At 46.4% G+C, this 144,179-nt stretch overlaps 1 protein-coding gene across 1 annotated transcript; it reads left to right on the top strand.

Moving 5' to 3' along the window:
* The first annotated feature begins 37,571 nt into the window (after nt 1-37,571).
* On the top strand, nt 37,572-136,235 carry LOC137562744 (intercellular adhesion molecule 5-like). The gene is made up of 7 exons (XM_068274392.1): nt 37,572-37,885; nt 79,891-80,166; nt 102,545-102,781; nt 105,905-106,162; nt 108,522-108,782; nt 125,939-126,199; nt 135,877-136,235. The coding sequence occupies exons 1-7, from the start codon at nt 37,822-37,824 to the stop codon at nt 135,969-135,971; spliced, it is 1,452 nt and encodes a 483-aa protein (XP_068130493.1). The 5' UTR covers nt 37,572-37,821; the 3' UTR covers nt 135,972-136,235.
* The last annotated feature ends 7,944 nt before the right edge of the window (nt 136,236-144,179 follow it).

Below are 144,179 nucleotides of genomic sequence, written 5' to 3'. Positions count from 1 at the left end.
ATTGCGTTTGAAACGGTTTGCACTAATGGAACCGTTTGCTGTAGTTTCCAATTTATTTTCTGGTAAAAGCTATCGGATCAGAAAACGCTATTATAATGGAAAAGACCCTCCTTGGCCGTGAAGAGTTCGTAGTGCACAGATTGCATTTTCCAATCACACAGCACCCAATGCCACGTGTGAGTTCTCATTGTAAACAAATTCCTTAGCATATACGTCTGCCATATCCTGACATATGTAATAAGTACCGTGCTCCCTTATCTCTCTTCACCTCTCTTCATTGGGTGTTGTCAGTATGTTCAGCAAGCTTAGCATTCCAATTACAAAGCTCCTGGGAGTTATTTATGACAGTGAGGTGAAGTTTGCTGCAGACGTCCAATTAGGTGCATGAGAAGGTCCTCTCTGCCTGACTCCCCTGCACATGGCTGGATGCCTGGTGCTTTCACTTCATTTCAGTTTATCAAATCTCCCCTTTACGCTATAATTTTGTAATTTATAAAACAAACCCAAACATCAACGATTATCTTTCTGTAAACTATTACTGCCATCCAAAATCCACTATTACTAGGCCAAACTGTGATAATCCAAGCAAAATCAAGGTAGACAGAGACGCCAAAAGTATAAAATGAGGTAAACTTTTTAAAACATGGAGGTGGTGGGGGTGGGCCTTAATCCACTCCAAAGGATACGACAAAGGGACGTGTTAAGTTATAACACAAAAAACTTTTATTGATACACTCCACAAAGTATTGCAATGCGTTTCACAGGCGTGACCCCGCTTCATCAGGCAGTGAAAGAAGGAGTATAAAGCAGATGCCGTCCGAGTCTAAGAAGAGCGCCAAGCAAAAGTAAAGTTTTTGGTTATTTTTTTTGTTTTGTTTTTTAGGTTTTTTTTTTCCATTTGGAAGTGTACACGTTTGAAACCTTATAGCAGACCTAAACTAATGATGATAGAGAGGACCGTTGTGGTTTGAATGATAAAACAACATCTTTTGATTTTTGAATTCTTTGTGATTTGCATGGTGTGGGGGTGGGGTTGGGGGCATGGTTAGAGGTGTGACAGGGGTGTGTCTTTAAATGTCCCTTTTTCTTATCTCAAAAAGTTGGGAGTTATGAGTGGGTTTCTCTGTGTTTTCCTTCTCTCCTGTGGAAGAGTTTAGGTCCACTTAAAATGTTATACTATCTTTTGATCAATGTAGTTAAAATGTTATTTAACAAATACATTGTTCAATGAATATGTAGTGTTTAATGTGTTTATTTATTAATTTAATTTAACAGTAATAAAATACTCTTTAGTAAATTAATACTGCGCCCCATAGAAAGGTCACCCCTATGGATATATTAAACAAAGCACTTGTTAAAATTAGCATAGGGGTTTACCTCTTCTATAGCCAAAATATTGTGCTAGGAGCAGGGCTGGATTTCTGGAAAGGCCACAGAGGCATAGGCTTTGGGCGGCAGCTGAGCAAGGGATGAACTTGGCAGGTTTTGGCATTCCATATCAATTGTTATGTACTGAGTGGTTGAGAGAACCTATTGTAAAACTTGCACTGAGGTCCTTAGCTCCTTAGCTTCACCACTGCACCCCACCCTGCGCAGTTCCCCGCTCCTGGTCCCCTCCATACAGTGGTAAGCCTCTGCACAATTGTTTCACAGCTTTGTACGCAGGTATATATATATTTTTGCACTACCTCTTTTTGGGCTTGATTCACATAAGAGTGCTAACTGATAGCACGGCCGTTTTCATGTGAATTTGCGCGCGAAAGATAACGGTTTTCGCGTGCAAACACAATTTTTTGCACGAAACCGATATCGTTTGCACGTGAAAATTCACGTTTGCATGCAGAAATGTTATCAGTTCGCGTGAAAATTCGCGATTGTGTGCAACGCGAAAATTTGCGCAAAAAAACGGCCGTGCAAAAGCACTCTTTTGTGAATCAAACCCTTTGTATTCATGATAGGTTTTTACCACAGTGATGTTCACTTACATTGTTGCTAGGTTGTACAAACAGCGGTCACCAGTTGTTGTTTTTTCATTTAAAAATTGTTTTTGAGCACTTAGTTCATTATGGGGAGTCCCTTGATTATCAAGGGTTAACAGTTTTTCACTTTTGTAACCTTTTTCACATATTTTGTATTGCCGCGTCTAGCACTTTTTTAGGTGTGTGAGTACGCCTCAGTTTTTGTTTACAGTAATTTGCACTTTATTGGCTATACCATTGTATGTCACCTTATCCATATTGGATTTGATTTTTCATGTAATAAGGGACATTTATCCAGGGTTTCTGATTACAATCAGTATGTGGGGATCTTTTAATTGATTTTAATCGTATGTTTGATGGATTAATAAAATTTGATCTTTTTGCAATTTCATCTATAGCAAGATTGCTATTATTATTGATGCTTATTGAAGGTGCTTTTTTCCTGCTATTAGTATTTCTGCATTGCCTTCGAGTAAGATCGTATACTGATTGCTCAATTTATGGGTGTTGTAGGAAGGTTATTATCTAATCCTCTTCTAGCAGAAGTGAAATTAGAACACTCTACTGTATATTTCTTGCAGTGCACTCAAGGGATGAAGTACAGCAAAATCCCCTGTATCTGGCACAGGCGGGGATTGACTAATTGGTAAATGTAATCATGGATGTAAGCAGATGGACACCCAATTGATGCTGAGTCAATCCTGTAGCAAGGACATTTAATCACAATGCAGCAATGGATGGTGAGGGAGTGTTGGTGGCATGTAGCAGGTCTAAGCAGTGGCAGCCTGATCATCAAGACCGGGCAGCATGCGTGGCACAGATGGAAAGGCCCTTTTTGCAGACCTGCTACTGCTATGGGAGTGGTGGTCGGGATAGCATGGCATCCCATGCAGACAGCACGAGGCTCCCGCTCCACAAGGCCAATGCATGGCAAATGAAATCCACCACCAGTCCATATTAATTACAGTGAAATAAAACCTCCAATAAATAAAAGATGGCAGCGATCCCACATTTCTGCAAGAATAGAGAGGAAGGGTGGAGAGAAGCTCCAAATCCATATCACAGTGCCACATGAGAACTCTCTGACATTCTTTATATTATCTGTGACAAGGATTCTGCCGAACACAGGAGGACCTGAGGGAAGGCTGCTGGACAAGGCATGACATCATCACTGCATCCTACAGGCACTTTAATAGGTATCTACAGGGGTTTTAGAGGGTGAAGGCCCTTCACAGAGATCACCAGGGAGGAGGGAAATAGGATGAAACGAAACAAACGAATAAGGATTTCTGAACATGGACTTTCAAAGAATAACTCCATGTTGAGTGCTACCGTCAAAATAATGCCCATAGCACAGGTCCTGAAGTGACTAATGGTAAGTATGGCCCTGCACAGCTGACATTTTTATCTTTAATGAGAACACTCAGCACTTTCCAAGACAGGAAATAGTACTTCTCCAGTCTGGCCTGGAAACATTATTATCATCCTAACAACCATTTAACAAGAATACATGTTTACCTCAGAGATAAGAGCTATTGTTTCTAATAATGGAGTCTGGGATTCACTCAAGAAGGCCCTTCCCCACACACTGACGGTACATCTCACAGCTACAGAATCCCAATCTTTGGTCAGACCTTTTCCACCATCTCAATCTCTGCAGTGTTTGGTATCCAATTCAATAAAAAGTATGAATAGAAGAAATATACAAGTACATTGTGTTAGTTATGAATGATACAGCATAGAACCTGGTGCAAAAATGTCTTATTTTTGCAGCAGCAACATAAAAACCTAATTCTACAACAGTTCAATGGTGACTCCTCACTGTAAAAAGCAGCCTCTCTTCTAAAGCTTGCCACAATGGTCGATATGGCCAATAGATCATTATTATTTAAGTGAGGGATCTATCTGCTCAAAAACCTCCACACACTACACACAGATTGTCAATCGATTTCTGCATGAAATCTTTGAAAATCTGTATGCCTGCTGGGTCTTCCAGTCAGGGCTGGATTTTTACTTTTTACCACCCAAGGCCCACTATCACCAGCTGCCCTTAAACCATCAGCGTCCCTGGCCCCCGGGGATCGGCATCTGGCCTGAGAATCTATACACAAGTCCTGCCTGACCTACATCTCTGGCCTGGTAAGCAGATACACACGTGGCTGCACACTTCACCAATTACCCACACCACGTATCTCGCACTCCCATGCGCTACCACAGGACTTCACTAGAGCTGCCCCATCCTGTGAAACTCTCTGCCCCCTCCTTCAACACCTTCAGACAAGCCCTCAAAACTTACCTCTTCAAGGAGGCCTGCCTCACTTCGCTGATGCCCTAACTATTTCTGCCGAGTAACTCTCAATGCAGCCCCCCTCCTATCGTGTCACCGCCCCCTCCCTTTAGATTGTAAGCCTTGGCTGGGCCCCTCCTTGTGTATCCTACCTGATCGTGCACTGCACAAATAATAATGTGAACGACTACGTAGTACGCATGCACAGAGCACTCCCAGCCGCGGTCGCGTGATCAAGGATGAGCAGCGCCTGCACTATGCTTGCCGGCCCGACCCGTAAGTAGCTTGGGGGGAAATTACACCGTAATCCAGGGGGAACGGAGAAGGACGGGGGGAGTGGTGGGCATGAGGAGATCCTCAAACACATGCCTGCTGCCCCCATTTTTAAACTTTTACATGGGCTAAGGTATCCTACTGTCTTTCCCCGAAAATAAAAGTGTCTTATATTAATTTTTGCTCTAAGAGAGGTGCTAGGGCTTATTTTCAGGGGATGTCTTATATTTCTATTAGGAAGTGTCTCTCAGCAGAACATTTCCTGTTCCTGTGTACTGTGATGTTCATAGATTTGAAAGTAGGCTTCTGTACTGATCAGGCACCTGCCCTGTCTTCCCTGCATACAGCTGATAACCTTGCTGTGTGCTGGGGTGGCAGGATCAATGCCCGATTGGCACTGTACCACTGCGTCCCCACTTACTGGCTGCCTCTTCCTCCTCTAACTTCTGCTAGGGCTTATTTTGGGGGTAGGGCTTATATTTCAAGCATGCTCAAAATTCCAGCTAGGGCTTATATTCAGGGTAGGTCTTATTTTCAGGGAAAGAGGGTATAAGGGGCTGTAAAGTTTCTTGGTGCATGGCATGAACAAAACTGCTAAATGTAACAATTAGTCTTATGTATTATGCCTAGTTGTGGATGCCAGTTGGGGAGCACACCTGAGGTCATCTGCTGGAATAATCATCTTCAATTCAATTCTTGTGAATGTTCATAACGGAATGTTTATAATATCAGTGGGGAGAAAATGGTAAAGTCATTACAAAATCATTTCCTGTTGTTCTTCTGTATCACTTCCTGCTACATGTTCTTTATAACAACACACCGAATTCTGGAGGACTATATTGTGTGTGAAGGGAATTCTTCCTGCTTTCTAGGCATTCTATAAAGATTTTTAAAGTAAACAAAAATAAGATAAGCAAACTTAAGTTATTATAAATAAATGTGTAAACTAAACTGATCAATGAGAATCCTCATGGGTAGCCATGGTGGGAGGTTTAAAGATACATAGTATTATGCCAGAGACCTGTCACAGCAGAGCGACATGCAATGGGTAATCCTGGCAAGCAGGAGCAGTGCGGCAAGTGATTGTGACGGGTAATCCTGGCAGGCAGCAGCAGTGCGGTAGGTGATTGTGACGGGTAGTCCTGGCAGGCAGCAGCAGTGCGGCAGGTGATTGTGATGGGTAGTCCTGGCCAGGGACGGATCTAGGGGGGGCAAGCAGGTCTCTTGCCCCAGGCGCAGTTTGTTGAATTCTTAAAAAGGCGGCAAAATTTGGATGGGTAATGGCAGTTTAGGCGCCAAAACCTGACCTTGCCCCAAGCGCAACTTGGGGCAACTTGGTCTAGATCCGTCCCTGGTCCTGGCCTGCAGCAGCAGTGCAGCGGGTGATTGTGACGGGTAATCCTGGCAGGCAGCAGTGCGGCAGGTGATTGTGACGAGTAGTCCTGGCAGGCAGCAGCAGTGCGGTAGGTGATTGTGACGGGTAGTCCTGGCAGGCAGCAGCAGTGCGGCAGGTGATTGTGATGGGTAGTCCTGGCCGGCAGCAGCAGTGCAGCAGGTGATTGTGACGGGTAATCCTGGCAGGCAGCAGCAATGCAGCAGGAGATTGTGACGAGTAGTCCTGGCAGGCAGCAGCAGTGCGGTAGGTGATTGTGATGGGTAGTCCTGGCAGGCAGCAGCAGTGCGGCAGGTGATTGTGATGGGTAGTCCTGGCCGGCAGCAGCAGTGCAGCAGGTGATTGTGACGGGTAATCCTGGCAGGCAGCAGCAGTGCGGCAGGTGATTGTGACGGGTAGTCCTGGCAGGCAGCAGCAGTGCAGCAGGTGATTGTGACGGGTAGTCCTGGCAGGCAGCAGTGTGGTAGATGACTGTGACGGGTAATCCTGGCAGGCAGCAGCAGTGCAGCAGGTGATTGTGAGGGGTAGTCCTGGCAGGCAGCAGCAGTGCAGCAGGTGATTGTGATGGTCGGTCCTGGCAGGCAGCAGCAGTGCGGCAGGTGATTGTGACGGGTAGCAGGGCCAGTTCAAGTAACAATTGGGCCATAAGGCAAAATTAGCCTGGGGGCCCCCAATAGACACCCTCCCCCCCGACCAAAAAGCATTATTAGGGGCCTTTTGTTGCAGCCAAATTTCCCTCCTGGGCCCCTGAGCTGGCTGCTGACCCTCCCCCAATCACCTCACAACTTAACTGTGCTCCCAGGGGACATCTGCGGTGTCTATGTCAGTGTAGTGTCTCACCTGCCCGCCAGCACAGATGAGATGCTACTCTGGCAAAGACTCTGCAGAGTCCCTGGGAGCACCAGTTAAGATGGGGAGGGACACCTTGGGGGCCCCTACAGGTTCTGGGGCCCTGGGGCAATTGCCCATTTTTTCCTATGGTAGCTGACGGATAGTTCAGGCCGGCAGCAGTAGTGGGGCAGGTGATTGTAATGTGTAGTTCTGGCAGGCAGCAGCAGTGCAGCAGATGATTGTGACAGGTAGTCCTGGCAGGCACCAGCAGTGCGCCAGGTGATTGTGACGGGTAGTCTTGGCAGGCAGCAGTAGTGCGGCAGGTGATTGTGACGGGTAGTCCTGGCCGGCAGCAGCAGTGTGGCAGTGTCTGAATTACACCACAAACAGGCATGCAGCTAATCTTGTCAGATATGACAATAATATCAGAAACACCTGATCTATATTTTGTTCAAGGTCTATGGCTGAAAGTATTAAAGGCAGAGGATCAGCAGGACAGCCAGGAAGCTGGTATTGTTTAAAAGGAAATAAATATGGCAGCCTCCATGTCACTTTCACCTCGGGTTCACTTTAATCCTTCATTGATGGACTCCGTTCTGGTCACAGTATGTACCATATTACCACTGAGACTTGTCTAATTGTCTATAGCCATTGCCCCAGCATAATCTATTATTTCAGATGTCATCTGGGAGAGTATTAATGCAATATTATTTCATTAGTTATACACTTTATTTGCTCTAATCTCTTTATTGATAGATATGCACTAGCACTTTCCTATATACTGCTCTAATATATCTCATTATATGCTCAGAGCCGGGTCTCCATCTCCCACACTGGACTCTTAACAGAACCAAGGTGGGCTGATCTATACAGCTTACAGGGCTAATTTTTGTGAGGTGAGGCAATATATCAAAGTACCACACCTCACGGTGCCATGCCAGGGCACTATCTGCATGGAGTTTGTATATTCTCCCCGTGTCTGCATGGGTTTCCTCCAGGCACTCAGGTTTCCTCTTACTTACCAAAAACATACAGATAAGTTAATTGGCTTCCTCCTATATTGGCGCTAGACTATGATACATACACTACACGATACATATATGGGCATATGACTATGGTAGGGGTTAGATTGTGAGCCCCTCTGAGGGACAGTTAAGTGACAAGACAATGTACTCCAGACACTGGAATGTGCCTGGTAGGTTTGGTTTCAGTGTTATTCCGCACACCATTTTAAATGAATTTATATTGTACTGATTCAGGTGTTCAATAAAGACAATATTTTCAGTAGCAGGAAATTTGGGTGCCCACGGCTAATGGATGATTTGGGCAAATATTGTTAATACCATACCCAAAACAGAAATTTGGACACCCGATAAACATCATTTTTAACATTGGAGCATTAAAGTTTTTGAAATATGTTATCGTTTTGAAACTTGCAACGTTATAGTTTTTGTAATATTATTTCTTTGTATGTACAAATTTTACGTTATCAAATACTTTATCATTTGTATGTACAAATGTTACATTTATAAGGGTGCAGTGGGAAACAGTTAGGGTTAGGCATAAGGAAGGGTGTTTGTGTGTGGGTGGGGGTATGTTTAGGGTTAGGCTCTACTAAGGGGTGTGCTAGGGTTAGGCAACACCAGGGGAGGTCTTAGGGTTAGGGACTACCAGGGGGGTCTTAGGATTAGACACCACTAGAGGGGTGTTAGGGTTAGGAACCACCAGGGAGGGTTTTAGGATTAGGCACCACCGGGGGGGGGTAGGTACCACCAGGGGGGCCTTAGGCTTAGGCACCACCAAGGTGGTCTTAAGGTAGCCACACACCATACATTTTTTTAAATATCTGTTCAATTTAAGAATTGCAATCAATTGTTCTGACTGATTGTAACGTTTCAAAAATATGACCAATGTACCACACACCTATGTTCAATTTTTTCCCAATTATGATAAAAATGATTGGAAACTCTGAGAAAATTGCTAGGGTGTGTATATTAATAAATTGATAATCTAACACACACCACGCAATCTTTAGAAAGATTGAAGAAAAATATCTGGCTTTCCGGACCGATAAAAATAAAAGAAAACGGGAAATCCGATCGGATTTTTCAGTCGAATGAAAGAAAGCTTATGATCTTTTCAGGAGATCCGATCGTTTTTATCGAATTGCTGTGAAATCGGATCATTTTATTGTATCGTGTGTGGCCACCTTTAGGAAAAGCACAGAAAGCAGTAGCTCCGCCTCTCAGGAATGTCTATTTTTCTGATGAACGGTTTCTCTAAGCGTTCAGCAGGAGGTGGTGCCAGCTGGGATATTCTGCAGAAATTCCCTTTTGCATGTTACAGATCTCCAGGTGCAATAGGGTTTTGGTACAGGATTTTTGGCATCGGAACGCTGTGATGATAAAACACTAGAGGGGTTGATTTAGAGTCCTATTTAGAGGTTCCTCTTTTGGCCTAAAAAATCTATGTTCTTTCTTTGAAATAACAGTATTTTTGTGATCACCAGATTTATAAGGGCCCATTCACATTAGGGCGATTAGCGGGCGATTTCCGCTAATAGCCAAAGTGCTAGCGTTTTTTATAGCGCTAGTGCTATGCTAACCTATGACAGTGATCTCACTGCCAGGCCTTTTGCGATTAGCGCCAATCGCAAAACGTGTTACCTGCAGCATTTTTGCCAAGTTTCTGGAGCGATCACGGTACAGTGCTTAATAAAGCACTGATCACGATCACTCTGTATCACGGAGGTGTACAGTGATTTTACCGTGCTAATCACGCTAAGCAATAGCGAACGCTAAATGTGAACGGGCCCTAAAGGTTAAAAAGATGGCCACTTATCAACTTCTTTAGTTCTTTTAGGTGATCTCTGCGGAACGTTAATTTACTGAGAATTCTAAAGTCAGTGGAAAAGATCTCTGTTCTCCGAGAATGTCCTGGGGAGAATTCCCCATAATAAACAGCCCAGACCAGAGTAAGCCTCAGTGGGAGGGCAAGGCTACATTCCAATATCTACTAATATATAGGAAGAATTTTTGATGCTGAAACCAGGAATTTTAACGTTAACGTGGGTATCCCGAATAATTTATTGCGTTCTGCTATATGCTATTATGGTTCCGCTTTAACCTCTTTAGATTTCAGGATGTAAATTTCATGTCCTAATTGGCCCTGCTGTGCATTCCAGGAGGTGAAATTCACATCCTGCAGTTAAAATGCTGCCGAGCGCCCCCGCGCATGTAAGTTCACGCCCCTGTGCATGCACATGCGCGCTACCGCAGTTCCCGTGCGTGCATTCTCAATAACGGGATTGGGTTTATGGAAATCTAGCAACTTTCCCAGATTCAGTTAAAGTGATGAAGGTGAGCCGGAAGAGTGAAAGAAAATACTGTATATTCTATGTGGCTCAGCCATCACATTTTATTTAAAAAAAAGCACTTGTGCCTGGGAGGAGGCCTTTCCAGGGTTTTGCCACCAGGCATCAATTTATGCACAGAACAGAGATTTTGGCACTTATTTAGCAAATAAGAATTTTGGCAACATATTGCCATCAAGGCAATCTTGTGCCCAAGGTAAAAGATATTTCTTCAAAACACATTTTTCACGAGACCAGAACTACAAAAGAAGACCACAGTAGTGGTCCGTGTCTGCATCAGGTAGGTTAAAATGCTAACAAAGTAGAGTCACGTTGAGTAAATAAGGAATTGTTTTTACCCTTTGGCCATTGCTGTGTTAAATTCTGCTCAGTGGTCATGTTGATAAGAGGTGTCTGCAATGCGTACGTACAAAAAAGGGGTCGGGGAACAAAGGGCGCAGGGTTTAAACGATAATATTGTTTTGTATTTAGTGTACAAATAATGTTTTACAAATCTATAAATCATGAAATAATGTGTACGAAATCAGCAATAGTTAAAACGTTAATCTTCTCTGTTTCAACAGTGAAACTTATAATTACGTTTGTTAAAAAAAATGATAATATATGTTTAATCGTTATAATTGTACATTATTGTGATTAACCTTCATTTATCGTTTCTTCTTATAATAAAATCTGAAAATATTGTTTATAACGATGATATAAATATAACTACGTTCGTAATAAGTGCTGTAAAACATTAGTAAGTATTACTAAAATTTTACTAAAACTATACCTAACCCTACTCTCACACAGAACCCTGCCTGTACCTATTCCTAACCACTAGACCCCCTGGTGGTGCCTAAGCCTAAGACTCTCCTGGTGGTGCCTAAACCTAAGACCCCCCTGGTGGTGCCTAAACCTAAGACCCCCCTGGTGGTGCATAAACCTAAGACCCCCCTGGTGGTGCCTAAACCTAAGACCCCCCTGGTGGTGCCTAAACCTAAGACCCCCCCTGGTGGTGCCTAAACCTAAGACCCCCCCCCCTGGTGGTGCCTAAACCTAAGACCCCCCTGGTGGTGCCTAAACCTATGTCCCCCCTGGTGGTGCCTAAACCTAAGACTCCCCTAATGGTGCATAAACCTAAGACCCCCCTGGTGGTGCCTAAACCTAAGACCCCCCTGGTGGTGCCTAAACCTAAGACCCCCTGGTGGTGCCTAAACCTATGTCCCCCCTGGTGGTGCCTAAACCTAAGACTCCCCTAGTGGTGTGAGAGTAGGGTTAGGTATAGTTTTAGTAAAATGTTAGTAATACTTACTAATGTTTTACAGCACTTATTACAAACGTAGTCATATTTAATTCATTGTTATAAACAATATTTTCAGATTTTATTATAAGAAGAAACGATAAATGAAGGTTAATCACAATAATATACAATTATAATGATTAAACATATATTATCGTTTTTTAAGAAACGTAATTAAAAGTTTCACTTTTGAAACAGAGAAGATTAACGTTTTCACTATTGCCGATTTCATACACATTATTTAATGATTTATAGATTTGTAAAATATTATTTGTACACAAAATACAAAACAATATTATTGTTTACACCCCGCACCCTTTTTTCCCGACGCCCTTTTTGTACGTCCGCAAAATATGTTTAGTATTTTTATAAACGTTATTCGTCACGGGTGTATTTTCTAAACGTAAATCATCACAAGCACAGTTATAAAACATTACAAATCTCCGGGCGCTGCTTGTAAAACGTTATTTATCTCCGGCGGCCTTTTTTCCTGTTCGGCGCCCATTAAACGATATTTATTATGAGAGTGAATGGCGGCGCCCTTTTTGTCCACTAGCTGCCTGCGCCCTTTTTTCCCAGCCCCCCTTAATGCCATGTATGTAGGAACGAAAAGCCTTGTTTTATTCTCTTTCTTTGCTTTTTTTGTTTAGGGCTATAGTATTTTTTTTTGTTTCGTTGTGTAATTTTGGTTGTTACAATGACAATAAAGATCTCTATTCTATTCTTCTATTATTTTCTATTCTAATTAATGATTTAGGAGTTCTGTACCATAAAAATTTTGTTTAGCTTTTCTCCTTCAAGAGAAACGGTTGTGAAAATCTTAAAATTTAAAACACACACAAATAAGAAATACATTTCTCCCAGAGCAAAATGAGCCATAAATGACTTTTCTCTTATGTTGCTGTCACTTACAGTAGGTAGTAGAAATCAGACATTACCAACTATTTTTGGACTAACCCATCTTCTCATAGGGGGGTTCTCAGGGTTTTCTTTATGTTTAAAAGCACTTAGGCCCCGTTTATACTTAATCAGTTGGTATGCGTTAGTAGGCGTTAGTGCGCGTTGGTACAAGTTTTTTCCATAGCAGTGCATTGGGAAGAAGATTTCAGTTAAAACGCATTAAGTGTGAAAGGTGCCATAGGAAAACATGGGCATTACTTTGAAAATCAGTTTTCTTTCCATTTTAACTGAGAGCAACTGATTAAGTGTAAAAGGGCCCTTAGTGATTTGGCAGTTGCTCCGTCCAACTGCCAAAATAGTGTGCAGCGAGCAGGGAGGCTGGCCAGCATCTTTGTATTAATCATTTTCAGGGAATGTCTTTATAAAGAATACAGGCCATGCTGAGAATCCCCTATAAAGAGATGGACTAGCCCAAAATCTGTTGGTAATGTCATATTTCTACTACTTACTGTAAGTGACAGCAACATAGGAGAAAAGTAATTTATGGCTCATGTTACTCTGGGAGAAACATACTTCTTATTTGTATGTGTTTTAAATTTTAAAATTTTCGCGATGGTTCCTCTTTAAAGCAGCAGGGACAGCAATACTATCTCAGGGAAAAAAACATATTCAATATAAGTAGAAAAATATTTGTTTTACTTATATAACATATTTATTATACTGTCCACATTTTGATTTCAGTGAATTTTAGATTGTAAATAAAGAGAAACCGGTTCCAGACATTTTCCACCTTTGCTGCCTCTAACTGAAGTCAATCCTGCTGTATTTTCCTCCCTTACTCTTTTTTTCTCCTGTCTGAAATGGTGTATGCATTGGCAGCCCTCCTCCCCACTGAGCTCTCTACTAAAAACTGCACTGCCATATCTAGCTTGCTTTGTAAACACATGTGAGCACAGCATAGATTGTATTTCAGCAACCTCTGCAGAGGGGTGCGGTGTATTTCTCTCCTCGGCCTCCTGTCACACTGAACTACCCTCAGCCAATCAGACAGTGAGGAGCAGGAATGTGGGAGGGAAGAACACAAGTTTTCCTGTCTCTAGCAATGTAACAGAATAGAGCCAAGCTGACTGAGATAAAATTTATTACAGCAGAAACATTTATGATTATATTGGAATGCTTGCAATGCAGGATCAAGATGTAGACTACATAATAAACACAGAGCAGTGGGTAAATGGAATTTGATTTCATTGCTGACAATCCCATTTTAAAGGCTTTGGTCATCCTGAGAAAAATATACATCCAATCTACATCAGGGGTAGTGGTTAATCTTGAGAGCCTGGCGGGTGTCGCAGCGGTGCTCGTAATGGATCAATTACGATTACACAAAATTATGAGTAATTTTTTACAAATACGCATTGCGGAATTTGATTACATTACATACAGCATACTACATTTGTGAACCATAATTATGCCTGTAATTACGCCGGCGTCGGGTGGTCCGCTCTTCTCCAACGGCCATATGCAATTCACTTTTTCACCTGAGTTTTCTCCTAGGAGATAATTTTTCATCTTCGATTTAAAATAACTTTCCAGCACTTTTCAATTTAAAAAGTACCAAAAAGTAGGTAAAAAAGTACTATCAAATTTATTTTCAGTATGTTCTTGCTTTCTGGTGGCTTAAAGGGACTCCGAGCAGTGCAGAAACTATGGAAAGATGCATATCATTTTAAAGCTCTCTTTCTCCTCTTTCCAATGATATATAAACCGCCGCCCTACACCTTTTAGTTTTCGATATTTTCGCGATTGAAATTGCCCTGGCCGTGATTTCAATCGCAAAAATAGAGAAAACTAAAAGGCGTAGGGCGACGATTTAGGTGTCACCAGAAAGAGGAGAAAGAGAGCTTTAAAATGATATCCAACTTTCCATAATTACTTGTATTACACAGGGCGACACTTTCCCCAGTGTCAGCAGCTCCATTCAGCAGAAAAGTCGCCCTGTGTAATACAAGTAATTATGGAAAGTTGGATATCATTTTAAAGCTCTCTTTCTCCTCTTTCTGGCAACTCCTAAATCGACGGCCTTCACCTTTTAGTTTTCTCTATTTTCGCGATTGAAATCGCGGCCGCTGCAATTTCAATCGCGAAAATAGCGAAAACTAAAAGGCGGAGGGCGGCGGTTTATATATCATTGGAAAGAGGAGAACGAGAGCTTTAAAATGATATGCATCTTTCCATAGTTTCTGCACTGCTCGGAGTCCCTTTAAAATGCATTTTATTGACAAGTTTAAAATTATCACCTAGAAGAAAACTCAGGTGAAAAAGTGAATTGCTTATGGGCCCAAGTGTCCTCACAGTTGGTAAGCTCTCCCCTGCTCACTCAGCCTCCACTCGTTTTCCTCCTACCATCCTCTCAGGCAGCGCTTGCCATTTCTTTCTCATCACACTGGTTCTTCACTGTCATCACTTCTGACTCATCCTCTTACTACCTCCTTTGCACATTTCTTTAGGGACATCGCCACTGTTCCCTTATCATTCCACGTGTCTCTATACACTTCTAACTTGGCAGTGATTCTTTATGCCCACTTCTCTGCACAGGTTCATCACTGCATATTTTCTTCATTTGCCCTTTGGGGATTAATGCACATGTGTTGTATTCAGTGGTGCTCAGCAGAGCTCGAATATTCGAGTAGCTCGAATATTCGAGCTCTTTTCCAGCTATTCGAGCTCGGTATTCGAGCTCCGAATAGCTGTAGCTATTCGAATGGGCTATTCGCGTACACTCGAATAGCCCATTCACTATTCGAGCTATTCGAGCAAACGGCGCTATTCGAGCTCGGTACCGAGCTCGAATAGCGTCATAGCCCAGATTGATGTCCTTAGAGCCAATCAGAGGGCTCCCAGGCCCTCTGACGGCAGCCAATCACAGAGGGGGACCCTGGCCAGCCCCTACCCTATAAATAGCGGCCGCCATGTTACGTTTCTCCGTCCTTGCCTGAGACTTGCATGGAGAGAGAGTTGCTCCTTTGTGCTTTGGCTTAGCAAGAGCTTTATTGTGGTCATTTACCTAGCGTTTTTGCTCACATACACCTCCTATACACACCTATATTGTTGTTAGTTAGTTAGACATTGTATTTTAGTTAGTAGCTTTTGTGTTACATAGAGACAGGCCAGCTGCTGCAGGCTTACAGCTTTAGGCCTCAGGGCCTGCCTGTGTGGGCAGCTGTCCTCCTGTCCTCTGTTTATTTCTCTCTATTCTATACCAGTATTTCTGATGTCCTTTACTACTGATTGTATTAGTATTGTAGTTATATACTGTAACTGTACTAGGACACTCACTGTCACTGTTCATAGGCTACTAGCTGCTCCTGCGTGTGTGCACTCACTGTCTGTGTACACACTACATACACTCTATTTCCAAGTTCTGATAACTGATTGAATATTGTAATTATATATTGTAATTAGTTAGTTGTACTCACTGTTACTACTTACTGTACTAGGAGTCTAGGACACTCAGTCACTGTTCATAGGCTACTAGCTCCTGCGTGTGTGCACTCACTGTCTGTGTACACACTACACACACTCTATTTCCTTCTGATAACTGATTGATTATTGTAATTAGTTAGTTGTACTTACTGTTACTACTTACTGTACTAGGAGTCTAGGACACTCAGTCACTGTTCATAGGCTACTAGCTCCTGCGTGTGTGCACTCACTGTCTGTGTACACACTACACACACTCTATTTCCTTCTGATAACTGATTGATTATTGTAATTAGTTAGTTGTACTTACTGTTACTACTTACTGTACTAGGAGTCTAGGACACTCAGTCACTGTTCATAGGCTACTAGCTCCTGCGTGTGTGCACTCACTGTCTGTGTACACACTACACACACTCTATTTCCTTATGATAACTGATTGATTATTGTAATTAGTTAGTTGTACTTACTGTTACTACTTACTGTACTAGGAGTCTAGGACACTCAGTCACTGTTCATAGGCTACTAGCTCCTGCGTGTGTGCACTCACTGTCTGTGTACACACACTACACACACTCTATTTCCTTCTGATAACTGATTGCTTATTGTAATTAGTTAGTTGTACTTACTGTTACTACTTACTGTACTAGGAGTCTAGGACACTCAGTCACTGTTCATAGGCTACTAGCTCCTGCGTGTGTGCACTCACTGTCTGTGTACACACACTACACACACTCTATTTCCTTCTGATAACTGATTGATTATTGTAATTAGTTAGTTGTACTTACTGTTACTACTTACTCTTACTGTACTAGGAGTCTAGGACACTCAGTCACTGTTCATAGGCTACTAGCTCCTGCGTGTGTGCACTCACTGTCTGTGTACACACACTACACACACTCTATTTCCTTCTGATAACTGATTGCTTATTGTAATTAGTTAGTTGTACTTACTGTTACTACTTACTGTACTAGGAGTCTAGGACACTCAGTCACTGTTCATAGGCTACTAGCTCCTGCGTGTGTGCACTCACTGTCTGTGTACACACTACACACACTCTATTTCCTTCTGATAACTGATTGATTATTGTAATTAGTTAGTTGTACTTACTGTTACTACTTAAGGTGGCCATACACTGGTCGATGTGCCATTAGATCGACCAGCTGACAGATCCCTATCTGATCGAATCTGATCAGATAGGGATCGTATGGCTGCCTTTACTGCAAACAGATTGTGAATCGATTTCAGCCTGAAACCGATCACAATCTGTTCAGCTGCTCCTGCCGCCTGTCCCCCCCCCCCGTATACATTACCTGAGGCTGGCTCCCGGGCGTCTTCTCCGCACTGCACCGCACCGCTGTTCTTGCTCCATCCCGGCGCTTCCTGTGTTACTCCGTGACCAGGAAGTTCAAATAGAGCGCCCTCTATTTCAACTTCCTGGTCACCGGAGTGACACAGGAAGTATAAGCGTACACTGGGACATGCGGAAATGCGGTGCAGCGAGGAGAAGAGGACCCCGGAGCCAGCTTCAGGTAATGTATACATGCTCGGATCGGGCCCGAATCGTACGCCGCAAGCGACGCGCTCCTACCGCCGGGCGATCGAGGGTAATTTCCCGCACGGCGCGATCGACGGTCCGATCCGATTTCGGGAGGGAATCGGATCGGCGGGTGCGTTTAGCGCAAGCGATTGGCAGCAGATCCGATCCCAGGATCGGATCAGCTGTCGAAACGGCCGTGAATCGAGCCAGTGTATGGCCTGCTTAACTGTACTAGGAGTCTAGGACACTCAGTCACTGTTCATAGGCTACTAGCTCCTGCGTGTGTGCACTCACTGTCTGTGTACACACTACACACACTCTATTTCCTTCTGATAACTGATTGATTATTGTAATTAGTTAGTTGTACTTACTGACTGTTACTACTTACTTACTTACTGTACTAGGGACACTCACTCAGTCACCTCACCCACCAACCCACTCCATTAAAGTACCCCACTTTTCACCCGCCCTTTTAAAAAACTTTTGTCTATACGCCCAAAACATCGAAGATGTCTGGAAGTGGCAGCCAGCGCGGTTTGGGCAAGGGGAAGGGCAGCAAGGGAATCAGGAGGAGAGGGAGCAGCATTGTGGCAAGCCGCGGGCGCGGGCGCGCCACCATGCACAGTTCCGCAGCAGCAGCAGCAGCGTCAGTGGCTAACATTCCTCCCATAGCCACTGGCCATGGACGCCTTGGGCGCCGCCCAGCAGGAGCATCTGCAACTCACGCTGCAGAGACACAGCAGCAGCAGCGTGTAGCACCTGCTCCGATTTTCCTCCAGCCGGGTCGGAAACGTCCCATTGAGGAAAAGCATGCAGACACTGTGGTGCAACTCATGACGGAGGATGAGCAGCCCGCCATCAGCTCTGCATCTGAGGCCTCCACCCTCACCACCACCACCACGGGGAGGAGGCCAGTTCACCGTCACTCGCCGACCTGTCATTCAGCAGTCTTTTGACCCCAGGCATCATGAGTAAATTGTCTGCTGTTGTTGGCGATCTTGAGGAGGAGATGCTGATGGGCACTTTGGGGGATGAGGGATTGGACAGCAAGACTGTGGCGACAGTCAAGCAGCCCATCCATGCATCAGGAGAGGAGTTTGAGGGGTCCTCATCCCAGAAGGACATGTTTCAGGAGGGGGAGGATGTTGATAACCCGGTGACAGACAGAGACTGGGTGCCACCACCTCCAGGGGATGTCGTCCTCAGCAGCTCTGAGGAGGAGGAGGAGGATGCTCTTGTGGGCCTTGCAAGGAGGCGCATCATTGCAAGCATTGGCAGCAGCAGTAGGCAGGTCCCACAGCCTGCTGGTGTCTCAGGCTCAGCAGCAGCAGCAGCAGCATCTGCCAGTACCACCACCAGCCGCATCCAAGCCCCCCAAGCCCCCCCCCCCCCAACCACCACAGGGAGACAGGCAGCAGCGCTTCCATGCCGTAGGGGGATGTTTCTGTCACCAATCTGGCGCTTTTTCACCATGCCCACAGTGTACAGCAAGTACGCCACTTGCAACCACTGTCAGCGGAAGTTGAGCAGAGGTGCAGACCCCTTAAAGTTCTGCACCAGCTCGCTCATCAACCACCTTGCTGCGAAACATTTCCACCAGCATCAGGAGTTCCAGAGGCTGAAGGCATCTGGTGCTGGCAGTGGCACCACACCCATCACTGCACAGCCTTCAGCAGCAGCAGCAACAGCAGCCACCCGCCCTCCTGCTCCTCCAGCAGCACCAGCAGGAGTGCGGAAACGCACTGCTCCTCCCCCCTCTGCAACTCCTGCCGCCGACACTGAGGCCTGTTCTGGCAGCCAGTCCTCAGTGGCCTCCTCCGCTGTGTCTGCTGATTCCCGTGCCAGCAAAAGGCCACGCCAGAGCCTTTTGAGCGAGTCCTTCCAGGGGGTGGTTAGGGCTCTGCCTCCCAGCAGCCGTCGCGTGCGGCAGCTGAACGGCTTGCTGGCACGGGCCATGTGCTCCCAACTCCTGCCGTACATGCTCGTGCAGGAGGGGAGCGACATTCGTGCGCTGCTTGCTTGCGCAGCCCCAGACTGGCAGCTCCCCAGCAGACACTTTTTCTCCCGCAAGGCCATTCCTGCACTGCACCGCTTTGTGATGGCCAATGTGGAGCGAGGGCTGGAGCACGCGGTTGGTGAAAGGGTCCACGTCACCATGGACTCCTGGAGCAGCCGCTTCGGGACAGGCCGCTACCTGTCCTTCACTGTCCACTGGGTCAGCTTGGTGGAAGGGGGTGAGGATGGGAGAGCAGTCGCGGGCACAGCAGCAGCAGCAACACAGTGGGTGGTGCCACCCCGCAGGGTCAGGGGAACTGCAGCAGGTTCCTCCGATCCTCTGCCATCCTCCGGCACACCTGGCCAAACCCCCCGCCTCAGCAGCAGCATGAAGGCCCGCCACTGCCAAGCGCTGCTGCACTTGGTCAGCCTTGGGAAGACCAAGCTGACGGCAACCCATGTGTTGGCCAAACTCCAGGAGCAGGAGAGGATTTGGCTGACCCCCAGAGGCCTCAGAGTCGGAGAGGTGGTGGCCGACAATGGGGCCAATCTGGTTGCCGCAATAGACAGGGGAAACCTGACCCACATCCCCTGTCTTGCCCACGTGCTGAACCTGGTGGTGCAGAAGTTCTTGCGCACCTACCAGGGGATGGGCGAACTGCTGGAAACGGCAAGGAACGTTGTGCGTCACTTCCGGCGCTCGGCTGCAGCCTGTGCGAGCCTGGAAGACGTGCAAAAGGAGCTGGATCTGCCACGCCATCGGCTGATCCTTGACGTTCCGACTCGCTGGAACTCCACCCTGGCGATGTTGGAGCGTCTGGTTGAACAGAAGCACGCTGTCAACCAGTACCTTGCCCTGGCCACTGTTTCCGCCGCTCAGAGGAGGGACAAGACCAGCAACATCCCGTCCATCGTCCCCGATGATGACTGGAGGCATAGTGCTGGCTCCCTTTCTGCAGGCCACTAACATGGTGAGCAGGGACCATGCTATGGTCTGCGAGTGGGTGCCCCTGGTTTGTCTGCTGAACAGGGCCCTCGATGCTTTGCTGGAACAGGGAGCGGCAGCCTTGGACCAGCAGGAGCGGCAAGCAGCTGCACAGTCCACCTCTGAGGGGGAGGAGGAGGAGGACTTGGTGGAGGTCCCTGACCTTGCTGCTGATGAGGGGGAGCAGCACAGTGCAGCTAAGTTGGTGCGGGGGTGGAGAGAGGATGAGGCTGACGAGGCAGAGGAGGAGGATGAGGACAGCAGCACTGCCGTCGATGTGCCAGCAGACGTGGCCCGCCTCTTCCCATTGGCAGCGCACATGCTGACGTGCCTGCGCAGAGACCCCAGGGTGATCCAGATGAAGCAGAGGGAGGACATCTGGATCAGCATGATGTTGGACCCACGCCTCAAGGGGAAGTTGAGCCAGTTCCTGCCGCCTGCAGGAGGAGACCCAGCGCAACAAATAAGGAGCTTGCAGCAGGCCCTTGTTGAGCGCTTGGAGGAAGCCTTCCCCCAGCCTTCCACCCCCACTGTCCAGCAGCCAGCACAGAGGCAGCAGCAGGTGCCTGCATCCAGCAGCAAGCGCCCCACAGACCTGCTGTCTCTCAGCCACGAGCTCTACAGGACTGTAGAGGCTCCGGCAGCAGTGACTAGAGAGGAGGTGCATGCAGCAGCATCCTCCACCGGTCACAGCCAGCGCCTGACCCGCATGGTGGCTGACTACATGGGGTCCTACAGCGGGCTTGACAGCGATGCCCCTGTTGATCCCATGGAGTATTGGGTCAAGCGCCTGGAGATCTGGAGCGAGCTGGCGCAGTACGCCCTGGAAGTGCTGTCCTGCCCCCCTTCCAGAGTGCTGTCCGAGCGCTGCTTCAGTGCAGCTGGTGGTGTGGTCACCGAGAAACGCTCACGTCTGTCTCACAAGTCTGTGGACAGACTGACGTTTCTCAAGATGAACCAGGCGTGGGTGGAAGGCGAGTTCCTGGCCCCTGTTGTCGGCGAGAGGGGGACATGAACTGGCTAAGAACCATCGTTAATGTGCCTTACCACCCTTTACCACCTCCTGGCTCCTGCTCACTAAGCCAGCCTGGTTCACTTTGACTATTACGTCGCCTGCAGCCACACATTTTACACCTACAGTGGGCTGCAGTGTACTGCCCTTCTGCTGTCTGTCTGTGTTTCCCACTGCCAGGGTACACAGATTTACCTTCTGCTGCCACTCTGCCACCAGCTATTACGTCAAACAATAGCTATATATCTGTGTAATTTGTTTTACAAACAAAACCAAAAAACCATAAAAAAAAAAAAAAAAGGTTTAATTTTTCTGAGGTGCCCGGGTTGAAAACTGTGTTGTCCCAGTTGTGTATTGGACACAATGTGGGCTGCACGACCACTGTCTGGGACCTCCTGTTGTGTTCATTTACGGCCTGGTATCACCGCTAGGTACCAGGGCTATTATGTCACGCTGCCTGCCTGCTGCCACACTCACACTACTCCTCCATTCCTCCTGCTGATGCTGCTGTCTGTCTGTGTTTCCCACTGCCAGGGTACACAGATTTACCTTCTGCTGCCACTCTGCCACCAGCTATTACGTCAAACAATAGCTGCTCACATTACTCCTCCATTCCTCCTGCTGCTGCTGCTGCTGTCTGTCTGTCTGTGTTTCCCAACGCCAGGGTACACAGATTTACCTTCTGCTGCCACTCTGCCACCAGCTATTACGTCAAAAAATAGCTATATCTGTCTGTGTAATTGGTTGTAAAACCAAAACTACAAAACCATAAAAAAAAAAAAGGTTTAATTTTTCTGAGGTGCCCGGGTTGAAAACTGTGTTGTCCCAGTTGTGTATTGGACACAATGTGGGCTGCACGACCGCTGTCTGGGACCTCCTGTTGTGTTCATTTACGGCCTGGTATCACCGCTAGGTACCAGGGCTATTATGTCACGCTGCCTGCCTGCTGCCACACTCACACTACTCCTCCATTCCTCCTGCTGATGCTGCTGTCTGTCTGTGTTTCCCACTGCCAGGGTACACAGATTTACCTTCTGCTGCCACTCTGCCACCAGCTATTACGTCAAACAATAGCTGCTCACATTACTCCTCCATTCCTCCTGCTGCTGCTGCTGTCTGTCTGTCTGTCTGTGTTTCCCAACGCCAGGGTACACAGATTTACCTTCTGCTGCCACTCTGCCACCAGCTATTACGTCAAAAAATAGCTATATCTGTCTGTGTAATTGGTTGTAAAACCAAAACTACAAAACCATAAAAAAAAAAAAAAAAAGGTTTAATTTTTCTGAGGTGCCCGGGTTGAAAACTGTGTTGTCCCAGTTGTGTATTGGACACAATGTGGGCTACACGACCGCTGTCTGGGACCTCCTGCCTGCTGTGTTTATTTACAGCCCTGGTATCACCGCTAGGTACCAGGGCTATTATGTCACGCTGCCTGCCTGCTGCCACACTCACACTACTCCTCCATTCCTCCTGCTGATGCTGCTGTCTGTCTGTGTTTCCCACTGCCAGGGTACACAGAATTAGCTTCTGCTGCCACTCTGCCACCAGCTATTACGTCAAACAATAGCTGCTCACATTACTCCTCCATTCCTCCTGCTGCTGCTGCTGCTGTCTGTCTGTCTGTGTTTCCCAACGCTAGGGTACACAGATTTACCTTCTGCTGCCACTCTGCCACCAGCTATTACGTCAAATAATAGCTATATCTGTGTAATTGGTTGTAAAACCAAAACCAAAAAACCATTAAAAAAAAAAAGGTTTAATTTTTCTGAGGTGCCCGGGTTGAAAACTGTGTTGTCCCAGTTGTGTATTGGACACAATGTGGGCTGCACGACCGCTGTCTGGGACCTCCTGCCTGCTGTGTTTATTTACAGCCCTGGTATCACCGCCAGGTACCAGGGCTATTATGTCACGCTGCCTGCCTCATTGACTGCCTGCTGCCACACACTCATCCTCCTCCTCCTGCTGCTGAATTTACCTCCTGCTGTCTGTGTGTTTCCACTGCCAGGGAGCACATACAATGGCGCTTCCAACATGTGTGCGCCACCAGCTATTTGTTACGCTCAAAAATAGCTGCATTTCTTTAAAAAAAAAATTTGAAAAGAGAAATAAGTGAAGAAGAAGACGATATAGAAGAAGATGAAGAAGATGAAGAAGAAGAAGATGAAGAAGAAGAAGAAGAAGAAGATGAAGAAGAAGAAGAAGAAGAAGGAGAAGAAGATGAAGATGAAGAAGAAGAAGATGAAGAAGAAGAAGATGAAGAAGATGAAGATGAAGAAGATGAAGAAGAAGAAGATGAAGAAGAAGAAGATGAAGAAGAAGAAGATGAAGATGATGAAGAAGAAGAAGATGAAGAAGAAGATGAAGATGATGAAGAAGAAGAAGACGAAGAAGATGAAGAAGATGAAGATGAAGAAGATGAAGAAGATGAAGAAGAAGAAGATGATGAAGAAGAAGAAGAAGATGAAGAAGAAGATGAAGAAGATGAAGAAGAAGAAGAAGATGAAGAAGAAGAAGATGAAGAAGATGAAGAAAAAGAAGATGAAGAAGAAGAAGATGATGATGAAGAAGATGAAGAAGAAGAAGAAGAAGAAGAAGAAGATGAAGAAGATGAAGAAGATGAAGAAGAAGAAGAAGATGAAGAAGATGCAGATGAAGAAGATGAAGAAGAAGAAGAAGAAGAAGAAGAAGAAGAAGAAGATGAAGAAGATGAAGAAGATGAAGAAGAAGATGAAGAAGATGAAGAAGAAGATGAAGAAGAAGATGAAGAAGATGAAGAAAAAGAAGATGAAGAAGAAGAAGATGATGATGAAGAAGATGAAGAAGAAGAAGAAGAAGACAATATAAAAGAAGAAGAAGATATAGAAGAAGATATAGAAGAAGAAGATATAGAAGAAGAAGATATAGAAGAAGAAGAAGAAGAAGAAGAAGATATAGAAGATAAAGAGGAAGAAGAAGAAGTATATACAGTACTGAACAAATTTCTGGACACAACTTCTCTTTTCAACTTTTTTTTTTTAAAGGAACATCCCCACATAATCACTTGCTGTTGTTACTTGGAAAAAAAGAGGTTTCTTGCATCATTCACCCTCAAAACAAGTGTTGGAAGCTATTTAAGGCCATTTCGAATAGTCAGCTCGAATAATGAGCTCGAATACCGACTCGAATAGTGAGCTCGAATTCCGAGGTCGAATCGAATAGTAAAAATTATTCGACTCGAATATTCGACTGATCTCGAATAATTTACTATTCGAATTTTGAAAAGGGGTATTTGAGCACCACTAGTTGTATTATCACAGTTGTTCCTGGGTTTTGTGATTTGATATTTATAGACATACAGTACAGTGCAATACATTGTGGAGTTTTTCTGTGCCATGCTACCTGTAGTCATGCTTATTTTAGTAATTTTTGTGTGCTGGGAAAATAAAAAAGGAGGACGGGAAGACAACGGGAGCCCAATCTCGTGTATTATCTCACGTGTGATATGGTTGGTGTAGAAGATGATTGTTTATACTCACAAAGCCAGGTCTGTCCAACAGAGGTGCTCAAACCTATTGCTTGACCCACTGATGCACAATGCACGACCTGATGAAGCGGTGTGTACCGCGAAACCCGTTGTCTTTTAGAGTGCCCCATTAAAGAATTTATTCTATTTACTGAGAGTGACTACTCACTAAGGTAGGATCATTCCGTATTATCCTACGTTGAATTGGCAGAATTTGTTCATGTTTCAATATAAAAGTAGATATATATCTAGATTGGTAGACAAATTATTCGACTAGTACCCCCTAGGGCGCCTCCTATCATCTTGCTTTGTAGTAATTTGTAACGCTTTGAGCTACTATCTGTAGTGGACTATCGGAATATATATTTTTCCACTCTTTGAGATTTGATATACTAGTGTGCCACCCTCTATGACGTTTTTAATGGTTTTTATTGTATTTGATATTTGTGGCATGAAATAAAGATGCAACATTTGACCTTTAGAGTGGTGCGGTGTTTTCCAGATCCCTCTTTTCTTTCTTTGCATACGTAATTATGCATAGGCATAATTTCTGCCCACCACTAGTGAGTCGTACCAAAGAATAGAATACAGTATATGCGCGAGATCAAGCTTTCGGCCATATTGGTTTTCAAGGAACACATTTAAACATTTACATTTCCCAGGTAGGATTGTCAAGGAGTGTTGCTGTTATATAATATATAATAAAATACCTGCCTAATTTGTAAATGAAAGAAATTAGATATTTGTTAGATAAGTTAAATTTAGATTTTACCGTATCCCAAGAGAGAAGTTTGTATTCTAGCACTAGGTCACTCACAGGCGCAGGTTGTTTATTCCAGCTTGTTGCCAGGACTCCCACCTGATTCTGGAGTTTGTAAAGGGAATATTCGGGTTATGGAATAATGGCTCAAGAAGGGCATGAGGATAGCCTGATTGCATAGAGTGTGAGTAATAAAAGGTAATCTACAGCATGCATGTTTAATGTGTCGCACAATGCCCGCAATGCACAATGGGGGAGATTTATCAATGCATTACCAACAGTTTTTTCTTCTTAATCTGTTCTAACCAGAAGGGAGAACAGTTCTGCATGAAAAGAAGAACCTTCTTAAATCCTAGGTAATAGTGGCATTTTAGCATGAATTTCTAGAGCTGCACTACAGTTAAGAAAAGTGCAAATTCATCCCTAAACTGGCGCAGATTAAGAAGTGCTTGATAGCAGTTCTACAGATGTAGAACTGCAGGCTAGATATGATTTCAGAGTGCAGGCTAGACACGATTTGTGATGTGCCCCTCCCACCTGCTGAATTCCTCCTCAGAGCCTGCTGCTATCAATACAGCAGGTGTGTTGGTTACCTCAGCAACAGCAATTCCCCTCACACACTGCACTGTCTGAGAGACCTTCCTAGCTAATCCTATTATACAACGGTTTTAGAAGGAATCTGCATTATCTGATGATTTCTTAAGATGACTGGGACAGTTCTGCACGGATTTATAAAAAACTACCAATTTTTTGTCTCAGACACTCTTGATAAATCTGGCCCAGTGTGACTCCCCCCCCCCCCCCCCTTGTTGTGTTGCATACCTGTTTTTACAGGGCTCGCAACCAGGGAGTGTAACTATAGTTTGCCAAAGCCCCCAGAAAAAATCTGCAGCCCCCCAACTCCACCGCCCCAGAAGTCCATTATTAGGTAGCTTTCACAAGTTCCCCCCCACTCACACACACACACACACACACTGCCCGATTAGGCAGAGCAGCTGCAGCAGAAGAGTGTTATACTTTTTATGCTTCCAGCCAGGGGCGTAACTAGAAATCACTGGGCCCCCCTGCGAATATTTGGATGGGGCCCCCCCCATAGGTGCCAAATAATCGTAATGGGGCAGCGTTTCACTGTAAATTAATTGTAAAGTGGGCAGCATTTTACCAGACAATCGTAATGTGGGCCAGAAAATCGTAATGTGGGCAGAGTTCACCAGAAAATCGTAATGTGGGCCTTTAGAAAATCATAATGTGGGCAGAGTTCACCAGAAAATCGTAATGTGGGCACCAGTCACCAGAAAATAGTAACGTGAGCAGCAGTCACCAGAAAATTGTAACGTGGGCAGCATTCACCAGACAATCGTAACATGGACAGCATTCACCAGACAATCGTAACTTGGGCAGTGTTCACCAGAAAATCGTAATGTGGGCCAGAAAATCGTAATGTGGGCAGCGTTCACCAGAAAATCGTAACGTGGACAGCATTCACCAGACAATCGTAACGTGGGCAGTGTTCACCAGAAAATCGTAATGTGGGCCAGAAAATCGCAATGTGGGCAGCAGTCACCAGAAAATCGCCATGTGGGCAGCAGTAACCAGAAAATTGCAATGTGGGCATCAGTCACCAGAAAATCCTAATGTGGGCAGCAGTCACCAGAATATCGTAATGTGGGCAGCAGTCACCAGAAAATCCTTATGTGGGCAGCAGTCACCAGAAAATCCTTATGTGGGCAGCAGTCACCAGAAAATCGCAATGTGGGCAGCAGTCACCAGAAAATTGCAATGTGGGCAGCAGTCACCAGAAAATCCTAATGTGGGCAGCATACACCAGAAAATCGCAATGTGGGCAGCAGACACCTGAAAATCGCAATGTGGGCAGCAGACACCTGAAAATCGTAATGTGGGCAGCAGACACCTGAAAATCGTAATGTGGGCAGCAGACACCTGAAAATCGTAATGAGGGCAGCAGACACCTGAAAATCGCAATGTGGGCAGCAGTGACCAGAAAATCGCAATGTGGGCAGCAGTGACCAGAAAATCGTAATGTGGGCAGCAGACACCTGAAAATCGCAATGTGGGCAGCAGACACCTGAAAATCGTAATGTGGGCAGCAGACACCAGAAAATCGCAATGTGGGCAGCAGACACCAGAAAATCATATTGTGGGCAGCAGACACCTGAAAATCGTAATGTGGGCAGCAGACACCTGAAAATCGTAATGTGGGCAGCAGACACCTGAAAATCGTAATGTGGGCAGCAGACACCTGAAAATCGTAATGTGGGCAGCAGACACCTGAAAATCGCAATGTGGGCAGCAGACACCTGAAAATCGCAATGTGGGCAGCAGACACCAGAAAATCGCAATGTGGGCAGCAGACACCAGAAAATCGCAATGTGGGCAGCAGTGACCAGAAAATCGCAATGTGGGCAGCAGTGACCAGAAAATCGCAATGTGGGCAGCAGTGACCAGAAAATCGTAATGTGGGCAGCAGACACCGGAAAATCATAATGTGGGCAGCAGACACCTGAAAATCGTAATGTGGGCAGCAGACACCTGAAAATCGTAATGTGGGCAGCAGACACCTGAAAATCGCAATGTGGGCAGCAGTGACCAGAAAATCGTAATGTGGGCAGCAGACACCAGAAAATCATAATGTGGGCAGCAGACACCTGAAAATCGCAATGTGGGCAGCAGACACCAGAAAATCGTAATGTGGGCAGCAGACACCAGAAAATCGTAATGTGGGCAGCAGTGACCAGAAAATCACAATGTGAGCAGCAGACACCTGAAAATCGCAATGTGGGCAGCAGACACCAGAAAATCGTAATGTGGGCAGCAGACACCAGAAAATCGTAATGTGGGCAGCAGACACCAGAAAATCGTAATGTGGGCAGCAGACACCAGAAAATCGTAATGTGTGCAGCAGACACCTGAAAATCACAATATGGGCAGCAGTGACCAGAAAATCGTAATGTGGGCAGCAGACACCTGAAAATCACAATGTAGGCAGCAGACACTAGAAAAAAAAATGCACCTGTGAAAAAAAAAACAATTCACTTACCTGACAGAAGTCTTCTCCTCTCCCGGCATCTGGCTCGCAGCTCCCCGAGTCCTCCTGCAGCACATCTCCCGCGCTGACAGGCAGAGTGCAGGGCTACGGCAAGATGGCTGCCGAAGCCCTGTACTAGAGACACAAATAGTCTCCAGTGTAGGGCTTCTTCGGCGGCCATCTTGCCGTAGCCCTGCTCTGCCTGCCGGAGACTATGCAGGCTACTGGAGCGGGGCTGCGGGGAATGAACTGGCGCAGCGTCTATTACCTGTTTTTACAGGGCTCGCAACCAGGGAGTGTAACTATAGTTTGCCAAAGCCCCCAGAAAAAATCTGCAGCCCCCCAACTCCACCGCCCCAGAATTCCATTATTAGGTAGCTTTCACAAGTTCCCCCCCACTCACACACACACACACACACTGCCCGATTAGGCAGAGCAGCTGCAGCAGAAGAGCGTTATACTTTTTATGCTTCCAGCCAGGGGCGTAACTAGAAATCACTGGGCCCCCCTGCGAATATTTGGATGGGGCCCCCCCATAGGTGCCAAATAATCGTAATGGGGCAGCGTTTTACTGTAAATTAATTGTAAAGTGGGCAGCATTTTACCAGACAATCGTAATGTGGGCCAGAAAATCGTAATGTGGGCAGAGTTCACCAGAAAATCGTAATGTGGGCCTTTAGAAAATCATAATGTGGGCAGAGTTCACCAGAAAATCGTAATGTGGGCACCAGTCACCAGAAAATAGTAACGTGAGCAGCAGTCACCAGAAAATTGTAACGTGGGCAGCATTCACCAGACAATCGTAACATGGACAGCATTCACCAGACAATCGTAACTTGGGCAGTGTTCACCAGAAAATCGTAATGTGGGCCAGAAAATCGTAATGTGGGCAGCGTTCACCAGAAAATCGTAACGTGGACAGCATTCACCAGACAATCGTAACGTGGGCAGTGTTCACCAGAAAATCGTAATGTGGGCCAGAAAATCGCAATGTGGGCAGCAGTAACCAGAAAATTGCAATGTGGGCATCAGTCACCAGAAAATCCTAATGTGGGCAGCAGTCACCAGAATATCGTAATGTGGGCAGCAGTCACCAGAAAATCCTAATGTGGGCAGCAGTCACCAGAAAATCCTTATGTGGGCAGCAGTCACCAGAAAATCCTTATGTGGGCAGCAGTCACCAGAAAATCGCAATGTGGGCAGCAGTCACCAGAAAATCGCAATGTGGGCAGCAGTCACCAGAAAATCGCAATGTGGGCAGCAGTCACCAGAAAATCCTAATGTGGGCAGCATACACCAGAAAATCGCAATGTGGGCAGCAGACACCTGAAAATCGCAATGTGGGCAGCAGACACCTGAAAATCGTAATGTGGGCAGCAGACACCTGAAAATCGTAATGTGGGCAGCAGACACCTGAAAATCGTAATGAGGGCAGCAGACACCTGAAAATCGCAATGTGGGCAGCAGTGACCAGAAAATCGCAATGTGGGCAGCAGTGACCAGAAAATCGTAATGTGGGCAGCAGACACCTGAAAATCGCAATGTGGGCAGCAGACACCTGAAAATCGTAATGTGGGCAGCAGACACCAGAAAATCGCAATGTGGGCAGCAGACACCAGAAAATCATAATGTGGGCAGCAGACACCTGAAAATCGTAATGTGGGCAGCAGACACCTGAAAATCGTAATGTGGGCAGCAGACACCTGAAAATCGTAATGTGGGCAGCAGACACCTGAAAATCGCAATGTGGGCAGCAGACACCTGAAAATCGCAATGTGGGCAGCAGACACCAGAAAATCGCAATGTGGGCAGCAGACACCAGAAAATCGCAATGTGGGCAGCAGTGACCAGAAAATCGCAATGTGGGCAGCAGTGACCAGAAAATCGCAATGTGGGCAGCAGTGACCAGAAAATCGTAATGTGGGCAGCAGACACCAGAAAATCATAATGTGGGCACTGGGCAGCAGACACCTGAAAATCGTAATGTGGGCAGCAGACACCTGAAAATCGTAATGTGGGCAGCAGACACCTGAAAATCGCAATGTGGGCAGCAGTGACCAGAAAATCGTAATGTGGGCAGCAGACACCAGAAAATCATAATGTGGGCAGCAGACACCTGAAAATCGCAATGTGGGCAGCAGACACCAGAAAATCGTAATGTGGGCAGCAGACACCAGAAAATCGTAATGTGGGCAGCAGTGACCAGAAAATCACAATGTGAGCAGCAGACACCTGAAAATCGCAATGTGGGCAGCAGACACCAGAAAATCGTAATGTGGGCAGCAGACACCAGAAAATCGTAATGTGGGCAGCAGACACCAGAAAATCGTAATGTGTGCAGCAGACACCTGAAAATCACAATATGGGCAGCAGTGACCAGAAAATTGTAATGTGGGCAGCAGACACCTGAAAATCACAATGTAGGCAGCAGACACTAGAAAAAAAAATGCACCTGTGAAAAAAAAAACAATTCACTTACCTGACAGAAGTCTTCTCCTCTCCCGGCATCTTGCTCGCAGCTCCCCGAGTCCTCCTGCAGCACATCTCCCGCGCTGACAGGCAGAGTGCAGGGCTACGGCAAGATGGCTGCCGAAGCCCTGTACTAGAGACACAAATAGTCTCCAGTGTAGGGCTTCTTCGACGGCCATCTTGCCGTAGCCCTGCTCTGCCTGCCGGAGACTATGCAGGCTACTGGAGCGGGGCTGCGGGGAATGAACTGGCGCAGCGTCTATTAGACGCTGCGGCCAGTTGAGCACCTTGCTGGGGGGTCCAGAGCAGCGCTCCCCCCACGCACAGTGAGCGGGCCCCAGAGCAGCCCCGGGCGGCAGGGCCCCCCTGCGGCTGAGAGAGTCGCATCCCCGGTAGGTACGCCGGTGGTGACAGCCTTTCCTCCTCCGGGCCCCTGACTTGCTAGGGGCCCCCCTGCAACTGCAGGGGCTGCAGGGTCTATTCCTACGCCCCTGCTTCCAGCAGCAGGACAGGTCCTCTTCATTCCTCTCTTCAGTACAGCTCCATGCTTTACAGCCTATCACTGTGCAGCTCCAGTGTGAACAAAGGCGTGAGGAGGACCTGTCCTGCTGTCGGAAGCAGGTAAAGTATGACACATCACTGCTACTGCTCTGCTTGTGAGTACAGAATGGTGCCCCCGGCTATGGTGGGGGTCATGGGCCAGTATGGACCTGGCCTTATCTCTGAACTCAGCAACAGGCACCCCTGATTACCAAGTCAGTAATAATAAGGGAGCCATTAATGTCTTAAGATCCCAATCAGAGCCCTTTATACAGACATTTTTGTGCTCCCACAAATATTTTTTTTCTCACATATTCTTTAAAATATTGTTCAGGAAATCAAGATTTTTTTATACAAACTAAGGATGGTGACTTCCATGTTCTCGCTCTGCAATATTCCTTTAATTAAACCGGGATTGTCAGCCATAAAGTCAAATTCCATTTACCCACTTCTCTGTATTTATTATGTAGTCTACATCCTGACCCTACATTGCAAGCATTCCAGTATAATCATAAATGTTTCTGTTGTAATAAATCTAATCTCAGTCAGCCTGGCTCTAATTGGTACATCACCGAGGAGAAGGAAACTTGTTATCTCTCCTCCCACATTATTGCTCCTCACTGATTGGCTGTGGGCAGTTCAGCGTGGCATGAGGCTGAGAAGGGAGAAGCTGCAGAATTATTATCTGTGCTGTACTCACATTTGTTTACAAAGCAAGCTAGATATAACAGTGCAGTTTCTAGAAGAAAAAATGGAAGGAAATTACATCAGAATTGGCTTCATTCAAAAGCACCAAAGATGCAAAATTCCTAAAACAGTTATCTCTTTATTTACTATATAAAATTCACTGAAATTAAAACATGAACAGTACAATACATATGCTATGTAACTAAAACCAGGGGCGTTGCTAGCCCCAATGATCAGTAGCACATGCCCCGGATCTATTCTGGAGTGCCCCGGATGTCTCAGAGGCAGTCAGTTGTGGTGTGTGCTGAGTGCTGTGGTAACTCTATGTGGGCATACTGGGTGCTGTGATGCCTTTATGAGGGTATGCAGGAAGCTGTGGTTCTTCTCTGTGGGAGGTTGGAGTTGTGCTGCCCCAATGGGAGGCCCGTGGGAGCATGGGAGGGGGTCCACTAGAAGGTCAGGGATTGCTATGGGGGAACTGCCAGATAACCTGGTGGCTGGCCAGCCCACCCCAGAGAAAGCCAGACTAGACAGCAGAGAAACCAGGTAACTCTGTCTAGTTATGTTTAAGTGACACTAACTATTTATGTCATATAACGCATTTGCTTTATTAATGGAGAGGGGGCTTCATCCAACATTTTGCTGGGCAGGCCTACTTAGACCGCTGTTTCCCAAGTTTGTGTACATTTGGCTCCACCCACGACCACATCCACATTCGGTTGTGTGGCCACACCTATTTTGTTTTGGCTGGAGTGCCCAAAAGTGCCCCGATCTCTTAGGATCCTAGCAACGCCCCCTGACTAGAATAAGTATTTATATACTACTACTACTTATATATGAGGTTTTTTTTTCCAGGAATAGTATGGCTGCCCCTGCTGCTTTAATTGTAATGAGTACAGGATGGCCTTGAGGGTCGGAAAAATATGACATCTTTAAGAGTAATGAGAGCTCAGCTGAGCTTCATGAGGGGGAGATGTTCGAGAATTGAGTAAACCACGCTGGAAACATAACAAAGAATGCTGGGAAAATAACAAACCTCTGCCAAGTATTCCATGCCTGCCCTGCTTGGGATCTCTGAAGATTTATACAAGGAAACAACTATGCATTATATATTTCTGCTGCAAGGTATGAAATTCCTGGCTGTTCCTGTACACATTGCTCACTGCTCAATCCTGTGTGTACCATGATACACAGCCACTATTACTCTCTATGGCCTCAATTCACTAAGATCATGCTGGAGATAATAAGGCAAGAGAAAACTTACCTCCACATAAGAGAGAGTTATCTTATCTTTTCATTCCTTAAGTTGCCTCCTCTGTAGTTAAGTTACCTCCTCTGTAGTTATTTTACCTCCTCTGTAGTTAATTTACCTCCTCTGTAGTTATTTTCACATGCAGTGAATAAACAGCCTGTCTTTAACTCTGGAGTTATTTTAAGGATTGAAGAGTTAACTTAAAGACAGAAGAGTTAACTTTAGGTTTGCCTGAGGTAAAATGTTTACTGAATACTACATGCCTTATCACCATGGTAACAACTGTAGAAGAGTTATTAAAGACAGGAGATAAGCTTAGTGAATTGAGGCCTATCTCTATAATCACTGACTTAAAGGACACATATTTATTACAGAACATATGCTAAATAACACAGAATTGTGTCCCCTATAAAAATATTATTACAGTAGTTATCTGGAACACAACCAATCAGAAGTCACTCTCAACCAGCCAGAACAAATCGCCGGCAGTACTCACAGTGGTGAAGGGCAGATTCTTAGGCTAAAAGCCTAAGAATCTGGCCTAAAAAGGTTCTGCTGTGCTTAAAGTGTACCAGACCAGAGCTGAAAATAGTAAAAAGATTTATACATACCTGGGGCTTCCTCCAGCCCCATCCGCTTGGATTGCTCCCACGCCGCCATCCTCCGCTGCCCGCAGCTTCGGGGAACCAGGTCCCGTCACTTACATCAGTCGGCCAGTCTGACGTAAGAGAAGTGCACTGTTTGCGTATCTCTCCAGTGGCTACTGGAGGGATCAAAGCGGATGGGGCTGGAAGAAGGTATGTATAAATCTTCAGCTTTTCAGCTCAGATTCCCTTTAAAGTGAATGTGAAGCCAATTAAATAACAAATAAACAGATACCTAAGGAGAGGGAAGGCTCTAGGTTCTATAGAGCCTTCCCAGTCTCCTCCCAGTCTCCTTGTTCCCCCACAAGCTTCACGGTTTAGTCTTTGGAAGCACTTGGGCTTCCGAAGACAGGCGGCTCTGTACTGAGAGGAAGCTCGCACGTGAGCAGTACGGAGCAGCTCGTTTTTGGAAGGCTGAGTGCTTCTGAGGAATGCCGAAGTCTCCCCAAACCGGAAGAGAGCAGTCCATGACCGAATGGCCTGCGGGGGAACGCGGGGACCGGGAGGAGAATGTGAAGGTTTAATAGAACCCAGAGCCTTCCCGCTCCTTAGGTAAGTATCTGTTTTTTTTATTTTAAACTAGCTGATGGCCCGGCGTTGCCTGGGTATGTATTTGGCTGGTGTTGGTTCCTCCCACTTTTTTCTAAGCCTAACACACAATTACTCAATTACTCAATGACCTAGTTTGTGAGCTTTGCAGTCTTTGGCATCAATAATTTGCATTGAAACAAAACAAATCTGTCTGTGGCTCCACCCACTTTTCTGAATTTGAACCCCAGTCACTCAATGACCAACTGTACCAGGTTTGAGGCTTTTGCCATTAAAGTAATTGGGAACACAACATTTAATAAAAAAAGTCAGATACTCACCTAAGGAGAGGGAGGCTCTGGGTCCTATAGAGCATTCCCTCTCCTCTCCCGGTCCCCGCTGTTGCGCTGGCTCCCCCGTAGCGGTATTCGACTGTTTTGGTCAAATACCGCTGTTTCCCCGCTGAAGGGAGGCTTCGGAAATGCTTCGGGAGCCTGAGTGCTCCCGAAGACGGGCCGCTCTGCATTACGCACCCTCTATGACGCACTTGCACGTGCGCAGTATGGAGCCGCCTGTCTTTGGGAGGACTCGGCTCCCGAAGACTTCCGAAATGCCCGCGGCGGGGGATTTGAACGGGGGAGTCAGCGCAGCACCAAGGGCACCGGGAGAAGAGAGGGAAGGATCATTAGGACCCGAGCCTTCCCTCTCGTTAGGTGAGTATCTGACTTTTTTTTTACTTAATTATGGATTTCCATTAGCTTTAACAGTGCAAGAATGGCAGCAATTAAATATTCCCCTTGAAAATCAATAGGTGAATTTTGATTGGCTTTTGTAGGCTCCACCCACTTTTCTGAATATTAATCCCAGTCACCCAGTGACCAACTGTGCAAAGTTTGAGAACCCTGCCATTAATAGTGTTAGAATGGCTGCAGTTTACATTTTCCCAGTGAAATTTGTATTTGGTTATGGGGATAAAAAAGTATCCTATATGTTATTCCAGGTATTGTACTATGTGTGTGCCAAATTTCATTCAAATCCATTCAGCCATTGTTGCATAATTAACAAACATCCAAACTTTTGCATTTATAATATTAGTGAGATTTGGCTTTAGTCTCTCTTTAAAGACACTGAAGCGAAAAAAAATATGATATAATGATATGTATGTGTAGTACAGCTAGGAAATAAAACATTACGATCAGAGACATAAGTCCAATTGGCCAACTGGGCCAATCAAAAAGCTCCGGGATCACTACTTTAACCTCTTATGGACCGGGCTTGTTTCTTCAGATCTGTGGTGCGTGGGCTCTCCACAGCACAGATCGTGTGGCAGCCGCAGTCACCAGACTTCCCCCCTTTTTTCCCCACTAGGGGGATGTCCTGCCAGGGGGGTCTGATCACCGCCGGCTATTTGTGGTTAGCAGGGGGGGGGCTTCTCAAAGCCCCCCTCCGCAGCGATATCGGGCCTCCCTCTCTTTACCTCCCTCTGCTCTGTCCCCTGGGCGGTACAGGACGGCGATGCGTCCTGCGCCACCTCTGATAGGCTTCAGCCTATCAGATGCCGGCGATCCCCGGCCAATCAGAGGCCGGGGATTGCCGATCTGCTTTACGGCGCCGCTGCGCAGCAGCGCCATATAATGTAAACAGCGGGGATTTCTTCCCCGCGTGTTTACATTTCGCCTGCGAGCCGCGATCGGAGGCTCACAGGCAGTTCACGGAGACACCCTTCGTGAACTGAGAAACACACACAGAGACCGCACTCAGAAAGCTGTTCAATCACTGTATTGAAGAAATCAGAGCAGACAAGGCACACAACGTTTCGGGCGTAGCCCTTCCTCGAACGAGCGGCCGTTTCCATGTAAAACCACTTAACACCTAGGTCCGCCGATCGGCTGACCGTGGTCGTTAAGTGGTTAAAGTGATAGGACATGCCAGGGCTCAGAGCAGGACCAGTTGAGCGCTCGTTATTTGCGGGAGCAAGTGTAAGTTAATAGCGCTCGCTATGCTGCACTACCCACAGCATAGCGTGCGCTGAAAGCCCACTCCCCTGGCCTGATTACACATCCTACGCTGCCACTTGCGTGCGTAGCATGCAAGCAATGACAATTAAGGCTCGCTGATTAAATAGGGCAAGTAACAGGAGGTTACTCGCGCTATTTAACTTAGTGAATCAACCCCTTAGTGAATTGACATGTGACTACAAGTTTAATAAAATCAGCTGTTCCCTGCATGCAGTAATTAGTGATGGTCGCAATACTTTCACTTTAGCATAATTTTTGTAATTACGATTGTAATAACAAAATTGCAATTGAGTAAAATTATGAAACATGTTGCATAATTATGAGTTTATGCATAGTTTCATATTTACCATCATTTTAGCAATTACGATTACGTTTTTAATATCTAATCTGTACCTACGTGTAAAATTTTGCGCAATTATTGCCAATTTTCCCATAATTAAGATTGGTTACAATTAATTTTTGCGTAATTGTTATAAATTATGCAAAATTACGAAATTATAAGTAAACAAAAAATGGCACAGGAAATAATGAGTTAACATGAAATTACAATGTTGTATTATGAATTAGCACAAACTTAATTATGAGTTTTTTGACTATTATAATTTCGCCTCGTAATTGGAATATGCAAAATTTCAGCTCTTCACTTAGTGTATTAAAACCAACGTGTTTATAATACAGTTACTGTAAATGTCTCCAGAACATCATCAGTTTGGTGGTTTCGCTTATGCTGGGCCGTTGCCAGAGATATTCAGTGTAAGAGCACACTGATTTCACTTTCTATAGCATCTTCTCCCAGTTCCTGTGCAGTCTGCACGTCAATCCCTTCCATGGCCTGACAGCACTAGCTTGGACATCTTCATCTTTCCTCTGTACCGTCCAGCACTGAATCATTCTGATCTCTCTCAGGAATAACAGGCCGGGGTATCTTCTACCAGTCCGTTTCCTTCCCTCTATTGTTTTGACAAAGTTTGCAGAAAGTGTGAGAGCCTCATAAACTCTTTCCTTACAATCCACTCAACTTGCTGCACTGAGATCGTGCTGCTCTCCGATGGAGCGCTCTGTGATCTGGATCTTGGCCAGCATAGCTGCTTTTAATGCTTTGACGGTGTACAGTAAGTTATATTTTGATATAAGAGTTTTACATATTTCGCTTTATACTGGAGCGTTAGTCGTGTGTGAGTGGGAGTGGGGGATAGCTCTGTAGGTTACATGCTGACTGCTGATCTCAAGCACCATGTGTGAATGTTGGGATGTGTAAACATGGGGGCTGGTTTAGAGCAGGGACCTCTGACAACATGTTGTAGTGATGTGCTATGGAATCAGTGGTGCAGCAATCGGGGGTGCAGAGGTGGCGACCGCATCGGGCCCTTGGGCCAGTCTCAACCACAGTATTAGCTCTCTACTGGTCCTATGTTGGTAATAATCACTTCTATAGGTGCTTTTATTAGTAGTAACCATTAACAAACTGTTCCCCATCCCCTCCTTGCACTTCTGACACTGTGGTTGTCCTTTGCAGGTTTTGATGTGCCGTATCAATTGTTATGTATAGAGCGCTTGGGGAGGAGGGGGGGGAGGCCCAATGTAAACCTGGCACCGGAGCCCATAGCTCTTTAGCTATGCCACTGTGTGAAATAGACCAACATCCAATCATATACAGGCAAATAATATGTGGTCTGAATTACACTGCATCTTACTATACTTATCTATTGTAAACTATCCAATAGGCATAGCAGCAGTTATGTGGCCCAGGTGCAGAGGGGTTCCCATTCCGAGTTGCCCGGCCTCCTCCTGTGCTCAATACTGTTATTCATATAATTACATTTTATTGATAAATATATAAACAAACAACAGATCAAATAAATACACAAAAAAATAACAAAATACAAAAATTCCCATCCCAAAAACATCAACAATGACTGCCTAAAATCCCTTTCAGAGCCGGGCCGAGGCAGAGGCGAGAGAGGCTCCAGCCTCAGGGGGCAGTGTAGGAGGGGAGCACAACTCGCTCAGCTGTCATTCCCCTATTGTGTCTGAAGCAGAATGAAATAAGAAAAGGGGATACATGGCAGTGGTTGGAAGTCAGATAACTAGAGATTAAGGTGTTGGGGGTGTTGCAATCAGTGTGTGACGGCTGGGGTGGGTGGGAGGGATAGAAGGGTGCACTTTGGTGTCTCAGCCTTGGGTGCTGGAGGACCTTGTCCCGGCTCTAATCCCTTTAAATTTATCTGAATTCATAAAATCTATCCATCCCAACCATTTTGCACAAAAACTCTCCCACCAGGGGCGTAGCAATAGGGGTTGCAGAGGTAGCGACCGCATCGGGGCCCTTGGGCCAGAGGGGCCCCGATGGGTCCTCCCTCAATTACAGTATTAGCTCCCTATTGGTCCTGTGATCATAATAATCACTTCTATAGATACTTTGAATAGTGGTAATCATTAACAAGCTGCTCCCCATCCCCTTCTTGCACCTCTGACACTGTAGTTGCCATTGGCAGGTTTTGGTGTGCCATATCAATTGTTATGTATAGAGTGCTTGGGGGGCCCCATTGTAAAACTTGCATCAGGGCCCACAGCTCCTTAGCTACGCCACTGTCTCCCACCAATCTAGCTGCAAGGCAATCTGCTCTTCTGCATCCTTTATCAAAATCACCCTCTTACTCCAATCAGAAAGTGAAGGAGGATGCGGGCGCTTCCAACATACGGATATTAAACTTTTTGCAGCAATAAGTAACTGAGGCAAAACTGACCTTTTATATCTATCAATACAGTTATCATTTTCTGCCACCCTGTGACAGTACATCTCTGTGTCCATATACTAGTCTATGCCATAGCTCCCAACTGTCCCTCTTTTGGAGGTATTGTCCCTCTTTGGGAACACTGTCCCTCTGTCCCTCTTTCTGCATCATTGGTCCCTCTTTCAGGACTTTGTCCTTCTTTCTATGTAAATATTTGTATTTCTCTACTAAAAATGTGTTTGATTGACTCTAAACTTTATTCCCATCCTTTAAATTGACATACTTCTAATGTTACTATGAAGGAAAATGAACCAGGATAGAAAGGACCAGTGTCTTTGAGTTATAAAACAACACATTTTTCTTATGAAATCTTGATGATATTCATGACTCTGGGTGTGTCAGGGGCGTGATCAGGGGTGTGGCAGGGGCGTGGCTTAAGTGTCCCTCTTTCTCATCTCAAAAAATTGAGAGGTATGTCTATGCATTGCACACTACATGGGAGTGTAGATTGCCATATCCACTCATCTTCTGCGGGATGAGGGAAGTTGTCATGGCTCAAAAGTGGACGGTTAGAAATGCCTATTTCCGATTCAGCTGAAATTCACATTTCCGCAAAAGCCCATTATCGATTCCGCAAATTTCTGTTTCCGATGTCTGAGGAGGCTTTTTTCGGGTCATTTTTTGCATTCTCTGATTGGCCAAATACTTACCGAGCGGACTCTGCGTTCTCTGATAGGTCCAATGCTTCCGCGTTCTGTGATTGGGCTAAACTTATCTACGGTAGTTGTGGTAATGCTGTATTTCCCCAGAAATGCAATGTCCACAGAAATAAGTACATTTTATCTCCGCTGAATCAGAAGGAGCATCCCTAGTGCCCACGCCAGGGGGTCCCAACAAATGTTTGCGTATTATTATTTTTAATAAATAAAAGGACATTCTCAGCTGTATTTACTGCTCAATCACTCCTCACAGCCAGCAAGTGGTGAGGTCCAGGTTTGAGAGAACCATGCTATATTATACAAAAGTACAATAACAGTTGTAAAGCGATTTTCTCCTGTTCCCACCACCATGTTTGACAGTGGGGATGGCATTCTTTGGGTTCAAGGCTTCTCCTTCTTTAAGCCAAATGAAGGAAACATCATTGTGACCAAACAATTACATTTTTGTTTAATCTGACCATAACACGGAAATCTTCTTTGTCCAGATGAGCATTTGCAAAGGAAAAGCGAACTTTTGTGTGCCTTATCTGGAGAAGTGGCATCCTCCTTGGTTTGCATCTGTCGAACCCAGCAGGGTGCATTGTCCGTTGGAATAAAGGCCATGCTGAGAATCCCCCATGAGGAGATGAGCTGGTCCAAAACCTGTCACTTCTGTCAGATTTCTACTCCCTACTGTAAGTGACAGCAACATAGGAGAAAAGTAATTTATCGCTCATTTTACTCTGGAAGAAAAATACTTCTTATTGGAATGCTTTTACATGTATTTTACATTTTACATTTTTTTCGCGATAGAGGTCCTTTAATCTACTATCCACGTCTCAACTTCTTGTCTTTAATTTTCTTTATCCTTTCCGGTTCCTTTTCAATAAACTTTCTTTATTGAGTCGGGAGTGGACTTTTTGTCCTTGTTATGGTAGAAAGGAATTTGAAGTATATAAGGACATTAGTGTATTCCTTAGGAGAGTTTTGTTGAGAAAGATGTTCATGGAGAGAGGGGACCTGGAAGTTGAACTTAATATTAAGTCTGGTGCTGATACTAATATAGATAATTTTGACTTAGATGATCTAATGAATGAATTGGACAAGTGTGATATATGTGATATGTATGATATACAGTATGTGATATATGTGAGGAAAGTGACAGAAGTGGCAATGGTTAAATGGATGTGACAACTTTTGCATTAACATCTAACTTAAAGATGAACTTCAGCCTAAACAAACATGATTAAGTTACATTAGTTATGTTAATTAAAATAGGTAATATAATCTCTTACCCCCCACCCCCTGTTGTAGCCACCCTGGCGTTCTATTTCCCCAGGATTTCCATGCAAAAAGTGGTTCAATTAATCTCCAATAATTTTCAACCAATTTTTTTGCAATCAGTTTTTTATATATATATTGAATTCAATTCAGGTTATTGTATTTAATTCAATTTAAATAAAAAAATGTTTGCTGCGAGATGTTGATGATGCTGTGTGACCCTGGTGCCATCAACGCCGATTGACGGGAGACATGTGATCGCCGAGGGAGAAGCAAAATCCGCCAAGGGACATGGAAGAAGGCACTGGGGAAGCTATCAGAGGTACGCGACGAGGGATCAGCACGCCAATGGTGAGTATAAGACCCAGATGTATAGTCAGATGTATTAGCCAGGTGTAGTTAGCCAGATGTATTATCCAGGTGTAGTTAGCCAGATGTATTAGCCAGATGTGCAGCCAGGTATAGTTAGCCAGATGTATTAGCCAGATGTATTAGACAGGAATAGGTAGCCAGATGTTTTGCTAGGTGTATAGTGAGCCAGATGTTTTGCCAGGTATATAGTGAGCCAGATTGTTTACCAGGTATATAGGGAGCCAGATGTTTTGCCAGGTGTATAGGAGACAGATGTGCAGCCAGGTCTAGGGAGTCAGATGTATAGGGAGCCAGGTTTGCGGGTGCCTCTGCCCCCCATTGCCCCCGATCCCCGTATTCCCCCCTGACTGTGGCCGGGTGTCACTTCTGTGGGGGGGCGGATGTCCCCCTTCTGTTCAGGCTGGTCGGGGACTCCTGTGTGTGTAGGGGGGAGATTCCCCTTCTATGCGGGCTGGTGGTGGCCTGCGGGGATCCTCCTTCTGTGCGGGGGGGAGGGGGGTGTCCTCTTCTATGGGGGCTGGTCGTGGCCGGTCAGGGACTCCCCCTTCTATGGGGGGGTCCCCTTCTATGGGGGCTGTGGGTGGCCTCTCCCTCCTCTTCCCCCATCCCTCCCTCCCGATCCCCCATGCTCCCCCCCCGATCCCCGTCCCCCCAGTCAGAAGCCCTGATCTACTCACCTGACGGCTTTCTCCTGCGGCGGAAGCGGCGTACTTCCTCCTCCATCTCGAAGTCTCGTGTTCTCTGTAATTATAGTTACGAGGCTTGGTGACGTCACCGAGCCTCGTAACTGTAACGACAGAGACCGGGACTTCACCGATGGAGGAGTAGGGTGTTCATCGTGGCCAGCGCCACGATGGACAATGCCAATTTGAATTTTGATAAATATGTGTTCATTTGTATTTATGGATTTGTTTAATAGTGATTTAAAGGCCATGTGATGGGGAAATTGAAAATATGTTTTATTTAAGGTAGAGAGAAAGGCAGTAACTAAGTTAAAGTAGAAGAAAATCATCTGGCTCTGCACCTTATCTGCACCACACCTTTTATTGTGGCATTTACTAAATCAGGGTTGCTACATGCACATATTCAGGATGCTTCTGGTGACATAAGCAACGGGGTACAGTTGGGTGAAAAAGCACTTAGTTCCTGACGGCTGCTTCACACTGCTCTGTTCCTCCTACGGAGGCTTGAGGGTAACCATAACAAGATATTGTTGTTAAGAAAAGTAGAATGTGTGGCTATGGGATTCCCTGAAAGTCGTATTCAGGATTAGGACCTAAAGTGGATCTGAGATAAACTTTTACTCATTGCATAATTGTGTTCCTTTCATATAGTTAATAGGGCGTTCCTCAAGCCAAATACTTTTTTTTGTTTCAATACTCGAATTCCCTGTAAACTAAACAATCCTCGCCCACAGCTTCTCCAGAGTGCCTTGGCACTCTAAGACTCATGTAGCAAGGGCTTATGGGAGCTCAGTCTGGGCAGGAGGAGGAGGTTACTAGCCAGAGATTTCAGAGGCAGAGGGGAGGAGGGAGGAGGAGAGGGGAATGAATTTGTCACATTACACACAGGCAAGCTGATAGAGTCTCCAGCCCTCAGCCTGCGACAAACAGAACATGGCTGCCCTCATTGTATCACAGGAATAAATAATCATAAACTGTTGAAGCTGTTTGCAGCTAGATCTGCTGTGTAAACTATCTAAACTTTAGATAAGATATATATAGACAAGTTACTTGTTATAGTTCATTTTTCATCTCGGATCCGCTTTAAAGGGGAATCTAAAGTGAAAATAATCTTATGAGATAATGAATTGTATATGTGGTACAGCTAAGAAATAGAACAGTAGTAGCACAGATATGAGTCTCATTGTTACCAGTACAGGAAGAGTTAAGAAACTTCTCTTGTTTTCTATGTAAAAGAGCTTCTCTAAGCTTTCTGACCCAACTTGGGTTGACTACAGTGCTGTTTTCTGAAGCACTGACAGCTTCAGATAAAGTTTTACTGCAGGAAAGTTCAAAGGGTCATTATCCCTTCTCTGTTTCATAGTTTAAAATACAGAGTGTAGTTTGTAAGCTGCAAATATTAGAGAATTATGCAATGTCATTAATAAAAAGCTATATACCGCATATAAGCCGACCCCCAACTTTTTCCTGAAAAACAAGGAAAAAATGATTGACCCTCATATAAGCCGGGGGTAGGAAATGCTGGCCATGTGATCCCCCCCCCAGTGTGTCCCAGGATAGTTAGTATAGTGCCCAGTATGGGTAGGTAGTGCCCAGTATAGCTAGTGAAGTGCCCAGTATAGCTAGTATAGTGCTCAGTATAGCTAATATAGTGCCCAATATAGCTAGTATAGTGCCCCAGTATAGCTAGTATAGTGCCCCAGTATAGCTAGTATAGTGCCCAGTATAGCTAGTACAGTGCCCAGTATAGCTAGTATAGTGCCCAGTATAGCTAGTATAGTGCCCAGTATAGCTAGTATAGTGCTCAGTATAGCTAGTATAGTGCCCAGTATAGCTAGTATAGTGCCCCCCGCCTCACCCCCCCCCCCCCCCCCCCCCCACCCCCCTGCGGCCGCCGCTGCTATTAGCTTACTCTGCGGCTGCCGGCTTCCAATAGTCCCCTCTCCGTCTCCCGGGCATGTAAATAGTTCACAGCAGCTCGCTCCACGGTGGCTGCTGCGTGATGACAGGAAGCTGTAGGGAGAGCGGCTTCCTGTAACGGCGATGTGTATCGCCGTTACTATGGAAACCGCTCTGCCTACAGCTTCCTGTCACCACGCAGCAGCTGCCGTGGAGCGAGCTGCTGTGAACTATTTACATGCCCGGGAGACGGAGAGGGGACTATTAGAGGCCGCAGGGTAAGCTAATAGCAGCGGCGGCCGGGTGGGGGGCGGCCTACGACCACCGACCAACGTGACTCGCAAGCAAGCCGACCCCCCAACTTTTGGCCCACTTTTGGGGGGTCAAAAATTCGGCTTGCTTGCGAGTATATACGGTAACTGAAAATAAAAATATTAGACTCTTTTCTTTGCTTCTAATGTTTTATTAATTATCTGGGCTACGCAAACAAACTATTATATCATAAGGTTTGGTTTTGGGTTTTTTTTTTTGCGTCAGTGTCACTTTAAGATACAATTGTGTGTCACATCAGCCGTGTGTGCGCTTCCGCTAACAATAAACAGGAAAAGTTTTGTTTTTCTCAATTCTAGAATGTTATAATTGCTGTGATATCATTTTAGCTACACAAAGACATAGCGCTTATCACACAGGAAGTAAAGGAGACAGATAAAAACTTCAGAAGCTCAACAGAACGTGTGCGGAGGGGAGGGGGGGATACGATGAGTTTTTAGTGGACTGAGATTCAAAATTCAAAGTATCTATTAAAAAAATACTTATTTAAAGAGAAACTGTAGCGAAAATAACATGATTCATAAAATTGCTAATTGTTTACAATATTAATTTATAGATTATTTTGTCAGTGTTTTCCCATTGAATAATCTTTCCTCTCCCTGATTTACATTCTGAAATTTATCACAGGTGGTGACATCTTTACTTCTGCCAGGTGATCTGTACAGAATGTTCGTTGCTAAGAGTTCTATGCACAGAGGGAGATGCGTGGCAGTTGGAAAAAGCCATAATTTCCCACAATGCAATGAGGTACACATACAGCAAACTGTCAGGACCATGGTCATCATGACATCACACTCTGGGAGGGGTTTCTACACAATATCAGCCATACAAACCACCCCTGATGATCTATTTGATAAAAGGTAAAGATTTCTTTATAGGAAAGGGGGTATCAGCTACTGATTGGAATAAAGTTCGATCCTTGGTTAATGTTCCTTTTTAAACTAATTCCCTGAGATTAAAGGGCAAGTGCAACTCAACCTTTTAAAATATTTTTAATGTATATTATTTGTAGATTATACTATATTGTGTAATTATAATGTAGAATACAGTGGCGTGCAACTGCACATATATTTGAAAATGTGGTCAAGCATTGACTCTATTTTTAATTTACAGACCATTACAGAGCATGCTCTTAAAGGACAACTGAAGTGAGAGGAATATAGAGGCTGACATATATTTCCTTTTAAGCAACACCAGTTTCCTGGAATACTGCTGAATTTTCAGGCATCAGTAGTGTCTGAATCACACACTTGAAATAAGCATGTGGCAAATGCAGTTAAACTTAAAGAGGAACTGTAATGCTCAGAATGCAAAATTAAATATATCATTCAATATACCGTAATTGCTAAGGAAGCACACCCTTGTTGCAAGGAACTTAATTTTACTAAAACACAATATTTAAGATAATGCAAAAGCAATAAGATAAAGCAATAGCAGAACTGCACAGCAGGAAACATTGGCAGCGCTTCCAAACAGAGGCTGCACCCGAATTGACTACCTGCAATAGATGTGCAGAGCTCCACAAAGTGGACTAAAATACACAACTTGCATTCAAAACAGGTACAGCAAAGGAGGACGTTAGCTTCAGTATAAATAATATGTGCACAAATTATTCCCTACTAGACTTCCCCACGGTGGTGACGGGTCCTCTCGGGGAAGACCTACCGCTAGTCTAAAGATAAAAACATGATTTTTTCCTAGTGCTGCTAGTCATAAAATGGTATACACATTTCTTCAGACATCAAATGAATGACAGCGCTCATAGGCTGCAACTGAATTGTAGACCAATAGCAGCAGAACTGCACAATGACAAACACATGTAGGAAAACATACAAATACAATCCATACAATAAGTATAAACACTAATGAATTACTTATCTTTAAATTAGAGTTGTAAAGACTTGCTCAGACAACTGTCCCCCAGAGGAAGAGACTTTTCCTTTGGCTCAAACTCGCATGTGCCCGCCTCCTTGCTCAGGAACTCCGAGGAAGCATGACTTTTCCCTCAATGGTCACAACAGAAAGTGCCATCTCTCCTGTTTGTTACCTGACTATATCCTAGCCAACTCCTCCCATAGCTAACCTGCTATTGTTACCCCAGCCACACCTAATCTTAGGCCAGCAGGAGCCATTTTGCTGTTGTTAGAAGCAGACACATGAGCCCCATGTGGTTCAGGCTCCCACAGCAGACATAAGGAAAGTCAATAGATAGCATAGCACTACAGGAGCTTTGACACGGGACTGAATTACATCCCAATCAGTAGCTGATACCCCCTCTCCTACAATATACATTTACCTTTCCTAAATAGATCATCAGGGGCGTCTGTATGGCCGATATTGTGGTGAAACCCCTCCCACGGTGTGATGTCAGGGCTATGAACCCAACAGTTTCCTGTCTTTCAACCTCTTTGCATTGTTGGAAATAACAGCTGTTTTCAAATGCCAAGCAAGCAGTATCTCCCTCTGTGCATATCCTATATAATAAAATCCATAGTGTCCCTGCCTCATCCTCCTCTTGTCCATGTGTCCGTGGTTTTGCGCTACTGCTCATGTGTTGGGACAGGAGGAGGTCGGGGACATGTGGGCGGGTTGCTGTTGCTGCCGGAGGCAGGCGCGCGTGTGTGCGCGTGCGGCGGTAGTGCAGGTGCTTGCGCGTGGCGCAAGCCTAATTTGTGGCAAAAAAAACAATGTATAGATGATTTAGGTGTGATAAGTAGTGATAAAGTTATTGATGAATGAATGGGAGCGTTCCCAGGTGCTGATGTATGCCATCAGTATACCATCAGTTACTAACCTCTCATAGTGAGAGGTTCATTTTAGATATTCTGCCTCCATCTTTATACCTCACAGTTTGCGTTTTCATTGTAGATATTTTTATGTAGATGGTGCTCAGGTAGCTTTTTGATACCCCAGAAGCAGATTTCAGAGCAGTGAAATAAAATTGTCAGTATACTTTGTGTTGTATCAGTAGAGTATTTTACTACATTATGCATTAGCTCACAGCTCATTTGCTGTAACTAGCAGCAACTATCACATCCAATGGGTGTTCCATGAAGCCATTTCTCTTTCCCCACAGCCTGTAATAGTGTCACCGTTTAAAGATCGAACGTTAAAGTGAACCTCCAGACTAAAATCTACTCAGCAGAACTGAAAAGGCTTGGTGTTTCTTTAACAGTTTCACAACATCAGAACTTTGTTTTTCTTACATAAGCCTTATTTTTAGCTGCACAAAAGCTAAGCTTCACCCATCAAAGAAAACTGCCCGGGCATTTTTCCCCTGATGCTGTGAAAAGCATGATGGGATATCCTATGTAGTTATTCACGTTGCCTAGCGACTGGGAGGGGTGATCAGGCCACAGGACAGTTGGAACTGTGTCTCATGCTCCCTGTCATCTCCTTTCAACCAAAAAGATAGTTGCCCCCATGAAATCACAAACCTTTGCCTGGTCTTTTAAAACAGGGTGGGTAAGAGATTATATTACCTATCTATTTTAATTATCATAACTAATGTAACTTAATGACAGTATGTTTGTTTAGGCTGAAGTTCCTCTTTCAACTAAAAACAGCAGGCATATACTAGGTGCAGATGCCCACCGCATGCCGCGTTCTCCTCTGCCTCCCTCCTTCATACTGTAATCCCTCCATGCAGCTGGGTCCAGGTTGCCGGAGTCAGGCAGTAGTACGCAGGTGCGCATGGCCAGGAGCACAGGGCTATCCTGGTCGCACGCGCCTGCACACTGCTGCACAACTCCAGTGATCTGGACTCAGCTGCATGGAGGGATTACGGACGGTATGAAGAGGGAGAAGGAGGAGAACAGGGCAAGCGGTTGGCATCTGGACTGCACCTAGTACATGCCTGTTCCCAACGTTTTTAGTTTAACGTTCAGCTCTGGTATCTTTAAAGGACACCTGAAGTAAGGGGTATATGGAGGCTGTCATATTTCCTTTTAAACTATTACCACTTTCTTGGCAGTTTAGCAGACTTTCTGCCTCTAATACATTTAGCCATAGACCCTGAACAAGCATGCAGATCAGATGTTTCTGATAAAAATATCAAGATTAGCTGCATGCTTGTATCAGGTGTCAGTGTAATAAGCTTTCTTTAAAGGGAACCTTAACTAAAAAAAAATGAGTTTCACTTACCTCGGGCATCTGCCAGCCCCCTGCAGCCATCCTGTGCCCTTGCAGTCACTCATGGCTCCTTCGGTCCCCTGCCGCCAGCTAGTTTTGCTTTTGCCGACTCGGAGACGGTGGGTGGCCATGTGTACCTTTGCACACATTCCCGCTGGTGCAGGAAGCTATTGCGGTCATTAAGAAGAACATTTAATTTAAAAAATGTATGCGTTAATGTCCGTGATAGCTTCCTGCACCAGCAGGAATGCGTGCAAAGGTATGCGTGGCGGCCCGACGTCTCCGTACCGCAAAAACGAAACTAGCTGGCGGCAGGGGACCGGAAGAGCCATGAGTGACTGCAAGAGCACATGATGGCTGCAGGGGTTGGTAGATGCCCCAGGTAACTGAAACTCATTTTTTTTTCTAGAGTTAAGGCAGGGGCGTAGCAATAGGGGGTGCAGAGGTAGCGACCGCATCGGGGCCCTTGGGCCAGAGGGCCCCCGAAGGGCCCTCCCTCAACTACAGTATTATCTCTCTAATGGTCCTGTGCTCATAATAGTCACTTCTATAGATACTTTGAATACTGGTAATCATTAACAAACTGTTCCCCATCCCCTTCTTGCACCTCTGATACTGTAGTTGCCATTGACAGGTTTTTGTGCGCCGTAGCAATTGTTATGTATAGAGTGCTTGGGGGCCCCATGTAAAACTTGCATTGGGGCCCACAGCTCCTTAGCTACGCCACTGAGTTAAGGTTCCCTTTAAGAGAGCCCGAGGTGGTTTTTACTAAAGCTAACAAGCCACAGAGGCATGTCCTGTGCACAATGACATGCCTGTGTCCTTACTGTGCACTGCTAGTCCTCCAATCTGCTTGTTGCTAGCTTGCTATTTACCTTGCAATTGTCAATCTGTGTCTCCTCCTCCTCCCCCCACATTGTCTTCCCGCCTCCTCCATCAGCATTGCTCCCCGCCTCTTTCAGCTTCCTCCAATCGGAAGCTAAGCAGGGTCCTTTGTCGCTAGCCTGCCGCCATTGTCAGGGGGAGACAGTAGAGCCCAGGGGGGACTAGCAGCACACAGTAAGGACACAGAGGCATGTCAATGTGCACAGGACATGCCTCTGTGTTGATTTTTTTTAATGCAAATTTATGCAGCTTGAAAATAAACCAATAAAATCTGCTGTGGTAAAATTCGATTAGTTCATTTTCAAGATGTATAAATTTGCATCAACTTGACCATCACTAGCTTATACATTTGCATATTCAGTAGTGCTGCATTGTGGGATGCTGAGTAATCACAAATACCTTCTGTTTTAAGAAGTAAATTAAATGGAGCATTTCTTTTCAATAAAAGGGCTTTTTGGTCTCTTTTGTCCCTTATACTTTCCTTGTGGTTCTGGGTCACCTTGAGCTGCTTAAAGGAGTTATCAGGCTAAAATTAACAAAATAAGTGCTACTTGCCCGGGGCTTCCTCTGGCCCCAAGCTCCCAGCATGTCCCTCGCCACAGCTCTGCAGTCAGCCAGCAGTTACCAATAGAGATGGCCCAAACGGATCGCCGGCGAACGGGAACCGGCAGACTTCGGTGGTTCGCGATCGCGGAGAATTGCAAACTTTTCCGGAAGTTCGATTTGCCCCCATAGTACATCATTAGGGTCAACTTTGACCCTCTACATCACAGTCAGCAGGCACATTGTAGCCAATCAGGCTACACTCCCTCCTGGAGCCCCCCCCCCCCTTATAAAAGGGAGGCAGCGTAAGCCATTTCGCTCACTCGTGTGGCTGCAGTAATTAGAGAAGGGAGAGGTGCTGCAGAGACATTAGAGAAAGATTAGTTAGGCTACAGTTAGGCTTGTTAGGTTGCTCTTTCTTGCTGATACTTATTGCTAAAAAGCACTCCTCATCCTCAACAGCTCTTTTGAGAGCTAATGTTGTTCTTGTGATCTATTTTTTTTGTGTGTGTGTCCCACAGACACTTGTGTTGCATATACAGCCCTGTCAGTCAGTCACAGCTGCGCGTGCTGTCATGACCGGATGAGGGCGGAGCAAACTGTAATTTAAAGTGAACCCGAGGTGAGAGTGATATGGAGGCTGCCATATTTATTTCCTTTTAAACAATACTAGTTGCCTGGCAGCCCTGCTGATTTATTTGATTGCAGTAGTGAACTGAGTTACACCAGAAACAAGCATGCAGCTAATCTTGTCAGTTCTGACAATATTGTGAGAAACCCCTGACCTGCTGCATGCTTGTTCAGGGTCTATGGTTGAAAGAATTAGAGGCAGAGGACAAGCACGGCAGCCAGGCAAATGGTATTGCTTAAAAGGAGATAAATATGGCAGCCTCAATATTATTCTCACCTCGAGTTCCCTTTAAAAGTGCAACGCAAAGACCAAGTTTTGGTCACCCTTTCCCCAGAAAATACACATAATTGGGCACATTTTCTCAAGAAAATACACGTAATGTGAGCAGATTTGCCCAGAAAATATGTTCAATCATGCCGGCAGATTTACCCAGAAAACACTTCAATCGTGTGGCAGATTTAACCAGTAAACACTTCAATCGTATGTGGCAGATTTGATCAGAAAACACTTCAATCATATGTGGCAGACTTGATCAGAAAACACTTCAAATCATGTGTGGTAGACTTGACCAGAAAACACTTCAATCATATGTGGCAGACTTGATCAGAAAACACTTCAATCTGGTGTGGCAGACTTGACCAGAAAATACACCTGTTAATAAAAAAATCAAAAAAACATTTACTCACCCGCTGAAGACCTCCTGTCCCGGCCTCCGCCCGGCGCACAGCTCCCACGATCCTCTGTAGCCAGAAACTGAAACTCCCGCGCTGAGAGCAGGGCTACGGGAAAATGGTGCCCGAAGCCCTGCACTGCAGACTCGAAGTCTCCAGAGCAGGGCTTCGGACGCCATTTTACTGTAGCCCTGCTCTGCCACTGCCAGGGCTGTGGGCTGCTGCTGCCGGTGAACTGACATGGCGTCTATTAGATGCCGAAAGTCAGTTCACGCTGGGGGGTGCTTTAGGGGTGCTTGAAGAATTTTAGGGGGTGCTTCAGCACCCCAAAGCACTCCCCTGGCGCCGCCACTGCGGCCACAAAAACTTTAGCAGCACCCCTGCCGAGGATTTTCCACTGGCCCCCCAAACACAAAATGTATAACTTATAGATGTGGCCCACAGCAAATTTTAATGTTGGTGCCCCGCATATAGAATAGCAGTGCTGGCACCACCTATCCACATACTGCAGAAGACAGTGAGAAGTCGCTGGCTTCCAACCCAAATCGGCAACAGGTGACACTGCTGTCCAACTGTACGGCAGGATGTCATATGGGTAGAGTGACCAGTTTTTGTAGGCTCAACCTGGGACAGGGTCGGGGGGGATGGGGGGGGTGGCGCGCCGAAAAATAGGGGGTGCGCTGCGCTCGCCGCGGCGAAAAATGTGCTGCCTGCCGCGCCGAAAAATGGCCGTGGCCATAACATTCTATAGGCGGAGCTAACATTTCAGCATTTCAACATTTCAGCACAAAATAAACGCATTGCGGGCAACATTTCAGCACAAAATAAACGCAATGGGGGCAAACATGTCAGTACAAAATAAACGCAATGGGGGCAAACATGTCAGCACAACATAAACGCATTGCGGGCAACATGTCAGCACAAAATAAACGCAATGGGGGCAAACATGTCAGTACAAAATAAATGCAACGGGGGCAAACATGTCAGTACAAAATAAACACACTGCGGGCAAACATGTCAGTACAAAATAAACGCACTGCGGGCAAACATGTCAGTACAAAATAAATGCAATGGAGGCAAACATGTCAGTACAAAATAAACACACTGCGGGCAAACATGTCAGTACAAAATAAACGCACTGCGGGCAAACATGTCAGTACAAAATAAACGCAATGGAGGCAAACATGTCCGTACAAAATAAACGCACTGCGGGCAACATGTCAATACAAAATGAACGCAATGGGGGCAAACATGTCAGCACAAAATGTACGCAATGGGGGCAAACATGTCAGCACAAAATGTACGCAATGGGGGGCAAACATGTCAGCACAAAATGAACGCAATGGGGGCAAACATTTCACCTGGAAAAAAAAAAAAGCATTTAAGTCAGTCAGCCAGCCGGCCGGCCTCTCGTGTTTGTGCGCAGCTCCCCGGGCTCACAGGCACTCAGGCAGTGCAGGGCTACGGCAAGATGGCGACACAAATAGTCTCCAGTACAGGGCTCCGCCTCCGGATGCCATCTTCCCGTAGCCCTGCTCTGCCTGTGCCTGCCGGAGGAGGACAATGCAGGCTGGAGCGGGGCTGCGGGGAATGAACTAGCGCAGCGTCTAGGAGACGCTGCAGCTAGTTCATTGTACGGTGGCCAGAGTCCCGAGGCCGGAACGTCCCGCTGCTAAAAGCGGGACGTTTCCCGGGACCTCATGCAGCCTGGGACAGCGCCCCCCGAAGGCGAGACGCGTCCCTGGTAAAGCGGGACGTATGGTCACCGTACACACGGGTATGCTTCACTGTCTGGTGCACAGAAGTTCTTCGAGCGCTGCATGACTGAAGGGCTGCTACTGGGAGTTCTCCTCTAGGCATGATTGGGGGAATCAATACCTAGACTCAATGTAATGTTTTTTAACATCATTTTATGTATGTTCCGTCCCCCCAGCAGTCTGAAGTATGTTGACCTGGCCCTTGACCGAAAAAGTTTGTGGACTCCTGTTGTAATGGAATATAGACCAACTCCACAGCTGTTCTACTGTTTACCTCACAGGTCTTTGTGATTGAAGCCATGCTTTTCAGTAAATTAGCAAACTTTTACCGCACCTGTGTCCTCTCTTTGTCTTAGCCATCTTTGTCTTAGGCATTCTTTTTCTCTCTCATCTGTCTCTCTCCCACTTTGCTCTTTCTGCCGCTCTCCTCCCTTTACCTCAAACTTTCAGCACATTATTTTCATATTTCATCTGTATGTCACTGGGCCCACTTTACAAGTCTTGAGTATAAATGAATAACAACATTGCTCATATCTATACTTCCTGTGCCATTACCACAGACACCAAGTAGAATCTAGGGAGGGGAGACATTCATCATTTGTTTGCCATCATTAGATAAGCACTGAGATAGTTTTCAATTACATACACTACTTGAGTTGGCCAAAATGAACATTCACTCAGCCAAGGTGACAGCAAAGCAAGTCCGTTATGCACAATATTGATGTCCAATGTTTTATTTCCATTTGTATAGTAGGTTGGTTTTGCCCACAGTCAGGTGAGGCAGGGCTCCTCAGTGCACTCAGCTTGCTGCATAGTGCCTGAGTTTGGTGCGCCTATAGCAGCAATGCCATAGCCCACACCCCTCATACGGGTAATTCGGGGATCTGGCAATTGCCGGACCCCAAATTACTTCTCCCTCTGAGTTGTTGTGACTCGGAGGGGGAATAGTAATTAACACTTCAGAGAATTTCAACGGCAGCAGGGTGAGATGTCATTTGGCTCATCCTGCTCCAAAAAGATTGGGCAGTGAAAGCAAATGTACGCACAGTTAAGCTTCTATTATAGTGGAATTATATAGCACCAACATTTTCCGCAATTCCTTATAAACTCCATAGCCGAGTCACTAAGGCCTCTTTTAGACATATGATTTGTAGCCTTATGCATGTCAGTATTTGACACACAGGGGTGTTTTAAGGTAGCAATAAACACAAATTGTGGTGTCTAAAAAATGATCATTTATGCCGCGCGGACGTGAGCCTGAGTTGGTTGCCGTGTGTACGTACTTGTCGTGTGAACAACTTGTTGTACGGTTGGTCATGTTGTGAGGTTGGTAGTGCATTAGGCTGGACGTGTTTTTGAGCCATAATCCAACTTTGGAGGAAGCCAATGAGCTTAAACATTATTGGAAGGTGGGAGGAAACCCACACAAAGAAATAAAAAAAAAAAAAACTCTGTGTAGAGACTCTCCGACTCCTGGTCCAGATTTGTGCCTAGGGTCCCTACTAGCTCTGCAAGGTGAGAGTGATGTCCACTATGCTGCCATGTTATTGAATCTGGAGAGCAGAAACCTTCAATGAAGGTATACTTTGGGGGTCAGAGAAAAATGGCGCATAGTGCCGATGTTTAAAAATGGCGCCGCATTGAAAACATAGCCTTAACGTTATTTAGCAATATCAATGTTTAATGATGGCGCACAGACGAAAAACGAATTGAATGGTTAAATTGTTAAGCGGCATATCGCTAATTATCTTTTTATTGTCTTTAACGTTAATTAAGTTGCTCCGATTGCTGGCTCATTCACTGGCACAATTTCCTCATTAGTGATGTCGCGAACCTCCGATTTTTGGTTCGCGGAAGGTTCGGTTCGCGGAAAAGTTCGCGAACTGCAATAGACTTCAATGGGGATGCGAACTTTGAAAAATAGAAAAAATTATGCTGGCCACAAAAGTGATGGAAAAGATGTTTCAAGGGGTCTAACACCTGGAGGGGGGCATGGCAGAGTGGGATACATGCCCAAAGTCCCGGGGAAAAATCTGGATGTGACGCAAAGCAGCATTTTAAGGGCAGAAATCACATTGAATGCTAAATTGCAGGCCTAAAGTGCTTTAAAACATAATGCATGTGTATACATCAATCAGGGAGTGTAATTAGAGTTCTGCTTCACACTGACACACCAAACTCACTGTGTAACGCACCGCAAACAGCTAGTGACGGCCATGCTGGACTGGTGTGCACCGTGGCGAGAGTGTAGGCCGTAGCGTTTTTCAACCCCATATGGTCGCCGGGCTGTGGTAGCTCAATGATAGAACAACAGTGACTCTCCAGCTGATCAAATTTGGTCTGACCACAATGAAGCAACGACCTTATTATCTCTTGTGTCCCACCCCCACCTGAGACACTCAAATAGCCGGCGGTCATTGCTTCATTGTGATACGCAAGCCCCTTCACCGCGGCAAGGTAATGATCACGAAGGGGGATGGGCACATGTACATGCCTTTTGTTTTTTTTGTTGCAGCCGCCCGCAGTGCAGCCAGAAAAATTAGGCAGGCATGTACACGCACCAGAAAAATTAGTGTAGCGGCCGCTGCTAGCAGCAGCCTTAAAAATTCAGGAATCCGCCTAGAGTCCTGGACCCTGTTCGTGGTGGCGGAGAAGGCAAGTGGCCTGCAGGCAGAGATGCTGTGTGTGGGGACTGACTTAGTCTTCGTTCGTGCAGTAGCCCTCCGTGATCCATTCCTCATTCATTTTGATAAAGGTCAGGTACTAACACTGTCGTGACTTAGGCGACTTCTCTTCTCAGTTACAATGCCTCCAGCTGCACTAAAGGTCCTTTCTGACAGGACGCTTGCGGCAGGGCAAGAGAGAAGTTGGATGGCAAATTGGGACAGCTCTGGCCACAGGTCAAGCCTGCACAACCAGTAGTCCATGGGTTCATCGTCAATGCTCACAGTGTCTACATCCACACTCAAGGCCAGGTAGTCGGCTACCTGCCGGTCCAGGCATTGGTGGAGGGTGGATCCAGAAGGACTATGGCGAGGAGTTGGACTAAAGAATGTCCGCATGTCCGACATCACCCTGAGCTCGCTGGAGCGTCCTGTCCTTGCCTGCGTGGACTTGGGAGGAGGAGGGTTACTGCCAGTGGAACCTTGATTGCGTTGTGCAGCCACATCACCGATAAACGCATTGTAAAGCATCATCGACAGCTTGTTCTGCAAGTGCTGCATCTTTTCTGCCTTGTGTAGAGTTGGTAACAGGTCCGCCACTTTGTGCCTGTACCGAGGGTCTAGTAGCGTGGCCACCCAGTACAGGTCATTCGCCTTGAGTTTTTTGATACGGGGGTTCCTCAACAGGCTGGACAACATGAAAGAGGCCATCTGCACAAAGCTGGATGCAGACGTACTCTCCATCTCCTCTTGCTCTTCTTCAGTGAAGGGACGCACCTCCTCTTCCTCCCCCCAGCCACGAACAATACCACTGGAACGTGGAGCAGCAGAAGGCCCCTGGACGGCTGCCACGGTTGTTCTTCTTCCACCGCCTCTTCCTCCTCCACAGAAACACCTTCCTCATCATCATCATCATCAGAGTCTGACTCCTTTCCTTCCCAACACGACTCCTCTTGTTCCTCCTCCTCCTTCCCCTTCTGTGCTGCCGCAGGTGTTATGGAAACATCGGGTTCGGATGTAAATCGCTCCCACGACTCCTGCTGCCGTAACTGTTCTCGTTCACGCTCCTCCACAGCTGTATCCACCACTCTACGCACGGCACGCTCCAGGAAGTAAGCGTAGGGGCTCAAGTCGCTGATGGTGCCCTCAGCGAGACTCACCAGTTTGGTCACCTCCTCAAAGGGCTCCATGACCCTGCATGCATTTTGCATCAGTGTCCAGTTGTTGGGCCACAACATCCCCATCTTCCCAGATTGTGTCCTTGTACTGTAATGATACAGATACTGGGTGGAATTCCAGCGAGTCGGGCTATCGCAAATCAGGCGTCTCACCGTCAAGTTGTTTCTACGCTGAATGTCCGCAAAGCGTGCCATGGCCGTGGAAGAGCGCCTGAAATGCCCACACAACTTCCAGGCGGAGAGGAGGTGGCTGGAGACCTGCCTGCAAGCCGTGGAGGTGTGACAAGTCGGTCCACTGCACAGCCACGTACTCCCTGCTTGCTGCCATCGGTCACCAGGTTGACCCAATGGGCTGTGTACGTAATGTTGCAGCCCTGCCCATGCTTGGCAGACCAGGCATCCGTGGTCAGGTGGACCCTTGACCCAACGCTCTTCGCAGTAGATGACACCACTTGCCTCTCAACTGCACGGTACAATTTGGGTGTGGCCTTTTGTGAAAAATAATTGCGGCCTGGTATCTTCCACTGCGGTGTACCAATGGCCACAAACTTACGGAAAGCCTCTGACTCCACCAGCTTGTATGGTAATAGCTGGCGAGCTAATAGTTCCGCCATGCCAGCTGTCAGATGCCGGGCAAGAGGGTGACTGGCAGACATTTGCTTCTTACGCTCAAATACTTCATTTACGGACAGCTGGGTACTGCTGTGGACAGAGGAGAAGGAACCGCTCAAGGGAAGAGGCGGTGTGGAGTAGGGTGGCTGTGAAGGTGCAAGGGAGAAAGCGGATGAAGATGATGCACCTGAAGGAGTAAGAGGAGAAGGAGGGTGGCTTGTCTTTTGGGTGCTGCTTTTCCTCAGGTGTTCTTGCCATAGCTGTTTGTGCCTTTTCTCCAGGTGCCTTCATAAGGCACTTGTCCCTATGTGAGAGTTGGCCTTTCCACGGCTCAATTTTTGCTGGCAGAGAGAACAGATGGCTTTGCTCCGATCTGAGACACACATGTTAAAACATTTCCAAACCGCTGAGCCCCCTGGGCTGATGGCGCTACAGTGGCATCAGCAGCTGACGTTGAAGGGCATGTTGGCTGGCTGTCCATAGCTGGCGATACATGGCGCCGGACACTGCCCCCAGCTGTTTCTGAGGATGAGCTTCCTTTGATTCTATCATGGAGTCGTCTCCTCCTACTCCTCTCTGACTCCCCCTCTGAACTGTCCCCCTGGTCATCTCCTCTACTGGGAACATACGTGGCATCCGTATAATCGTCATCATAATCCTCCTGCCCTGCTTCGCTTTCCTCAGACACCTCCTCAACTGCACCAACTTCAGGTGGTCTATCATTCCCCTCCTCACACGTTACTATCGCCACCTAACTCCGACGTATGAGGTGGTATACCTGCGCCTTCTTCTTGTTGTTGCAGTAGTGGCTGTGAATCAGTGATTTCCCCACCACCAAATAACTCCTGCGAAGTGTCAAATGCAGCGGATGTGGTGCTTGTTGTAGCGCTGGTGGCACTGGCTGCGGAAGATGAGGTGTTCTGTGTTAAATACTCAAGCACGTCCTCACAATTTTGTGAAGTGATGGCACGTGCCTTCTTCTGACCACTGTATTTTGAGCCAGGTCTGCACAAAATCATAGTAACACCACTTCGCACAGACCTGCCGGTGCCTGGTAGCCTTCCTCTGGGTCTGCCTCTACTTTTTCCTCTACCTGGTTTGTCCATTTTGTCCATCTCGGGGGAATGCTAGGCATATGCAGTGAGGTGGGTTCACTCAACACAACAGGTAGTTAGATGCAGTGAGCTGGGTTCACTGAACAGTAAAGGTAGTTAGATGCAGTGAGCTGGGTTCACTGAACACAACAGGTAGTTAGATGCAGTGAGATGGGTTCACTGAACAGTAAAGGTAGTTATATGCAGTGAGGTGGGTTCACTGAACAGTAATGGTAGTTATATGCAGTGAGGTGGGTTCACTGAACAATAAAGGTAGTTATATGCAGTGAGGTGGGTTCACTCAACACAACAGGTAGTTAGATGCAGTGAGCTGGGTTCACTTAACACAACAGGTAGTTAGATGCATTGAGCTGGGTTCACTGAACACAACAGGGAGTTAGATGCAGTGAGCTGGGTTCACTCAACACAACAGGTAGTTAGATGCAGTGAGCTGGGTTCACTCAACACAACAGGTAGTTAGATGCAGTGAGCTGGGTTCACTCAACACAACAGGTAGTTAGATGCAGTGTGCTGGGTTCACTCAACACAACAGGTAGTTAGATGCAGTGAGCTGGGTTCACTCAACACAACAGGTAGTTAGATGCAGTGAGCTGGGTTCACTGAACAGTAAAGGTAGTTAGATGCAGTGAGGTGAGTTCACTGAACAATAAAGGTAGTTATATGCTGTGAGGTGGGTTCACTCAACACAACAGGTAGTTAGATGCAGTGAGCTGGGTTCACTGAACACAACAGGTAGTTAGATGCAGTGAGGTGGGTTCACTGAACAATAAAGGTAGTTATATACAGTGAGGTGGGTTCACTCAACACAACAGGTAGTTAGATGCAGTGAGGTGGGTTCACTGAACAATAAAGGTAGTTATATGCTGTGAGGTGGGTTCACTCAACACAACAGGTAGTTAGATGCAGTGAGCTGGGTTCACTGAACACAACAGGTAGTTAGATGCAGTGAGCTGGGTTCACTCAACACAACAGGTAGTTAGATGCAGTGAGCTTGGTTCACTCAACACAAAGCTAGGTATATGCAGTGATGAGGTGGGTTAAGTAAACACAACAGGTACTGGGTATATGCAGTACTTGGTGGGTAGTACAATGTGCAGCTCCCTGTCACTCACACAGGTAGTCACTGAATGTGCTGGGCTGCTGGCAGTGGCACACACACTATGAATTAGCAAGGCTGTGCATGCAACAAAAGTGTTAGTTTCACACACAGAAAAAAAAAGTACAGAATTAGCTATGAAAAGAGCTGTTGAGGGGTGCTATAAAAGCAATAATAATTAGCCAGGAGCAAGCTAAGCAGCCAAGAACCTAACTAATCTGTCCCTAGGAGAACAATCTGCAGCAGCTCGCCCTAGTCTGTCTAATAGCAGGCAGACGAGTGACTGTAATGGCCGCCGGAGGCTGCCTTAAATAAGGGGGGTGGGGCCTGCTGACTGTGATGCAGAGGGTCAAAGTTGACCCTCATAGTGCATTATGGGGCGAATCGAACTTCCGCAAAAGTTCGCCTGGAGCAGGCGAACGCGAACCACCGAAGTTCGCCGCGAACCGTTCGTCGGCGAGCCGTTCGCTACATCTCTATTCCTCATATGTGGCGGCTTCTCAAGTTTCAAAATAAGCAGCAGGAGGGAAGCGAGAGGATTGGACGGGTGGAGAGCGGACCTGTTAGCCCTACCACCTCTGCCGTCTAGGAAAAGCAGATCCCAGGATGAGGATGGTTGGCACAGCACGGGGATGATGCTGGCAGGAGGAGAGCACAGGAGCAGGAATGCCACGTAGGCAGCAGTGAGCTGGGTCACCCACATGGGATCGGCTGCCTGACCACTTCCAGCACAACTAAACTGCGGGCACTCCAGAAGTAGAAATGGACCTGCGCTGCCTTAATACTCTGATGGGCTGCAGGTGCTGCTCCTTTTGCTGGGTGGTGCCAGCGATCCTAAGCAAAAGATAAAAGAAAAACGCAGGGCTTCGGCGTAACCACGCCTTCGCCAGGTCCTGACAAAGGCGTGGTTACGCCGAAACGCGTCGTGACGTCATACGACTTCAGCGCAACTTGGCCCCGCCCACCGTGTGCAGCTCCCGCTGACAACACCGCTCCTGTTGCCCCGGCCAAGCACAGGAGTGCGGAGAGAACCGGCGGCAGGCCTGACAAGCGCTTGTTCTATCTACACACTGTAAGTGTATCTATGTTGCGTGTTTACCTCAATTAAAAAGTGAATGCACCAAGAAGCGTTCCATTTTTCTTCTATCATCAGATTGCGGGTAGAGTTGGGCGAACTGTTAGTTGAACTGCAGCCGAACTGTTCGGCTGCCCAACCTGTCACGTCGCTGTGGCTCTTACTACTTCCGGGTCGCAATGACCCGGAGTAGTACGTCTGCGCTGGCCCGGCGGAGCGCGTCCTAGATCCCGCTCCCGTTGCCGGGCACTCTCTGCGCATGTGTGTGACGTCATGAGGACGCGCTCCGCCGGGCTAGCGCAGACGTACTACTCCGGGTCATTGCGACCCGGAAGTAGTAAGAGCCACAGCGACATGACAGGTTGGGCAGCCGAACAGTTCGGTTGCAGTTTAACTAACAGTTCGCCCAACTCTAATTGCGGGCACTGCCTGCCAGCCACTAGCCTGGAGCATCATGCACAGGGTAAGAAAGTACTATAAGTGGCAGTGGCAAAGCCCTGGCATTTATATTTGTAGCCTCTGTCATCTGGCGGATAACGTTTTATAGCTAAATGTTTAATAATGTTAAAAAAACTTCGTCATCACCGTGCGCCATTTTTCATATGCGTCATTTTTTGACTGGACCCATACTTTGGAGGGGGAGGGGGATTAAGCCACAACCCCCAGTAAATTTGCCATTGTACTGATTTGGAGTCTAATGTGATTTGGAGCCTAATGTGAGAAGCTTTGGAATAAGAATATCTTGGTGTAAACATGGCAGTGGTGGATCAGATTGGAGTTTTGTTTTGCTTTTTAGATAGGACAAATGTGCCCATATTCTGCTTGTTTGTTTAACGCTATATGAAAATAGCAGAGTTGATTTATGACAGTTCCAAGGAAGCCAACAAAGACCACAACTGGAGCACCTGCCAAATCTGCAGGCTTGATGCATAAATACATCTTTTCCTGACCAATAAAAAGACAATGTTGTTTCTGCCTTGATTAGTGTTCAGTCTGGAAAAACATCCACACTTGATGCCGTAACGCGGTCTGATTGTTCCAGCTCAATGTTTTAAGCAATTGATATTATATCTATCAACACAGACTTCCTGGTGAACGCATTCCTCACCTACACCACCCTTTCAGAGCGGAAAACTTTCCTTATGTATTGCAGGAAGCTCCGTCTCTTTAATGTGTCACCAGACTCCGACAAGAGACCAAGAGCACTGCTTCTACTAGCCTTAGGGTACATGGAATCATTATTATCATTTACAAGGTGCAGCTCTGAACAAAACCAGGACACAGGAGGATAAGAAGTCCAATCGGGCTCACATTCTAGGAGGTGGAGAGAATATAAGTTACAGAGAGGAAGTTCTGCGTTCAGGTCCACTTTAAAGTGAATCTGAGCAGAAGCTCAGATGTGTGTGGATAGCACTGTGTCACTCTTGGGCTCACATTCTAGAAGGTGGAGAGAACATAGGCTACAATAGGAAAGTCCACTTTAACCTTCTGGGGACTGCCGTTGGTTGAATCAACGTCCAGCAGGGTGGTGGTACAGTTCTGACCGGACGTTGATTCAACGTCCGTGCTAAAGAACCGTCCCGACGCGATCGTGCACACCCGAGAGGGGAGATTAAGCTGTCATATGACAGCTGGCATCTCCCCTCAGTGATCAGCAACCATCGCATATGGCTGCTGATCACGTGATCACTACGATCGCCGTCGGATCGTAGTGATCACATTGACAGTGGCAGCGGCGGCAGAGGGGAAAAGAAGAGGATCCACTCACCTCCCTGCTGTTCCAGTGACGATCGGCGCCCCGCTCTGCTCTGGCCGGCATCTCTGCTCCATCTGACGTCAGCGCCGGGTCCCGGCTTGATGACGTCATCAAGCCGCGACCCGACCTGAGCGTCATATGGAGCGGAGATGCCGGCTGGAGAAGAAGTGGGCTACTGCGGCTCATCGCTGGAGCCTGGAAGGTGAGCGATTGCTGCTGGCGTAAGGGCGGACACTTACCACCATGGTGGGGACACTGCCCAGCCAGCCACAGACGGTATCCGGCCACCCGACACCCCCAAACGCGTGCACCCCCCTCCACCGCAACATGCCCTGGTCCTTAAGGGGGGGTTAGGCGGCCGGTCCCGAAGTGGTTAAAGTGAACCTGAGTGAAAGCTCAGATATGTGTGGCTAGCACTGTGTCAATCGGGCTCACATTCTAGAAGGTGGAGAGAACATAGGTTACATTAGGAAAGTTACATGGAATTGTGGTTAGTTGGAGATTCTGAAAATGGACCTGAACTCTTTCACAGGACAGCAGGAGAACATAGAGAAATGCACCCTGTATGTATTTAGAGAGTTTAGTCTGTCTAATTCCCAGTTATCTGAGACTAAACATAAGTTGTAATTTTATCCCTCAGCTATGACAGCTGACTGCCATGGCAGAGAGCTAATGGCAGAGAGCTAATTGGTAAATACAGGAAGTTAACAATATGTCTGCTTCCATGAAAGCAGGAAGTAGACAAACTACAGATTTATTGCAGGATTTTTATCAGCTGTAACAAATAAATATTTTTGTGTAAATATAATTATGCTGTTGCTTACTTTTAGTGCAGAGAGGATGTTCTGAGTTCAAGTCCTCTTTAAAGTGAACCTGAGCTGATGCTCAGATGTATGTGGCTAGCACTATGTCACTCTTGTTTTTCAGAAAGTGCACAAACACTGCACTAGAATAATTATCAATGAATGCTAAAATGTATCGAAATCCATCTTTTGGAACTGTCTCCAAAGGACCTGCTAAATCTGTGTGTACAAGTTCAAGTGGGTGTTTCTGTCAGTAACGCACTGTTCTTTTTACTTTTCTTTCTTTTTTTCTGCTCTCTGAGTAAACGTTATTTAACACTTCCTGGTTAACAAACATACAACATTGTCACATGACTCTAGATCAGTTGCATACTTCCCAACTTTATGCGATAAGAAAGAGGGACAATTAAGCCACGCCCCTGCCACACCCCTAGTCACTCATACCATAAAGATTTCATAAGAAAAGTATGTAGTTTTATAAGTCAAACCACACTGGTCCTTTCTATCCTGGTTCATTTCCTTCATATTAACACATGCAAATAAGAAATATATCAATTTAAAGAATGGGAATAAAGTTTTGAGTCTATTAAACACATTTTTCAATAGAAAAATACATATATTTACATAGATCTGTACATCAGTCCTGAAAGAGGGACAAATGAGGAGGAAAGAGGGACAGTGGGACAGTGGGACAGGGCTCCCAAAGAGGGACTGTCGGTTTAAAAAGAGGGACAGTTGGGAGCTATGCAGTTGATAAGGTGATCATTACATATCTTAACAAACTGAATGCATAGGCCTATTTTTTGTTTTCTTATCCTGTAGATATTTACTACTTGTTAAAGAGACACTGAAGCGAAAAAAAATTATGATATTATGATTTGTATGTGTAGTACAGCTAAGAAAAAAAAACATTAAGATCAGATACATCAGTCTAATTGTTTCCAGTACAGGAAGAGTTGAGAAACTCCAGTTGTTATCTTTTATGCAAACAAGCCATTAAGCTCTCCGACTAACTTAGTCCTAGAGAGGGCTGTTATCTGACTTATATTATCTCAACTGTAAGTGAACTGTTTACTTTTCTTCTACTAGAGGAGAGGTCATTACTTCACAGACTGCTCTGAAAGAATAATTTTGAATGCTGAGTGTTGTGTAATCTGCACATATTATAGGATGATGCAATGTTAGAAAAAACACTATATACCTGAAAATAAAAATATGAGAATATTTTCTTTGCTGCTAATCTTCTTGTAATTATTCATAGTACACAACCAATTCATTATATCATATATTTTTTTTCGCTTCAGTATCTCTTTAAAGAGAAACTGTAACGACATATACCGTAGTAGAATGCAGTAAATTATTCAGCATTCCCAATTTTATGTTAAATATCCTGATTTCAATCAGCATCTGAAATACTTCCTAAAGCTGTATATTTCTGTATATTGTTATGATACCTCGCCCCTCCCACTGAGGCTTAGTCTATGCTGTTTATTATGGGGAATTCTCTTAGAGCATTGTGGGAAACCAGCTATGTATTTGTACTGCTTTAGGACTCTCTAGTAATGAACATTCACCTGCCATACTCAAAATTGGAAACACTGACTAAACAATTTATTAATGAATATTGTAAAAACAATAATTATTTTATTCACAATGTTACGTTGACTGCAGTTCCTCTTTAAAACATACTTGAAGTGACATAATGAGATAAAAATAAGTACATACAACAGCAGTCCTACTAAGAAATTGTCTGGAGTACCTTTCTGTTTTCCTGGAGAAGAAAGTGTCAAAATAGTGTTATCTATACATATGAGGCTAACAAACAGCTTATGAATACAGCACAGTAAATAGAAGCCAAAACAGTATTATCTGGCTGAGAAAACACTGCTGATAACATTTTAGTGCCAGAAGGTTCAAAGGGTCATTACTTTTGTTTGTTTTGCAGCTCAACAAAACAGATTTCACACTAGATTGACGTGGCTCCTGTTTAGAATGCAATATTGAAAATGAAGCCCTTAAACTGAAAATAAAAAATATGCTTAGTGTGGTTTGCCTTCTTAAAACAGAAGGTATTTGCAATAATTCAGATTTAGGTGTGTAACTGTGGCTACCCACAACGCACCACTGCGGAATATGCAAACTATCTCTTTATGCCCTGAAGCCAGGCTTACATCCGGAACCACTGGTGTATAGCAAGCCTATAGTGTTACATTTGAGGCCCCATTCACACTAGAGCATTTTGCCGCGATTTCGGCAAAAAGCTCAAACGCTGGCGCTTTTTAAAAACGCTAGCGCAATGAAACCCTATGGGCCCGTTCTTACTTGGGTGATTTGCGCAAATCGCCCAAAAACGGGCAAAAACGCCAAACGCGTAGCCTGAACCATTTTCAAGCGCCAAAATCGCTGCACTGTTCAGTGATTTTTTTCATGTGAAATTGCGGAAAAATCGCTCCTGCAAAAATTGCCGGCGTTTTGAAAACGCAGGTGTAAATAGAGCCTGATTGAGCCACATCAACCAGACATGCAGAAAGCCTGTTTCAGACTGTTGGTCCTCGTCAGTGCATGGCAGGGATTGATATGGCTCTATAGGATAGGGTTTGGACCAAAACAGAGTAACCAAGCAGCTGAAGGTTACTCAAAACCACTTGGTAATTATAAAGGGACCAAAAAAGACCGAAAAAGCCCGGCTACTAAAAACTCAATGCTTAGTGTGGTTTGCCTTCTTAATACAGAAGGTATTTGCAATAATTCAGATTTAAAGGGGTTCTGTGGATATTATTAAAAACAAAAACTGACCCTTACCGTGAGCTGTCCTGTCCTGCGCCGTCCTCTACGATCCTCCGTTCCCCGCTGCTGGTCATGGACCAATTATTTGTCTAACTAGCGCATCCTATCTTCCGCTCGTGTCTCCGGGAGCTTACTGCACAGGTGCGGTACGAAGTGTTCGCGTCCTCCGTCTGCGCAGTAAGCTCCCAGAGACGCAAGGACGGGCACGCAGGCGCAGTTGTATTCGTCTAGTTAGACAAATAATTGGACCGTGATCGGCTGCGGGTAATGGAGGGTCATAGAGGACGAACACAGTGAATCCAGCACAGAAGACTTGGGCGCACAGGTAGTAACTTCGGTGCAGACAGAAGCTGAAGTTACTTTTAAAACACAATAATTCAGGTTCCAGCAATTGCTGGAAGCCGAATTATTTCATTCCCCACCATCCATGGCGGCCTGGAGGGGGAATCGTAATTAACATGGCCGGGACTTGTGCAGCAGCAGGATCAGCCATATACCGGCTGTATCCTGCACCCAAGTCTCCCGCGCTGATTCCTCTCATACGCCGTAGAGGATGACATGGGACAGGACAGCTGCAGGGGGCCGGTAGAAGCCCCAGGTAATTGTCAGTATTTTTTTTTCAATAATATCCACAGAACCCCTTTAAATGTGTGTAATATGAGTTTTATTTTACTAATACTCTATTTACCATTAGAGTGGTTTTGTACCACAGGGCAATGACTGTGTTCCATACCTCAGTCTGTAGGTGTCACTGTATCATTATTTACACTATACTGCGTAGTTTCTCAACCAGTGGTACATGTACCCCCAGGGGGATGCGTCCAGCAGTGGTGCTCACCGCCAGGTCATGATCACGCTTACGCGTGGATTCACGACCATTTTGACGCATTTCGCCTCGGACACGGTAAGCCGTGAATAGATTTTCAACCACGAAAATCTACTTCGGCTTCGCGTGAATGCGGACAGAAATCCGCATTCACGCTCGTGAAACCCGGCGCTGAAGTCGTGGTTTGCGGAAATGCGTCAAACTATGCGGAAGTGACACATTGCAGGCCAATCAGAGGGCCCCAGCCAGGCCCTAGCAACCAATCACAGGAGGGGAGCTATGCCCTCCCCTCCTGAATATAAAGCGGCGGCCATGATGGAAAAGCTCTGTCCTTGCTAGACTGTGGTGCTGAGAGGATTATCTCCAGGCCATTGTTGTTTGAGCAAGTGCATTTATTGTGTTAAAAACAAAGCTTTTTTTTGCTAACACTGCTCTTAGACTGTACACAGTTAGCTAGTCAGTGAGTGATTGCTGTAGTTAGTTGTAGTCAGTGTAGTGTAGTGGGAGTGTGGGAGTCTAGTGATTATTTAACTGTGTGTAGTGCAGGCAGGTTCAGTGCTGCAGTGTAGTCAGTGTAGTGGGAGTGGGGATTATCTGTGTGTAGTGCAGGCAGGCAGGTTAGTGCAGCTGCAGTGTTCACTTGCATATTCCAGTGACAGTTATACACTTGTACTATTTGCAGGCAGCCAGTCACACCGCCAGCGCCGCCACTCTCTGCCAGCGCTGTTCATTCATTCTGTCAGTGACCTTGTGCCGTGCCCAGTGCCCACTGCTCGCTCGCTGGCATATGAGCATCTCATTACACAGTGTGACATCCTTGTGTGCCCACTGCATCCTTCAGTGACCTAGTTGTATATCCAGTGCCCACTGCTGTGCCCACTGCATCCTTCAGTGACCTTGTACTGTGCCCACTGCATCCTTCAGTGACCTAGTTGTATATCCAGTGCCCACTGCTGTGCCCACTGCATCCTTCAGTGACCTTGTACTGTGCCCACTGCATCCTTCAGTGACCTACTTGTATATTCAGTGCCCACTGCTGTGCCCACTGCATCCTTCAGTGACCTTGTACTGTGCCCACTGCATCCTTCAGTGACCTAGTTGTATATCCGGTGCCCATTACTGTGCCCACTGCATCCTTCAGTGACCTTGTACTGTGCCCACTGCATCCTTCAGTGACCTTGTACTGTGCCCACTGCATCCTTCAGTGACCTTGTACTGTGCCCACTGCATTATTCAGTGACCTAGTTGTATATCCAGTGCCCACTGCTGTGCCCACTGCATTCTTCAGTGACCTTGTACTGTGACCACTGCATCCTTCAGTGACCTTGTACTGTGCCCACTGCATCCTTCAGTGACCTAGTTGTATATCCAGTGCCCACTGCTGTGCCCACTGCATCCTTCAGTGACCTTGTACTGTGCCCACTGCATCCTTCAGTGACCTAGTTGTATATCCAGTGCCCACTGCTGTGCCCACTGCATCCTTCAGTGACCTTGTACTGTGCCCACTGATCCTTCAGTGACCTAGTTGTATATCCAGTGCCCACTGCTGTGCCCACTGCATCCTTCAGTGACCTTGTACTGTGCCCACTGCATCCTTCAGTGCCGTTGTACTGTGCCTGGTGCATCCTTCAGTGACCTTGTACTGTGCCCACTGCATCCAGTGATTCATTACTAGCAACATGTCTGGCAGGGTTTCGCGGGGTGAGAGGAAAGGGAGTTCAATTGCCTCAGCCACTTCTGGGACTTCTCCACGTCCAGGGAGAGGACGCCCAGCTGTACGTGGTCGTGATGCAGCAGAAAGGGGGGCAGCAAAGCCTGGGCCGAGTCAGCGGACGCCATTGTCCAAATATTTTAAAGTTTCTGGTCCCCGTGTGGTGGTTGAGCAAATGGAACCTGACGTACTCATGGACATCATGACTTCCTCCCAGACCTCTACTGTGAGCACCACTCCAAGCAGCAGCAGCAGCAGCAGCCAACGTCCCACGCTTGTTGTGACATCCACCCCAGCACCCACTGGTCAGCAGCCCTCCCAGGATGACAGCGTTCTGTCCCTTAGTCCGGCTTTTGGGAACCTGCTGATGCAAGAAGCTCAGGACTTACTGGGGACTGATGTGGCAGAGATTGAGATCGGGCTACAATCACAAGCGTTGTTGAGTTCTGGTGATGAAGAAGAGGGGTCTGTGTCTGGGGATGTAGGGACAGAAGAGGAGGCGGGGGAGTCAGAGGAAGAGCTGGATTATGATGATGCTGCTGATGATGACGACGTTGTGGACCCTAACTATGTGCAGCCTGCTGAGTCCGTGGAAGAATGGTCAGAGGCAGAGCAGGATGACGAGTGACCTCGGCCTAGGCAAGGATATCGCCATATGTCAGGCAGGGGCAGGGGCATCGGCAGCAGTGGGCGTGGAGGAAGTAGACAGGACACTGCTTCAGCCGGCACCACCACCATGCAACCCCCGGCAACTACTACCACACATTGTTCCGCTGCACCCTCTGCTAGTGGGGGCCGCAGTAAATTAAAGTCACCAGTGTGGGATTGCTTTGAGGAATGTACTGATGACAAAAGGTATGCGGTGTGCAGGTTATGCAGCAAAAGATTGAGCCATGGGAAAAGTCTGAGCAAGATGGGTACCTCATCCCTCCAGGGCCACCTGAGAAGCCGCCACTGCCGCGAGTATGCGGACTTTAAGAGGAAGCAGGCACTGCTGGCAGGGGTTCCTGAGAGCAGAAGGCCAACCAGCGCAGCAGCATCATCCCTCCCTCAGGGTCGTGAATCCCCCACAGCAGCAGCAGTAGTAGCACGCAAGCGCTCTTCCACCTCGGCTACTCAGGAAACAGACATTGAGGCTGGCAGCCAGTGTTCGTCTCTCTCTCCTCTGTCTCCCCTGCATCCCAGCGTCGTCAGACCCTGCTGAGCGACACCTTTCAGGGTCTGACCAAGCCTCTGCCTCCAAGCCACAGGCAGATCCGCAAACTAAATGGCTTGCTGGCCTGGGCCATGGCATCACAGCTGCTTCCCTACTCCCTGGTGCAGGAGGGGAGCACCATGCGGACGCTGCTCCAATTTGGCATCCCCGAGTGGCAAGTCCCCAGTCGCCACTATTTCAGCAGGAGCGCGATCCCAGCACTCCACAAGTTTGCGGTGGAAAACGTGGCCCGTTCCCTGGACTACTCTGTGGGCAAGCGGGTCCACGTGACCATGGACTCGTGGAGTAGCAGATTTGGGACAGGTCGCTACCTGTCCTTTACGGCCCACTGGGTGACACTGATGGAAGGGAGGGAGGAGAAGAGCGCATCAGCCCAGCTAGTAGTGCCACCACGCGGGATCAGGGGGGATGCAGAAGGGTCCTGTCACGACACTCCCTCTGCACCCGGAAAGCAAGCCCGCCTCGGCAGCAGCAGCGCTAAGCCTCAGCACTGCCAAGCCCTTTTAAAATTGGTGACCCTGGGGAAGGAGAGGCTTACGGCCACCAAGGTCCTGGCCGCCCTCAGGAAGCAGGAGCAGAGGTGGCTGACCCCCAGAGGCCTGGAAGTGGGGTATGTGGCAGCCGATAACGGGGCCAACCTGGTGGCAGCAGTGCAGCAGGGAAACCTCCAGCACATCCCCTGCTTGGCCCACGTGCTCAATCTTGTGGTGCAGCGCTTCTTGCGCACCTACCAGGGGATGAGCGAGCTGCTGCAGGATGCCCGGGCGGTGGTACGCTTTTTCCGCCTGTCAGCCACTGCCTCTGCACTCTTGTCCACCTTACAGCAGCAGTATGGAAGGCCACAACACCGGATGATCATCGACATGCCAGTTCGCTGGAATTCGACTCTGGCCATGTTGGAGCGGCTGTGTCAGCACAGGCTGGCTCTTAGGGCCTACATGCTAGACCCAAGTGTCCCCAGCAACCAGCAAGTCCCCATGATTACTGCCACTCAGTGGACACTGATGCAGCAAGTATGCCTGGTGCTGAGTCCCTTCCTGGAGGCAACCAAGATGGTCAGTGAGGAGCGGGCCTCTGTGTGCCAGTGGGTGCCCTTGGTTTGTCTACTGGAGCAGGCAATGGACAATTTAATTGAGCGTGGGGATGAAGCCCTGAGGCAGTTGGAAGAACAGGAGCATATGGCAGCACAGTCCAGCTCAGAGGAGGGCTCACAGCAGGTAGTGGAAGAGTTGGAGGTCCCTAACCTGAATGAGGAGGAGGAGGAGGAGCAGAGTGCAGCAGGCGTTGTACGTGGATGGCGGTTTGAGGAGGACAACGACATGGCACAGGAAGAGGACAGGCATGCGTTATGGGACAATGGCGAGGACGAGGAAGATCTTGCTGGCAGGGCCCACTTGTTTCCCATGGCTGTGCACATGTTGCGCTGGCTTCGCAGGGACCCCCGGGTGATCCAGATGCATTCAAGGGAGGACATCTGGATTACCTTGATGCTTGATCCCCGTCTGAAGGGGAAGCTGGGAGACTTAATGACGCCATCCACCACCGAGCAACGCACAAGGGAGTTGAAGGAGGCACTTGTGCGCAGACTACTGGAAGCATTCCCCCAGCCTTCCACCCCCACTGTAACTGCTCTGCCAAGCCAGCAAGAGGTGCCTGCCATTGCCACTAGCAGCACAACAACAACCACCAGCAGCAGCAGCAGCAACTGGCGCCCTGGAGACCTGAAGAGCCTAAGCAAGAGCCTGTATGCAGTGCAGCAGCCCAGAACAGAGGTGCCCGCCACAGCATCCACCACCAACCAGTACAAGCAACGACTGACCACCATGGTGTCTGACTATATGGGGTCATCCAGTGGGCTCAATGACACCGACAGCCCCGTGGACCCCTTGGAGTACTGGGTCAAGAGACTGGACATCTGGAGCGAGCTTTCCCAGTACGCCCTGGAACTCCTATCCTGCCCTCCTTCCAGTGTCCTCTCAGAGAGATGCTTTAGTGCGGCCGGTGGCGTGGTCACAGAGAAGCGCTCTCGGCTCTCCCACGCCTCTGTGGACAAACTCACCTTCCTGAAAATCAACCAGGCTTGGGTGGAAGGTGAGTTCCTGGCCCCTATTGTCGGACACAGGGGGACATGAAGTGGCTGCTGCATGTGCTGTTGTTAACTATGCCTGCCTTTATAAAGACAGTTACTACCTGCCTAGTGCTTACCTTGGTTAATTTTTTGGTGTTATGGTACTACTACCAGTAAGTTGCCATGGTCCTCCTTCTGAGCTGCTGAACTGACCGCCCGCTTTGTCCTCCTGACTCAGTCTCTACTACACTCTGCGTTCACACTGCCCGGGTCACCGGGTGCATTTAATTTTTTGGCCAGCACTATGACGCTGTGCTACTACTACTACCACCAGTATGTTGCCATGGTCCTTCTGTGCTGCTGAACTGACCGCCCGCATTGTCCTCCTCCTCCTGACTCAGTCGCTTCCACCAATGTACTCTGTCTGCGTTATCACTGCCCGGGTCACCGGGTGCATTTAATTTTTTGGCCAGCACTATGACGCTGTGCTGCTACTACTACCACCAGTATGTTGCCATGGTCCTTCTGTGCTGCTGCAGCTGCTGAACTGAACGCCTGCTTTGTCCTCCTCCTCCTCCTCCTGACTCAGTCGCTACCACGGTACCACCAATGCACTCTGTCTGCGTTATCACTGCCCGGGTCACCAGGTGCATTTAATTTTTTGGCCAGCACTATGACGCTGTGCTGCTACTACTACCACCAGTATGTTGCCATGGTCCTTCTGTGCTGCTGCTGCTGAACTGAACGCCCGCTTTGTCCTCCTCCTCCTCCTGACTCAGTCGCTACCACGGTACCACCAATGTACTCTGTCTGCGTTATCACTGCCCGGGTCACCGGGTGCATTTAATTTTTTGGCCAGCACTATGACGCTGTGCTGCTACTACTACCACCAGTATGTTGCCATGGTCCTTCCTTCTGTGCTGCTGCTGCTGAACTGAACGCTCGCTTTGTCCTCCTCCTGACTCAGTCGCTACCACGGTACCACCAATGCACTCTGTCTGCGTTATCACTGCCCGGGTCACCGGGTGCATTTAATTTTTTGGCCAGCACTATGACGCTGTGCTGCTACTACTACCACCAGTATGTTGCCATGGTCCTTCTGTGCTGCTGAATTGACCGCCGGCATGGTCCTCCTCCTCCTGACTCACTCGCTTCCACCAATGTACTCTGTCTGCGTTCACACTGCCCGGGTCACCGGGTGCATTTAATTTTTTGGCCAGCACTATGACGCTGTGCTGCTACTACTACTATCAGTATGTTGCCGTGGTCCTTCTGTGCTGCTGAACTGACTGCCCGCATAGTCCTTCTCCTGACTCAGTCGCTACCACCAATGCACTCTGCGTTCACACTGCCCGTGTCCACTGACAACTCTGCTGCGATGTCATTGCTAATTGCTGCAAAAAAAAACAAAAAAAAAATTACAAAAACCTCTCTGGGGCCTTTTTGGCGTCAGCCACTCATCCTCCTCCAGCGGTACCTTCGCCGCCAAGTGCCATTGGAACTCGCCTTCACCTCTTTGACTGCTTAACGCGTATATCCCTTTTTAAAACCACTAATACCAATTAATTGCCCCATTTAAAGTGTTGATTTCACTTTAAAATCCATTTTCTCTAGAAAAAAAATTTTTGGGGGAATTTTTTATGTTGAAGTTATGTTGCCCCTTATCACCTCGATAATCCATGCAATTTGGGGGATTGTAGCATGTATGGGGGCTTTGTTATTAACGTTTAAAGAAAATCCGCCTCCGGGCGGGAATCCACGCGTGATTACGCCATTCACGGCAGAAAATCCGCGTGGTTGCGTGGACGCGGACGAAAATCCGCATGCGGTGGGGCCGAATGCGGATTTTTTTTTTGCAACCACGCGGATTGCCGAATTCGTGGATGAGGCACATCCGAGCATCCCTGGCGTCCAGGGAGTTCTTGTGTTTAACATAGTTAATAAAGTATAATAAATGAGTTTTAGAAATCCTATATAAATAACAACACCAAATTATTATTTTGGCTAATTGGAAGCTATAGGAAATGCTTGGAAACCGTTTCGAGACAATTACCTTACTTTGTACTACTATTAAATATATTTGTGTCAAGGGGTAATTGAGATAATTGCTGCTATATCAAGGGGTACTTGTCAAGCATAGACCTTCCAAAAGGAGTGATACATACCAAAATAACGTTGAGAAACACTGCTGTACTGTACATGAGTGTCTTCTCTAGTTCTAGGCTTCAATTCGCTTAGCGTTACCAATTGTCTTACCAAAGGAGCGGCAAGAAATACGGTTTTATCGGTTGTGGTATTTTTTCCTGTACATTTTTTATAAATATGCGGCATTCCTGCAGAAAACTAAAAAAAGCAGGGCCGGCGCTACCATTAAGGCAAAGGAGGCAGCTGCCCCAGGGCCCCAGAGCTTGTAGGGGCCCCCAGTGGCTACAAGAGGAAAATTTTTTTTTCAAAATCGGCCTTATAGTTTTTGAGAAAATCGATTTTAAAGTTTCAAAGGAAAAAAAAACACATTTAAAAACCTGCCGACTTTAATGGTTAATAGCAAATCCACCTTAAATGCTAGAAACCCTAAATTTGCAGGGTATGTTAAGGAGATCATTAGGAATAAGAGGAAAAAACAATTTTTCAAAAAGATCTTATAGTTTTTGAGAAAATCGAATTTAAAGTTTCGAAGGAAAAAAAGTATACTTTTAAATGCAGTAAATGTCACTTTTAGTAGCAAACCTAACGGTAGTGTAATTTTACATGCATCAAACGAAAGCGCAATAAATTTCCTGACGGGGTTTCCAGGGGGTCTATACGCAGCCGCAGCGCTTTGGCCAGGGATTGCTATACAGTCGCAATATGGCTGTATGAAGATCCTGGCATGTTTTCCTATTTTCCCAATTTTTTTTTTTTTTTTATGTTTAGAGTGTGGGAATTTAAAAAAAAAATTGTAGGGTCCCCCCTCCTGAAACTTTTTAACCCCTTGTCCCCCATGCAGGCTGGGATAGCCAGAATGTGGAGCTCCGACCGATTGGGGCTTCACACCCTGACTATACCAGCTGCAAAAAAGGTCCCTTAATGCCGATTTTTGTTCCGGGGTATATGTTGGGGGGGGGGCCCAGGTTTATTTTGCCCTGGGGCCCCATTGTTGCTTAAACCGGCCCTGAAAAAAAGGGTGTGTGTGCATTTAATAATTAACACAAATGTATTGCCTACATCTAGCTGTCTATTTCATTTCACTGTCAGGTTTTAACAAGAAAGATTGAGGCCTCATTTACAGTGGGAGGTTGCGTTTGTAATGCAACGTTAAAGTCACAACGCAGCATTACAACGCAACGCAAAAAAAAGGTGGTAACGCAAATTAACACTGCGTTACCGTCCCATACAACAGCTATAGTGAAGCATACAGGTAATGAAATGTATGCTTTCCTGTACCTGGTAATGTGTGAGTTTAGAGGTAACACACTGCACTGGACTTACAATAACGCCACACATTACAATGCGATGCTAACGTTGCACTGTGAACGTCCCATAGGATGAGCATTGCACTGCGGTAAGCTCCGTTATAAGAGTTTATAATGCAGCTCCGCAATGTCCCATTATGAATAAGGCATGAGACACAGAGCAGGGACAAGGTCCTCCAGCACCCAAGGCTGAGACACCAAAGTGCGCCCCTCCATCCCTCCCACCCCAGCTGTCACACACTGATTGCTATTAGACTAAGAGGGCCACAGGGCCCACAACCTCCCCAACACCTTAATATCTAGTTATCTGGCTTGCAGTCACTGCTATGTATCCCCTTTTCTTATTTCTTTCTGCTTTATACACAATTAGGAATGACAGCTGAATGAATTGTGCGCCACCCTCCTACACTGCGCCCTGAGGCTGGAGCCTCTCCAGCCTATGCCTCGGCCCGGCCCTGCTGAGACATATGCAAGGATTTTAGTTGATTTATATTTTTTTAACTAAAAATTGATCCAAAGTATAGACTGGACTGAATGGAAAATCTAGGTCAATCAGGGGCGGAGCAGGAGTGGCAATAGATCGACGGGATATAGCGTTGCACTGAATCGAACAGTGCAATGCTGTGGTTCAATTGGTTTTCTACTGATTCCCTGCTGGAATATGTTTGTGCAGTGTATGGGAGGAGTCGATTCCTGTCAGGGAGGAATTGATTGTATTGCCAACTTTTGGTGTTGCAAAAACGGTGCCACACACGCTAAATACACATACATGGAGTTTCACCGTCTTGTCACTTTGGGGCAGGGTGAGCTGATTAACGGATCGCCCTGTTGCCACTCAAATTCTGGACGGCATTAATTACTATTCTACTTTCGGAGTCATAGCAACTTGGAAGGAGAAGTAATTTGGGGTCTGTCACCCGAATTACACTGCTGTGCGACCATAGACATAATAACAATATGTCTATGGTGGTGGCGCTCAGGTCAGGCACAACGTGGGTGAAGAGAGCATGCTGAAATTGCCCGCCTTGCTAAATATCTCCTCCTCCTACCCAGAAATCACTGCATTTCAATGTTTTACTCAGTAAAATACTGTAATTTTCAGCATCTTACGCTTGGATATTAACAAACACTTTTAATTTTTTTTTACTGAACTATACCGCCATTCGGCAATATATTGTATTGTAAAAAAAAAAATACATTTTACCGCAACCAATTATTTACTACAAGGAAAAAATTACTAAACAGGTCTTAGTGAATTGTAGCCCTTGAGTTGATATTCAATTCTGGTGAGTGCTGCTAAGGACTGCCAGCATAAGTACTCGTTCACATCAATTAGCGCAGATGGCTGTGCGAATGGAACCCGTGTAGAAATTGTGGCTACGGCTGCTCCAGAGCTGGCTAAATTGCCGCTGTGGTAGGCGTTGGAGTTCCACCATACTATAGCGGAACTCCGGCTTTAAACTTTAACAGCAGGAGTGGCATCGGAAAGGTAATTTGGGGACCTATTACATAGCAGCTATGGCGGAAACTGTTAAATTGCGACTATGGTGGGTGCCAGAATTCCACTATACTGTATGCTATACTTTTGCATCAGAAGTGTCCAGGGAAGGTAATTTGGCCACCAGTTAAATTGTGGCTATTGTGGTGAAGGTTAGTGTTAGGTTGTAGGTAGGTAGAAGTTAGTGTTAGATGTAGGTGGGGAGGGGTTAGTGTTAGGTATTGGGGGAGAGGATAGTGTTAGACATAGGTAAGGGATGGGGTAAGGTAAAAGTTAGGTTACAGTATGTGATAGTAGAATATCGGTAAAGTTAAAGAAGCTACTATCACATCAGTTTTTCCTGTTTAAACTCGCAACTTTTTTAAAAAAAATTTAAAAGCACGCACACCAGGTGGCAGCAGTGAAAGCTACCGCAATCAGCACTACTTCTCTCCTGTCACTTACAGAGTTCCCAGTGAGTGTCTCTGCTTGCAGTAATCTGGACTTTGTGTGGAAGAGGCAGGACCCAGTACAGTCTAGCAGAAATCGGGGACTGTTGGGCCCTATGAACTTGGTTTTTCTGACCACAATACACAACAAGTCTGCCTACCATCACTGCCTGCACAACCTTGTTCAACCACTTGAGGACCGCAGTGTTAGGCCCGGTTCACATTAGCGGTGGCCGTCCGGAATCGCCGTGCCGGAGCCGGACCGCTTGCAGAACGGACGGAACGGACGCACGGCAATAGCAATGAAAGCCTATGCGTCCGTTCACATGCGTCCGTTCTGCCGGACCAGAGCCGGACCGGATCCGGACCGGATCCGGACTCCGGCGTCCGTTCCAACATGCGCTATTTTTTGGTCCGGCTCCTCCGGCAGCCGTATCCGGAGCGGAGCCGGACTGCACCATCCGGCCAATACAAAGCAATGAGAGCCGGAGAGCGCACAACACACTGGCTACAAAAACCGGACGTTCTATCCCACTTCCTATGCATTTTGGATGGGGACCACATGGGCCCAGCGTTCAAAGAGTGGGGCAGCAGCGATTTCATGCTGGAGCTCGTTTTGGCAGCAACATGTCTGATGTCTGATAATGAGGAGGCGAACAACAGGAAGGAGAGAATTCCCAGGTTTACGAGTAAAAAATGCCTGGATCCATGGTCCCAACTGCAGTCTCTGTATCCACGGATGGTCTCCACACGTCCACCTGTCTCCAACAGTGACCCCAGACCCTTCTGCTGACCTCCCAGACCCCAGGTATTTACAGGATGTTATCTCCTTAAGAAACCGGATCTGGACCGCAACCGTGTTCACACCGCACGGAAACCGGATGCAAACGGACCGGATCCGGACCGGATCCGGATAGGAACCGTACGGATCAGGTCCGGTCCGGCTCCGGTGCGGTCCGGACATCCGGTGCGGTTTTGACAAAACCGCAAGTGTGAACGGGGCCTTACAGTAACTTGTACCATGTAGTGTGGAAGAATGTATTTTTACACTTTCTCCATGGAAATGCTAATAGTGTTTTAAGTTAAACACTGGAGTGTTTAAATGATTTAAACAGAATCTGTTTATCATATTATGACATGTTTATCTGTTTGACAAGAAAATAGGGTTTTGGCAAAAAAGTGTAGTTTTGACTAATGTGGTCCATTTTGCACATAATCTGAGGTGTTGTGCTACTTGTGTGTGGTGGTGTGAAAATTGTGTGAAGTGTTTTAAAACATTTAAAAAAAAAACGGTGCTTAAGCAATTGTAAAAAACTGTAACTGCAAAACGGTGAATGGATTTAATGTAACACTGTCAAGGTTAGGGTTAGGCACCATCAGGGGAGATTTAGGGTTAGGCACCACCAGGGGAGATTTAGGGTTAGGCACCACCAGGGGGTGCTTAGGGTTAGGCACCTCCAGGGGGGTGGTTAGGGCTAGGCACCACCAGGGGGGTCTTAGAGTTAGGCACCACCAGGGGGATGCTTAGGGTTAGGCACCTCCAGGGGGAAGGTTGGGGTTAGGCACCACCAGGGCTGTGGTTAGGGTTAGGCACCACCAGGGGGGTGGCTAGGGTTAGGCACCACCAGGGGTGTCTTAGGGTTAGGCACCACCAGGGGGGTCTTAGGGGGGGTGGATAGGGTTAGGCACCACCGGGGGGGGGGGTTAGGGGTTAGGGATAGGTACAGAGAGGGTTCTGTGTGTTTACGCTAAATAACGATAATGCTTTAACGCTAAATAACGATAAGGCTTTAATGTTAAATAGCGATAAGCGACAAACAGATTAGCGGCAACACTATGCGCCATTATTCGCAGGCGCCATTTTCAGATGGATCCCTAACCACCTGCTGGCTGTAGCGGCCTCCCGGAAGGGGAGAAAAGTGTGTGTGTTTGTGTGTGCATGTGTGTGCATGGGTGTGCGTGCATGCGTGTGTGTGTGTGTGTGTGTGTGTGTGTGCACACACGTGTGTGTGTGTATGTGTGCATGTGTGTTTGTGTGTGTGTGTGTGCATGTATATGTGTGTGCGTGTGTTCGTGTGTGTGTGCACACGTGTGTGTATGTGTGTTTGTGTGTGCGTGCGTGTGCATGTGTGTATGTGTGTGTGTGTGTGCACGTGTGTGTTGAAATGCAACATCCAGTCACAACATCTTATTGACAAAATGTCTTTCTCGCCTCAGGTACTCTGCCAGTCCCTGTTATTAAGTTTCAAGAAAAGATCTATGAAGATGAAAGTACAGATATCATCTGTACACTGCCCTACAATGGCACTCTGAATGCTACATTAACCGTTAAAGGCAATGGGACAGTCTATCCTTGTAAACCCTCCTACAACAAAGAGAACCACACTAGTGTCACATGCACTGTGGAGGTGACTACAAACATGCATGAGATGGAGTTCACCTGCGAAGCTGAATTTAAAACACAAAGCGCACCTCAGAAGATGCACCTTCAAAGTAAGATATCATTTCTGTATTACTGTCACACTGATGGCTAAATTACAGAGTCACCCTAATAGAATGCAGTAAAAAAAAGGTATGTAAGTTTAAACTCTTCACCCTATCATACAAAGCTCTACGTAAGTTGTCACCCCCTAACATTTCCTCACTAATCCAGATACCATCCCTCCCGGAACCTTCGCTTCTCCCAGGAGACACTCCTGTCATCTAGCTTAGTCACTTCCTCTCACTCTCACGTCCAGGACTTCTCACGAGCAGTGGTGCTCAACAGAGCTCGAATATTCGAGTAGCTCGAATATTCGAGCTCTTTTTCAGCTATTCGAGCTCGGTATTCGAGCTCCGAATAGCTGGAGATATTCGAATGGGCTATTCGAGTGAACTCGAATAGCACATTCACTATTCGCGCTATTCGAGCTAACAGCGCTATTCGAGCTCGAATACCGAGCTCGAATAGCGTCATAGCCCAGATTGAGGTCCTCAGAGCCAATCAGAGGGCTCCCAGGCCCTCTGACGGCAGCCAATCACTGAGGGGGACCCTGGCTAGCCCCTACCCTATAAATAGCGGCCGCCATGTTCGGTTTTTCCGTCCTTGCCTGACTTTGTACAGAGAGAGATCTGCTCCTTTGTGCTTTGGCTTAGCAAGAGCTTTATTGTGGTCATTCACCTAGCGTTTTTGCTCACATACACCTCCTATATACACCTATATTGTTGTTAGTTAGATAGACATTGTATTTTAGTTAGTACTAGCTTGTGTGTTACTAGAGAGCCAGCTGCTGCAGGCAAGCTTACACAACTTTAGGCCTCAGGGCCTGCCTGTGTGGGCAGCTCAGCTGTTCTCTCCTGTCCTCTGTTAGTTTATCTCTCATCTATACCAGTATTTCTGCTGTCCTTTACTAGCTACTGAGTGATTGTATTTTGTATTGTAGTTATATAACTGTACTAGGACACTCACTGTCACTGTTTGTTCATAGCTCCTGCGTGTGACCGTGTGTGTGTGCGTGCACTGTAGTGTACACACACTCTATTTCCTTCTGATTACTGATTAATTATTGTAATTTCTAGTTGTACTTACTGTTACTACTTACTGTACTAGGGAGGGACACTCAGTCACTGTTCATAGGCTAGCTCCTGCGTGTGTGTGCGTGTGCACTGTCTGTACACACACTCTATTTCCTTGTGATTACTACTGAATCTGATTATTGTAATTTCTACTAGTTGTACTTCCTGACTGTTACTACTTACTTACTGTACTAGGGTAGGGACACTCACTCAGTCACTGTTCATAGGCTAGCTCCTGCGCGTGTGTGCACTCACTGTCTGTAGTGTACACACACTCTATTTCCTTGTGATTACTACTGATTATTGTAATTTCTAGTTGTACTTCCTGACTGTTACTACTTACTTACTGTACTAGGGACACTCACTCAGTCACTGTTCATAGGCTAGCTCCTGCGCGTGTGTGCGCGTGCGTGCACTCACTGTCTGTAGTGTACACACACTCTATTTCCTTGTGATTACTACTGATTATTGTAATTTCTAGTTAGTGTACTAGGGGACACACTCACTGTTCACTGTTCACACTTACTGATTACCGATTATTGTATTTTGTATTTGTACTGGACTAATCAGTTAGCGATCTAATCACTTAGTGATTAGTGTCACCTCACCCACCAACCCACTCCATTAAAGTACCCCACTTTTCACCCGCCCTTTTAAAAAACTTTTGTGTTTACGCCCAAAACATCTAAGATGTCTGGAAGTGGCAGCCAGCGCGGTTTGGGCAAGGGGAAGGGCAGCAAGGGAATCAGGAGGAGAGGGAGCAGCATTGTGGCAAGCCGCGGCCGCGCCACCATGCACAGTTCCGCAGCAGCAGCAGCAGCGTCAGTGGCTAACATTCCTCCTATAGCGACTGGCCGTGGACGCCTTGGGCGCCGCCCAGCAGGAGCATCTGCAACTCACGCTGCAGAGACACAGCAGCAGCAGCGTGTAGCACCTGCTCCAATTTTCCTCCAGCCGGGTCGGAAACGTCCCATTGAGGAAAAGGATGCAGACACTGTGGTGCAACTGATGACGGAGGATGAGCAGCCCGCCATCAGCACTGCATCCGAGGCCTCCACCCTCACCACCACCACCACCACCCCTGTTCGCAGCAGCCACCCAGCAGAGCCTGGGGAGGAGGCCAGTTCACCGTCACTCGCCGACCTGTCATTCAGCAGTCTTTTGACCCCAGGCATCATGAGTAAATTGTCTGCTGTTGTTGGCGATCTTGAGGAGGAGATGCTGATGGGCACTTTGGGGGAGGAGGGATTGGACAGCAAGACTGTGGCGACAGTCAAGCAGCCCATCCATGCATCAGGAGAGGAGTTTGGGGGGTCATCATCCCAGCAGGACATGTTTCAGGAGGGGGAGGATGATGATGACACGGTGGCAGACAAAGACTGGGTGCCACCAGCTCCAGGGGATGTCGTCATCAGCAGCTCTGAGGAGGAGGAGGATGCGCTTGTGGGCCTTGCAAGGAGGTGCATCATTGCAAGCATTGGCAGCAGTAGGCAGGTCCCACAGCCTGCTGGTGTCTCAGGCTCAGCAGCAGCAGCAGCATCTGCCAGTACCACCACCAGCTGCACCCAAGCCCCCGCCCCACCCACCACAGGGAGACAGGCAGCAGCGGCTCCAGGCCGTAGGGGGTTGTTTTTGTCACCAATCTGGCGATTTTTCACCATGCCCACAGTGTAAAGCAAGTACGCCACTTGCAACCACTGTCAGCGGAAGTTGAGCAGAGGTGCAGACCCCTTAAAGTTCAGCACCAGCTCTCTCATCAACCACCTTGCTGCGAAACATTTCCACCAGCATGAGGAGTTCCAGAGGCTGAAGGCATCTGGTGCTGGCAGTGGCACCACACCCATCACTGCACAGCCTTCAGCAGCAGCAGCAGCAGCAACAGTAGCCACCCGCCCTCCTGCTCCTCCAGCAGCACCAGCAGGAGTGCGGAAACGCACTGCTCCTCCCCCCTCTGCAACTCCTGCCGCCGACACTGAGGCCTGTTCTGGCAGCCAGTCCTCAGTGGCCTCCTCTGCTGTGTCCGCTGATTCCCGTGCCAGCAAAAGGCCACGCCAGAGCCTTTTGAGCGAGTACTTCCAGGGGGTGGTTAGGGCTCTGCCTCCCAGCAGCCGTCGCGTGTGGCAGCTGAACGGCTTGCTGGCACGGGCCATGTGCTCCCAACTCCTGCCGTACACGCTCGTGCAGGAGGGGAGCGACATGCGTGCGCTGCTTGCTTGTGCAGCCTCAGACTGGCAGCTCCCCAGCAGACACTTCTTCGCCCGCAAGGCCATTCCTGCACTGCACCGCTTTGTGATGGCCAATGTGGAGCGAGGGCTGGAGCACGCGGTTGGTGAAAGGGTCCACGTCACCATGGACTCCTGGAGCAGCCGCTTCGGGACAGGCCGCTACCTGTCCTTCACTGTCCACTGGGTCAGCTTGGTGGAAGGGGGTGAGGATGGGAGAGCAGTAGGCATGGTCGGAAAATTCCGCGGAATTATTAGTTCCGTGATTCCGGTCGGAATTAATAATTCCGATTTTGTTAGTCGGAACGGAATTTCTATATATCTCAAACGGAATTCCGCGGAAATTTATAAATCCGATGGAATTTTCCAGAATCACATCAAAATTTTCTCCCTCTCCCTCTCCCTCTCCCTCCTCCTCCTCCTCCTCCTCCTCCTCCTCCTCCTCCTCCTCCTCCTCCTCCTCCTCCTCCTCCTCCTCCATCCATCCATCCATCCATCCATCCTCTTATATCATCCAGTAGGGAATTGCAGATTTTCAAAACAGTGTTTTTCAAAAAGTACCAATCCTTAATCATGCTACTTTTTCTATTGAATTGATCATAATGGTAGTATGGTTTATGCTCGGACAGCTTTACCATGTAGTGTAGTTCATGGTCTAGAGGTTAAAACAGATACCTACTAACTACTAGACACTGCATACTGGGTTCAAATCCCAGCTACGGTATATAAGCATGCTTTTCAAAAAGTACCAATCCTTAATCATGCTACTTTTTCTATTGAATTGATCATAATGGTAGTATGGTTTATGCTAGGACAGCTTTACCATGTAGTGTGGTTCATGGTCTAGAGGTTAAGACAGATACCTACTAGACACTGCATACAGGGTTCAAATCCCAGCTATGGTATATAAGCATGCTTTTCAAAAAGTACCAATCCTTAATCATGCTACTTTTTCTATTGCATTGATCATAATGGTAGTATGGTTTATGCTAGGACAGCTTTACCATGTAGTGTGGTTCATGGTCTAGAGGTTAAGACAGATACCTACTAGCTACTACACACTGCATACTGGGTTCAAATCCCAGCTGTGGTATATAAGCATGCTTTTCAAAAAGTACTAATCCTTAAAGGGAACCAGAGAGGAAGCACCCTTGTGTATTTTACCATGTATATCAGTAAGAACATTAGAGAAAACACTTACCATGCTCTCTGTTTCGTCCTACTCCTCACTGCTAAAAGTGTCTGTTAACAGCAGTCACAAGAATCCCAGACTGAGCAATTAAATCTGGCTTTGCTGGGAATGATTATTGCTGAGTCATTATAGCAAAGCCACAAGGGGGCAGGCTTGGGCTTGAAATAACACCACAGAAGACAGACTTAGCTATAATCTTTCTGTAGCAAAGCTAGACGGAGCAGCCTGACTTCTCAGTCGGGGATTCTTATCAGACGTGATAACAGTCAGATTACACAGAGAACAATGAAACAAAGGGCAGATTAGGTGTTTACTGTCATGTTCCCACTGATTTATAAGGTAAAATACAAGAGGGTGCTTCATCTCTGGTTCTCTTTAATCATGCTACTTTTTCTATTGCATTGATCATAATGGTAGTATGGTTTATGCTAGGACAGCTTTACCATGTAGTGTGGTTCATGGTCTAGAGGTTAAGACAGATACCTACTACACACTGCATCCTGGGTTCAAATCCCAGCTATGGTATATAAGCTGTTTTGAAAATCTGCAATTCCCTACTGGGTGATATAAGAGGATGGATGGAGAAGGAGGAGCAGCTGTGGTATATAAGCATGCTTTTAAAAAAGTACCAATCCTTAATCATGCTACTTTTTCTATTGCATTGAGGAGGAGGAGGAGGAGGAGGAGGAGGAGGAGCTGTGGTATATAAGCATGCTTTTGAAAAAGTACCAATCCTTAATCATGCTACTTTTTCTATTGCGAGGAGGAGGAGGAGGAGGAGGAGGAGGAGGAGCTGTAGTATATAAGCATGCTTTTCAAAAAGTACCAATCCTTAATCATGGTACTTTTTCTATTGCGAGGAGGAGGAGGAGGAGGAGGAGGAGGGAGAGAGAGAGAGATATTTTAAAATTTTCTGACGGAATTCCGTGTATCTCGGAATTCCGCGGAACGGCTCAGGAATTCCCTCGGAATGAAACGGTAGCGGAATTTCGGTAGTGGCGGTATGCGGAATTACCACGGAATCGGAAATTGGCTATTCCGACCATGCCTAGAGAGCAGCAGCGGGCACAGCAGCAGCAGCAACACAGTGGGTGGTGCCACCCCGCAGGGTCAGGGGAACTGCAGCAGGTTCCTCCGATCCTCTGCCATCCTCCGGCACACCTGGCCAAACCCCCCGCCTCAGCAGCAGCGTGAAGGCCCGCCACTGCCAAGCGCTGCTGCACTTGGTCAGCCTTGGGAAGACCAAACTGACGGCAACCCATGTGTTGGCCAAACTCCAGGAGCAGGAGAGGATTTGGCTGACCCCCAGAGGCCTCAGAGTCGGAGAGGTGGTGGCCGACAATGGGGCCAATCTGGTTGCCGCAATTGACAGGGGAAACCTGACCCACATCCCCTGTCTTGCCCACGTGCTGAACCTGGTGGTGCAGAAGTTCTTGCGCACCTACCAGGGGATGGGCGAACTGCTGGAAACGGCAAGGAACGTTGTGCGTCACTTCCGGCGCTCGGCTGCAGCCTGTAGAGCCTGGAAGACATGCAAAAGGAGCTGGAGCTGCCACGCCATCGGCTGATCCTTGACGTTCCGACTCGCTGGAACTCCACTCTGGCGATGTTGGAGTGTCTGGTTGAACAGAAGCACGCTGTCAACCAGTACCTTGCCCAGGCCACTGTTTCCGCCGCCCAGAGAAGGGACAGGACCAGCAACATCCCGTCCATCGTCCCCGATGATGACTGGAGGCACATGCAGCAGGTGTGCTCAGTGCTGGCTCCCTTTCTGCAGGCCACTAACATGGTGAGCAGGGACCATGCTATGGTCTGCGAGTGGGTGCCCCTGGTTTGTCTGCTGAACAGGGCCCTCGATGCTTTGCTGGAACAGGGAGCGGCAGCCTTGGACCAGCAGGAGCGTCATGCAGCTGCACAGTCCACCTCTGAGGGGGAGGAGGAGGAGGACTTGGTGGAGGTCCCTGACCTTGCTGCTGATGAGGGGGATCAGCACAGCGCAGCTGAGTTGGTGCGGGGGTGGAGAGAGGATGAGGCGGCAGAGGAGGAGGATGAGGACAGCACTGCCGTCGATGTGCCAGCACACGTGGCCCGCCTCTTCCCAATGCCTGCGCAAGGACCCCAGGGTGATCCAGATGAAGCAGAGGGAGGACATCTGGATCAGCATGATGTTGGACCCACGCCTCAAGGGGAAGTTGAGCCAGTTCCTGCCGCCTGCAGGAGGAGACCCAGCGCAACAAATAAGGAGCTTGCAGCAGGCCCTTGTTGAGCGCTTGGAGGAAGCCTTCCCCCAGCCTTCCACCCCCACTGTCCAGCCAGCACAGAGGCAGCAGCAGGTGCCTGCATCCAGCAGCAAGCGCCCCACAGACCTGCTGTCTCTCAGCAACGAGCTCTACAGGACTGTAGAGGCTCCGGCAGCAGTGACTAGAGAGGAGGTGCATGCAGCAGCATCCTCCTCCGGTCACAGCCAGCGCCTGACCCGAATGGTGGCTGACTACATGGGGTCCTACAGCGGGCTTGACAGCGATGCCCCTGTTGATCCCATGGAGTATTGGGTCAAGCGCCTGGAGATCTGGAGCGAGCTGGCGCAGTACGCCCTGGAAGTGCTGTCCTGCCCCCCTTCCAGCGTGCTGTCCGAGCGCTGCTTCAGTGCAGCTGGTGGCGTGGTCACCGAGAAACGCTCACGTCTGTCTCACAAGTCTGTGGACAGACTGATGTTTCTCAAGATGAACCAGGCGTGGGTGGAAGGCGAGTTCCTGGCCCCTGTTGTCGGCGAGAGGGGGACATGAACTGAAGAACCATCGTTAATGTGCCTTACCACCCTTTACCACCTCCTGGCTCCTGCTCACTAAGCCAGCCTGGTTCACTTTGACTATTACGTCGCCTGCAGCCACACATTTTACACCTACAGTGGGCTGCTGTGTACTGCCCTTCTGCTGTCTGTCTGTGTTTCCCACTGCCAGGGTACACAGAATCACCTTCTGCTGCCACTCTGCCACCAGCTATTACGTCAAACAATAGCTATATCTGTCTGTGTAATTTGTTGTAAAAACAAAACAAATAAACCATTAAAAAAAAAAAAAGTTAAATTTTTCTGAGGTGCCCGGGTTGAAAACTGTGTTGTCCCTGTTGTGTATTGGACACGATGTGGGCTGCACGACCGCTGTCTGGGACCTCCTGCTGTGTTTATTTACAGCCCTGGTATCACCGCTAGGTACCAGGGCTATTATGTCACGCTGCCTACCTACCTGCTGCCACACTCACACTACTCCTCCATTCCTCCTGCTGCTGCTGCTGCTGCTGTCTGTCTGTGTTTCCCACTGCCAGGGTACACAGAATTTCCTTCTGCTGCCACTCTGCCACCAGCTATTACGTCAAACAATAGTTGCTCACATTACTCCTCCATTCCTCCTGCTGCTGTTGCTGTCTGTCTGTGTTTCCCACTGCCAGGGTACACAGAATTACCTTCTGCTGCCACTCTGCCACCAGCTATTACGTCAAACAATAGCTATATCTGTCTGTGTAATTTGTTGTAAAAACAAAACAAATAAACCATTAAAAAAAAAAAAAAAAAAGGTTTAATTTTTCTGAGGTGCCCGGGTTGAAAACTGTGTTGTCCCAGTTGTGTATTGGACACAATGTGGGCTGCACGACCGCTGTCTGGGACCTCCTGCTGTGTTTATTTACAGCCCTGGTATCACCGCTAGGTACCAGGGCTATTATGTCACGCTGCCTACCTACCTGCTGCCACACTCACACTACTCCTCCATTCCTCCTGCTGCTGCTGCTGTCTGTCTGTGTTTCCCACTGCCAGGGTACACAGAATTTCCTTCTGCTGCCACTCTGCCACCAGCTATTACGTCAAACAATAGTTGCTCACATTACTCCTCCATTCCTCCTGCTGCTGCTGCTGTCTGTCTGTGTTTCCCACTGCCAGGGTACACAGAATTACCTTCTGCTGCCACTCTGCCACCAGCTATCACGTCAAACAATAGCTATATCTGTCTGTGTAATTTGTTGTAAAAACAAAACAAATAAACCATTAAAAAAAAAAAAGGTTTAATTTTTCTGAGGTGCCCGGGTTGAAAACTGTATTGTCCCAGTTGTGTATTGGACACGATGTGGGCTGCACGACCGCTGTCTGGGACCTCCTGCTGTGTTTATTTACAGCCCTGGTATCACCGCTAGGTACCAGGGCTATTATGTCACGCTGCCTGCCTCATTGACTGCCTGCTGCCACACACTCATCATCCTCCTCCTGCTGCTGAATTTACCTCCTGCTGTCTGTGTGTTTCCACTGCCAGGGAGCACATACAATGGCGCTTCCAACATGCGTGCGCAACCAGCTATTTATTACGCTCAAAAATAGCTGAATTTCTTTACAAAAAATATATAAAAGAGAAATAAGTGAAGAAGAAGAAGACGATATAGAAAAAGAAGGAGAAGAAGAAGATGAAGAAGATGAAGAAGATGAAGAAGAAGATGAAGAAGATGATGAAGATGAAGAAGATGAAGAAGATGAAGAAGATGAAGAAAATGAAGAAGAAGAAGATGAAGAAGATAAAGAAGAAGAAGATGATGAAGAAGAAGATGAAGAAGAAGAAGAAGATGAAGAAGATGATGAAGAAGAAGAAGATGATGAAGAAGAAGAAGAAGAAGATGAAGAAGATGATGAAGAAGAAGAAGAAGAAGATGAAGAAGATGATGATGAAGAAGATGAAGAAGAAGAAGAAGATATAGAAGATAAAGAAGAAGAAGAAGTATATACAGTACTGAACAACATTTTGGACACAACTTCTCTTTCCACCTTTTTTTTTTTTTTTACAGAAACATCCCCACATAATCACTTGCTGTTGTTACTTGGAAAAAAAGATGTTTCTTGCATCATTCACCCTCAAAACAAGTGTTGGAAGCTATTTAAGGCCAATTCGAATAGTCAGCTCGAATAATGAGCTCGAATACCGACTCGAATAGTGAGGTCGAAGTCCGAGGTCGAATCGAATAGTAAAAAATATTCGACTCAAATATTCGACCGAATTCGAATAATTTACTATTTGAATTCGACCAAACTCGAATTATAAAAAGGGGTATCCGAGCATCACTACTCACGAGCATCACCTCTCATTTGGAACTCTCTCCCACATCCTGTCCATTATGTTCTGACTGAGCCTGGAGACCTTCAAACATTCTCGTAAAACCCACCTATTAATTGGGGGAAGCCAATTCATTTACCTGTATGTTTTTGGGAGGAAACTGAGGTGCCCAGAGGAAACCCACATAGACATGGGGAGAACAAACAAACTCTGTAGAGATAGTGCCCTGGATGGAATTAGAACCGGGGACCCAGTACTACAAGGCGAGAGTGCAGTTCACCACCATGCTGCCCTATGAATCATATGAACATGTACCACTATTGATGTCTCAAACCACACATCAACTATGTACCGGGTATGTACTTGTATTGCTGGTAGTCCCAATAGAGTTTTGAACGGCTCATGTATCTATGCTCCCCACTATTTTTTTGTACTATGTACAGTGCTAAGGAAGATGTTGGCACTGTATAAATACTCAATAATAATATGATAAATTACATCAGAATAAGAAACACTAGGAGGAGGTCCCTGCCCTTGAGAATTAAAACCCTGGGAGGAGGTCCCTGCCATTGAGAATTAGACACTCTAGGAGGAGGAGGTTCCTGCCCTTGTGAGCTGACAATCTAGAGTGTAGTGAGTTCGAGACACTAGGGAAGGAGACAGAGGCGTTAGCAGATGAGGCAGTAAACCTCCAATGCTACCTCTAGCAAATAGGCTTTTCTGAATTTAAATTAAAAAGGACTATCATTTTGGGTATATGCAGATCCTCTTTCTCAAAATATATAACAGTGGAATTACAATGTGTAAAACACTATAGAGAACACAGCACTATATAACAAGCTCCATTAACACAATTGAAAAGACCTCAGGACCTCATGACCTCATAAAGATGTTGCTTCCCCCCCAAAATAACATTACAGCATATAGAAATCAATCTTCAGACGACATACAAATTTCCCATGAAGTCATACCACATAGCTCCCAACTGTCCCTCTTTTGGTGGGACAGCCCCTCTTTGGGCGTGGTTAGAGGTGTGGCAGGGGCGTGTCTTAGAGTGTCCATCTTTCTTATCTCTAAAAGTTGGTAGCCATGATACTGTCCAGTTGCTAAAAAATGCTGGAATGCTCAATGAAATGTTAAAGAACCCTGGCCCTGACCTGGTCCCCAATACTTTTAATATCGTTTTGTTACTGGTGCTGTGACTAGCAAACAGCACCATCCTCCCACCTCCAGCGCCCCATTCTGCCCCTCAAATATGGGCAGGGAGGAAGTGGCAGTCCTTCCTCCCCTCTGCACTTCTTTAGTCCCGCCCCTCCACTCGCCACTATAGTTCCCCTTATCCACTGCACATAGCGCACCGGGGAGCTGTGCTGTGAGCAGGCTTGTGTTGATTGAGGTTGGAAGGATATCTGACCTCAAATACCACAAGATTGCACAAGAGCAGCTTGTCTGCGCTCTATGTGCAGAAGATCATATGGGGAACTATAGCGGCGAGTGGAGGGGGCTGAATTATGGACAGGCAGAGGGGTGGAAGAACTGCCACTTTCTCCCTGCTCACAATTGATGACAGAACAGGGGCTACAGTGGGCGCCGGAGGGGGGAGGATGGTGCTGTGTGCTGCTAGTCACAGCACCAGTAACAAAACAAAACAAAATGAAAAGTATCTGATGGGAGGGAACCAGGTCAGGGGTACCGTAAGGCAGAGGAAACCTCACCTGTGACTGGTTGCATTACACAAGTACAATGCAAAACACTCATACATATGTATGATGTAGGCGGGTGTTAGTTATTACTGTCCTGAGACTCTACATGCTGATGTGCCCAGCAAAAACCTGCTAACATGGAACATTTGGCAAGAAAAATCAAGTCATTTTTCCAAGCATGCCATTCCCCCTGCGGGGCTTTGGAAGCAATGCTGGACCATTCCAACGACTTACACAGCTCCCACGGGAACACCAGCAGCCGTGCCACCCTTCTTTAGCCAACTACGCTCCCACTAAGGCAGCATATCACTATAGGTTACAGTACTCACGATAGGTTACAATATTTCACTTACAATTGTTGCTATGTCGCATAGAATTTTCTCATTCATGTACCTTTAGCAAGCTCAATAGATAGTTTTTTCTATTTATGTGAAAAAAAGTTTGTACATTATATAATTTTTACGTTAACTTGACATTGCGAAATTCCAAAGGAAAAGTCAGAATTCCGTGAAATCTACGTGCTCATGCCTACTATCAACCGGCCGTATATTACTTGTTTCACTTGCACTGAAAAAACGAATGTTCGGAAGTAGGAAAAATGTTTCAGGGGGACCAGTTGTTTTCTCAAAGAAGATATTTTCAAACCTTACCAATAAAATACCTTTAAAGAGAACCTGTACTAAGTAAAATTATTCAAAATAAACACACTAGGTGACTTCAAATGAACATTACATAGTTACCTTGCCATCAGTTCCTCTCAGAAGCTCACCATTTTCTTCTGACAATGATCCCTTCCAGTTCTGACAACATTTTGTCAGAACTGAAATATATCAGTTGCTGTCAGTTATATATCAGTTGCTGTCAGTTACCGCTGAGAGGAGAACTGATGTGTCCATGTTTCCCTATGGCTCAAGTGGGCGATATTACAATTTAACTGTGTGCTGACCAGGAAGCTGTTATGGGGTAATGGCCATTTTCAAAATGGAGGACGGAGAATTCCATTGATCAGTGGACAAACAGGACACAGCAGAGGAGAAAGAGATTGAGGCGAAGACTACACAGCAGGTAAGTATGACTTGTGTATAGTTATTTTGACTATTAATTTTCAGTACAGGTTTTCTTTAAAGCTACCACCATGCAAGAAATTACTCAAAATGTATTTGATATTACTTTTTTTTACCTTCTTTTTAGTACTTTTCAATTATTAAGTGCTGAAAAGTAATGTTTTAGATAAGATTAAAATTAACTCATGGTTTAAAACTCGGGAGAAATGTAAATAGGTAAGGAAGGAGAAAGCAGAGCAGAGTCACAGGCTTTCTGTTCCCCAATAAGAGAATGAAAGCGTTTAAAATACAAAAGAAAAAATGTACAAATAACAAATAGAATAGTAATGTGAAGAAACGTGGAAAAGCCGCCGCATGGACGCAAAATGAGGCGGCTGTTTCCGCGGCTGGCATAGCGGAACGCGGAGAAACCGCCGCGTCTGACGCGGCGGTTTGTACGCATGGGCCTGCCTCTCTCAGTAAGGTGGGACGCGGAGGAAACGCAGCACGCTCAGACAGCGTGACGGCGGATTCCGCATCCCATACAACATTACAACACATGACTGGTGTGGCTGGGACTGATAGTCCACACTGGTTTAGGAGGACGCGTGCGCGCGCAGAGGGGCAGGGCTTTTATGGCAGTCAGAGGAAGGTCAGCTGACCAGGCCGGTCAGCTGACAATTGCAGCAACTTTCATTGGTCCAGCAATTAAGGGAGGTGCTGGAGAGCACTGATGTATATATACTGGGTGCTGGGCATTTCTCTGGTGTCGGGCGTTGCGATCACTACGTGGTAGCACTCAGACCTTGTCTGTATCTGTGTACTAGCATAGTTTCCAAAGGTGTTGACGGCCAAGGATCTCACACCTTAGCGTTAGGAATTTGAACTGTATTATTTGCTATGACCTTCTGCCTGCCTGACCATTCCTTTGAACTCTGATTCTGTACCTTGCTACTTCTGATCTCCTGTTGCCAAACTCTGCTCGTTCCTGGACTCTGTATTTGCCTCCTGATTCTGTACCTTGCTACTTCTGATACTCTGTTGCCAAACCCTGCCTGTTCACTGGATTCTGCACCTGTCTCCTGAATCTGTACTTGATCCGTCTGTGTGTTAACGACCTGGCTTGTCCGACCTCGAGAACTAGCCTTACTGTCAGAGGCAGTTCCCAGACCTGTGAGTGACACCCTCTCACTGGTGTCACTCCTACTCTGTCCTTCCCACCTTCTGCCTAGCTCCTCCCTCGGGAGAGTCTAGGCCTACGGAAGGAACATTCCTCTGTGTGTACTCAAAGTTACCGTTGCATAACACTCACTCGTTACTCAGGTGTCCAGAGGTTAGAATATATATCTGATTATCGGTGATACTGCAGATCACCAATAATCAGGTATATTCTGCATTCTCGGTGATACTGCAGTTCACCGGTAATCAGACCCTCTCTGTGTTACACCGATCGTTACAGAACGCCAGACCAAAAATGCAAATGGACGCACACACTGACCGTCTGGGCGCTCTTGCCTCTTCGGTGGAAAACATCAACCAAGTGCTGGGTAGTCACAAGACTATGATTGACATCTTGTCTGGTTCAGTACAAACCCTCCAGACGGCAGTGAAGGAGGTGCGATCCCCTCCTAGCTCTGACATGCGTTTACCTGTACCTGAGAAATTTTCTGGTCACAGATCAGACTTCCGCAACTTTAGGAATAGAGTGTTATTCTACTTTGAGTTGAAACCCCGATCTTCGGGAACTGAGGCCCATACGGTTATATTCATTAAGACTTTGTTATCAGGCGATTCTCAGACGTGGGCGTACAGTTTGCCCATCGGAGACTTAGCCCTCACCTCAGTGGATGAATTCTTTAAAGCCATGGCAGTGATTTATGACGACCCAGACCTTGCCGCGACTTCTGAGCGGAAGCTCAAGCTTTTGCGTCAAGGCAAGGGTCTGGTCGAGGATTACGCAGCCGAATTTAGGAGGTGGTCAGTTTCAGCCAGGTGGGACACTTATGCCCTCTTAGATTGCTTCTTATCGGGGTTGTCAGATGAGGTTTCCAATCTCATGTTAAGTCTGCCTGAACCTAAAACAGTCGATGAGGCCATTTCATCAGCCATTCGAGTCGACCGCAGGCTACACTACCAGAAACACACCCGGGGTAGTAGTCAAGTAAGAATGGTGTCCTATGCTGCGCCTCCAGAAACTCCACCTCCTCCTGTCTCGCCTCCACCTGAACCAATGCAGATTGGTCGGTCGAAACTTTCCCAAGTGGAGCGGAGACGTAGGATGTCTGAGCAGCTGTGTCTTTACTGCGCAGAGGGGGGTCATAGAGTACGTAATTGCCCTAACAAGTCGGGAAACGCTACTGCCTAGGAGTTGTAGGGGGTAACACCCTAGGCCAGGGGTGCCCACACTTTTTCGGCTCGCGAGCTACTTTTCAACCTGCAGAGTCCATGAGATCTACCCCTCCCCCCCCCCCCCCCCCGCAGCATACATAAGGATTCTTCTCAGGCCCCACCCCCACAAGCCTAGCAAATAGCAGCAGCAGGAGCAAATGTATATACATAAAATACTGCAAATGTACTGCATTATGCTGGCCATACTGCAAATGTACTGTATTATGCTGGCCATAGTTATGCTACAAAGCACATATAAGAATATACTGCATATACACATTTCCCCACATTGTCCAAATATTGGTTTGGGGATTCCAGCTCTAAACTACCAAGTGCTAGATAGGAGAAGCTGGCATCCCCCATAGTGTCCCCTCCTCACCCCTTGTGTCCTGTGAAGAAGTTTCCCCACATCAGCCTGCACACAGAGAGCTGGGGGGGGGGGGGGGGATGGTACTACAGGGCAGCCTCTGTGCACACTATGAGGCATCGCTGACATTCCTTGTGAACAGACGCTGCCTGCTATGTGTGTCCAGTATAGAAAGAGACATGCAGAGAGTGGCTGTTATTCCGAGGACAGAGGCCAAGCTGCAATAAATTAAAATGTCAGTACTCTTAACTAGCAAGGAAGCGTGCTGGTGTACATTGTCTCCCCTGTGCAGAGATGGCATATTGTACTTCACAGGAAGACGCTGACACTGCTTGCACGGAGGGAGAGAGTCTGCTCACTTGCTCCAGTATCACACCTTGGTAGCTAGCAGCCTCCCCACCAGCTGCACACACACGAGCTGAGGCAGGGCAGAGCAAAGTGGGGTGTCTGCACAGCGACTCTCTAGGCATGATGAGAGCAGCATTAGGTAATGTATGGCAGTGTCGCCAGCTCTCTGAACAGTGGATGCCGCCTGCTAATGTCTGCCACCTGAAGGACATGGCACAATTCTAGATCCGGGAATGTTGGCATACTTGCTCTAATGCTCAGGTGGCCCCCAGGGACCCTCACACCAGCTTGGGGAGAAGACGCTGCTCACGCAGGCAGCCTGGAGAGGTGGAGATGCAGTGTGTGGGTGTCACATGGCCTGGAGGGGAGGAGACCTGTCTCCTCATTCGCTCCTCTACACTTCAGTCACGCCTCCTCCTTAGCCGCGCCTCTCCTTTCTTCTCGGTGATGCTGCTAATGCAGCAAAATCTGACAGCCGCAGCTGCGGCTTCAGTTTATGACATCACGCGGCCAGGCGGCCGCGATCTACTCAGGAGGCGGTCGCGATCTACCGGTAGATCGCGATCGACCTATTGGGCACCCCTGCCCTAGGCGCACGACTTTTACCCCTAGAAGATAAACGGTCTGGTTGTATGCTCCCTAGGGGTCATCTCTACAATTTATCTGGGCCAGAGAAAGTGGCCATGCAGGAGTACATTCGTGAAAATTTAGCCAAGGGGTTCATTCGCCCTTCCCGGTCGCCCGCTGGTGCAGGCTTCTTTTTTGTTAAGAAAAAAGACGGAGGCCTGCGGCCATGTATTGATTACCGGGGCCTAAATAAAATCACAGTGAAGAATCGCTACCCCTTGCCTCTGATAGATGACTTGTTCACACAGGTTACCGACGCCAAGATCTTCTCAAAATTGGATTTACGGGGGGCATACAACCTGGTACGGATCAGAAAGGGCGATGAATGGAAGACGGCCTTCAACACGCCCGACGGGCGTTACGAGTACCTAGTTATGCCCTTCGGGCTGTGTAACGCCCCGGCCGTCTTCCAAGAACTAATTAATGAGGTATTCAGGGAGGTGTTGGGCAAATTCGTGTTGGTGTATCTAGATGATATACGTATTTTCTCTAACAATCTCTCTGAACACAGGACACACGTTAAATTTGTATTGAACAAATTAAGACGAAACTCACTTTATGCTAAATTGGAGAAATGCATCTTTGAGGTGACATCTGTTACTTTTTTAGGGTACATAATTTCCACCTCGGGCCTGTCTATGGACCCTGCCAAAGTCTCGGCTGTGTTGGAATGGCCTCAACCTGTGGGCTTGAAATCTATTCAAAGGTTCTTAGGCTTTGCCAATTACTATAGAAGGTTCATAAAGGGGTATTCCACGGTCATTGCACCCCTTACCAGTCTCACTAAAAAGGGGGCAGATACCACCCGCTGGTCTCCAGAAGCCCTGCATGCTTTCTCCACTCTGAAAGATTTGTTTTGTTCCGCACCCATCCTGAGACATGTTGACACCGCCTATCCCTTCATTGTTGAGGTAGACGCCTCGGAGGTCGGGGTAGGGGCTGTGCTGTCTCAGCGGTCAGGGTTGCAGGGTAGATTGCACCCATGCGCCTATTTTTGTCGTAGGTTCTCTCCGGCAGAGAGAAACTACGATATAGGCAACAGAGAGCTCCTGGCCATCAAATTGGCCTTTGAAGAATGGCGTCATTGGTTGGAAGGAGCAGAACATACAATTACGGTTTACACTGATCACAAAAATTTGGAATACATCGAGGGGGCTAGGAGACTAAGCCCCCGTCAGGCTCGATGGTCATTATTCTTCTCGAGGTTCAGGTTTATAATTACGTACACTCCGGGTAGTAAAAACATCAAGGCAGATGCCCTGTCCAGATGCTTTGAGCCAGAGACAGCACAGCCCTCCGCCCCGGAGACCATTGTCCCACAAAGACTGGTTCTAGCAACCACTGAAACTTGGGGGGACTGGATAGAGACTCTAAGTCCCTTCCAGCAGGACGTTCCGGAGGGGAAACCCGAGGGGGTTATGTTTGTACCGTTGCCATTCCGCCTCCAGATTCTGCAGATGTTTCACGCACACACAAGAACGCAGGACACCCTGGGGCCTCCAGAACACAGGATCTGGTTGCCAGGTGTGCTTGGTGGCCGTCCTTGGCGACAGACTGCAAAGAATATGTCAGAGAGTGTGCGGTGTGTGCAAAAAGTAAGCCCTCCCGGCTGGCACCTGTAGGAACATTGCAGCCCTTGCCCACCCCAAGTGAACCGTGGACCCACTTGTCCATGGATTTCGTGGGTGAGCTTCCCAGGTCTGAAGGTATGTCGGTCATCTGGGTGGTAGTCGATCGCTTTAGTAAAATGGCCCATTTTGTGCCCCTGAAAGGACTCCCCTCGGCCCAGGAATTGGCCGATTTATTCATCAGTCACATCTTCCGTTTGCATGGCATTCCGGAAAACATAGTATCAGATCGGGGAGTCCAATTTGTGTCAAGATTTTGGAGGGCATTTTGTCACCAAATGGGCATAGAGCTGTCATTTTCGTCAGGCTACCACCCACAGACCAATGGTCAGACGGAAAGAGTCAACCAGTCATTGGAGCAGTTTTTGAGGTGTTACGTCGCGGAGGCGCAAAATGATTGGGTCAAGTTTTTGCCCTTCGCGGAATTCGCACACAATAATTTGAAGAGCTCATCCACGGGATTCTGTCCATTTCAGGTGGTTACTGGGAAGCTGCCCAAATTTTCCCCATTGCCAATCGCTTCCACTCCGTTTCCAGCTCTGGAGGCCTGGCAAAAGTCATTTAAGGACGTGTGGGAGATTGTGGAAAATAACTTGGGGAAAGTGTTTCAAAGTCAGAAAGGTCAAGCTGACAAAAAACGTTCCTTAGAATGGAAATTTCAACCAGGGGACTTAGTCTGGGTATCCACACGTCACTTAACCTTAAAACAGCCTTCAGCCAAGTTGGGGCCCAGGTTTGTGGGTCCATTCCCAGTAACAAAAAAGATCAACAATGTTACTTATGCCATTGATCTTCCTGCCAGTATGCGTGGCGTAAGATCCTTACACGTGTCTCTGCTTCAGCCACCAGTCCATGTGGGTCCCATTCCTCCTCCTCCTGTGATGATAGATGACCAACCTGAGTACGAGGTAGAGAAGATTTTAGACTCACGCATAGTTCAGAACTCAGTACAATATCTGGTTCATTGGAAAGGGTATGGTATTGAGGAGAGATCATGGGTACCTGAAGGTCGCATGCATGCTGACAAACTGAAAAGTGAATTCCACGCTTTACATCCTGAGAAGCCTGGAAGGAGCTATCCGGAGTCCACTCCTCAGGGGGGGGGGTACTGTGAAGAAACGCGGAAAAGCCGCCGCATGGACGCAAAATGAGCCGGCTGTTTCCGCGGCTGGCATAGCGGAATGCGGAGAAACCGCCGCGTCTGACGCGGCGGTTTGTACGCATGGGCCTGCCTCTCTCAGTAAGGTGGGACGCGGAGGAAACGCCGCACGCTCAGACAGCGTGGCGGCAGATTCCGCATCCCATACAATATTACAACACATGACTGGTGTGGCTGGGACTGATAGTCCACACTGGTTTAGGAGGACGCATGCGCGCGCAGAGAGGAAGGGCTTTTATGGCAGTCAGAGGAAGGTCAGCTGACCAGGCCGGTCAGCTGACAATTGCAGCAACTTTCATTGGTCCAGCAATTAAGGGAGGTGCTGGAGAGCACTGATGTATATATACTGGGTGCTGGGCATTTCTCTGGTGTCGGGCGTTGCGATCACTACGTGGTAGCACTCAGACCTTGTCTGTATCTGTGTACTAGCATAGTTTCCAAAGGTGTTGACGGCCAAGGATCTCACACCTTAGCGTTAGGAATTTGAACTGTATTATTTGTTATGACCTTCTGCCTGCCTGACCATTCCTTTGAACTCTGATTCTGTACCTTGCTACTTCTGATCTCCTGTTGCCAAACTCTGCTCGTTCCTGGACTCTGTATTTGCCTCCTGATTCTGTACCTTGCTACTTCTGATACTCTGTTGCCAAACCCTGCCTGTTCACTGGATTCTGCACCTGTCTCCTGAATCTGTACTTGATCTGTCTGTGTGTTAACGACCTGGCTTGTCCGACCTCGAGAACTAGCCTTACTGTCAGAGGCAGTTCCCAGACCTGTGAGTGACACCCTCTCACTGGTGTCACTCCTACTCTGTCCTTCCCACCTTCTGCCTAGCTCCTCCCCTGGGAGAGTCTAGGCCTACGGAAGGAACATTCCTCTGTGTGTACTCAAAGTTACCGTTGCATAACACTCACTCGTTACTCAGGTGTCCAGAGGTTAGAATATATATCTGATTATCGGTGATACTGCAGATCACCAAAAATCGGGTATATTCTGCATTCTCGGTGACACTGCAGTTCACCGGTAATCAGACCCTCTCTGTGTTACACCGATCGTTACAAGTAACAATTAAGGGAAACAGAGAGTAGCCATGTCCTTATAATATTACTCACTAGTAGTCATCAAGGTAAATCAGAATTACAGGAAACAAGGCAACAAAACGTTGAGAGAGGATGGTTTAGGGCGGGGCTGGTTCTAGACTTTCTGCTGCCTGAAGCAAACTTTGGAGGAATGCGCCACAAACTGCCCCACCCTCTTCAGAAATGCTTACAGTATATATACACCCTGATCATATATACCTCATATCATATGTACCCCTCATATAAACCCCATGACTGGCAAGAGATCACCATGGCTAGTCAGAGGGGACATCTGATCGGTCACTGCTATTGATGTGACCGATCAGATGTCACTGCTACTGTTTCGAGTACAGTGATTGGCCCAATGGCAGTGCCGTGGTCTCATCTGCGAGATCATTGGCACCAGTTAGCAAAAGGAGAGGCAGGCGGCAGTGATTGGCCAGTCTGGTGCCAGCACCCCCCCCCCCCCTCCCCCGATAGGTCATGTGCCAAAGCTTCCCCTCTGACTGGCCATGGTAATCTCTTGCCGATGATGGTGTTTAACTGTAGATATGAGGCATCTACCAACACCTCACCTGCTTTTAGGACCACTATCGTGAAAAAAGTAGGCAGTTAAAATCTCACAGAACCGGGTTTTGGGCCAGTCCATCTCCTCGAGTCTCAGGGTTTTCTTTGTTTTCAACTGCATTTCCTGAACAGCATTTGCAAAGTCTAACTGACAAAATAGGGAGGCTGGTATACTATTTTGGCAGTTAACCTTCCTGGCGGTAAGCCCGAGCTGAGCTTGGGCTATGCCGCGCAGGAAGATATCTCAGCCCCTGGTGGGGCGATTTGGGCCATTTAAAGTGCTGTACGCGCAGCTAGCACTTTGCTAGCCGCGTGTACAGCTTGATCGCCGCCGCTCTGCGGCGATCGCCCGCACGCACCGGCAGGGAGAGGGCCCCCGCCAGAGCCCTGCGCTGCCTGGACCAATGAGTTCCAGGCAGCGCTATGGGCTGGATCGGAGGCGTCTGACGTCAGGACGTCGGCTGACGTCCATGACGTCATTCCAAACGTCGCCATGGTGACAGGAGAAGCCAAACAGGGGAGCGCGTTATATACGCGTTCCCCTGTTTGCTATTGATGCCGGCAACGATCGCACTAGAGGGACACATGCGCCCTCTAGTGGTGTTTCATGTAGCTACCACTCTGGTAGCTTTACATGAAACACAAAAACAAAACATTTTTAAAAAAGGATTTCTGCCTGTTTGGCAGAAAAATTCAACCGCCAGGAAGGTTAAACTGCTGTTCAGGAAATGCTGTTGAAAACAAGAAAACCCTGAGAATCCCCATAAGGAGATGGACTGGCCCAAAAACCTGGTTCTTTGAGATTCTAACTGCCTACTTTTTTGCGATAGTGGTCCTTTAAAGAGGAACTCTAGTGAACATTTTACTGGTGGCTGGGGAGTGTAATGGTTAAGGGCTCTGCCTCTGACATGGGAGACGAGGGTTTGAATCTCAGCTCTGCCTGTTCAGTAAGCCAGCACCCATTCAGTAGGAGACCTTAGGCAAGTCTCCTTAACACGGCTACTGCCTATAGAGTGCATCCTAGTGGTTGCAGCTCTGGCGCTTTGAGTCCGCCAGGAGAAAAGCTCTACATAAGTCTTTGGGCTTGATTCACAAAGTGGTGCTAATTGTTAGCACACCTGTGAAAACCCCCTTAGCATGTCTAAATGAGCTTTTCGCGCGCAAAACTCCACGAGAAGTGCCCATTAAAGCCTATGGGACTAAAACTTTGCGCGCGGTCTGATTGAGAAAACCGGTGCTAACCTACTTAGCACCCTGATTAGCGCGCCTAAAGACTTTAGACGTGCTAAGTAGGTTAGCACCGCATAGTGACTCAAGCCCTTTGTCTTTTACTGTTGGCAGGTGATGTAGCTGCTGCATGGTTTTTGGCAGTTGGAAACAGCTGTAAACAGCTATTTTCCACAATGCAACAAGGTTCACAGACAGGAAACTGCCAAAAGTTTGAACTTTTCTTGTGGGAGGGGTATCTTGTGGGAGGGCTTTCGCCACAATATCAGTCATACAGCGCCCCCTGGTGGTCTGTTTTTGAAAAGGAATAGATTTCTCATGTAAAAGGGGTACTACTGATTAAGATAAAGTTCAATTTTTGGTCTGAGTTTTTCTTTAAAATGTCATAGGGAAGGGAGGCAGGTGCCATCAATCGAATGAGGACGGTAATTCGGGGATAGGCAGATAAGATGGGTGGTGTATGTGTCAGAAAGGCAGGCCAGACAGTGGAGAGGAGGCAGGCGCCAGATGGTCCAAACTGTATATCCAAACACCGCCCCCTAGATTTTGCTGCCTGAATCACATAATTAAGGTAGATTCATGGTACCTCTGCCTCTGGTTTGGGGCAACAAAATTCATTTTTGAATTATTATTATTATGATTACTACCAGTGACAGTTTCCTTTATTATATTCCAGCTGATCCTGAGATCACAGATTGCCCTGACAAGCTGGTGTGGATTGAGGGATTGGAATACAGTTTCCACTGCAAGGCCAAAGGGTACCCTCCACCTAACGTGACCTGCCAGAAGAACAACGCAACAACCTATAAGGAAGGAGAGAAAGTCACAGCAAAGAAATCCATGGCTGGAGAATACCGCTGTACAGCTATGAACTTTGATATAGTCTCTAAGGAAGTAATGGTGTCTGTAGAATGTAAGTATCCATATAGGAAGGTGAGTCATACTGGATGATATATACAGTAAGAACAGTTGAAAGAAAGCCTGTTTGGGAGATGACAGTGTGGCCTCACTAATAGGATTGTTTTTACATTACAGTCCCTGTTCAGGTACAGATTTGATCAAACTGGAACTAACCAACCCCCACCCAACAACCCCACCCTACTACACAGCTAAAGATGGCCACTAATGATCCAATTTGTAGCGAAAAATCATTTGAGCGATCAGAAATTCTGATTGGATGAAAAATCGTTCACTACACCATCAACGAAACAATCTTTGCTTCCTATCTATCCTAACCAACAAGAAAATCCAAATTTTGGTTTGACCAAAAATTCAATCGGACGACTATTTTTATAATCATTTGTAATCGATTGTGCCCATTAACTGAGTTTATTTACAAGCAATACGATCACAATTTCTGATCGCTCTAACGATTTTTCTCTGGACATTTGACCCTTAGTGGCCACCTTAAGGTGTGTGAACTCTAAAAAAATTAACTTACATTCCATATTTGCATTGAACAGCACAAGTCACATGGCCACCGCTGATTCCTATTGGTTCAAAATCCAGAGTCCTGAGAGTTCTGGGAAGGGAGGCATGGAGCATGTGCTGCTCACTATTCCTCTTAGTCAGACTGTTAGAGGACACATGGCAAGTCTACTGCTCTAACTCCCTTCTGTAGGTGTCAATGGAGGAGCATGGTGTAGGCAGCAGGAAGCGAAGTTTGGACTGAGCATCTGTGTCTGCAAAGGAGAGTTGGCTTGTCATTACAGTGTACCCATGGCAACGTGACATGAGATAAGTGTATGTACAGTGCAAAACATATTAATAACCTGGCTGTTTTTCTTTTTTTTATTTTACTGCCTGAAATAGTTAATTTTCAGGCATGCAAGTAACAGCTTCTCTCTTGTTGGTACCTTGTACCTCATTAGGAATATAGTAAACCTCACTGGTAAGTAAATTACAGCCATAAAAGTTTCCCTGGCAGAGTACTAATTCTGAGGGCAGTGGGGGAATAGAACAAGGTCAATAGTTCATGTGTTTTAACTCTGGGACACATAATAAACTACTATTGAGAAGAGACAATAAAACATTCAATCTACTTTATAAACGTTTTGCAAACATTTTAGGAGTAGGAGGATAAATACATCTGTTTATCTCGTCAGTTTATTTTCACCTCAGGTTCATTCTAAAGCAGGGGTGTCAAACTCATACACAAAGTGGGCCAAAATTGCACGCTGGGGCCTAGTCGCGGGCCAAAATTGTACACTGGGGCCTAGTTGCGGGCCAAAATTGCACACTGGGGCCTAGTCGCGAGCTCAATGTTTAGTGGCCACCTCCCTCCCTTATACAGTTCCCTGGTTCCTAGAGGCATCTACCCTCCACTATACAGTTCCCTGGTGTCTAGAGGCCTCCACTCTTCCCTCTACAGTTCCCTGGTGTCTAGTGCTTTCCCCCCTACTCCCCCGTATAGCTTCACTGGTGGTCTAGAGTGGGCCAAACATAATGCAAAGTGGGTAAACCACTTGAGGGCCAAATTTAATGGCTCCGAGGGCCAGATTTGGCCCGCGGGCCGGAGTTTGACATGTGTGCTCTAAAGGCAGGGCCGGCCCGCTCATGAGGCGGGGTGAAACTTTTGCCTCAGGCGGCACATTTCTAGGGGCGGCATCCGCCCGTCGGTGGGTGCGGGGAGCCGGCCACCGAGCTGGAGGGGTAGCGGGCAGGACGGGGGTATTGACGTCACTTCCTGCAACGCCGTCCACTTACAATACAGTGGGCGGTGTGTACATGAGCTGGGAGGCTGTCCAGCATCATTATATAAATCTTTTTCAGGGAATGTCTTTATAAAGAATAAAGGCCATGCTGAGAATCCCCCACGAAGAGATGGACTAACCCAAAACCTGTCGGGGAATGTCAGATTTCTACTACCTACTGTAACTGACAGCGACATCGAAGAAAAGTCATTTATGGCTCATTTTACTCTGGAAAAAATGTACTTCTCATTTGTATGTGTTTGAAATTTTAAGATTTTCAAGACAGTTCCTCTTTAAGGAAGAACAGAGGGAGTCACATGACTTCTGATGTTTGATGACATTTTTCAGAGTGTTACACACAGCTATTGGTAGTTTACTGGGAGGCTCTAATTTTATTCATTTCTAACTTTAAGTCTTGGTTCCCACTAGTTTCCAGCAGTGCAGCAAAATTGAGCAAATGGATCCAATGCAGACCTATAGGTCTGCTTCTACTTGCATTTAAAAACAGATACGTTTTCTGTGTTGCAGTAAACAGAACACAAAGTTCCGACTTGCTGCATTTTTCCAGAACAGCAGATGCATTTTCCTAGTAGAAACCAGTAGAGTAGGGATCACCATAGTAGCCATAATGGTTGCTATAAGGGCTTGTCACCACGGGGGGCCCGGCTTGCGGGTCAATATTGGGGTCCGCAGCATGCTGTGTCCCTCCCAGATTGCAGAGTTGCTCTGTAGCGGGAGCATAGAGAAGTTATTCTTCTCTCCACTGACGATCTATCTTCTCCAGGCATCCTTGTCTGTATGATTACAGCGCCCTTTAGAGGACCCCCAGGTTATTTACAGTATACTAAGGGGGCTACCTATAGAGGGTTCCCCCAGCCTACCTATTCTGAGGCCCCACTGGCTACCTATACTAAGGGGGCTACCTATACTGCTGGGGTCCCTCTGCTTACCCACACTTGGTGTCCTCTGGCTAACTATACTGAGGGGGCTACGTTTGACATCTATATAGGGGTCATCACTGGCTAGAGGTCATCACTGGCTACCTATACTGGGGTCAGCAGCAGGTACTACTGCTGGCTACCTAAAATTGGCAAGTAGGGGACACAAATGTGCCTTATAACTTTTTTTTGGGGGGGGGCTACACCTCTGATGAAAACATTCCCGAAACACAACAAGAAATTGGAGCAGAGCGGACACTGAACTGGTACGCTCCTCTCTGAGCCAAATGGATCGTCACAAATGGGAACCAAACCTTAGACAATGACAGCACCCGAGTATGGCGAGTCCTTCATCCAACCTAAAGTCATTTGTTTTACTACTTTTCTTCAATTACTCTCTTTCAGATAAGCCTAAAATATCCAGCATAACTGTAAATCCCCCTTTACACGACATAAGAGACCACGTGAATCTAACTTGTGAAGCTGATGGCCTCCCCAATCCAACATACAGCTGGAAAACCCCATCATCCGATGTACAGTTCTCACCTAATAACCAAACAATAACAATCCAGAGTCTACAACAGGAGCACATAGGCCGCTACGAATGTACGGTGCAGAACCCGCATGGGACAGACACGCTGGAACAAACACTGGATCTAGCAGGTAAGCTTCCACCTTTCTGAGGGTAAGGTATGGCAGACATGTAAAGTTGAGTTTGGCACACCATGGAGTTCATTTAGTAGTAGTCATCAGTGACATACATGCAAAAATGATGCCAGGAAATTTGGCTGCTGGGTGAAGCTGAAAAATGGCTCATCCTGCTCCTGCAAAAGTCCTGACGGTGCAAATTACTATTCCCCCTCTAGGCCGCCATGGACTCAGAGGAAATCAAAATATTTTACACTGTACAAGATTTGTCTCTTAATCCGTGGAGGTTTCCCTTCCAGACATATCGGTGAAAAATCATTAGGACTTTTTTGAGGAAGGCACTCAGAATATGCCCAGGTAACAGGGGAGGACTGGGACCCTTTGGCCTGGAGGGAAAACAAAAAACTAGAGCCCTGTTTTCATGGCAGCCCAAGCCCAAATGACATCACACACGTGTCCCATGTCCTATATGCTGCTAGTCAAATGGGGCGCCAATGCAGAAATACAGCAAGGACACTCGATGGACAGTGTGACAGGTAAAGTATAAATGCCCAGGCACCGAGGGGGCACATAATATATTTTGAGGGACAACAGTCAGGTTTTCCGTTGCGTTCTCCGTTTGTCAATATCGCACTTGACTGACCACGTCAGCCCAAGATTTCCCAGTATCTCAGATCGATATTTTCAACCAATTTCCACCTGAAATCAGTCAAATCTTCAATTGGGCATGCTTGTAGCAGCACAGATTTTCATCTGATTCGATAATAATTATCAAAACGGTTGGCGGCTCAGCTGTCCAGTTTAGAGATGTATGGCCACTTTAATTCCCCAAGGCTCATCCCCCACGGCTCATCCCCCACACACACATTTATGTCCTCCTCTTCACCACCCCCTCTTCCATCTCTGATATCCCCCCCTCCCCCCTTTACCAGACCACCATCTCCATCAGTCGGGCAACACATCTTTACTAACCTCCCTACTGGCATCATGATCTCTGCCCTGCTAATTCCTGAAGTTACGGCATCCCTCCTCCCATCACTGTTGTCAACTGTCCCGACCCGTCCCAACCCCTTCTCAACATCCATGCCTTGCTTACCTGATTTTTATTGGTTGTCAGCCACATACATTCTCAGTACTGACTGGTGGAAAAGCCAATATGATTCAATCATACTGAAAGAATCTGTCAGTAAAAATTGATCTTCACTCGGCTCCTATCAGGCTGGAGGTTTCAGGCCATCTCCACCAGGACCTCACGACACAGGAACAGCTTCTTCCCCTCAGCTGTTAACTCTCTGAACTCTCTTCACGCACTCCCACTCATTAGGCCGCTCTTTCCCATGTTTCAACCGACAATCATAGTTACATAGTTATTTGGGTTGAAAAAAGACATACGTCCATCGAGTTCAACCAGAAAACAAAGTACAACACCAGTCTGCTCCCTAAAATATCCCTGTTGATCCAGAGGAAGGCGAAAAAACTCTTACAAGGCATGGTCCTATTAGCCCCAAAAGGGAAAAACCCATGGTCCTATTAGCCCCAGAAGGGAAAAAATTCCTTCCCTACTCCAGATGGCAATTAGATAAAATCCCTTGATCAACACTACTGGGCAATACCTAGTAATTATAGCCATGGATGTCTTTCAACGCAAGTAAAGTATCTAAGCCCCCCTTAAATGCAGATATAGAATTTGCCATAACTACTTCCTGTGGCAATGCATTCCACATCTTAATCACTCTTACTGTAAAGAACCCTTTCCTAAATAAATGGCTAAAACGTTTTTCCTCCATGAGCAGATCATGTCCTCTAGTCCTTTGTGAAGGCCTAGCCTAGGGACGAAAAGCTCATCCGCCAAGCTATTATATTGCCCTCTGATGTATTTATACATGTTAATTAGATCCCCTCTAAGGCATCTTTTCTCTAGACTAAATAAACCCAGTTTATCTAACCTTTCTTGGTAAGTGAGACCTTCCATCCCACGTATCAATTTAGTTGCTCATCTCTGCACCTGCTCTAAAACTGCAATATCTTTCCTGTAATGTAGTGCCCAGAACCATCATGTTTGCACTGCTGCACACTGTACATAGTCAAATTGCTGTGTTTGTGATTTATGCTACTATGCCATCTCTGTCGTGCTTAGTGAAGTAAAATGATTCTGATTCTAATGTCTGAAAGAGGTATAAGAGCAATAGCATCACGTTTATTTTAATGATTGAGATTCTTCCCATCCATCAGAAGTGAGAGCTTCAATGGCTTATTTGCGATGTACTGTCTCAATTTCTCACTCTAATGAAAACAGTATTTGAAAAAAGCTTACACTGAAAACGAACTGCTGACTGTATGATTTATTTTTATATTTTGTATTTTTCTTCTCTAGTGAAGCCAAGGATAACACGTTTCGATGTTCAGCCAGCCTCACCAGTGCTGGAAGATACAAATGTAACAATAACTTGCGAAGCTAGTGGATTTCCCCTTCCTGTTTTAAAACTGGACACTCCATCACCCAGTGTGGAAACATCTCCAAATCACAGTATAGTCAGAATATGGAAGGTGAAGAAGATACATGTGGGAGAGTACCGCTGCCAGGCTCAGAATAAGCATGGGACAGACACACAGAGCCAGCAACTCACTCTGGCAGGTAATCAAAACTTTCTTTACAGTCTTTTATCCCTAAATGCCTTTACTTGGATTTATTAAATAACCCTACCTGTGTTTAACCACTTGACCACTGAGGGGTTTTTCCCCTTTAGGACCAGAACAATTTTCACCTTTCAGCGCTCCTCCCTTTCTTTTGCCAATAAATTAATCACTACTAATCACAACAAAATAATCCATATCTTATTGGGGGGTTTTTTGCTACCAATTAGGCTTTCTTTTGGGTGGTACATTTTGCTAAGAATTATTTTATTCTAAATGCATTTTAATGGGAGCAATAAGAAAAAAATGGGAAAAAAACATTATTTCTCAGTTTTCAGCCATTATAGTTTTAAAATAAAACGTTCTACTGTAGATAAAAGTCAATCCTTTTTTTTGCCCATCTATCCCAGTTATTGCAATGTTGTATAGCGCCAATATTTTATTTTGAATTAAAAGTGCATTTTTTTGAGTTTTGCATCTATCACTAATTACAAGCCCATCATTTAAAATTAACAGTAATATACCCTCTTGACATACATATTAAAAAGGTTCAGTCCCTAAGGTAACTATTTATGTATTTTTTTCATTGTCTTTTTTTTACGCCCCTCCAAAAATTTGGGGAACTATGGGAGAGTGTGGAAGGGAAAGATTTAATTTTAAATGTAGACCACTATTAGATTGTTCAAATGCTCACACCAAACTCTTTAAAGGATACCTTAACACAACATAAAATTACTCCTCCAGTACAGTACAACCCCCGAACGTACTTCTTGGTCGGGGTGGTTTCGGCTGACTGTGGCTGCCCAGTGACACGCGTTCTTGTTCGAGCGCCCACGGCCAGGAGTGATCTGCGCAGGCGCACTACATAGTTGTGACATCACAACTACGTAGTGGGCCTGCGCAGAGCACTCGTGGGCGGGCGAACAAGGACGCGTGTCACCATGCCTGCGCAGTCCAGCCACAATGAGGAGAGCCCACTACACATGCCTGCTCCCCCCCATTTTTAATTTTATGTTCTGCTAGGGTATCCTAAGGTTTACTCTGGCCTTTATATACCAGTGGTGGCTGGTTTGGGTAGGATTTCTTCATGTAAAACTTTGGTACCTTGTACCTTCTGGCCTAAAAGCCTTCAGACTTCAAAGCAGCATCAGCAGTTATTCTGAGAGAATGATGGCCAATAAATTACAGACATGTACAGATGGTGGTATCTCCTGGTGGTTCCACAACCATAAATGGTGATCAAAGGTTAGCACATTTCAGCAAGTTGCTCGGCTAAAGGTATCAGCAGCAAGAGAAAAGCGTCCGGGCACCAATGGATTGCAGAAAACACCTTTATTCCATCCTCAGTACAAAGATTAAAAGTTCGATGTTATAGCCTAACAGTCTGTTTCGCAAAGTCTAGCTCTACTTCCTCAGAGGCAAGAAAATTACATCTTTAAACATCACAGCAACACTTAAAATAGGCTCCGAGAATCCGCCAAATTATCAATAAGAACTGGGTCGAAGTGTCAAATAGTGCCAATGTGGGGTCCAAACTACATGAAAATCCCATGGTGACATTTAGAAGGGCCAAGACTATTGGAGACGTATTGGTCAGAAGTGAGTACAGGGAGGTGAGGGAGGTGGATTGGCTAACTAAAATGAGACCAAAGGGAAATTTTCGGTGTCACAATTGTAGCCACTGCCACCAATTTCTCCCTGGCAAGTCACTTGTTTTGGGTGGTCATGAGATTATTATCAAAGAGCTTCTCCACTGTAAATCTATGTTTGTAGTATATGTTGTACTATGCCCATGTAGGCGCTATTATATTGGAAAAACTACTAGACCCATGGGTGCGAAATTCCAGGAACACTACAATTCGATTAAAACTGGGAAGGGTGCTGGTCGCTTGATTGCTCACATCAGAGAAGTACATGGAGGCAATGCTGATTGCCTTCGTTTTTGTGGATTAAAAACAGTTCAAATACCCTCAAGAGGGGGATGTAGAGATAAATGTTTGTGGAGGGAGGAGGCTAGATTGATCTCTTTGACAGATGCTTGTGGGAGGGTGGGACTTAACGAACGTAATGAACTTTGGTGTTTTTTGGATAAGCATTGAACGAGTATAGGCTGTGGGCTTTCACCGAACCTCTTATTGTTTTCAATTCCTTCTCTTTCTATCCTTACTTCCTCCTGCTGGCTTTTTCTTTTCTTCTCTTTCTTCCCTCCTTTCCCCTTCTTCTCTCTGGTTTCCTTATATACTTTTCTTCCTTATTTTCCTTTTCCCTTGGTCCGGTGATCTCCCCCAGCCTTGATGACCCTTTAGGCCCATAAGCAATTGTACGTTATTGTATGACATAACTCCACTCTCTCTACCTACTGCCTTTAAAATGCTTACTCTATATGTAATTGGTTAAATTCTAATCAGATGCTCTTATGCTCTATAAGTCTGTACTCTAATTGCTTGCTGTATAATAACTTGGTTTTAATTTTCTTTTTTTCTTCTTATATATTTTATAGGCTAGCACACCAGGACGGGTTGCCTGGACAACCAGACGCCCGTCAAGCCACTCCCCGCTGATACTGCGGCTAAGAGTGACACTACGGGCTTAGTAAGATGGGATCCCCCTCCGACACGCCTCTAGTGGGCGGGGTTGTCTTATGGCGGCGGCTCGGGGCAGCGTCCCTTGACGTGTGCTCGGCTGGGAGGAGCGATTTTTGATGTGGCGTACTCCACGGCGGGTTGCCCTGACTACAGGACGCCCGCCGTGTTACTCCTCCCTGATACTGCGGCCTTTTACTACGCAATCCGCGTAGTTCCGGTTTTGGTCACGGAATCCCCTATGACGTACCCGGAAGGGGCGGGGCTTTTATGGCGGCGGCTCGGGATGGCGTCTTCACGCTCATTCGGCTGGGGGGAGTGACATCTGGAGTGGTAAGCCTATTTTAAGTGTTGCTGTGATGTTTAAAGATGTAATTTTCTTGCCTCTGAGGAAGCAGAGCTAGACTTTGCGAAACAGACTGTTAGGCTATAACATCGAACTTTTAATCTTTGTACTGAGGATGGAATAAAGGTGTTTTCTGCAATCCATTGGTGCCCGGACGCTTTTCTCTTGCTGCTGATACATTGGATCTTCAATCTGGAGGCACAGTGGGTACACCGTCCCCTCAGTGGTCAACCATTATCTAGTGCCAGTCCGCTCTTTTGCCCTTCTTTTTCATTTACGCTCGGCTAAAGGTGCCCAGCCAGGAGACAGATCTCTTTCTGATTGAATCTGATCGGAGAGAGATCTGTTGTGTTGGCTGCCCAAATGGCACAATGAACCGTCGTTGCTGGCACAATGCTGACGGCTGCTGGCATAATGATTTCTGCTACTGGCACAATTGTGACTGCTGCCTAACTTTTGTGAAGATGCTTCTCTATGCAGCTGCTAAAATGCCCTCCAGAGGAAGCCACATCCTTTCTATACAAAGGGCATGGACTTCCTCCACTCACCATGCAGCCTGTAGTCCACCTCTCCCCCTGCTCCTCCTCCTCAACCCCTTTGTTGGCCAGAACTACAATAAGACTACAAAAAATGGCCACCGGAGTTGGCATTAAAAGACACATTTTTCCGTTTTTACCGGAAGCCACTTTTTGTAGTTTTATTGTAATTACAATAAGACTACTGAGAGCAGAGGGAGGGTCAGAGCAGCGGCACATACCTGAGGGTTGGGATCCGCTGGTCTAAATCAATCACCATTTTTTTCCAGCACTGCCTTAACTCTCTTGGGCATGGAGCTCACTAGAGCTTCTCAAGTTGCCACTGGAGTCTTCTTCCACTCCTTTGTAGCGAAGCTGGTGGATGTTAGAGACCTAAAGCTCCTCCACCTTCCTGCGTAATGCTACTTTCATTAAAGGACCATTATTGTGAAACCACTGTAAACTTTAAAATACATGTAAACACATACAAATAAGATGTATGTTTCTTCCATAGTAAAATAAGCCATAAATTACTTTTCTCCTATGTTGCTGTAACTTTACTGTAGGCAGTGGCGGCTCCAGGAAATTTTTTTAGGGGGTGCTATGCAGGTGCTGGACCAATTTCCGGGGGAGCTGACGACCTGCGGCGCGCGAAGCGCGCCGCGCCAAAAATGGGTGTGGCCACAACCTGCGGCGCGCGAAGCGCGCCGCGGCGAAAAAATGGGCGTGGTCATGACCGGATGAGGGCGGGGCTAACTGTAATTTAAAGTGAACCCAGGGTGAGAGTGATATGGTGGCTGCCATATTTATTTCCTTTTAAACAATACTAGTTGCCTGGCAGCCCTGCTGATCTATTTGGCTGTAGTAGTGAACTGAATTACACCAGAAACAAGCCATGCAGCTAATCTTGTCAGTTCTGACAATATTGTCAGAAACCCCTGACCTGCTGCATGCTTGTTCAGGGTCTATGGTTGAAAGAATAAGAGGCAGAGGACCAGCACGGCAGCCAGGCAACTGGTATTGCTTAAAGGGAGATAAATATGGCAGCCTCAATATTATTCTCACCTCGGGTTCCCTTTAAAAGTGCAACGCAAAGACAGAGGGCCCAAGTTTTGGTGACCCTTTTCCCTGAAAATTCACATAATTGTGCAGGTTTTCTCAAGAAAATACACGTAATGTGAGCAGATTTTAACAAAAAACACGTCCAATGACCCCAATATGCACAATCGTTATCAGATATGGCCCCAATATGCACAATCGTTATCAGATATGGCCCCAATATGCACAATCGTTATCAGATATGGCCCCAATATGCACAATCGTTATCAGATATAGCCCCAATATGCACAATCGGTAGCAGATATGACCCCAATATGCACAATCCGTGGCAGATATGACCCCAATATGCACAATCCGTGGCAGATATGACCCCAATATGCACAATCCGTGGCAGATATGACCCCAATATGCACAATCCGTGGCAGATATGACCCCAATATGCACAATCCGTAGCAGATATGACCCCAATATGCACAATCCGCATCACCTGAAAAAGAAAAGAAAAACCCATTTACTCACCTACAGCCAGAAGACCTTCTTTCCCGACCTCCCGTCCCGAGTCCCGACCTCATTGTGGCGCGCAGCGCCCGCGCGCCCACGATCCTCTTCCTTCCCGACGTCACGACGAGACTTCCTGCCTGCATGCAGAGAGCAGGGCTACGGGAAAATGGCCGCCCGAAGTCTGCAGAACAGGGCTCCGGGCGGCCATCTTACCGTAGCCCTGCCTGCTGCTCCGTGCTGCCGGTGTGTGAACTGACTTGGCGTCTTTTAGACGCCTGAAGTCAGTTCACTCCAGGGGGTGCTTTGGGGGTGCTTGGACAATTCTAGGGGGTGCTCGAGCACCCCCAAGCACCCCCCTGGCGCCGCCACTGACTGTAGGTACAGGAAATCTGACCGAACCGACAGGTTTTTGACTAGTCCATCTCTTCTTCATGGGGTAATCTCAGAATTGAATTTATTATTTACAAAAGCACCACCTGGAAAAAATCTATACAAAGATGCTGGCCATCCTCCCTACCTGTTTGCACACTATCCTGGCAGTTCGACTGAGCAACTGCTGTTCACTAGTGCTTTTGAAAGTAAAGAAAATCCTGAGAATGCCTCATGAGGAGATGGGCTACTCCAAAACCTGTCAGATTTCTGCTACCTACTGTAAGTGACAGTAACCTGGGGAGAAATATACTTTTTATTTATGTGTTTTCAACTACTTTACATTTTACAATTGTTTGCAATAGTGGTCCTGTAACAAAAAGAAAGCAATCCTCACCAGCTAACCAGCTAACTATAAGTATACAGTATAATTGTCTTTCATTGACCTGCCTGCTGTGCTCTGGAACTGCCCATGCAACACCAGGGACGGATCTAGACCAAGTTGCGCCTGGGGCAAAGTCAGGTTTTGGCGCCTAAATGTCAGGTTTTGGCGCCTAAACTGCCATTCCCTATCCAAATTTTGCCGCCTTTTTAAGAATTGAACAAACTGCACCTGGGGCAAGAGACCCGCCTGCCCCCCCCCCCCCCCTCCCCCGATCCGTCCCTGTGCAACACACTGGAATAACATTCTCATGAGTAGAAGAGATTAGGTTGCACAGAAAAAAGAGCATCCCGACATCCGCTCATGTGTCCCCGGCATGGCCCCAGACATGTACTTCCTATCCCTGGCATCGCATGGGTCAGTGCAGTAAATTTAAAGGAATGCTTAAGTCATCCCAAAAAAAGGAGTTTTACTCACCTGGGGCTTCTATCAGCCCCCTGCTGCCATTTTGTGGCTTCGTACTCTCGATCAGATGCTCCTGTCCCCAGCCAGCAGCCACTTCCGTTTTCGGCGACAGGCCTTGGAATGCGAGTGATTCTTCACGTTCCTGGTTGCAATAGCACCCTCTATACTGCTATTGTGGCCAGGAACACAAAGAATCAGATGTGTGGCCAGGCCTGTTGGGCCTGTCGCCGAAATCGGAAGTGGCTGCCGGCGGCAGGGACAGATCTAGACCAAGTTGCGCATGGGGCAAGGTCAGGTTTTGGCGCCTAAAGGTCAGGTTTTGGCGCCTAAATGTCAGGTTTTGGCGCCTAAACTGCCATTCCCCATCCAAATTTTGCTGCCTTTTTAAGAATTCAGCAAACTGTGCCTGGGGCAAGAGACCCACCTGCCCCCCCCCCCCCCCCTTAGATCCATCCCTGGCCGGCGGCGGACCGGAGCAGCAGTGAGTGACCCAGTGAGTGGCACAGGATGGCTGCAGGGGGCTGGTAGAAGCCCCAGGTGAGTAAAACTCATTTTTTTGGGATGACTTAAGTGTCACTATAAAGAATACCTGTGTTCTTTAAAATGAAAGAGATTGGATAATTATCTCGGGCAGGGGCAGCCTCTGGATCCTAATGAGGCTTCCCTGACCTTTCTCAGTCACCCTGATCCAGTGCTGCAAGCCATGGAAAAACCTAAACAATAGCATAGTAATTTGCTGCTGCACACAGGTGCACTACTGGCTTCCTGCTCGGTCACCTGTGAGAATAGCCAAGCCCAATCGGGTTTGCTCTACTACGCAGGTGCAGACGGCTCGCGCCGGTGCAGTAGAGGGACCTTGATCAGGCTCAGCTATTTCTGCCGGAGCCCAAGCGGAAGGCCCTAGTGCGACTAGCCACTAGTTTTGGGGGAGCTAAAACTGGATGCCCTCTGAGGAGGAAGAGGGAAGCCTGCTTGTGCAAGGGGTGGAGCTACAGCATCTGAGCTGGCACTGCCTCCAACACACACACCTCCCTCCCCCCTTCTCCCGCCCACGTCACTGATGCTGGGACACCTCCTCCCTCTAGTTAAAGGAAGTACAAACCAACCAGATCACCGCTGCCAGTCCTTTTTCCTGATCACCTACGTCCCTCCAGCACCCTGTAAAATTTGGTTCTAAGGGATGTGGGTGATTGGGAAAAAATAGTGGAAAGAGTTAACCTAAACCTGTGGATAGAAAACTTGACATTCACCTCCACAGTGAGTGTCCTGACTCCTCTTCTCTCTACAAAGACCCTTTTCTCCATGGTGCAGCAGAAGATCTTAAAGGATATCCGAGTCAAACAAATGTGCCCAAAAAGAGTATATACCGTACATACATCCAATGTGGAATTCACAACAGGATAGCTTCCTCCGTTTTCCCCCCACAAGGCTCGTTTTCCCAGCAGTTAGTCCTGAACTAGTCACCGTCCACAAGTGGTCTGGGACCTCTGAACCAGCAGATCACACTTGGATGCCACTCTGGCCACACCTTCATGATCGCAGTGCACATGCTTATAGCACTAAGCGATTAGCAGGGGATTCTCGCTAAACGGTAGGGCTTTTTAAAGCGATAGTGCTATTTTACCCTATGGCAATGATCTCACTGCCGCAATTGGTGCCGATCGCGGGTGTTTTGCGATTAGCGCCAATCGCAAAATGCATTACATGCAGCATTTTTCCCGCGATTCTGGAGAGATCAGGGTATAGTGATTAATAAAGCGATAATCGCTATCTCTCTGAATCGTGGAAATGTCCAGTGATTTTACCACGCTAATCGTGGTAAAATCACTCACACAAAATGCTAGTGCTGAGCGCTAGAGTTTTGCGCCTTTCAGATGTGAATGGGGCCATAGCAGTGCATGTGATGCTGGGAGCGTGGTTAGAACAGCATCCAAGCACGAACTGGGCATGAACAAGTCAAGAATACAAGGTTCAGATGTGGTTGGCGACTAGTCTGGGGCTGATTGCTGGAAAATCAAGCCTTGCAGGGGGAAAGTGATCCTCGTATGGATACCATATAGGGTTGCCACCTTTTGGGGGGGAAAATACCGGCTTGGGGGTGTGGCCTGTGGGGGTGTGGCCTAAAGTGGGTGTGGTCTTTTACGCCCTATTTTTTTTCAAAATTGCACAAGATGACTACCAAAACTGAACAAGAACAGTAAGAGGAGGGCATGATTACAACAGATTATGGTTGATAATAGGCATAACATTAAAATATAGAGACCTATCCATGGTATCCCTTAGATGGGACTCCCAGCCAGTGAAAAGAAGTTAAAAGGTCCTATCTATTGTACAGGCAGCCATTATTGTTGCGTACAGTGGAGCCAGCCAGCACAGAGACCGGGCACATGTGCAGCTCCCAAAGGCCGCAAGAACTGTCAGCTGCCAACTCCTCCCCCTACCCCAGCCTGTGCGAGTGAATAACACAGCCAGGGGGCGCGGTAACACTCGCTGGTGATTGGCTGGAATTGATGCCAATCTTAGAAGAGGGGTGAAAGGCAGGGGTGTTGCTAGGATCCCAGGAGATCCGGGCACCAGGCAGGAAGAACCAGCGGAAAAAATGGGTGTGGTAATTCAGAGAGTGGGCGTGGCCAAATGTACATAAACTTAGCAGCCTGTAACCTAAAGATGAAGGGCCTGTCCAGCAAAATGTTGGACGGAGCCCCTATCCTTTAATTAGATAGTTTACTATCAGTATAGGCGTAGAGTAAAGATGCATACACACATTCAATTTTGATTGGTCAATCACTGACCAATTTTACCACCCCCATGTAGTATGAGAGCCAACAGACTTTATATACAGTACTATGAACAGAGCTGAGCTCTCATAATACCTAGAAGTAGTAAAATTGGCTAATCAAAATTGTATGTGTGAATCAGGCGTTACAGCTAATGCTGTACATACAATTCTGCTGGTTTACAATCAGTACATGCACAGAGTAACAGATTATACTGTACATACTGGAGGTAGCAGAGATCAGCACACACTGCAGCTAGTTTACTATCAGTACAGGCACAGAGTAACAGCTTATACTGTACACACTGGAGGTAGCAGAGATCAGCACACACTGCAGCTAGTTTACAATCAGTACAGACACAGAGTAACAGATTATACTGTACATACTGGAGGTAGAAGAGATCAGCACACACTGCAGCTAGTTTACTATCAGTACAGGCACAGAGTAACAGCTTATACTGTACACACTGGAGGTAGCAGAGATCAGCACACACTGCAGCTAGTTTACTATCAGTACAGGCACAGAGTAACAGCTTATACTGTACATACTGGAGGCAGCAGAGATCAGCAGCACACACTGCAGCTAGTTTACTATCAGTACAGGCACAGAGTATCATCTTATACTGTACATACTGGAGGTAGCAGAGATCAGCACACACTGCAGCTAGTTTACTATCAGTACAGGCACAGAGCAACAGCTTATACTGTACATACTGGAGGTAGCAGAGATCAGCACACACTGCAGCTAGTTTACTCTCAGTACAGACACAGAGTAATAGCTTATACTGTACATACTGGAAGTAGCAGAGGTTAGAACACACTGCAGCTAGTTTACTATCAGTACAGGCACAGAGTAACCGCTTACACTGTACATACTGGAGGCAGCAAAGATCAGGCAACACTTCAGTGAGTTTATTATCAGTACAGGCACAGAGTATAAGCTTTCGCAGGGGCTATATCACTTCTTTGGATGGGGCAAATCAAATTCAGAAAGGTAAACTTACCCGTCTTGATTACCTTAATCAATCAACTATTCTAGTGGCAGGTTGGTAGTGATTGGTCGATTCACATGAGAGGCTTGTGGTGATCAGTAGATTCTAGTTAAAGGTAGATATGAATGAATATATTTTAGTGGAAAGCAGGTAGTGATAGGCAGGCAGCAGGAGACAAGTGACAGTAGTAATGCTGGATGCACACCATGCATGTCTGTCACCCACTACTTGTTAGCATCTTCTCATTCTCAATTTTTTGGCAGATTTACCTGCCAGATCGATTATTTCCAGCATGTCTGATCTGAGGATCGATTTTTTTGAGCCATTTTCAGATAGATTTCAATAGAAACGAAAAGAAATCGATCAGAAAATTGCTCAAAAAAATTGATTGATGCTCAGATCGGACATGCTGTAAATAATCGATCTGGCAGGTAAATCTGCCAAAAAATTGTATGGTGTGGATCCAGCATGAGAAGATGCTAACAAGTAGTGGGTGACAGACATACAGTAGGTGCTAGGGGCAGTGGGAGCTAAGTAACAAAATGCAGTGGGGGAAAAAGTCTAGGACATATGGTACACTATAATACAGATTACATTGTGGTCTCCTCTGAGGACAGTCAGTGACATGACTATGTACTCTGTAATGTGCTGCAGGAGATGTCAGTGCTATATAAATACATAATAATAATATGGTAGGACATTAGACTATGACTATGGTAGGATTAGAGTGTGAGCCCCTGTGAGGACAGTCAGTGACATGACTATGTACTCTGTAATGTGCTGCAGGAGATGTCAGTGCTATATAAATACATAATAATAATATGGTAGGACATTAGACTATGACTATGGTAGGATTAGAGTGTGAGCTCCTCTGAGGACAGTCAGTGACATGACTATGTACTCTGTAATGTGCTGCAGGAGATGTCAGTGCTATATAAATACATAATAATAATATGGTAGGACATTAGACTATGACTATGGTAGGATTAGAGTGTGAGCTCCTCTGAGGACAGTCAGTGACATGACTATGTACTCTGTAATGTACTGCAGAAGATGTCAGTGCTATATAAATACATAATAATAATATGGTAGGACATTAGACTATGACTATGGTAGGATTAGAGTGTGAGCTCCTCTGAGGACAGTCAGTGACATGACTATGTACTCTGTAATGTACTGCAGAAGATGTCAGTGCTATATAAATACATAATAATAATATGGTAGGACATTAGACTATGACTATGGTAGGATTAGAGTGTGAGCCCCTGTGAGGACAGTCAGTGACATGACTATGGACTCTGTAATGTGCTGCAGGAGATGTCAGTGCTATATAAATACATAATAATAATATGGTAGGACATTAGACTATGACTATGGTAGGATTAGAGTGTGAGCTCCTCTGAGGACAATCAGTGACATGGCTATGTACTCTGTGAAGTGATGCAGAAGATGTCAGTGCTATATAAATACATAATAATAATATGGTAGGACATTACACTATGACTATGGTAGGATTAGAGTGTGAGCTCCTCTGAGGACAGTCAGTGACATGACTATGTACTCTGTAATGTGCTGCAGGAGATGTCAGTGCTATATAAATACATAATAATAATATGGTAGGACATTAGACTATGACTATGGTAGGATTAGAGTGTGAGCCCCTGTGAGGACAGTCAGTGACATGACTATGTACTCTGTAATGTGCTGCAGGAGATGTCAGTGCTATATAAATACATAATAATAATATGGTAGGACATTAGACTATGACTATGGTAGGATTAGAGTGTGAGCTCCTCTGAGGACAGTCAGTGACGTGACTATGTACTCTGTAATGTGCTGCAGGAGATGTCAGTGCTATATAAATACATAATAATAATATGGTAGGACATTACACTATGACTATGGTAGGATTAGAGTGTGAGCTCCTCTGAGGACAGTCAGTGACATGACTATGTACTCTGTAATGTGCTGCAGGAGATGTCAGTGCTATATAAATACATAATAATAATATGGTAGGACATTAGACTATGGTAGAATTAGAGTGTGAGCTCCTCTGTGGACAGTCAGTGACGTGACTATGTACTCTGTAATGTGCTGCAGAAGATGTCAGTGCTATATAAATACATAATAATAATATGGCAGGACATTAGATATGACTATGGTAGGATTAGATTGTGAGCTCCTCTGAGGACAGTCAGTGACATGACTATGTACTCTGTAATGTGCTGCAGAAGATGTCAGTGCTATATAAATACACAATAATAATAATATGGTAGGACATTAGACTATGACTATGGTAGGATTAGAGTGTGAGCTCCTCTGTGGACAGTCAGTGACGTGACTATGTACTCTGTAATGTGCTGCAGAAGATGTCAGTGCTATATAAATACATAATAATAATATGGCAGGACATTAGATATGACTATGGTAGGATTAGATTGTGAGCTCCTCTGTGAACAATCAGCGACATGACTATGTACTCTATAAAGTGCTGCAGAAGATGTCAGTGCTATATAAATACATAATAATATGATCGGACATTAGGCGATGACTATGGTAGGATTAGAGTGTGAGCTCCTGTGAGGACAGTCAGTGACATGACTATGGACTCTGTAATGTGCTGCAGGAGATGTCAGTGCTATATAAATACATAATAATAATATGGTAGGACATTAGACTATGACTATGGTAGGATTAGAGTGTGAGCCCCTGTGAGGACAGTCAGTGACATGACTATGGACTCTGTAATGTGCTGCAGGAGATGTCAGTGCTATATAAATACATAATAATAATATGGTAGGACATTAGACTATGACTATGGTAGGATTAGAGTGTGAGCTCCTCTGAGGACAGTCAGTGACATGATTATGTACTCTGTAATGTGCTGCAGAAGATGTCAGTGCTATATAAATACATAATAATAATATGGTAGGACATTTGACTATGGTAGAATTAGAGTGTGAGCTCCTCTGTGGACAGTCAGTGACGTGACTATGTACTCTGTAATGTGCTGCAGAAGATGTCAGTGCTATATAAATACATAATAATAATATGGCAGGACATTAGATATGACTATGGTAGGATTAGATTGTGAGCTCCTCTGAGGACAGTCAGTGACATGACTATGTACTCTGTAATGTGCTGCAGAAGATGTCAGTGCTATATAAATACACAATAATAATAATAATAATATGGTAGGACATTAGACTATGACTATGGTAGGGTTAGATTGTGAGCTCCTCTGTGGACAGTCAGCGACATGACTATGTACTCTGTAACGTGCTGCAGAAGATGTAAGTGCTATATAAATACATAATAATAATATGGTAGGACATTAGACTATGGTAGGATTAGATTGTGAGCTCCTCTGTGGACAGTCGGTGACGTGACTATGTTCTCTGTAATGTGCTGCAGAAGATGTCAGTGCTATATAAATACACAATAATAATAATATGGTAGGACATTAGACTATGACTATGGTAGGGTTAGATTGTGAGCTCCTCTGTGAACAATCAGCGACATGACTATGTACTCTATAAAGTGCTGCAGAAGATGTCAGTGCTATATAAATACATAATAATATGATCAGACATTAGGCTATGACTATGGTAGGATTAGAGTGTGAGCTCCTCTGAGGACAGTCAGTGACATGACTATGTACTCTGTAAAGTGCTGCAGAAGAGGTCAGTGCTATATAAATACATATAATAATGTTAGGACATTAGACTAGGACTATGGCAGGATTAGATTGTGAGCTCCTCTGAGGACAGACCCTGACATGACTATGTACTCTGTAATGTGCTGCAGAAGATGCCAGTGCTGTAAAATACATAATAATAATAATATGGTAGTGCATTAGACTATGACTATGGCAGAATTAAATTAAATGTACTCTGTAATGTGCTGCAGGAGGTGTCAGTGCTATATAAATACATAATAATAATATGGTCGGACATTAGGCTATGACTATGGTAGGATTAGAGTGTGAGCTCCTCTGGGGACAGTCAGTGACATGACTATATACTCTATAAAGTGCTGCCGACAATGTCAGTGCCACATGAATGGGCACACAGAGAGATGGACAGAGGACGGGCGACAGAGAGAGGCGCACACACAGAGGAAGGGGCACAGAGGGATACACACGCAGAGGATGTGGCACAGACACACACAGGACACGGCACAAACAGAGAGACACAAAAACACTACCCCAATTTAGAACACGAACATACACCACTCAAAAACACACACGCACGAACGCACACAGACACACAGATCTCTGTCTTCACCCATTTCTGCACACACACACACACACACACACACACACACACACACACACACACACACACACACACACACACACACACACACACACACACACACACACACACACACACACACACACACACACACACACACACACACACACACACACACACACACACACACACACACACACACACACACACACACACACACACACACCATTCAGGAGGGAGAGGAGGGAAGGAGGGGGAGAGACACAAAAAGTAAACAAGCCAGACTGAAAGCCAGACAGCGTATACTACCTCAGGCTCCACCCCCACATGCATTCTTCCACACGCTGGCGCTGCTGGATCTGGCTTTCTTCTCCCCTTCCTCAGTTTGCTGTTCTGCTCCATCGCTCCCAGTCCTCTTCAGTGCGATGAAGTGCCAGGTCCCGCAGCCCTCTCCTTGAAGTCTTGGCGGCAGCTTCTGCTCCCCATCAGCCCAGCAAGAACACGCTTCATTCAAAACTTGCTGGGAGGCGGAGCTTCAGCGTGGCCGAATCTTCACAGGTGACAGGGAGAAGGGGCGGAGCAGCCTGGTACAATGCGTAGCCCGGCCACTGCGCAGTAAGGAGGGCAGGAGACAGTCAGTTTAGCCTTTTACCGGCAAATGACTTGCCGGTAAAAAAAAAATTCCGGTGCCGGCTTTGTAGCAAATTTAACGGCTGGGCCGGCCAGATACCGGCTGGGTGGCAACCCTAATACCATATTGAATGTATGTATATACTCTTTTTGGGCACATTTGTTTAACTCGGATATCCTTTAAAGGGGTTCTGTGGCCCTTTTTCAAAATGCAATTTAAATGAAGAGATAAGTTCCTTTCATAAGTACTAATCTTTTTTTTCCCTGTCTCGTGTAGAAAAAGCTGTCCTGTCTCTCTCCTGCTCCTTTCTAATTATTCATCTAGAAGAATATTGTGCTGCAGGAAGAGGCAGACTGTCTAGCAGCTGTTCCTCCCTCCCCCTGCTGCACATCATCTGATGAGTCATCCCTGACCTTTCTGCAAGCTTCAGACAGCAGGGCAGGGCCGAGGCAGAGGCGAGAGAGGCTCCAGCCTCAGGGCGCTGTGTAGGAGGGGGCGCACAGCTCACTCAGCTATCATTCCCCTATTGTGTTTGAAGCAGAGAGAAATAAGAAAAAAGGATACATGGCAGTGACTGCAAGCCAGATAACTAGTGATTAAGGTGTTGGGGGCCTTGGGGCACCTCTTAGTCTAATAGCAATCAGTGTGTGATGGCTAGGGTGGGGGGAAGGGGGAGTGGAGGGGCGCACTTTAGTGTTTCAGCCTTGGGTGTTGGAGGACCTTGTCCCGGCTCTGCAGCAGGGGGAGGGAGATCTGCCTCCTGTGGCTACAGCTCAGCTCATCTCTCCTGCACAGCAGTACAGGGTGACTGTGTACTGACCTGGAAGCACTTTGCATTGCAGCCATCTTATATTTTATTAGTTAAGTTATTTATTGGCAGTGGGGAGCGGCGAAAATAGGAGAAATGAAGAGGGGGAATAATGGGGGAAACAGTAATATGTTTATTTCAATGTGCTGTAAATTCACCACAGATCTTCTTTAACCAATTGACCTTCCTGGACGTAAAAGTTACATCCAGGAGGCCATGTGCGCTCCCGCGCGCTCCCGCGGATGATCGCGTGCGTGCACGCGCGCTCCCAGCCCGCGGTTCAGTAGCCAGGCTATCAGTGAATCGGGCTATGGTGCCCGATCACTGATTGCTCTCCCCCGCAGAAAAAGCGACAGCTTCTCTTGGAAGCTTTGCTTTTTCTGGCTCTAGCGTCCCTCTAAGCTGCATGTTACGCTTAGAGTGACGTCACGTAAACAAACTCATGGCTGACATCTTGTGGCCAAAAAGTAAAACTACAATTTACAACAATTTAAAAAAATAAAAAAATAAAAAAATTATCATATATTTACATTTTAAAATGACAATTTACATCCCACCCTCCAAAAATACCCACATAAAATTATTAATAAAAAAAACAAAAAAAACATTACAATAAAAAAAAAACAAACACATAAATATTTACCTAAGGGTCTAAACTTTTTGAATATCAAAGTAAAGATGAAATATTTCTATTTTGTTTTAAATTATAACCTTGTAAATAGTGATGGATGCAAAACGGAAAAAAATCACTTTTATTTCCAAATAAAATATTGTCGCCATACATTGTGATAGAGACATAATTTAAATTGTGTAATAACCGGGACAAATAGGCAAATACAATATGTGGGTTTTAATTATGGAGGCATGTATTATTTTAAAACTATAATTGCCGAAAACTGAGAAATAATGAATTTTTTCAGTTTTTTTCTTATTCTTCCTGTTAAAATGCATTTACAGTAAAGTGGCTCTTAGCAAAATGTACCCCCCAAAAAAAGCCTAATTGGTGGCGGAAAAAACAAGATATAGATCAGTTTGTTGTGATAAGTAGTGATAAAGTTATAGGCTAATGAATGGGAGGTGAACATTGCTCGGATGCATAAAGTGAAAACGACTGAATGCGAAGTGCTAAGGTTGCCTCCAAGATGTGTCATCTTCTCTGGGCACCTGCTCTATGGAAAAGTAATGGGAGCAGCCTAGAGTGCCAGGGTGGCAACCCAGCAGCCATTGTGGAGTGCAGAAGCTGAAGGATAGATTGTTTCAAAGATCTTCGTTCACCCATTTGTAGGTGTCAGTGGCACCAAGGAAGAAGTGGGGTCCTTGATAAATAGGTGGACCGTGGACTACTGATATATACGTATGATGATAATGATTCCTATCCATAGAAATTTTAGCATGAATGGTTTTAAATTCCTTAAACGATTCTATTAAACGATTCTATTTGTTGATCGTTATTTTTGCTTTCTGTTCACTTCTAGTAAAACCAAAGATAAATAGAATTAAAGTTCAGCCATTAGCGCCTGTAGAGGACGGTTCCAATGTGACTTTGACTTGTATAGCCGACGGTGTGCCAACACCTACCTTCAGCTGGTCCACCCCAACAGCCAATGTGCAGTACAACGCTGACAAGAGTTCCATTAACATTGGGCGTGCAGAAAAGGAGCATGATGGGGAATATCAGTGCAAAGTGCAGAATGAGCATGGAGAGGACACAATGAAGCAAAAACTTCTAGTAAAAGGTACGTGCAGTACATCCACTTTCAGACTCCTACTGCTGACTTTCTGTACTTAAAGCAAAAGAAACTCCCTTCAGGTTTCAAACTTAAAGTGAACCTCCGGACTAAAAATCTACTCAGCAGAACTGAAAAGGCTTGGTGTTTCTTTAACAGTTTCACAGCATCAGAACTTTGTTTTTCTTACCAAATCATCATTTTTAGCTGCATTTTTATCTAAGCTCCACCCATCAAAGATGATGCTGTGCAGAGCATGATGGGATTTCCTATGTTGTTATTCATGTTGCCTAGCAACTGGGAGAGATGCTCAGGTCACAGGACAGTTGGAACTGTGTCTCATGCTCCCTGTCACCTCCTTTCAACCAAAAAGATGGCTGCCATCATGAAATCAAACCTTTGCCTGCTCTTTTAAAACAGTGTGGGGAAGAGATTATATTACCTATCTATTTAATTAACATAACTAATGTAACTTAATGACAGTATGTTTGTTTAGGCTGGAGTTCCTCTTTAACTAAGCAGAGGAAGGATTTTAGGTACTATTGAGCATTCACGGTCCTCAGTCTGTACCGTTGTTCCTGCACCATGCCAGATTAAAGTTATTTGGCATGCTGGGTCTTTGGCACTCCTTGGGCAGCTTTTGAAACTTCTTGTGTCCCCGAGTAGTTCTGTAGGAATGATGGGATGGACTGAGAACTGGGAAGGCTCTATGGTATCCAGAGCCTTTCCTCTACTTAAAGTGATCCTGAAGTGAGACTGATATGGAAGTTGCCATAATTATTTCTTTTTAAACGATACCAGTTTCCTGGCAGTTCTTTTGATAATGAGTCTCTAATACTTTTAGCCATACTGTAGACTCTGAACAAGCATGCAGCAGATCCGGTACTCTGACTTAGCCGACTCAGTTTTTACTGGATTAGCCATATGCTTGTTCCAGGATTTTGACTCAGACACTACTTATGCCAGAAGATCAACAGGGCTGCCAGGCAAGTGGCATTGTTTACAAGGAAATAAACATGGCAGCCTCCATATTCCTCTCACCTCGAGTTCTCTTTAAAGAGAATCTGAAGGGAATTTAAAAAAAAAAAAAACAGAAACTTACCTAAGGAGAGGGAAGGCTCTGGGTCCTAATGAGCCTTCCCGTTCCTCTCACAGTCCCCGCGTTTCAGCGCTGGCTCCCTGTTCAAATCTCCCACAGTGGAAGGTTTCAGAAGTCTTCGAGAGCCTGAGTGCTCCTGAAGACGGGCGGCTCCATACTGCGCATGCGTTAGTGCACAAGAGAGCGTGCTCACGCATGCACAGTACGTGGTGGCTCATCTTTGGGAGCACTCGGGCTCCCAAAGACTTCCAAAGCCTCCCGCAGCAGCAGACAGCAGTCTTCGACCCATCAGTCGGAGACTGCTAACAGGGGAGCTGGCGCTTGATTGCAGGGACCATAGGAGGAACAGGAAGGCTTATTAGGACCCAGAGCCTTCCCTCTCCTTAGGCAAGTATCTGTTTTGTTTTTATTTAATTCACTTCAGACTCTTGATCAATTTCTGGTCAAAATTAGTCTAATGGATCGGTCGGGAATGGTGAAAAAATCTCAGTCTCCATGGCTTGATTGGGTGCGAAGCAGTAATGATTAGAGATGTCGCGAACATCAAATTTTCCATTCGTGAATGGCGATCTTCAACTTCCAGAAAAGTTCGAGTTTGCATGAACCGCCATAGACTTCAATGGGCAGGCGAATTTAGAAACCTACAAAGACTGTTTCTGTCCACAAAAGTGATGGAAAACTTGTTTGAAAGGCTCTAACACCTGGATAGGGGCATGCCGGAGGGGGGTCCATGCCTAAAGTCCCACCAAAAATTACAGAGTTGACGCAGAGTCGGGTTTTAATCCCTAAAGGGCAGAAATCACAGTACATTCCTACATTGGTGGAATAAAGGGCTGCTTTTAAAATGTCCAGAGTGGTAATGTAAGGGTTATGCCTGCTTCACACTGCCAGACCAAACGCCGCGTTTACCGAGATTGAGCGCTAACAGGACTGTAAGGCCCTTAGGTGTGTGCGGGGCTGCATGTGCGCTTAACTGAACGGACCAGCGTGGCGTACTGCAGAGGCCAGGATGGGAAGTTAATAATGGAGCTATATGATGAAAACAAACTGACAGGATCAGTGTACAACCTATTTTTTTTTTATTTATTTATTTTTAAGCCTATTTGTGAACTCCTCCATGCTAACTACTGTAGTTACGCGACCATCCAGCCACGCGAGACTGAGAGGAAACAGACAGGTCTGTAAGGCCCTTAGACATGTGGGTGCTGCATGCGCGCTCAACTGAAGCAGACAGGCTCAGTCTACAACCTTTTTTTTTTTCTTTACCATTTCTGCTGCCCGGACATGATGCTCACATCCAGGCGGCTGATTTGCTGCGGTGCCGCGCTTTTGAGAATGCAATCGCGGGCGCGCCTCCGTGCTGTCCCTCGGTAGCCCTGGGATCAGTGAACGGGAACATGGTTCCCGATCACCGATCCGTGCCCCCAGCAGAAAAACTGAAGCGTTTTTACTAGAGGCTTCAGTCTTTCTGCACATAAAATTTTCCGCATCCTCCTTGTGCTTCCGGTTAGCGAGAAGCAAAAGGAGAAAAAACTCAAGGTGGCCATCTTGTGGCCAAATAGTAAAACTACATCTAAATATTTTTTACATTTCAAATTACACATATAATAACATTAAAAATTAACTGTTTATTTCCCACCTCAAAATATTACCCAAATAAAAATTTTAATGGAAAACAAATTACAATAAAAAAAAGACATAAATAGTTACCTAAGGGTCTGAACTTTTTTAATATGCATTTGAAGGGAGTATACTACGAACATTTTTTTAATTATAAGCTTGTAAATAGTGATGGACGCAAAACTGAAAAAATGCACCTTTATTTCCAATTAAAATATTGGTGCCATACATTGTGATGGGGACAAAATTTAAATGGTGTCATAACCGAGACAAACGGGCAAATAAAATACATAGGTTTTAATTATGGTAGCATGGATAATTTTAAAGCTATAATGGACGAAAACTGAGAAATAATGAATTTTGTCAATTTTTTTCTTTTTAATCCTGTTAAAATGCATTTATAAAAAAATAATTCTTAGCAAAATGTACCACCCAAAGAAAGCCTAATTAGTGGCGGAAAAAACAAGATATAGATCAATAAATTGTGTTTAGTAGTGATAAAGTTATTAGCGAATGAATGGGAAGTCAAAATTGTTCTGATGCATAAGGTGAAAAATCCCCGCGGGCTGAAATGGTTAAAGCATATTTGTCAAATGTATAAAAAAAAAAAATTCTAAAGTTATTACATTTATTTACAAAAACAGCACAAATACAATTTTTTTTAAAACAACAAATTACATGTTATTTAAATGTAAAAAAAAAGAAATTACACTAAAAAATAACAGCACAGTGACAATAAAAGTAGACAAGTAGTAGAAGGCAGCACCCAACCATCCAGAAGCGACGTGCTTTTGGTCGTTGTCCCTCTGCCTCCAGGAACAGCAAGCAGAATTTCCAAGAGAAGAGACCCAGCACCGTCTTCAAATGTATTTCAAGCTCTTTATTTTTTAAAGCATCAAAAGCATTAAAAAGGGCAAGTCTACGCGACATTTCGAGAGGAGCCTCTTCTCTTTATCAAGCCGACAAGCCCTCTGAGTACATACAATTTCAAACGCGAAAAGTATTTTTTTTTAAAACAACAAGTTTCAATGTTATTTAAATTAAAAGACTATTTTTTTAATTAACAATAACAAAATTACAGCAGGCCTGCCATGCAGTGGAGGCTTGCTAGTTGCCATTGGTGTTCAGTGGGTAGCAGGCTGACAGCAGGCCTGCCTGCCATTCGTGGGGGTGCTGTCACTAACTCCACTGCAGAGCCATGTTGTGGAGGCTAGCCACAGCAGTCAGCAGGTTTACCCAATGTGCAGTATAGGGTAATATACGTGCCCTGACCATGCTTTACAGACCAGGTATTAGGTATGACTCGTTGGATGGACCCTTGCCCCAACACTGCATTCCAGAGATGCGGTGACTTGGCTCTGCACATGACGGCACAGGCAGAGGCAGCATTAGGGGGAGGCAAGTGGGGCGATCGCCCCAGGCCCCGCTCCTGGAGGGGGCCCCGCAGTCATGCCCACTGCTCTCGCACTGAAAGTCTCATTCTTCCTGGTCGGATCATGCTCAGGTGCTGACCCAGCGGTGCAAGCATCCTTGATTGCATGCCCACAAACTTGAGCGCCCTGCGCATTCACATTATGATTTACGTCATTCGCATAGCCAGGGCCACCATCAGAATTTTCTGGGCCCCACACTTAGCAAACCTACAGGGCCCCCCTCACGCCAAATAACAAACTGAAAGGTAGATTGTGTGGGGGCAGAGCCACGGTATGTGGGGTAGAGTCAAAGCAACTTGCCTGTCGCCCATAATGCCCTCCCCCCTGCATTGATGCATGTTCACCAATCACGCAGCAGGTAAGAGGGAGATGACCACGCAACTCCTGTTATGCCACGGTAGAATAATTGCCAGCAGAGGCTCGAGTGGCACTGCCACTGTTTGGGCCCCAGACTTTTCATGGGCCCCATACTACTGTCCCTCTTGTAACCCCCGGATGGCTGCCCTGCACATAGCACTCCAGGCCGACGCCGCCCACTGTGAGTCTGCGACAATCAACCTCTCACAGGACTCAGTAGCATCATATTTTGGAATTAGCTAAACAGGTAAAGACTCTACAATACCACCAACAGAATCGGAGTTAGCCAGCAAAGTCAGGCCAACAGACACAACACATATCACCCTGTCCGCTAGTGGTGGTGCAGAAAAGGCATGGAGATACATTCAGCCTAGCACCCATCTTCAGCCAGTCTGGTACACACCCTAGCTCCCCAGCCAGCCTCTACCTATGCTTAGCTCCCCAGCCAGCTTAGTACCCATCTCCAGTTTATTTGTTAGCTTAGTGGCCTTTAACAAACTTAATTGTTTTTAAACAATAATAAGGCATACTGCATTAGTATGTAAGTGGACAAGCCTGTGAGCGGGTTGGTATGGTAGATGCCTACACTTATGGCTCTAGGCAGGGCCGGCCCGCCCATGAGGCGGGGTGAAACTTTTGCCTCAGGTGGCACTTCTGGGGGGGCCACCACAACTTGTCTTTCCACTTGACAGAACAGGTTGGGGATTGCTTTTTTGGAACAGAAGTTTCTGCCCAATACCTTCCACTGAGCTGTCCCAATAGTGACAAATGTCTTGAAGGCCTCAGACTCCACCAGCTTGTTATGGTAAAAGCTGGCAGGCTAGCAGTTCCGACAAGCCAGCTGTCAGACGCCACGCAAGGGGGTGACTCGGAGACATTGGCTTCTTCCATTCCAAAACTTCCTTCACAGAAAGCTGACTGCTGTCAGTAGATGAGCAGGATCTGCTCAAGGTGAGAGGAGGCGGAGTGCAGGGTGCTTGACAGGGGACCAGGACAGAAGAAGTTGACGTGGCTGAAGATGCTGCTGGACCAGGAGGAGGAGGGTGGCTTTGCGTTTGTGTGCTGCTTTTATTAATGTGAGCATCCCATTGGTGTTTGTGTTTTGCGATCAGGTGCCTTCGCAAAACAGTTGTCTCTAGGTGGATGTTGGACTTCCCACGACTCTTTTGGAAGAAGGTTGCAGATGGCATTGCTGGTATCAGAGGCACACAAAGAAAAAAAACGCCACACTGGTGAGCTTTGGAATGTCGGCATTCTGGTGGTGGCAACAGCAGGCGTTGAAGGGCGTGTTGGCTGGCTGACCCCAGGTGCCGATACATGCTGTCTGACAGTCCCACTAGCTCCTTGCGATGAGCTTCCCCTGCTAGTTTCAAGAACTTGTCTCCTTCTCCTCCTTCTCTCTTTCTCCCTGTCTGAACTGTCCCCGTTCTTCATGTGCTCTTACGGGCACCCACGTGACATCCATGGACACATCGTCATCATTTTCATCATCAACTGCCTCATTTGCCTCCAGGGCCGCCATCAGAAATTTTGGGGCCCCTCACACAACATCAAGCCTGGGCCCCCCTACAGACTGCTGTGCACGCCCAGTACAGTGCCCCAGTATAGCCAGTATGGTGCCCCAGTATAGCCAGTACAGTGCCCTAGTATAGTCAGTACAGTGCCCCAGTATAGTGCCCCAGTATAGCCAGTACAGTGCCCCAGTATAGCCAGTATAGTGCCCCAGTATAGCCAGTATAGTGCCCCAGTATAGCCAGTACAGTGCCCCAGTATAGCCAGTACAGTGCCCCAGTATAGCCAGTACAGTGCCCCAGTATAGCCAGTATAGTGCCCCAGTATAGTGCCCCACTATAGCCAGTATAGTGCCCCAGTATAGCTAGTATAGTAGTATAGTGCCCAGTATAGCTAGTATAGTGCTCCAGTATAGCCAGTATAGTGCCCCAGTATAGTGCCCCAGTATAGCCAGTATAGTGCCCCAGTATAGCCAGTATAGAACCCCAGTATAGCCAGTATAGTGCCCCAGTATAGCCAGTATAGTGCCCCAGTATAGCCAGTATAGTGCCCCAGTATAGTTAGTATAGTGCCCCAGTGTAGTTAGTATAGTGCCCCAGTATAGTGCCCCAGTATAGCCAGTATAGTGCCCCAGTATAGCTAGTATAGTTGCCCACAGTATTTTGCCCCAGTATAGCCAGTATAGTGCCCCAGTATAGCAAGTATAGTGCCCAAGTATAATTAGTATAGTGCCCCAGTATAGCTAGTATAGTGCCCCAGTATAGCCAGTATAGCGCCCCAGTATAGCTAGTATAGTTGCCCCCAGTTTTGTGCCCCAGTATAGCTAGTATAGTGCCCCAGTATAGCTAGTGTAGTGCCCCAGTATAGCCAGTACAGTGCCCCAGTATAGCCAGTACAGTGCCCCAGTATAGCGCGCCAGTATAGTGCCCCAGTATAGCTAGTATAGTGCCCCAGTATAGCCATTATAGTTCCCCAGTATGGGTAGGTGGTGCCCCCCGCTCGTCCCCGCCGCTGTTGTTACCTTAACAACGGCCGCTCTCCCCTCTCCGGCGCCTGTAATTTCCAGCAGCATCTCCCGGCTACTGTGTGTGATGCGGCAGGAAGCAGGGCAGCGGCTTCCTGTAACGGCGATGTGTATCGCCGTTACTATGGGAACCGAGCCATGCTTCCTGCTGCATCATCACACACAGCAGCCGGGAGATGGTGCTGGAATAATAAGTACACACGCCGGAGAGGGGAGAGCGGCCGCTACTAAGTTATTAACAGCGGAGGCCGCTGGGGGAGGGGGGGCCAGAAGAGATCAGTCATCAGGTTAATGCCTGGGGGGGGGGGGGGGCGAGGCTGCGGGCCCTGGGCCCGGCCCGGGCCCGTGACGGAAGTCACAGCTGTACCCCCCTGATGGCGGGCCTGTTTGTCTCAGACATCTCCAAATAGGCATCAACAACGGGTAGTGCATCATCATCATTATCACACCTTACGTACACATGTGTACTGACGTCTGACTGAGACATATCGCTTAGTGTGACATCCTTTTCGCCTTCATCTTCTGCCAATAAAGGTTGTGCTAAATGCATCACACGGATGTGTGAATAACTCCTCTGACATATCAAGTGGAGCAGCTGTGGTGCTAGTGGTGATGGTAAGTTGTTGTGGGGTGCCCAAAGCAGAGCAGGAGGAGGATAGTGCATCAAGGAGGTTATGTGTGGAAGCTGTAGAAGATGTGGTGCGCTGTGTAAGCCAGTCCACTGCGTCCTCAGAATTTTGGGGGTTGAGGGTATGTGCCCTCTGGACACTGTGCATTCTTCCAGGGCCGCAGGAAATCACAGCAGCACAACACTTGCGGGGTGGCCTGCTTCTGCCTCTGCCTGTCATTTTTGTTAATTGGGGTACTGTGCCTGCAACAAGTGAAAAGGAATGCAGTAGAGGTGCTACTGTGCCTGCAACTGAATGTGGCAACAACAATAGCAGTAGTGTACACAGCTCTGGTTGTCAGTGGGCTGTGTAGTATCACACACCGAGATACAGTTCAAACACAATGCAGTGATACTAACAGACGCCCTGGAGCAGTAGTTAGTACTCTACTGGTGTGCTGTTATGTGGCACACAATTATATATCACTAGAAGTGGGCACAGGTGTGAGCCAGTGCCAGTGGGCTCTGTCTGTGGACTATCAGACAGACACTGGGATATGCAACAGTTCAAACACAATACAGTGATAATAACAGAGGCCCTGGAGTACTATTGTGCTTGTGTCTAATGTCACAGACAATTATAGTAGTGGGCAGTGGGCACAATGGTGGGTGCCTGTGGGCTGTGGAGTGTCACACATACACACACAAAAAAAAAACCGCTTTCCCTATCTCCAGAAAGCTCTGTCCCTTCCTCTCACTATTCGAGCCAAAGACAGTCTGGTATATGGTGGGCGCTGCATCATTTTTATAGAGGGGGGGGGGGTCCGTGAGAGTGTTCAGGCTGATTGGCTGCCATGTGCCTGCTGACTGTGATGTAAGGGGTCAAAGTTTAGCCCAATGATGATGTATGGGGGTGGGTCAAATATCGCCATGTGTATACGTGTTTATTACTTGTACCTGTACCTGACTTATTTTGGTAACGCCTGTTTATGTTTATGTCATGCTAAAAAACGAATAAAACTTTAAATGTGAAAAAAATATATCGCCATGTGCGAGCACGAATAGCCAATCTTCACCGAATAGTGCTCGCCAACAATGCGTTCGGCCACGTCTAGTAACAATGTTTGAAATTGCAATGACAGATGGACCCCTGGCCGGTGTGTCCTCATGTGTATAAGTGTCTTCCCCCTGTGCCCATGCTCAGTTTTAAAGTCTGGTGCCTGGCCTCCTCCAGTGTTTGCGGTCACCACAATCACCTGTTCCCCGTGATAGCGTTGTTTGTTGGGATGTCACTACATGGGCCAAATCCCCTTGTACAGGTGCTCGCAGTGACGCCGAACACCGGAGGAGGCAAGGAGTCACGCTGTTGGAGAAGTGAGATTTGGGGGCGGGGACTACACTTATACACTTGGGGGTGCCCTGGGAGGCAGTGGCAGGATGGAAATTGCTGTGCAGTGTGAGGCAATTGGAAATGAAAGCTACTAGCTACTGACTGAGATATCTGGATATACAGTATGCAATATATACAGTATATATGCAATTTGCTTAAAGCATAACCAAGGTGACGGTGTTGAATAAAAGTTTTTACCTTATTTGCCGCAAAAAGTATCTCCTCCTTTCTCTCCAAATCCCACTCCCACTTTTTCTGACAGAGATTAGGCCAGCTGATTTCTGTGGGTAAAGTAATTCTGTGAGGTATTTTAGATGTCAGGATGGAACCTGTTGAATTAATTATGCAGGAGTTTAATTGTATGCAGAGGAGAGCTCATCAAAGGAGAAGGATGTCAGTCATAGCTACTTGTTTGTGAATTGCATCCTTTGATCATTCCCCTGCTTTACCGACCTAATTACCAAATGGTTTAGACCAGGTCTAAAAACAGGTCTAAAACATTTGGTAATAGTGAATTCCACTTTGAAGCAACTGACCAAACCATCAGTAGACTAAAAACCATCAGTAGACTAGTCTAAACTACTAAATGAACTGAGGCCAATGTGTGAACAATTACTAACATAACTTTTTCCTTTTTTATGCAGCATCTAAAGGCAGCAGAGGACAGAGAGACGAGCCGGCAACATTCGCCATCCTCACCATGCTACTCTCCACATGTTTGTTCTATTACTTCTGTTGAAACATCTTCACCTCAACCAAACATTTCCAGTAGATCATTAGAGATGGCCGATGAGATGCGAATAATTCTGACTTGCATGCAGCTGCACTTCCTGCTGATTTTGATTGGTCCAATTCCAAGCTGCGTAAAATGTGCATGCAAGCTGGAATTATCACCACCTCATTGACTATCTCTATGGCTCGTCAATGTGGAGGTTCAATATACTCACTTTACACAATTTCAGTTGCGTCATCTTATCGTGGAATAAACTATCCTCCAAAAGTATTCTGTGTGGTTTATTTATTGTTTGTGTTGCCAATTTTGTTTTACTGATGTATAAAAAACTAAGACGAACAAGACAAATCATACATACAGTACACAGTATCTCTATATCGGAAGAAGTTTTTCTCCAGTGGGGTCTCAAGGGTTTGAAATGGCAAGATGGAGCAGCAGGGATATTTGGTTTTTTATTTCAAAAGATTTTTATAGAGATGGTCCTGATTAGGAGAACTTATGGAGAAGCATGTGATCAGTTTGATCAGCTGATAGATTTGTAAGGTCCTGATTTGCTGTGATGACTTCCTGGTTCAACACATGATCAGGACCAGCAAATCAGAGCCTTACATATCTATCAGCTGATCAAACTGATCACATGCTTCTCCATGAGTTCTCCTAAACAAGGCCATCCCTAATTTCTTATTGAAAACAAGATAACAGAAGAATATACAGTAGAGACACATACAGTATATATATAAATATATCTGGGCTCAGGTTCATCTTTAATGTAGAGGTATTGTAGACTGATATATCTGACTTTCGATAGATGCCCAGATTCAGCTAATACCATAGAATATATACACTCTCCACTGTAAAACAAATATCACAACAACGTTTTCGTTATAAACCTTTAACTCCCCCGTACCCTCCCCCTCCCCCTCTTCCCACTCTCTATGGCTTCTCAAATCTTCCTTTAAAACACAGCAATATTCTTATTTGAGTCCCCTCCATCAATATCCTACTAAATTCACAGAAGCTTTTTTTCCCTCTTCAGATCTCTATTCTCTATAAATATGCCACAACAACCAAGAATTTTCGTGTGTCAGAGGCCTACTGTGCGATTCCTGCACTATTTTCTCCATGCCATGCGTCATATAAAATCCATTTCCTTCAGCCAATCTTGAATAGTGGGGGCAGAAACACTCTTCCAAAATTTAGTGATGGTTAGACGAGCCACAGCCAAGAAGTGTTTCAGCCGAAGTGTTTCAGCAATGACATTTTGAATTTCTCAATAGGCATAGGGAGCGTCAATAGGAGAACAGCTTTAGCAGTATTGTCTACCTTAATGCCCAAACAATCACAAGCTATTTGGCAAATCCGTGCTCAAAAAGGCAAGATCCTGCAGCAGGAATGCCAGATATGAGACATAGAATTCACAGATTCTATGGCAGCACCAGCATAGAGGAGAGACCTCCGTACTTATGGATCAAATCTGGGGTACAGTACCACCTGGTAAAAATGTAATAAATGCATTCTGCTTTCCTCTGCCTGCGATTGAGGCTTTAGCTACAAATATACTTAGTACTGTGCATGCAAGAGAGCGCACTCACACAGTTGCAGTATGGAGCTCCCCGTTTTCAGGAGCATTTGGGCTCCTGAAGAGTTCCGAAGCCTCCCCCAGTGCGACGGAGCAGTGTTCGACCAATATGCCATACTGTATATTTACAAGGCAACAGTACCGTATGGTGGGACTTTTTAGCTTAGTTCAGTGCTGGGCCGAAATTACGCATTAGCGTAATTACGCATCGTAATTCACTACAAATGCACTGTAAACGTTACGTGTAAGGTTACGGTATTACACGTAATTAATTACGCGTAGACCGTAGGTTACATTATTACGCGTAACAAATTTCGCGTAAGACAGTAAACTCCTATTGAAATTACACAGTCTGCCGTAATCGCGTAATATTACGCTCCCGTATAATATAAAAGAGCCGCCGACTTTAAGGGTTAATAGCAAAGCCCCCTTAAGTGCTAAGAGCCTCAAATTTGGAGAATATATTAAGGAGATCAAAAGGAATAAGAGGAAATTTTTTTTTTCAAAAAGACCTTATAGTTTTTGAGAAAATCGATGTTAAAGTTTCAAAGGAAAAATATATACATTTAAAAACCTGCCGACTTTAACGGTTAATAGCAAAGCCTGCTTAAAATTTAGGAACACCAAATTCCCAGGGTATATTAAGGGGATCAGTGGGAATAAGAGGAAATTTTTTTTTTCAAAAAGACCTTATAGTTTTTGAGAAAATCGATTTTTAAGTTTCAAGGGCAAAAATGTCTTTTAAATGCGGAAAATGTCCGTTTTTTTTTTTGCACAGGTAACAATAGTGTATTATTTTCATAGATTCCCCCAAGTGGGAAGAGTTTTACTTACTTCGTTCTGAGTGTGGGAAATATAAAGAAAAAACGACGTGGGGTCCCCCCTCCCAGACCTCTTTAACCTCTTGTCCCCCATGCAGGCTGGGATAGCCAGAATGCGGAGCACCGGCCGCGTGGGGCTCCGCACCCTGACTATACCAGCCCGCATGGTCCATGGATTGGGGGGTCTCGGAAGGGGAGGGGCAGCCAAGCGTTCCCCTCCCCCTCCGAGCCCTTGTCCAATCCAAGGACAAGGGGCTCTTCTCCACCTCCGATGGGCGGTGGAGGTGGAGGCCGCGATTTCCTGGGGGAGGGGTTCATGGTGGCATCTGGGAGTCCCCTTTAAAAAGTAGTCCCCCAGATGCCCACCCCCCCTCCCAGGAGAAATGAGTATACTGGTACTTGTACCTCTTACCCATTTCCTTTAAGAGTTAAAAGTAAATAAACACACAAACACTTAGAAAAAGTATTTTAATTGAACAAAAAACATAACCACGGAAAAAGTCCTTTAATATTCTTAATTAACCATTAATACTTACCTGTCCCTTTAAATAAATGATCCCTCGCAATAGCCTCGGAAATGTTCTATCAGTTACAATGTAACAAAGTTATTACAATGTAACAACTTTGTTACATTGTAACTACGCCGCACCCGACGTCACTCGACATGTGGGTGACATGTGGGAGAGGCGGGGAGGGCAGCGGGAGCCGGCGGGGACTTAGCGTCCTGCACGGACCCGACAGAGCTCTGAGCTATATAGCTCAGAGCTCTCTAAGCATCTTTGAATTTGGGCTCCAAGGAGCCCCATTGGTCCTTAGCAGACCAATGGGGTTCCTTCTGATTTGAAGGAACCCCATTGGTCTGCTAAGGACCAATGGGGCTCCTTGGAGCCCAAATTCAAAGATGCTTAGAGAGCTCTGAGCTATATAGCTCAGAGCTCTGTCGGGTCCGTGCAGGACGCTAAGTCCCCGCCGGCTCCCGCTGCCCTCCCCGCCTCTCCCAAATGTCACCCACATGTCACCCACATGTGGGTGACATGTGGGTGACAGATGTGGGCGGGGTGGACAGCGGGAGCCAGCGGGGACTTAGCGTCCTGCGGGGACTTAGCGTCCTGCAAGGACGCGTAAGTGTATGCGGCGGCTGAGCGGCGAGTGACGTCGGGTGCGGCGTAGTTACAATGTAACAAAGTTGTTACATTGTAATAACTTTGTTACATTGTAACTGATAGAACATTTCCGAGGCTATTGCGAGGAATCATTTATTTAAAGGGACAGGTAAGTATTAATGGCTAATTAAGAATATTAAAGGACTTTTTCCGTGGTTATGTTTTTTGTTCAATTAAAATACTTTTTCTAAGTGTTTGTGTGTTTATTTACTTTTAACTCTTAAAGGAAATGGGTAAGAGGTACAAGTACCCCTATACTCATTTCTCCTGGGAGGGGGGTGGGCATCTGGGGGACCCATTTTTAAAAGGGACTCCCAGATGCCACCATGAACCCCCCCCCCAGGAAATCGCGGCCTCCACCTCCAGCGCCCATCAGAGGTGGAGAAGAGCCCCTTGTCCTTGGATTGGACAAGGGCTCGGAGGGGGAGGGGAAAGCTTGGCTGCCCCTCCCCTTCCGAGACCCCCCAATCCATGGACCATGCGGGCTGGTATAGTCAGGGTGCGGAGCCCCACGCGGCCGGTGTTCCGCATTCTGGCTATCTCAGCCTGCATGGGGGACAAGGGGTTAAAGAGGTCTGGGAGGGGGGACCCCACGTCGTTTTTTTTTATATTTCCCACACTCAGAACGAAGTAAGTAAAACTCTTCCCACTTGGGGGAATCTATGAAAATAATACACTATTGTTGCTACCTGTGCAAAAAAAACTGACATTTTCCGCATTTAAAAGACATTTTTGCCCTTGAAACTTAAAAATCGATTTTCTCAAAAACTATAAGGTCTTTTTGAAAAAAAAAATGTCCTCTTATTCCCACTGATCCCCTTAATATACCCTGGGAATTTGGTGTTCCTAAATTTTAAGCAGGCTTTGCTATTAACCGTTAAAGTCGGCAGGTTTTTAAATGTATATATTTTTACTTTGAAACTTTAACATCGATTTTCTCAAAAACTATAAGGTCTTTTTGAAAAAAAAAAAATCCTCTTATTCCTTCTGATCTCCTTAATATATTCTCCAAATTTGAGGCTCTCAGCAATTAAGGGGGCTTTGCTATTAACCCTTAAAGTCGGTGGCTACCTAACATTGATCCATGCGTCAACTTTTCCGCTTGGGAGCATTGCCTTACGCATTAATTGCTAGTAGGAAATTATGCGTAAGGCAATAACGTAACAACCTGCATTACGGTATTCTTACGCGTAATTGCGTAAGGGCCATGCGTAATTATAGTCATGAACCGTAGATAAATGTCTACGCCGTAAGCGTAAAATTACGCGTAATGATCCGTAAGCGTAGTTTTTTCCATTACGCCCAGCACTAGCTTAGTTGCGTTGTGGTCTCATCTCAAATCAACTAACATAGTGTGAAAGGTCTCTTAGGAAAATGTTTGTGCTTGACCTGGCACTTTAACAGACTGTGTTGCACCGACATAGCTCTTCAAACCCCAGATAATGACTTCAAGGAGAAGCAATTGTGGGACTCTGGAATTGTAAGAAAAGAGTGCTGTCTGAACACCATGCTGAGATGAGAATTCTCGGAAGTCCTGAGGACAAATCCACATAATGTTGCTATGGTTTCCAATAAGTTTGGATTACACCTCCCCAGTCCAACCACCAGTACCCACACATGCAACAGACTGGGAGGGGATATTATGCCACATAATGAACAAAAGGAAGGCGCATTCTGCAGCCTGCAAGACATTCCTATAGCAGTTATTATACACACTGTTTTAGAAAACATTAACCACAGGCTACACTTATGCTGGGAAAACACGAAACGTTTTTCCCGTTCGATTCCCTGCTCGATCATTTTTTTCCGCACGATTCTCCACTCAATTCTCTTCCGCGCATTTTTCTTATCTTTTTCCATTGACTTCTATGAGAAATCGAGCGGTAAAATGCTCGAGAGGAGTATCAGACATGATGGAATTTATCAATCGTTTGCATCTAACGACAAAACGTATCGTGTGTTCCCAGCATTACACTATTTTGGTTATAAAAAAAAAATATTTAGGCTTTGAGTGAAAAATGTCAGCCTTCACCATGAGCAGAAGGTAGTGAAGCAAATTTGCAAATGATCTTAGAAACTGTTCATATATTACAGTAACAGCTCTGCTACGATGTAAAGTAAAATAATACATGTAGAAGATATACTGAAGAATGTGTAAAACATGTGATATAAAAGAATGGTACAAACTCCTCTGTTGTGCAAGATTGAGCAGTTTGGCTGGAACAACCCTAAACTTTTTATTTCCGGGAAACGTAACTTTTGTTTTAGCTGTAATCAGCTATAAACGAAAGTAGTTTATAATAGTCAGGGACTTTCCTGGCGTGGGAAACTGAACTGCCAGATGCCGGTGAGTCACATTCTGGCTGTACTCAGCATCCACCTCGGCCGAGGGTCATCTAGTGTGGGTACCTAGTAGTGATTCTCATCACGACCTCGTGATCTCAGAATAGCGAGATTCACGAGCATTTTTTCACTATTTGCTGCCGTGATCCGATTCCGAATTCAATCACGGATTTGGCCGTGGTTACTAGTATTCGGAACGCAATCACGGGAGTGATCACGTAAAAATATCTGTGATTAAATCAGACGACTTTTAAAAGTCAATAGCAAAGTAAACACCAAGGGCTTGATTCACAAAGCAGTGCTAACTGTTAGCACGCTTGTGAAAAGCCCTCTATCACGCCTAAACTCAGTTTAGGCGTGATATAATCAACTTGCGTGTGCACAGCACAGTGCGCGCGCAACGTCCCATCGCGGTGCGATGAAAACGGCACATCCGATGCGCCTATAAGGACGCATGGAGTGCGACCGTAACGCCGCATGGTGCGACGTTAAGGTCGCATCCCATGCGACCTTATAGGCGCATCGGGTGCACCGTTTTCATCACACTGCGATGCGGGACTTTGCGCGCGATCTTATTGTCAAAACGGTGCTAACCTAGTTAGCACCCTACTTATCACGCCCAAAGTCTTTAGGCGTGCTAACTAGGTTAGCACCGCTTTGTGAATCAAGCCCCAAGTTTGCATAATATGTTAAGTAGAAAAGTAGAACAGCGGGAACAAGGGACATTTTTTTTTTACTAATACTTTTTGAGAAAATCGATTTTAAAGGTTCAAAGGAAATTTCAAAGGAAGAAAGTATACATGTAAATGCAGTATATATAATAACTGTCATTTACCGCATTTAAATGTATACTATTTTCCTTTGAACCTTTAAAATCGATTATCTCAAAAACTATAAGGTCTTTTTAGAATTTTTTTCCTTTGTTCCCACTGTTCTACTTAACATATCCTGCAAATTTGGTGTTTATAAGAGGAAACTTCTGCACTGGAGATGAGTGGAGAAATGAGTGACACTGATGGCTGCTGCGGTCTGAAGGCAAGCTGGCTACCTATACTGAAAGGGGGTGGGAAAAGTAGGGATTAAGGGAGTCATCTGGCTACCTATACTGGAGGGAAAGGGGGAGGGGTCATCTGGCTACTTATACTGGGGAGGGGTCATCAGGCTACTATACCAGAGGAAAAGGGGGCAGGGGTCCTCTGGCTACTTGTACTGAGGGGGGGTCATCAGGCTACCTATACCAGAGGGAAAGGAGGGGGATCATCTGGCTACTATACCAGAGGAAAAGGAGGCAGGGGTCCTCTGGCTACTTATACTGAGAGGGGGGGTCATCAGGCTACCTCTACCAGAGGGAAAGGAGGAGGATCATCTCGCTACCTATACTGAAAGGGGGCGGCTGTTGACAGTGGCCTTGGGCGGTAAAGAGTATAAATCCGGCCCTGCCTGCTGCTCAGTTTTGGTATCTGGGGACCACACAACTGTCCAATAATGGTAATGCAGCCCACAGATAAAAGGCAGACTGCCTCTGTGGCAGTATAATAAACTGCGGTCTCCCATTGCCGGTTGGACTGACATTTCCTACTTACCTGAGCACCCTTTCAACTGATGAACTGGGAGAGCAGGTGGGAAACCTTCATTGCCCTGCCTGGGCTATATATGGTTTTAATCTGGCTCTGTGTGGTGCGCACTGCTGGTTTAGAAAATACAGTATTTTTTAGGTAAATAATAGGTATTACACCTTAATTAGTTAAAATAGGTGCAATATTTACCATGAGCAGAGCAGCAGATAGGTGAGAAGGTGTGAAAACATTCTTAGAAACTGTTCATGTACTTTAATGACAGCTTTACTGCAAAGTTAAATGAAAGCAAAGACATTTTAAACTAAAAGTTTTATACATTCCTGTGGCTTCCTCCAGCCCCATGTGCACGGATTGCTCCCACACTGCCATCCTCAGTCTTCTCCAGCTCTGGTACCAGGTCCCATAACTTCAGCCAGTCGCGGCCAGTATGACGCATGAGAAGTACGCTCTCTACGTATTTCGTACATAGAGGCGCACTTCTCTTGCGCAGACAGGCCGCGACTGGCTGAAGTTACAAGACCCAGTGCAGAAGAGGGAGAAGACTGAGGACGGCGGCGTGGGAGCGATCCGTGAGCATGAGGCTTCAGGAAGCCCAGGTATGTATAAAACTTTTAGTTTAAAACGTATCCGGTACAGTTTAGGTAAAACACCACATGCATACGGTACACAAAAAAAGATATATACAACATGAATATCATATGAAATGACCTATCCAAAACAGGTGAAATAGA

The sequence above is a fragment of the Hyperolius riggenbachi genome, chromosome 3 (assembly GCF_040937935.1).
Source record: "Hyperolius riggenbachi isolate aHypRig1 chromosome 3, aHypRig1.pri, whole genome shotgun sequence".
NCBI lineage: Eukaryota > Metazoa > Chordata > Amphibia > Anura > Hyperoliidae > Hyperolius > Hyperolius riggenbachi.
The sequence above is the reverse complement of the archived record's forward strand: the minus strand, read 5'-3'. Positions and strand labels throughout refer to the sequence as shown.

What these genes read in the sequence shown, in the direction of transcription:
- LOC137562744 (XM_068274392.1), top strand. Translation starts at nt 37,822, where the DNA reads ATGGAGCGCTCTGTGATCTGGATCTTGGCCAGCATAGCTGCTTTTAAT. An exon ending in TCAGAAGATGCACCTTCAAA is followed by an intron (nt 80,167 to 102,544) that starts GTAAGATATCAT and finishes ATTATATTCCAG; the next exon opens with CTGATCCTGAGATCACAGAT. An exon ending in CCAGCAACTCACTCTGGCAG is followed by an intron (nt 108,783 to 125,938) that starts GTAATCAAAACT and finishes GTTCACTTCTAG; the next exon opens with TAAAACCAAAGATAAATAGA.